The 142,995-nt window shown below is 45.5% G+C and overlaps 3 protein-coding genes across 4 annotated transcripts; 2 read left to right on the plus strand and 1 right to left on the minus strand.

Moving 5' to 3' along the window:
• The first annotated feature begins 35,157 nt into the window (after positions 1-35,157).
• CIDEB (cell death inducing DFFA like effector b) lies at positions 35,158-48,392 on the plus strand. Its single transcript, XM_070954287.1, has 5 exons — positions 35,158-35,298; positions 40,099-40,243; positions 41,051-41,200; positions 44,701-44,891; positions 45,738-48,392. The coding sequence occupies exons 1-5, from the start codon at positions 35,258-35,260 to the stop codon at positions 45,874-45,876; spliced, it is 666 nt and encodes a 221-aa protein (XP_070810388.1). The 5' UTR covers positions 35,158-35,257; the 3' UTR covers positions 45,877-48,392.
• Positions 48,393-48,614: 222 nt separating this feature from the next.
• On the minus strand, positions 48,615-65,936 carry NOP9 (NOP9 nucleolar protein). The gene is made up of 11 exons (XM_070954286.1): positions 65,789-65,936; positions 63,229-63,462; positions 61,086-61,493; positions 59,485-59,610; positions 58,449-58,590; positions 55,310-55,499; positions 53,614-53,754; positions 53,414-53,521; positions 52,482-52,715; positions 50,430-50,535; positions 48,615-48,772 (listed from the first exon to the last, which is right to left on the minus strand). Exons 2-11 carry the CDS (start codon positions 63,437-63,439, stop codon positions 48,615-48,617), a joined length of 1,824 nt encoding a protein of 607 aa, XP_070810387.1. The 5' UTR covers positions 63,440-63,462; positions 65,789-65,936.
• Positions 65,937-84,698: 18,762 nt separating this feature from the next.
• Positions 84,699-118,144, plus strand: RABGGTA (Rab geranylgeranyltransferase subunit alpha). 2 transcript variants are annotated; one of them, XM_070954004.1, is made up of 17 exons: positions 84,699-84,827; positions 87,010-87,054; positions 87,160-87,270; positions 90,740-90,864; positions 90,961-91,148; positions 92,822-93,019; positions 101,746-101,829; positions 102,901-102,983; positions 103,072-103,173; positions 105,217-105,322; positions 105,433-105,484; positions 110,787-110,875; positions 111,535-111,623; positions 113,615-113,731; positions 116,903-117,016; positions 117,774-117,861; positions 117,980-118,144. In XM_070954004.1, the coding sequence occupies exons 2-17, from the start codon at positions 87,052-87,054 to the stop codon at positions 118,126-118,128; spliced, it is 1,698 nt and encodes a 565-aa protein (XP_070810105.1). In that variant the 5' UTR covers positions 84,699-84,827; positions 87,010-87,051; the 3' UTR covers positions 118,129-118,144. The 2 variants fall into 2 exon arrangements, with proteins under 2 accessions (XP_070810105.1, XP_070810104.1); XM_070954003.1 differs by lacking the exon at positions 84,699-84,827 and adding an exon at positions 84,828-84,898.
• Positions 118,145-142,995: the final 24,851 nt, after the last annotated feature.

A 142,995-nucleotide genomic window follows, 5' to 3' on the forward strand; every position in this document is an offset into this window, starting at 1 on the left:
CTTGCAAGAAGTTTTATGGGATTATTTTCAAATTTCCTTTATTTTTCAGATTTTCAGAGGAATTTGGCCCCAGCAGCTCCTACCCTGTCCTGGTCACCTTCTCACCAAATTCTTGTCAAAGGAGAATATATCGAATTAATATGTTCCCCACCAGAAGGACAGGAGGGAGAGAAATACTTCTTCGATCGCATGAATGAAAAGGGTGACTGGAAGAGATATCAAGAACAGATCAGAAATACTCTGCTCATTCCTGCATTGCGAATGGGTCCAAAAGCAATATTTTCTTGTTCTTACATGGGGAAAACCAGAGAAGGCAGAAGAGCTCTGTCTCGAATGAGTAATTGGGGTAAATTCTCTGTCATTGGTAAGGAACTTTCTTCTAATTTATAAAGTGTTTACATCAGGGCTTCTCCATCGTGACAACTTTAAGCTGTGTGGACTTCAACTCTCAGAATTCCATATGCTGGCTGAGGAATTTTGGGAGTTAATTTTGTTCTCCAGGTTGAGAAATATTGTTCACATTGTTAGAAAGATGCCTAAGAGATTCCTACAACACGGAATGTTTCAAGGAGACTCAATCCTTGTGTTCATTAATTCATTAAATTAAATATATATATATATATATTTATTTAATTGTTCATGAAACAAAAAAAAACAGTACAAAATGTTCAAACAGACCAATTTGTTTTACACCAGAAAGCTGAAGGAAATGTGATACAGGTAGTCCTCGACTTACGAGCACAATTGAGCCCCAAATTTCTGAGAATTTGTTAAGCGGGTTTTGCCCCATTTTACGACATTTCTTGCCACAGTTGTTAACTGAATCGCTACAGTTGATAAGTTAGTAACCTGGCTGTTAAGTGAATCTGGCTTCCCCGTTGTCTTTACTTGTCAGAAAGTCGCAAAAGGGGATCACAGCCCAGTGGGACTCTGCAACCGTCATAAGTATAAGTCAGTTGACAAACATCTGAATTTTGATCATGTGACCACAGGGATGCTGCAACGGTCATAAGTGTGAAAAATGGTCATAAGTTACTTTTTTCAGTGCTTCATAACTTTGAATGATCAGTAAATGAACTGTTGTAAGTCGAGGACTACCTGTATTGCAGACTTCCATGTTGGAGCAGATTTTGGTGCTCCTTCATGGAGATTCTGTCTCCTTAGACTATCCCTGGAGAGTGAAAGTATATTGGTGAGATTTCAGGGATATTTCTGCCCCACTTTTCAGGCTGTGAAGATACCCAGCCTAGATTTCTTCAACCTCCCAATTCCAAGGAGTATATTATGAGGAAAGAGAAAATGTCATCAATTCCTTTCTATGTGGAGGAAAGTCCAATCGAGAACTCCAGTGAAGTTAGATGAGTTGATGGGTGTCAGTCAAGATAATCCTGGGACTGCCTGAAGGACGTTTGATATTCACTTCTTTTTCCCCTCTGGATCTATCTAGAGCCTCCACCAGCTCCCATCCTTTCTCCAGATCCTCCAGAACCCCTGTATCTGGCTGGGGAGAACATTACCCTCTGGTGCTCAACTCCCAACCTCCCTCTTCAAGGCTGGAGATGCTACCAGTTTTCCCACACAAGGCAAAATGAGGATCAGCCCTCTATAAAAGATCTGGATTGGCACGAAGGCAACATCTCCCTGGTCCTCACAGCCACAAGGGAAGATTCTGGATTATATAAATGCCGGTACCTAGAATGGAAATATGAGAGAGACATCCGTTCTGAGTGGAGTCGTCCGGTCTCAATTGTGGTGAGAGGTGTGGAATTTTTTCCCTTCATTTTGAAAATGTGGATTTCTGTAACTGGGGCTTTATTGATTTAGAGCCTGATTATGAAAGTCTTCCATGATGTAATCCCTGAAGCAAGATTTTACACTTAGGCAGGAAAAACCAAAGGTTTTTCTGTATTTATGTACAGAAGAGGTGAAACCTGGCTCAGAAACAGGAACTGTGAGGGGGACCTTGGAGTCCTAGTGGACGATCAATTAAACAGGAGCCAACCATGTGCAGCAGCAGTCAAAAAAGCGAATACAATCCTTGGTTGTATAAACAGAGGCAGAGAATCAAAAACACTTGAAGTATTAGTATTGCTTCATAAAGCCTTATTAAGGCCACACCCGGAATCCTACATCCAGTTTTGGTCACCACATTACAAAAAAGATGTTGAGACTTTGGAAAAAGTGCAGAGAAGAGCAACTAAGATGATTAAAGGACTGGAGACTAAAACATATGAAGAACGGTTGCGGGAATTGGGAATTTGAGTTTATAAAGACTAGAGGGGACATGATAGGAGTCTTCCCATATTTGAGGGGCTGCCCCAAAGAAGAGAGGGTCAAATTATTTAGCAAAGCACCAGAAGGCAGGGCAAGAAACAATGGGTGGAAACTAATCAAGGACAGAAGCAACCAGGAATTAAGGAGAAACTTCCTAATAGTGAGGACAATTAACCAGTGGAACAGCTTGCCACCAGACGTTGTAGGGGCTTCATCACTGGTGGTTTTTAAAGAAGAGACCGGACAGCCACCTATGGGGTCTCCTGCTTGAGTAGGGGGTTGGATTAGAAGATCTCCAAGGTTCCTTCCAGCTCTTTTCTGACTGATTGACAGTTGAGTCAAAGCATCTCCAAGCTAATTCCCATTTCTTCTCTTCTCCAGATCCTCTGCCTCCCCCAGTGTTGGAGCTGCACCCTTCCTCTGGATCCCTGGGAATCCTGTCCATCCTGTGTTTGTCCAGCGAGAGCAACAACACCAAAAGGTTCCACTTCTCCCAGGATGGTGTGGAGATGACCTCCAGCAATGAAGAGCCTGTGAAGAGCAGCAGAGACTCTGGGCTTCTTACTCTAAATATGTCGGTAGCTTTGCTATGTGCCAAAGATAACGAAAGCCTGCAATTTGCTTGCAGATATGAGGAAAACATAAATGGTCGCTGGATCATGTCTCCTTGGAGCCAGATGTTGAATGTCACAGGTGGGTCTTTTCAGGAGGTGGAGGCATCTGCTGCCTAAATTCCTGATTCGCCAGTTGCGTCCCTTTCTGGATCGGGACTCCTTACGCACAGTCACTCAGGCGCTCGTCACTTCCCGCCTGGACTACTGCAATGCTCTCTACATGGGGCTCCCCTTGAGGAGCACCCGGAGGCTCCAACTGGTGCAGAATGCAGCCGCGCGGGGGATTATGGGAGCAAGGGGGCGCTCCCATGTGACACCTCTCCTGCGTGAGCTGCATTGGCTTCCAGTGGTCTTCCGGGTGCGCTTCAAGGTGTTGGTTATCACCTTTAAAGCGCTCCATGGCATAGGACCTGGGTATTTGCGGGACCGCCTTCTGCCGCCGATAGCCTCCCACCAACCAGTACGCTCCCACAGAGAGGGACTCCTCAGGATGCCGTCAGCCAGGCAATGTCGGCTGGCGATCCCCAGGGGGAGGGCCTTCTCTGTGCCAGCTCCTGCCCTCTGGAACGATTTGCCCCCGGAGATACAAAGGATATCGGATCTCCAGGTTTTTCGCCGTGCCCTAAAAACTTTTCCATCAAGCAGGGCTGACATGAAACCCCGCCCCCCCTTTTTTTAGTCGTTTTTAGCTTTTTAAACTGTCAAATGGGTTTTAGTTTTCAATGTTTTAAATTTTGGGGCCACAGTTATATAATTCTTTTAATAATTTTAAATTTTGTATTGGTATGTGTTTTAGTTCTGGCTGTGCACCGCCCTGAGTCCACTAGGAGAAGGGCGGGATATAAATTGAATAAATAAATAAATGCAGAAGGAACACTTTGCAACACCTGATTTAACTATTTATTATACACTTTATGCAGTGGTGAAATCTAAAATTTGTTACTACCGGTTCTGTGGGCATGGCTTGGTTGGGCGGGGGGGTATGTAATGTGACTGGGTGGGCGTGGCCATTTTTTTTTTTTTTACTTTTGAAACATTTTTACATGTAAAACCATGTAAAAAAAATGCTTTCAAAAGGCTCTGACAATCCCAGCTGAGTTGCCTGATCGTCAGAGCTTGGATCGTCAGAGCCATTTAAAAGAAAAAAAGCCTCTGATGATCGCTCGGCTCAGCTGAGCATGGGGGGCGGGGGCAGGGATTTTACTGCCCGCCGCCATTGCTACCTATTCACTCACGCCGGTCCGAACTGGGAGCATTTCATCCCTGACTTTATGTAACTGGCCTTGTGCTGGAGCACAGAGGTTAGGAAGGACAAATAAAAACCTATAGAAATGGCTTCTATGAGGTACCACAGAAGTGAGCCTAAGGCAGCGGTCTACAACCTTAAACACTCAAAGAGCCATTTGGACCCGTTTCCCACAGAAAAGAAAACACCGGGAGCCACAAAACCCTATTTCTTGAGCAGCCACAAAACTAGCATATGTACTTGAATTAAACCTTCTGTTTTCTTCTGAAACTGCTCTTTTCTTTATCCATGGCTGGCCTACTGAGGCTTGAAAAGCTCAATAAATCGTGTGCCAGCGAGTGTCGCACATTGGCGGTTGCATATTTTGAGTGACAGGGAGCCACAGCAGAGGGGTGAAAGAGCCACATGTGGCTCCAGAGCTGCAGGTTGCTGACCCCTGGACTAACGCAAGAGGAATCCATTTCAATTGTACATGAAATAGCTTCTAAACTTTCAATTACGGGGCACGGTTAAAATGTTCTACCAAGAAATACTTTCTAAAATCCTTCTCTTTTTTTTGTAGGTGAACCAGTTTGGAACCTAGATTTCGATTTTATTTGGAGTTATGCCCGGATGTCGATTCCTCTTATAATTCTGCTGGTTCCACTTGCCTTTTATTGCCGGAAGGAGAAAAGCAGTAAGTGAAGGGTTTGGGTTCAAGGGTTCCCTTATCTGGAGTCCTGATCTGGTTGGAGATTCTCTGGGGAGGCAGGAAAAAAGAGTCAGGTCAGGATTTGAGAGGAATGGACAGACATTACATGAGGTGTAACGTTAGGAGTTTTCGGAACTCGAACCGTTCAAGTTAAGGATTTCCCTTCCACAAGTCCATTTGCTTTGATTACTGTGAATACCTAAATTTCTTGACTTGATGGTTTCAACCAAAGAATTTAAGCTTTGTAGTACCCCCAGATATTTCTTTAAAAAATGGAGAAGAATAATTATCTTTATGGCCTTCAGTTTCACAGATCATTCATCGGCCAAGAAATTAAACGGACTTTAAGCCCAAACAGATAGAGAGGAAGTAATATTTAAATAAACAAATAAAAAATGAAATATCTTAGAAGCCATTAAAGATTTCTCTAATCAAGTGTTGGAGGCAAAGTTTTAGGGGAAGGTCCCTGTAAGTTTCTCAGGAGCATCTCAAAATCATCGAGAATTTGAGAGAGGAAACTAGACTGGGTCAGATCTGATGCCGAAGGTCAATCTTTCTTTTCCTTGATTGGCTGGCCATCTTTCTAATCTAGGCTGTAGCAGATCAGTCAACCTTACTTATTCCTTAGAAGGCTGTAAAATGATGGAGAAACCCCTTGTTCTCGATGAGTTCCTGAGCTGCAGGTATGTTAAATACGGGAGTAACGTGTTCTTTCCTTACTTTGCCCAGATGTTGAGATCACATACAGTTGTACCAAGGACGTCTTCACTCCATCTTCTCCTGAACCAACAAGGAAGAACCATCTTACACAAGAGAAAACAGACATTGTACAATAACCTTGTGTTTCAACCCAGAAAGAAGCAGCAAAATCATCCCTGATAGCAGCAAATTGTGTCTCTCTTGGTCCAGTCTCTTATTAGGCCTAAACATGGACATCACCCTTGAAGAGACAATAAGATGCATCTCAGCTTCAATTTATGGCTGAAGAGAAACCCCATCAAAAAGTGGGGAGATCTTCAGCACCATCCTGTTCTACGAATCTTAGTTATGTCCAGACTTGACCCTGCTGGGAAGATTTCTGTTTCTGTATTATCTTTCATCTTTCATATATGCTTTTATATATTAGCTTTTATTTTGCCTGTTCTCTTAAAAATATGCTATTTCAATATGATAGTGATATAATATACATATATGCTTAATATTCTATTATTTAGTTGCCTTAGAGCAGGCGTGTCCAACCTTGGCAACTTTAAGCCTGGAAGGACTTCAACCAGTCGTGAAATGCAAAATTTGTTACTACCGGTTCTGTGGGCATGGCTTGAACAGAAGGAAGCTATGCAAACTACTACATATGTGAACAAACACATTCGGTGAGAGACCTGGGGTTATTTAGCATTTCTCAACCTTGGCCGCTTTAAAATGGATGGACTTCAACTCCCAGATTTCCCCAGGTGGCATATTCAGCTAGAATCAGAAGACGTTTCCCAGTGCAACGTTTCACCCCAGGCATTTCCAGATGTGGGTCCAGTTCAGTGGTGAAATCTAAATTTTTTTACTACCGGTTCTGTGGGCGTGGTTTGGTGGGAGTGGTATGGTTTGGTGGGGGTGGCAGGGGAAGGATACTGCAAAATCTCCATTCCCGCCCCACTCCTAGGGGAAGGATATTGCAAAATCTTCATTCCCTCCCCACTCTGGGGCCAGCCAGAGGTGGCATTTGCCGGTTCTCCGGATTACTCAAAAATTCCGCTACCGGTTCTCCAGAACCTGCTGGATTTCAGCCCTGGTCCAGTTCCGTTTTTTCATCGCTGAGCCTCCCACTCGTCCCACAGAAACAGCTCCAGATATTTCTCATCCCATAATATCTCATAACATAATATCCCCCCTCTCCTCTGTTGCATTTATAGCACTCACCCCAAAGGAGCCATGGCTGAATAACCAGCTCCTTCTGTCCCTCTCCTCCACTTGGTCCAAACAGCCTGATACCCCTCTGGGACATTTTTTTGAGGCTTTAATTCAGAAAATCTCCCAGAATGCCACAGTCATTTTTTTCCCTCAGAATAAAAGTCTCTGTCTTCAACTCCCAGAATTCCCCAGCCGCCTTGGATGGACTCCAACTCCCAGAATTCCCCAGCTGGCTTGGATGGACTCCAACTCCCAGAATCCCCCAGCTAACCTACTGGGCTAGAACCAGAAGACACTCATTTCCCAGTGCAACATTTCACTCCAGGCCGTTCCACATGTCGGCCCAGTTCCATTTTTCCATCACTGAGCCCCCCACCCGTCCGACAAAAACAGCTCCAGGAGTTCCACATCCCATACTATCTCATATCCCCCCATAATATCTCACAACATCTCATATCTCATAACATCCCATAATATCCCAGCTCTCTGTTGTGTTTGTAGCACTCACCCTCAAAGGAGCCTCTGGCCGATGACCGGCTCCTTCTGTCCTCCTCCTCCGATGACCGACCCGCCTGGCCCAACCCCCACCCCCACCCCGACACCCCTTGGGGCATTTGTGAGACTTTAATTCAGATTATCTCCCAGAAAGTCACAGCCATTTTTTCCCCTCAGAACAAGATTTTCCCTCTCTATCTTTTCCCCTCAGGCTTTGAGATTTTTCTCCCCTCAGTCAGTTTTTTCCCGCCTTTTTCCCTTGGAATGCTGGGCCCTGTAGTTCTGCTCCCCTGCACTCTAATGCCCTCCTCCTGGGTGGAGACTACATCTCCCAGAATGCCATGCTCAGCTCCTCCTCCTCCTCCTCCTCCTCCTCCTCCTCAGAGCTTGAGGTGATGGCCAAGGGTGGCTCTAAATTCCTGCCTCCATATGCTGGGCCCCAATTAACATACATGGATTATTGCAAATACGTTTGAAAGGAAGCGAGAAAGAAGGATAACTAAAATACAAGAAAACCCATGTTAGTTAACCAGTGCCATAGTACTACAAAGACCATGTTGCAAGTATTGCAAAGTCCATAAGGTGTGGCCCTCAAAAGGGGCAGATTTATTTATTTAGCGTATGGCTGGTCATACACAGTATTAAAACATTTCATTTTTACAGGTTAAAACAATTAAAACAATTTTTTAAAAAAGCAGTAAGAAAACCTAAAAGGAAAACAGAAATAACATTTCAGAGTTTAATGTCGAGTTTGGAGATCCAGTCAGTAGCTGTCGTTGTTATGCAGAGGAAGTCCCTAGAACCGTGATGGCGAACCTATGGCACGCGTGCCACAGGTGGCACATGGAGCCATATCTGTGGGCACGCAGGTGTTGCCCTAGCTCAGCTGATTTTTGGGCCTTCTGGGCCCACCGGAAGTCGGGAAACGGGCTATTTCCGGCCTCCGGAGGGACTCCGGAGGGCCTCCAGAGGGTTGGGGAAGGCCGTTTTTGCCCTCCCCAGACTCCAGAAAAGCCTCTGGAGCCTGGGGAGGGTGAAAAATGGGCCTACCAGGCCCACTGTGCCATTGTGTGCCAAAAGCAGAGGGAGCATGGTGGGGGGGGTGTCACGTGTGCATGCACAGGGGGGCACATTGAATTCAGGATGGGGGCACGTGTGCGCAACCCTCCGCGCTCCCCCCCTTGGCACGCAACTGCAAAAAGGTTAGCCATCACTGCCCTAGAATCTCCTGGATACCTTCTGTTAGAGCATTCCCTCACTATATGTTGGATAGTCTGTCGAGGGGCCCCACAATCACATAGTGCTGAAGCTGTCTTTCCCCATTTATACAAGGAGTCGGCACACACCCCATGACTCGTTCTAATTATGTTATATGTCACCCATATATGTCGGGGTAGGTTAAATCCTGGAGGTATGCTATTAGGATTAATATGCTCAGAGATATCTTGGGGGGAATATCTACTCCACGCTTCCATCCACTTTTGTGTGGGGTTCTGATGATCGGCTATCAACTTAAGCGCTGTCAAGAGTGGTGGATTTCTTGACTTTAATCGGCATCTTAAGAGATCAGGAATGTATCCATGAATGGGTAGAGAGGAATTTAACAGGATCTTACTCTACTCCCGAATGAGAGCTTCTTGTCGTCGTAAGTGCGGGGGAAGTATGTGACTAAGAACTGATAACCAGTAACTAGGTTTAGATTTTATGCACCCAGTAATTAGCCTCATCGTATGGTTAAGTTGAACATCAATAAGTCCTGTATGTGAGCTGTTTATCCATACAGGTGCACAGTATTCCGCTGCAGAGTAGCAAAGCCCGAGGGCTGCACATCGAAGAGTTGGGGCTGAAGCTCCCCAAGTTGTTCCGCATAGTTTTTGTAGGATGTTATTTCTGCTGTTAACCTTGGCAGCCATATTCTGGATATGTTTTTTAAAAGGCAGGGTCCTGTCTAAGGTAACCCCCAGGTATTTTGGTGTTACCTCGTATGGGAGCAGTTTGTTGTTTAGGTATACATTGAGTTCTCTTTTTGCCAATTTGTTGTTAAGGTGTAACTGTTTTACTTACACTTGGGATTAACCTCCATTGGTGGAAGTATGTGCTCAAAGTTGTAAGGTCGGCTGTCCTTGTGGCTATATGCTAATGCCAGGTCATCAGCATAAGAGAACTTTGTTGATAGCGTGGATGGTATATCGGAAATGTATAAATTAAATAGAGATGGGGCCAGCACGGAGCCCTGAGGGAGTCCGTTATTCAGGTGTCTTTGCTTACTGATTTTGTCACCCATGATGACTTGAAAGATCCTTGCTAAAAGCATGTTATTTATTAGGCAGCCCATAGTCCTACCTGCCTATTAAGCAAATTCCTCCACGCTGTCTCCTGTAGGATTATGGGCCGCCTAATAAAGGGGCAAAGTTCCAGCCACAGCAAATCAGGAACCCGGGAAGGGCCTCAGCAGCTCAGAGAGAAGAAAATCACCAGGAGAAGCCATAAATCTTTGCGTAATTTGCAAGCTGAAAATGCTGATAAACCAGGCCTACAAATTCCTTGTTTGGAGCAGTGAAAACATTGCACTTGTGAATGGGAGACCTGCATGACTGGAGGGGGGAAGCCTGCGGAGACCCATCTTCCAGCCCCAAGAGACCCAGTTGTGGGGCAGAACAGCAGCTAGGCAAGGAGAAGGAAAACCACAACACCAATTGCAGAATCAATTATATTTTTTAAAACTCTTATAATATTTATTTGAAGCTCAAATAGTTTGGCCACCTAATGAGAAGAAAAGATTCATTGGGAAAGACCCCGATTTGGGGGAAATGGAAGGCAAAAGGAGAAGGGGACGAGAGAGGATGGGGAGGTCGGATTGGGTCATTCATGGAATGAACATGAATTTGGGCAAAATTTGTGTCGGCCTGGCATGCTATGGTCCATGCAGTCCTGAAGAGTCGTGCACAATTTGACGACTGAACAACAACAATATTTTTTATTTGTTTGACAGGATTTATATCTCCTCCGCTGGTTTCTCCTTCGACAACAAAGACAGGAAGTTTCTTTTAGCACAAAAAGTGGAAGGCAGCACGGGTATTAATTCCTGGCCAGCAACTGGACCATAGGCCAATATTTCTACTAGTTAGGAAGGGCAAAAGGTCAAGGCTGTAAGTTCTGAGTAATTTTGGTGGCTTCCCAAAGGTATGGTCCAGAGCTTCTCAATCTTACCAGCTTGAAGATGGGTGGACTTCAACTCCCAAAAGTCCCCAGCCAGTCAGGAATTCTGGGAGTTGAAGTCCATCCACGTTCCAGTGGCCAAGGTTGAGAAACCCTGGGTTTCAACCATGTCTGTTCCGAAATACCTCAACAGAAGCAGAGCAAGCCCTCCATTCCTGGTGATCTAAAGGCTGGTCTTCTGAAAGTGGCCTTTAGAGAGAGGTGCTCACGGGGCTGTTCTGTTGGTTGCGTGAACCCGGACCTCACTGTACATGACTTGGTATTCTTCCCTTGTCTTCGGACGATTCTTGGTCCTGGGTTCCAACGGGATCGCTGTAGATGACGTCCTGACCAAGGCATAAGTGAGCTCTGAATCCTAGAAAGCCAGGAAAAGACAAGCTTGAAATTCAACCAGAATCCATCATAAAGGAGACTTACTCACTTTTGTTTTGGAAGGTGTTTACAATTGGAAAGTGGGTTGATTCTTCCAGCGTCCCATCCAGAATCCTGACCAACACTAAACAAGTGTAAATGGCAACCACAGCACAACAGGCCCAAACTCAGATCCTCCACCTTCTGTCATCCAAAGAGCTCTCCTGGAGAGACTTCTACTGGAATACTATCCACTTTGATTTTTTTAATGACCTGGGAGCAGTGGTGGGATTCAGCCGGTTCGCACCACTTCGGGAGAACCGGTTGTTAACTTTCTGAGCAGTTTGGTGAACTGGTTGTTGGAAGAAATCATTAGGGCAGAGAACCGGTTGTTAAATTACTTGAATCCCACCACTGCCTGGGAGGATGAATTCCTAATACCTAAGATGCCCTCAAAGCAACCCTTCATATTGTATTGTATTGATCTACAAGCTCCCAAACCTTCCTAGTTTGGAAGTCAACAATTTATGAAAAATAAAACACAATATTGGAAAACAAAGTCAAAGACTACTGGAGATAAAAGGGATGTTAGGCCTTGCCACTTAAGGGAGGAAGTAAATGAAGGTATCCCTCAAAAATTGCTCTTCAGCTTCAGGTGTTATAATCTAGCGAGCGGAAGTCCTTCTCTCCTTCCAGAAATGGTTCCTCTTTCAAACTCCTCGAGCTCTCAGAAAGTTGTTCTATCATTCCATCAGAATTTCACTACCAGGAAATTTGGGGTGATACACAACAGCTCAGGAACTGCCCAGGATTCCTCAAATCCTTCATAAAAGGTCCTGCCCAGAAATGGAGGAGTCCTTGAAGTGGTTAAAAAGCTAAAGGTTCCCCTCACACATATGTGCTAGTGGTTCCTGACTCTAGGGGTGGTGCTCATCTCCGTTTCAAAGCCGAAGAGCCAGTGCTGTCCGAAGACGTCTCTGTGTTCATGTGGCCGGCATGACTCAATGCCAAAGGCGCACGGAACGTTGTTCCCTTCCCACCAAAAGTGGTCCCTATTTTTCTACTTGCCTTTTTTATGTGCTTTCGAACTGCTAGGTTGGCAGAAGCTGGGACAAGTCACGGGAGCTCACCCCGTTACGCGGCACTAGGGATTCGAACCGCTGAATTGCCGACCTTTCGATCGACAAGCTCAGCGTCTTAGCCACTGAGCCACCGCATCCCTCTTGAAGTTCCCTCTTGAACTCTAGAAGTGGTTGCCTACCTGTAAATCCTCCATCTCCAGATTCTCAGATCCGAGATCATTCAATCTGGTTTCCTCCTTCCCCTTTTTAGGATCCGATCTTCGCTGGCATCCTGATGCTTCCAGATCCGTGCAAAACAAGGACGACGGGAATAAACAAACATGACTTGCTCATCCTATCATATTATTTATTTATTCCATCATATTACAAACAAAGTAAAGGCGGATGCACCTTGAAGTTCAGCTTCCTAACCGTGAGACGAATTTAACCAGTGGAACAGCTTGCCACCAGAAGTTGTGGGTGCTTCATCACTGGAGGTTTTTTTTAAGAAAAGACTGAACAGCCACCTATCTGAAATGGTATAGGACAGTGATGGCGAACATTTTCGGTACCGAGGGCCCAACCCAGAATGCGCATGCCTGTTTTTTGGCCATTTTTGGGGCCGTTTTCAGGCCGGCTTTCAGACCGTTTTTCAGGCCCAAAAAATGTCCTGAAAACAGCCCCCAAAAGGCCCGGAAACTCCCCAAAACACAGTCTAGTTTTTGGCCGTTTTCAGACCGTTTTCCAGTGCTCCAGCCCCCATGAAGACCAGCTGGCTGGTGGAAACCAGAAAAGCACCTGGCGACAGCATGCGTGTCCACAGAGTGGGTTTTGCGTGCCACCTTTGGCACGCGTGACATCAGTTCATCATCACGGGTATAGGAACTCCTGCTCGAGCAGGGGGTTGGACTAGAAGACCTCCAAGGCCCCTTCCAGCTCTATTCTGATTGATATTGATATTAAGAAAGGCCACCGTGCCTATCAGAGTAGCCTCCACTGCCTTGAAGAAGGACCTCTTGGAGGTTTACTCTTCCAAGTGGCTTCATCCACTTCTGCAATCAAGGCTCTTCTCTAGCCACACGTGTGGGGTGAAGGCAGTGGTGAAATGTAAAATTTGTTACTACCGGTTCTGTGGGTGTGGCTTGGTGGTGGTGGTGGTAATATGACTGAGTGGGCGTGGCCAACTTTTTTTAAAAAAACTTTTAAAACCATTTTTTCTACAACCAGGGTAGGGGTGGGGGGGTGGCGGTTATTGTAAAGGAAGGTCTTGATCCTAGGGAGGCCACTGTATCTCAGATAGCCGGTTGTGAGTCTCTCCTTGTGAAGTGGGGCCATGGGAGGCAGATGGGCCTGCTGGTTACGTACCTGGCTCCTTGCTGCGTGGCAGCGACCCTGCCCGAGCTCCTCAATGTTATAGCCGGGGTGGTGGTTGATACCCCCAGGCTTTTAGTCATGGGGGATTTCAACCTGCCGTCCATCGGTGAAGCATCTGAGGTGGCTCGGGAGTTCATGGCTTCCATGACGGCCATGGACCTGACCCAGTTAATTCAGGGCCCCACTCACATAGGAGGAAACACGCTGGACTTGGTTTTCGTCTCTGGTCAGTGGTTGAATGGCTTAGATACAGGGGATATAGTTATTGAACCCTTGTCATGGTCAGACCATTCTCTCCTTAGACTTGACTTCCTGACCGCTATGCCCCACCGCAGGGAGGCGGAACCGATCAGGTGGTTCCGCCCCAGGCGCCTGATGGATCCTGATAGGTTCCGAATGGAGCTTGGGCCATTTCCTGAGACTGGCACGCGACTCGACGGAAGACCTGGTGGCCGCCTGGGATAGGACGGCCGCTGGTGCTTTAGATCGGGTCGTGCCTTTGTGGCCTCTGACCCGGCACCGAATCTGCCCAGCTCCTTGGTTCTCCGAGGAGCTGAGGGGGATGAAACGCCGGAAAAGATGCCTAGAGAGTAGTTGGAGGGCCAGTCGCTCCGAATCTGACCATACACTAGTGAGGTCTTATATCAAGACCTACTTAGTGGCGATAAAGGCGGCGAAGTGTAATTACTTTTCCGCTCTTATCGCGTCGGCAGAAAATCGCCCAGCTGCCTTGTTTAGGGTGACTCATTCCCTTCTCCATCTGGGAGCGCGGGAAGACCCCTTGCAAGGTCGTGCTGAGGATTTTGCGCATTATCTGCACGATAAAGTCGCTCAAATTCGGGAAGGCTTGGACTCCGACTGGGTAGGTACAGGCGGGTTGTCCGAGGTCTGTCTTGAGACGGTTATCTGGGATGAGTTTGACCCTGTGACTCCCGAGGACGTGGACAGGATGCTGGGGAGGTTGAACGCAACCACATGTTTATTGGACCCGTGTCCCTCCTGGTTGGTGCTGGCTACCCGGGAGGTTACACGAGGCTGGCTCCAGAGGATTATAAATGCTTCCTTGAGTGAGGGGTTCTTGCCTCCCGCCTTGAAAGAGGCGGTGGTGAGGCCCCTCCTCAAGAAGCCCTCTCTGGACCCAGCTGTTTTAGCAAACTATCGTCCAGTTTCCAACCTTCGCTTCTTGGCGAAGGTTGTTGAGAGTGTGGTTGCGCGACAGCTCCCGCAGTACCTGGATGAAACCGTCTATCTAGATCCGTTCCAGTCCGGCTTCAGGCCCGGGTACAGCACGGAAACGGCATTGGTCGCGTTGGTTGATGATCTCTGGAGGGCTCGGGACAGAGGTTGCTCCTCTGTTCTGGTCCTATTAGACCTCTCAGCGGCTTTTGATACCATCGACCATGGTATCATGCTGCGCCGGTTGGAGGGGTTGGGAGTGGGAGGCACTGTTTTACGGTGGTTCTCCTCCTATCTCTCCGACCAGTCGCAGTCTGTGTTGGCTGGAGGGCAGAGGTCGACCTCAAGGCACTTGGTTTGTGGGGTGCCACAAGGGTCGGTCCTCTCGCCTCTCCTGTTCAACATTTATGTGAAGCCGCTGGGCGAGATCATCCGTGGTTTTGGGGTGCAGTGCCATCTGTATGCTGATGACACCCAGCTGTACATCTCCACCCCAGACCACCCCAACGATGCCCTTGAAGTGATGTCCCGGTGCCTGGAGGCGGTGCGGGTCTGGATGGGGAGGAACAGGCTCCGACTCAATCCCTCCAAGACTGAGTGGCTGTGGCTGCTGGCGTCCCGATATAGTCAGCTGGTGCCATCGCTGACTATTGGGGGTGAGACATTGGCCCCCACGGAGAGGGCGCGTAACTTGGGTGTCCTCCTGGATGCACGGCTGTCTTTAGAAGAGCATTTGATGGCCGTGGCCAGGGGGGCTTTCTATCAGGTTCGCCTGATATGCCAGTTGCGCCCCTTTCTGGATCGGGACTCCCTATGCACGGTCACTCATGCCCTCGTTACTTCCCGCCTCGACTACTGCAACGCTCTCTACATGGGGCTCCCCTTGAGGAGCACTCGGAGGCTCCAACTGGTGCAGAATGCGGCCGCGCGGGTACTTACGGGGGCGACATGGCGCTCCCACGTGACACCTCTCCTGCGCGAGCTGCATTGGCTTCCAGTGGTCTTCCGAGTGCGCTTCAAGGTGTTGGTTCTCATCTTCAAAGCGCTCCATGGCTTAGGACCCAGTTATTTACGAGACCACCTTCTGCCTCCGATAACCTCCCACCGGCCAACACGCTCCCACAGAGAGGGTCTCCTCAGGATGCCGTCTGTCAGGCAATGTCGGCTGGCGACCCCCCCGGGGAAGAGCCTTCTCTGTGGGGGCACCCGCCCTCTGGAATGAGCTACCCCCAGGGATACGACTAATCCCGGACCTCCGGACCTTCTGCCGGGCCCTGAAGACTTTTTTATTTCAGCAAGCCGGGCTGGGTTAAAAATTTTTAATTGGGTGAATTTTATGGGTAACGGGGTTTTAAATTGGAGAAGCCTAAGATAATTTAATTTTGTTTTAATGTATTTTAATATTTGTATTGTGTGTTTTTAATTCTGGCTGTTCACCGCCCCGAGTCCTTCGGGAGAGGGGGCGGTATAAAAATTAAATAAATAAATAAATAAATAAATAAATAAATAAATAAATAAATAAATAAACCTCTTCGGCTGAAGAGGTTGTTAAAAAAATGCTTTTAAAAGCCTCTGACGATACCAGCTGACTTGCCTGATCGTCAGAAACTTTTTTTTTTAAAGCCTCTGACGATCCCAGCTGACTTGCCTGATCGGCAGAGGCTTTGTCTTTACTTTTAAAAGCGTTTTTTCGGCCGAAGAGGTTGTAGAAAAAATGCTTTTAAAAATAAAATTAAAAGCCTCTGATGATTGCGCGGCTCAGCTGGGCATGGGGGTGGGGAGGGATTTTTGCTACCGGTTCTCCGAACCACCCGCCGCCATCGCTACCGGATCGGGCAATCCGGTCCGAACCAGGAGCATTTCACCCCTGGGTGAAGAGTAGTTCCTGCTGCCTTTGATTGGGGCCTTGGACACCTACCGTTCTTCCTCCTGCACCAGCAGAAGACCAGTGGGGCTCCCAGGAAGGGCACAAGGAGAACCAGCACTGCATAGACCACTGATGGGGCAAATAGAGCTGATGCAACTACAAAGGAAAAGGGGGAGAATTATCATTCTGCAAGATTTCTTTGGAGAGTTAAATCAAGTTTTGCAAAGTGTTCCTTCTACATTTGGGCAGCAGAGGACTCCACCTCCTGAAGAGACCCACCTGTGATATTCAACATCTGGCTCCAAGGAGACATGATCCAGCGCCCATTTATGTTTTCCTCGTATCTGCAAGCAAATTGCAGGCTTTCATTATCTTTGTCACATAGCAAAGCTGCCGACATATTTAGAGTAAGAAGCCCAGAGTCTCTGCTGCTCTTCACAGGCTCTTCATTGCTGGAGGTCATCTCCACACCATCCTGGGAGAAATGGAACCTTTTGGTGTTGTTGCTCTCGCTGGATAAACACAGGATGGACAGGATCCCCAGGGATCCAGAAGAAAGGTGCAGCTCCAACACTGGGGGAGGCAGAGGATCTGGAGAAGAGAAGAAATGGGAATTAGCTTGGAGATGCTTTGACTCAACTGTCAATCAGTCAGAAAAGAGCTGGAAGGAACCTTGGAGATCTTCTAATCCAACCCCCTACTCAAGCAGGAGACCCCATAGGTGGCTGTCCGGTCTCTTCTTTAAAAACCACCAGTGATGAAGCACCCACAACTTCTGAAGGCAAGCTATTCCATTGGTTAATTGTCCTACTATAAGGAACTTTCTCCTTAATTCCAGGTTGCTTCTGTCCTTGATTAGTTTCCACCCATTGTTTCTTGCCCTGCCTTCTGGTGCTTTGCTAAATAATTTGACCCTCTCTTCTTTGGGGCAGCCCCTCAAATACTGGAAGACTCCTATCATGTCCCCTCTAGTCTTTATAACCTCAATTCTCAATTCCCGCAACCGCTCTTCATATGTTTTAGTCTCCTTTAATCATCTTAGTTGCTCTTCTCTGCACTTTTTCTAAAGTCTCAACATCTTTTTGGTAATGTGACCAAACCTGGATGTAGGATTCCGGGTCTGGCCTTAATAAGGCTTTATGAAGCAATACTAATACTTCAAGTGTTTTTGATTCTCCGCCTCTGTTTATCCAACCCAGGATTGTATTCGCTTTTTTGGCTGGCTCCTGTTTAATTGATCGTCCACTAGGACTCCAAGGTCCCTCTAACGGTTCCTGTTTCTGAGCCAGGCTTCGCCTCATCTGTACTTGTGTCTTTGGTTTTTCCTGCCTAAGTGTAAAATCTTGCTTCAGGGATTACATCATGGAAGACTTTCATAATCAGGCTCTAAATCAATAAAGCCCCAGTTACAGAAATCCACATTTTCAAAATGAAGAAAAAAAATTGCACACCTCTCACCACAATTGAGACCGGACGACTCCACTCAGAAGGGATGTTTCTCTCATATTTCCATTCTAGGTACCGGCATTTATATAATCCAGAATCTTCCCTTGTGGCTGTGAGGACCAGGGAGATGTTGCCTTCGTGCCAATCCAGATCTTTTATAGAGGGCTCGTCCTCGTTTTGCCTTGTGTGGGAAAACTGGTAGCGTCTCCAGCCTTGAAGAGGGAGGTTGGGAGTTGAGCACCAGAGGGTAATGTTCTCCCCAACCAGATAAAGGGGTTCTGGAGGATCTGGAGAAAGGATGGGAGCTGGTGGAGGCTCTAGATAGATCCAGAGGGGAAAAAGAAGTGAATATCAAATGTCCTTCAGGCAGTCCCAGGATTATCTTGACTGACACCCATCAACTCATCTAACTTCACTGGAGTTCTTGGTTGGACTTTCCTCCACACAGAAAGGAATTGATGACATGTCCTCTTTCCATAGAAAATACCCCTTGGAATCGGGAGATTGAAAAAAATCTAGGCTGGGCAGCTTCACAGCCTGAATAGTGGGGCAGAAATATCCCTGAAATTTCAACAATATACCTTCACTCTCCAGGGATAGTCTAAGGAGACAGAATCTCCGTGGACCAAAATCTCCCTGCTCCAACATGAAAGTTTGCTATATAGGTAGTCCTCGACTTACAACGGTTCATTTACTGACCATTAAAAGTTACGACAGCACTGAAAAAATGACTTTTTCAGTTACAACCTTTGCAGCATTCCCATGATCATGTGATCAAAATTCAGGCGCTTGGCAACTGACTCGTATTTATGACGGTCGCAGTGTCCCGGGGTCACGTGATCCCTTTTTGCGACCTTCTGACATGCAAAGACAACGGGGAAGCCAGATTCACTTAACCACCAGTTTACTAATTTATCAGTTGCAGTGATTCACTTAACAACTGGGGCAAGAAATGTCATAAAATGGGACAAAACTAAAAAAATTCTCAACAACAAAAATTTGGGGCTCAATTGTGCTCGTAAGTCGAGGACTACCTGTATCACATAACCTTCAGCTTTCTGGCATAAAACAAATTGGTCTGCTTGAACATCTTGTACATCTTTTTTGTTTCATGAACAATTAAATAAATGGGTTTGATTTGATTTAATGAATGAATGAGCACCGATTGAGTCTGTTTGAAACATTCCATATTGTAGGAATCTCTTAGGCATCTTTCCAACAATGTGAACAATACTTCTCAACCTGGAGAACAAAATTAACTCCCAAAATTCTTCAGCCAGCATATGGAATTCTGGGAGTTGAAGTCCACACAGCTTAAAGTTGTCAAGATGGAGAAGCCCTGATGTAAACACTTTATAAATTAAAAGAAAGTTCCTTACCAAGGACAGAGAATTTACCCCAATTACTCTTTTGAGACAGATGTCTTCTGCCTTCCCTGTTTCTCCCCGTGTAAGAACAAGAAAATGTTGCTTTTGGAGCCATTCGCAATGCAGGAATCAGCAGAGTATTTCCGATCTGTTCTTTATATCTCTTCCAGTCACTCTTTTCATTCATGCGATCGAAGAAGTATTTCTCTCCCTCCTGTCCTTCTGGTGGGGAACATATTAATTTGATAGTTTCTCCTTTTACGAGAATTTGGTGAGAAGGTGACCAGGACAGGGTGGGAGCTGCTGGGGCCAGATTCCTCTGAAAATCTGAGGAACAAAGGAAATTTGAAAAGGTTATAAGCAGAATTGTGTTGCAAGAATCCAAGAGAAACCCACAGGCTACAAGTAGACAGAAACAACCAAATGATCTCTTCATCATCATCATCTTTTAAAGACCCCATAAATCCTTGCCGGGTAGAGTCTGGGCAACTGAATGGAGCTGAGTATTTTCTGGCCGGATGCCTTTCCTGTCACCAATGCGGAGTTTTGTTCAGCAGATATATTCTCATCATGTGCAGAGAGAGAAATATCCGCCTCTACCTAGGATCGAACTCACGGTCTCCTGATTGTGAGGCGAGAGCTCCACCTCTAGGCCACCGCACCACTTACTGAATGATCTCTTCTCAAATAAAAATCTTTACAGGTAGTCTTTGACTAACGGACGGTTGTTTAATAAAAGTTCAAAGTTACAACAGACCTCAAAAAAGCAACTTACAACCCAGATTCAAAGTCCCGATAGGCACGCTCCATTATGGTCATGTGAGATTCGTTGTCTAGTTTTGAAATAAATAATCACCAGTCAAAACTTCCAAGAGAAAACAATGGTAATTTTATTTACTACTTTGCAAAGAGGGTGCACCTTAAATCATCAATATGTTTGCCTTATATTCTCTATTGCAAATTTACCTCTCACCTTTTCTTCATTGGGTTACTTACTCATGTCGTAACTACCTATCCGAAGCATCTAAAGCAGTGGTGAAATCCAATTTTTTTTACTACCGGTTCTGTGGGTGTGGCTTGGTGGGTGTGGTGTGGCTTGATGGGCATGGCTTGGTGGGCATGGCAGGGGAAGGATACTGCAAAATCTCCATTCCCTCCCTACTCTGGGGCCAGACAGAGGTGGTATTTGCCGGTTCTCCAAACTACTCAAAATTTCCGCTACCGGTTCTCCGATCTCCTCAAAATTTCCGCTACCGGTTCTCCAGAACCTGTCAGAACCTCCTGGATTTCACCCCTGGTCTAAAATGAATACATTATCTCCCACCCCTGATTATACCTCCCACTACTCTAATTCTATCACCCCTTGCCCTTATTTACGAGTTACCTTTTATGGTCCTAGTTCCTAGGGGTTGTCTCTAGAGTAATTATCATATCAGTAAATTCTGACTCAGACCAGTTTCTAGCATAGCAGAGGCCTCTGATCCTAGCTCCTCTGTACAATTCTCAAACTTCAGCCTAGCTCATGAGATTAGAAATGTCAGGGTATGACATGCTGCCCTCATTCCGTTGCATCAGCTTCCGGTTGCCTCCGCTTACAACCTCTCATCAGCTTACAGCTCTTAAATCTTCATACCCTGACAAGAAATATAGTCAATGTATTTTCTCCACAGGCTAGCAAATCTTACAATTCTGCAAAAACAATAGGCCTGGTTTCCCATAGTCATTAAACCGACGTGTATGTGTACATCTGACGTCTAGAGAGTAGACCGTTACTTTCAACATCTCTACCAACCACAATGAACAATTCTTTAACGGAGATCCAGACAAGTCAACACAGACCAGTCCGCTCCCACAGAGAGGGTCTCCTCAGGGTGCCATCAGCCAAGTTATGTCGGCTGGCGACACCCAGGGGGAGGGCCTTCTCTGTGGGAGCCCCAGCCCTGTGGAATGAACTGCCCCCGGAAATACGCAAGATCTCCGACCTCCGGGTGTTTCGTTGCGCATTGAAGACCCTGTTGTTCCGCCAGGCCGGGCTATCAACTTAATAATTTTAAATTGGGGTATTTTAAATTTTTGGGGTTTTAAATTGGCCAAATCTATTTAATTATTTTAATTTTTAATTATTGTTGTGTCTTGTGTTTTTAAATTGGCTGTACACCGCCCTGAGTCCTTCGGGAGAAGGGCGGTATAGAAATAAAATTATTATTATTATTATTATTATTATAGACCTATTGAGAGCTAAGGATGGACCAAACGTGTCTTTCTACATGTATCCCTGGACTACAATTCCCATCACCCCTTAGCAGTGGCCATATTGGACAGGGCTTATGATAGCTGGGATTCTGTAACATCTGGAGGGTCTCATACTGCTGACAAACAGGAACCCTCTGCCTAAATTCAGCAGAAGAGAGATCAGAGCTGGTATTCACTTACTTTCCCTACCATTTTGGAAATGTGAGTGCGTGCATGCTCTTGGCCTTCCGCGCATGTACTTTGCTGGCACGCGCGCCTTCCGCGCATGCGCCCTGCCTCAAAAACGTGCCTAAATAGGATGGCATAGAGCCAGGGCAGGTGGGCGAGCCCAACCGCAATTTCCGCCGAACCGGCTGAATCCCACCTCTAAGAGAGATCCTTTCTTCTGCCTGCAGATTCACGTCTCTGGCCTGGCCTCTTAATTTATTTATTAAAGGTCTTTTGCAAGAGAGCCACGAATTAGCTTCAGCCAGAGGTGATTGGTCCATCTGTATCCTTGATGTGTTTGTTCGATGAAGCTATTTTTACTTCATGTGAAAAGTGTCTATGTTGACACTTTTCACATGAAGCTAAACAGCTCTCACCACAAACGTCGAAGACACAGGAAACGCTAGTGTAAGTTGGCGATTGTGGCTTTGTCACTGCAAATGAAGAATTTTGCAAAGTCGGCCCGTTACCAGAACACGGAAAGGAAACATCTTTCAATGTTCGGACTCTACAGTCAAGAATTTCCAGGCGAAGGTCCAGAAGCAAAACCTTCCTTTTTATAACACGTTGACTTAGAAAAAAAACCCCCCAAATATACAGGTACAGAATAGGTGGGGCCTGGTTCAAAAGCAGTAACTGTGAGACAGATCTAGGTGTCCTGATGGACAACCACGAGTATGAGCCAAGATGTTGTGGCCCGTCAGTGGCCTGTGCAGCTAGTAGCTGATTCCGACAGCAAGGAGGCTGGTGTGGTACTGCGCCAGCAGCCTGTGCAGCTGGCACTCGAGTCAGACAATGAGGAGGCTGGAGAAGATGTGGTGCCAGAGGCGGGGATTCAGCCAGGGCCTTCAGAACCTCCAGAAGCTTCCATGGGTGAAGAGGATGAAGAGGAGGAGCCTCTTCCCAATGCACGGGTGCGCAGAGCTGCCAAAGGCAGGAGTGGCTCCTCAGGAGGAGGTCTCCTCGGGAGTAAGGCTTGGGGCTAATTGGCCACTCCCTTAGCCTATTTAAGGACGGACGACGACTGAGGCAATTTGCAGGGAACAACTTCGTTCACTCTCCTTCGCGTCTGGATCTCAGTTCTTTTATCAGTGTCCTGCAAATTGCTTCTGGGCTTTCTGCCAATCCTAGTAAGATCACGATTATTTATTCTTTGGATTCTTGTAGGCTGTTCAGAAAGTTAATTAACAGCCTTTGTTTGAAAAAGACTGATTTAATTTAGTAAACTAAGGTTTGTGCAGACTTTGTGTGTGCTGCGTTCTTTGGGGGTCCGTAACTGGGACAGAACACAACTGCATGCTACAGCTGCCAAAATGTCCAATGCAGTTCTAGGCTGCACCAACAGAAAGATAGTTTCAAGATCACAAGAAGCTGATTGTACCATTTTACACCGCCCTGGTGAGGCCACACCTGAACGCTGCCCATCCTGATTCGAATAGAAGAGAGTAGCAGAGTTGGAAGGGACCTTGGAGGTCTTCTAGTCCAACCCCCTGCTTAGGCAGGAAACCCTACACCACTTCAGACAAATGGCTATCCAATCTCTTCTTAAAAACCAGTGTCGGAGCATTTACAACTTCTGGTGGCAGATCATTCCACTGATTAATTGTTCTAACAGTGTTCTATTTATGGGACCGCCTACTACCACAAGCCGGTACGCTCTCATAGTGAGGGGCTCCTCCGGGTGCCGTCAGCTAAACAATGTCGACTGGCGGCCCCCAGGGGGAGGGCTTTCTCTGTGGGGGCACCCACTATCTGGAACGAGCTCCCCCCAGAGATACGGAGGATCCCGGATCTACGCACTTTCCGCCATGCTCTTAAGATTCTCCTATTTCAGCAAGCCGGCCTCGCCTAATTTTTCTCCCCTGTTTTAAAATTCTTTTAAATCGAAATTTTAATCTGTTTTAAATTATTGGGATTTTTAATTGTCTCGGGCTAAATTATTTAATCTGGTTTTAATTATGTCTTTTAACTTTTGTATCTATGTATTTTATTTTGTGCCTGTTCACCGCCCTGAGTCCTTCGGGAGTAGGGTGGTATATAAATCTAATAAAACATAAACAAAACATAAACATAAACATAACTGTTAGGAAATTCCTCCTTAGTTCTAGGTTGCTTCTCTCCTTGATTAGTTTCCACCCATTGCTTCTTGTCCTGCTTTCAGGTGCTTTGGAGAAGAGCTTGACTCCCTCTTCTTTGGGGCAGCCCCTCAAATACTGGAAGACTGCTATCATGTCCCCCTTAGTCCTTCTTTTCATTAAACCAGACATACCCAATTCTAGCAACCGTTCCTTATATGTTTTAACCTCCAGTCCCCTCATCATCTCTGTTGCTCTTCTCTGCACTCTTTCTAGAGTCTCAATATCATGGCGACCAAAACTGGACGCCATATTCCAAGTGTGGCCTTACCAAGGCATTATGAAGTGATATATAACACTTCATCAGTGGTGGGATTCAAATAATTTAACAACCGGTTCTCTGCCCTAACGTTTTCTTCCAACAACCAGTTCACCAAACTGCTCAGAAAGTTAAACAACCGGTTCTCCCGAAGTGGTGCGAACCGGCTGAATCCCAACACTGCACTTCATGTGATCTGAATCCTATCTCTCTGTTAATGCAGCCTAGAACTACTGAGTCCGCTTTCGGTCATAATAATACAAGAAAGATATTGAGACTCTAAAAAGAGTGCAGAGAAGAGCAACAGAGAAGATGGTTAGGGGACTGGAGGCTAAATCGTACGATGAAAAAGTGAAGGAATTAAGTCTAACAAAGAGAAGGACTAGGGAGAGATACGATAGCCTCTTCCAATAGTTGAAGGGCTGTCGCAGGGAAGTACATTTAAAAGTTCTAAAATTTCAGAAAAGGAAGTGAGAAGAAGAAAAGAGTGCCTTTGAGAAAAACGGACATTTACAGATTAGCAGAGTTGGAAGGGATTTTGTAAATCATCTAATCCAAGCAGGAGACCCTACGCCATTTCTGACAAGATGGCAGAAATGTCTTCTTGAAAGCTTCCACTGATGAAGCTCCCACAACCTCCGAAGGCAACTTCTATTCCATGGGTAGATGGCTCTCCCTGTCAGAAAATTCCTCCTTATTTCTAGGTTGAATCTCTCCTTGTTCAGTTTCCATTCCATTATTCTAAGAATCTTAAGTCTCATTATTCATCCTTTTCATCAGGGGCATTTCTCTTTGAGTCTTTTCACGTCTTTGCCACTTAAAATGAGCAAATGTTTGAAAAACGATCTGATTCCTGGACACGGATTTAAAAAAAAAAAAAAAGACATAGGATCATTTTTCACAAATGAGAAAAACTGGAAGAGTCCCTTGGGAGTTGGGCGGCATAGAAATGCGATAAATTAAATTAAATTAAATTTCTGCTCGTGTCTCTTTGATGGCTCCTGTACCTGTTCTTCTATTAAGCACACATTCCCAAGCATAATGATGAGGATTTATTCCTCTCTACCTCTTGGGAGAGAAAACTACACTTCCAGATCCTTCCTCCCATTTGATCTCCGAAAACGGAAAATGGAGAAGCGAAGAAATTAAGTTTACCTTCGGCGGCGGATTCCCACGAGACGATCTGGAGAGAAATCGGAAGAATCCAGAAAAGAGCCACAAAATCGATGATGGGAACGAGAGAAGCCCAAGAGAAGAAGTTCACCTTCAACCCATCCTCCTGGGGATGGCTTCCATGCTCCACCCGATGGTCCATTTTGCAGAGCTGGGCTCTTCTCAGCGCTTACCACCGCTCTGCTCTCTATGCCGGGGGATGGAAAACTTGGGCCTGCAAACACCATCTCCTCTCAGCAATCGGCAGGAAAGGAAACACGTCACTGACACCTCTCCACCAGCCTCCTCTTCACGGAGCAGGCCCAGCAAGACCAAGCCAGCTCACAGCTCAGTTTGGAAGCCTTCTTGACCACAGAGCAAACTTTTTCTGCAATCTCACAAGGGCATCTCGCCGCCCCCGGTCCTAGACGTGCCATTGTCAAGTCCTCTGTGCAACCACGGAGATTAAGAAGAGGAAAAAAAAAACAGGAACCATTTGCACCACTCAGGAGACTCTGAGGACACTCCAAGGGCTTCGACGACCCTCTAAAAAGGATGCAAAGGACCAGCTGTCTGCAAGGAATATCAATCCTTCCATTCCCCACCATCCCGTCAGAGCTGAAGAAGCTTCCTGGAGGAGAAGCGAAACGTCTTCAAAAGAAAAAAAAAAAAAGGAAGTCCAGTTGCCTCTTGAAAAAACACCTTTGGGACAATCTTGACCTGGATCGGGGGTGCTATTCAGCAGTTTCTGACAGGTTCTGGAGAACCGGCAGCGGAAATTTTGAGTAGTTGGGAGAACCGGCAAATACCACCTCTGGCTGGCCCCAGAGTGGGGTGGGAATGGAGATTTTACAGTATCTATCCCCTGGAGTGGGGTGGGAATGGAGATTTTGTAGTATCCTTCCCCTGGAGTGGGGTGGGAATGGAGATTTTGCAGTATCTTTCCCCTGGAGTGGGCTGGGAATGGAGATTTTACAGTATCTATCCCCTGGAGTGGGGTGGGAATGGAGATTTTGCAGTATCCTTCCCCTGGAGTGGGGTGGGAATGGAGATTTTGCAGTATCTTTCCCCTGGAGTGGGCTGGGAATGGAGATTTTGTGGTATCCTTCCCCTGGAGTGGGCTGGGAATGGAGATTTTGTGGTATCCTTCCCCTGGAGTGGGCTGGGAATGGAGATTTTATAGTATCCTTCCCCTGGAGTGGGCTGGGAATGGAGATTTTGCAGTATCCTTCCCCTGGAGTGGGCTGGGAATGGAGATTTTGCAGTATCCTTCCCCTGGAGTGGGGTGGGAATGGAGATTTTGCAGTATCCTTCCCCTGCCATGCCCACCAAGCCACGCCCACAGAACCGGTAGTAAAAAAAAATTAAATTCCACCACTAATTTGCACGACTGAGAATCTCTACAGACTTTCTCCAGTGAATTCCCCCGTATGATATGGGGAAATCAGTGCAATGCGATTTTGCCTTCCGGTGACGTATCTGGATCGATGCGCTGCCGATCTTGCTTGTTTTAGTCGCCGTTGCTCTCCAAGGAATACGCAGGAGCCTTCTCCGGCAACCACAGGTCAAACGAGTCGATTCGTCTTCCTGCCTTGCTTTTTGAAGATCCAACTTTCACAACCTATTTTCCAAAGCGCCTGAAGGCAGGACCAGAAGGAATGGATGGAAAGTAATCAAGGAGAGAACCAACTTAGAACTAAGGAGAAATTTCCTGACAGTTAGAACAATTAACCAGTGGAACAGCTTGCTCCAACACTGGTTGGAATTGCTTAAAAGAGTTGCTGTTCTTTTAAGCCTTCTGGGAGGGGACAGTCATCTCCTGGCCTTACTCCAGAGTCGTCCTTTTTGCTTTACCTGCTCTTGCCTTCTGGAAGCTCTTCGCATGCGTGCATTAGGAACAGGCTCCTCCTGTTCCTCTGCCTCTCTGCTATCCGCCTCTGGAGGCTCCGGAGTCCGCGCATCGCTCCCAAATGGCCCTGGCCCCATCTCTGCCTCCGACGTAGAGCCCTCATCCGAGCCTTCCCCAGGCTCCAGGACTGGCCCATGGTCCTCCCCAGCCTCCTCACTGTCCGACTCCGCTGTCAGCTCCGCAGGCTGCTGGCGGACCACAACAATACCCTGCATTCTTACACTCTATTCAAAAATGCTTATTTATAAATAAATAAATATATTTATAAATAAATATATATAAGAGTGGGACGGGAATAGAGATTTTGCGGTATCCTTACCCTGCCAAGCCCACTAAGCCACACCATGCCCACCAAGCCACGCCCACAGAACCGGCAGTAAAAAAATTGGATTTCACCACTGAGATACATAGATAGATATAGATGTAGATGTAGATGTAGATATATATATATCTATATAGATATATAGGAGAAGGAGAAGGAGAAAGGAAGGAGAAGGAGAAGGAGGAAGGAGAAGGAGAAGGAGGAAGGAAGAAGGAGAAGGAAGAAGGAGAAGGAGGAAGGAAGAAGGAGAAGGAGGAAGGAAGGAGAAGGAGGAAGGAGGAAGGAGGAAGGAGAAGGAGGAAGGAAGAAGGAGAAGGAGAAGGAGAAAAGAAGGAGAAGGAGGAAGGAGGAAGGAGAAGGAGGAAGTAGAAGGAGGAAGAAGGAAGGAGAAGGAGAAGGAGAAAAGAAGGAGGAAGGAGGAAGGAGAAGGAGGAAGGAGAAGGAGGAAGGGAGAAGGAGGAAGGAGAAGGAGAAAGAGAAGGAGAAGGAGAAAAGAAGGAGAAGGAGGAAGGAGAAGGAGGAAGGAGAAGGAGAAAGAGAAGGAGAAGGGAGAAGGAGAAAGAGAAGGAGAAAGGAAGGAGAAGGAGAAGGAGAAAGGAAGGAGAAGGAGAAAGGAAGGAGAAGGAAGAAGGAGAAGGAGAAAAGAAGGAGAAGGAGGAAGGAGGAAGGAGAAGGAGGAAGGGAGAAGGAGAAGGAGGAAGAAGGAAGGAGAAGGAGAAAAGAAGGAGAAGGAGAAGGAGGAAGGAGAAGGAGAAGGGAGAAGGAGAAAGAGAAGGGAGAAGAAGGAGAAAGAGAAGTAAGGAGAAGGAGAAGGAGAAGGAGGAAGGAAGGAGAAGGGAGAAGGAGAAGGAGAAGGAGAAAGGAAGGAGAAGGAGAAGGAGAAAGACCTCGAAGAGGCTGGAGAGTCATGTCTCATGAATGCTTGGATTGATTTTCCTGCAGCTGGCAGAAGGCTGGACCAGATGATCTTTGGGACCCCCTTCTAAAGCCAGCATTGTAGGATTCAGTGAACTGAATTGTCTCTTTTCTCTATTAAATCACAGAATCGTAAGGGCTGGAAGCAGTGGTGGGATTCAGCCGGTTCGCACCACTTCGGCCGAACCGGTTGTTAACTTTCTGAGCAGTTGGGTGAACTGGTTGTTGGAAGAAATCATGAGGGCAGAGAAACCGGTTGTTAAATTATTTGAATCCCACCACTGGCTGGAAGGGACCCTCAGAGGACTTCTAGTCCAACCCTTGCTCAAGGTAGGAGTCCTTATACCACCCGAGTCAAATGGTTGTCCAGTCTATTTTGGAAAACCTCCGATGCGATGAAGCACCCACAACACAAGGACGCAGTCCGGAAGGCTTTGGGTGTCTCTGTTTGCGGCGGTTGTAATCTTGAAACTGATAGGTAGACAAATGAAAAGATCAACTCTCTTTCCGGTTAAGCTGGAGCCCTGGCGACTTCACAAAAATCTCTTTTTCCAGTTTAACAACAGCTTTACCCTTTCAAGATAATTAAAATTAACAGTACGTGCTGCCATCTAGCTACTTTCGAATGAAACGATCGCAAATACGGGGAATGATGTTAACTCACTTCAATTTATTCAACACGGTGGTGAAATCTAAAATTTGTGACTTCCGGTTCTGTGGGCGTGGCTTTGTGGGCGGAGTAATGTGACTGGGAGGGCGTGGCCAATTTTATTTTATTTTTTTTACTTTTAAAACCATTTTTTTTTACAACCTCTTCGGCGAAGAGGTTGTAAAAAGAAATGCTTTCAAAAGGCTCTGACGATCCAAGCTGAGTTGCCTGATCAGCAGAGGCTTTTTTTTTCTTTTAAAAGCCTTTGACGATCCCCGCTGAGCCACACGATCATCAGAGGCTTTTTTTTTTTTTTTTTTTTTTACTTTTAAAAGCATTTTTTCGGCCGAAGAGGTTGTAAAAAAAATGCTTTCAAAAGGCTCCGACGATCCAAGCTGAGTTGCCTGATCAGCAGAGGCTTTTTTTTTCTTTTAAAAGCCTTTGACGATCCCCGCTGAGCCACACGATCATCAGAGGCTTTTTTTTTTTTTTTTTTTTACTTTTAAAAGCATTTTTTCGGCCGAAGAGGTTGTAAAAAAAATGCTTTCAAAAGGCTCCGACGATCCAAGCTGAGTTGCCTGATCAGCAGAGCCTTTTTTTTTCTTTTAAAAGCCTTTGACGATCCCCGCTGAGCCACACGATCATCAGAGGCTTTTTTTTTTTTTTTTACTTTTAAAAGCATTTTTTCGGCCGAAGAGGTTGTAAAAAAAATGCTTTCAAAAGGCTCTGACGATCCAAGCTGAGTTGCCTGATCAGCAGAGGCTTTTTTTTCTTTTAAAAGCCTTTGACGATCCCAGCTGAGCCGCGCGATCATCAGAGGCTTTTTTTTTTACTTTTAAAAGCATTTTTTCGGCCGAAGAGGTTGTAGAAAAAATGCTTTTAAAAGTAAAAAAAAAAAAAGCCTCTGATGATCGTGCAGCTCAGCTGGGCATGGGGGGGGCAGGGATTTTTGCTACTGGTTCTCCGAACCACCCGCCGCTATCGCTACCGGATTGGGCGATCCGGTCCGAACCGGGAGCATTTCACCCCTGATTCAACAGCATTCTAATTGAATTAAATCTAATTTTCGTTCTCAACGTACGACCCCAACATTTATGTTGCTAAGTGAGTCAGTGGTTAAGGAGTTTGGCCCCATTTTGCAACTTTTTTCGCCAGATTTGTTAAGCGAATCACGGCAGTTGTTAAATGAGTAACACGGTTGTTAAGTGAACCTGACTTCCCCATTGGTCGGAAGGTTGCAAAAGGGGACACTGCGACCGTCAGAAGTGTGAGTCAGCTGTCAAGCCTCCGAACGCAAATCACGTGACCGTGAGGGATGCTTGCAACAGTCATAAGTGTGAAAAATGGTCATAAGACTTAGAATAACTTTGAATATACACTAATTGGCATACATTAAAATGAAATTTCGTTGCATACAGCTCTCAAAGGGTCACCCCCTCCGATATACACTAAAGTCACTTTCTACAGGGCCGTTGTAACCTCAAACGGTCACTAAACGAACTGTCGTAAATTGAGGACTACGTACCTGAATAGGTAATCCTCGATTGATGACTAAACTTGGGACCAGAATTTCCATTGCTAAGTGAAGTAGTTAATGGTGCAGAATGCGGCTGCGCGGGGGATTATGGGAGCAATGGGGCACTCCCATGTGACTCCTCTCCTGCGCGAGCTGCATTGGCTTCCGGTGGACTTCCAGGTGCGCTTCAAGGTGTTGGTGACCCCCTTTAAAGCGCTCCATGGCTTAGGGCCGGGGTACTTACGGGACCGCCTTCTGCCACCAATAGCCTCCCACTGGCCGGTTTGCTCCCATAGAGAGGGGCTCCTCAGGGTGCCGTCGGCCAGACAATGTCAGCTGGCGACCCCCAGGGGGAGAGCCTTCTCTGTGGGGGCACCTACCCTCTGGAACGATCTACCCCCAGAGATACGAGTGATCCCAGACCCCCGGACTTTTCGTCAGGCCCTTAAAACCTATTTTTTTCAGTTAGCCAGGCTGTCCTGATTTTATGGTTGGTTTTTAAAATTTGATATTGATTTTAATTGAAATGTTTTAAATTATGGGCCAAATTTTATTTAATTATTTTAAATCGATTTTAACTTCTGTGTATGAATGTTTTATATTTGGCTGTTCACCACCCTGAGTCCGGAAGGAGAAGGGCATTATAGAAATCTGAAAAATAAATAAATAAATAAATAAAAATAAAAAAAGACGTTGAGACTCTAGAAAAAGTGCAGAGAAGAGCAACCAAAATGATTAAGGGACTGGAGGCTGAAACATACGATGAACGGTTGCAGGAACTGGGCACGGCTAGTCTAGTGAAGAGAAGGACCAGGGGAGACAGGATAGCCATCTTTGAGGGGCCGCCCCAGAGAGGAGGGGGTCAAGCTATTTTCCAAAGCACTCGAAGGCCAGACAAGGAACAATGGATGGAAACTGAACAAGGAGAGATTCAACCTGGCAATAAGGAGTAATTTTCTGACAGTGAGAATAATCAATCAATTGCCTTCGGAAGTTGTGGGAGCTTCATCACCAGAAGCTTTCAAGAAGAGATTGGACTGCCATTGGTCAGAAATGGTTTAGGGTTTCCTGCTTGGACGGGGGGTTGGACTAGATGACCTACAAGGTCCCTTCCAACTCTGTTAATCTAAATAAATAGATGCCAGGTGAAAGCCCCCCAATTTTTATATTTGAGTGTCTAGGTCAGGGGTCAGCAACCTGCAGCTCTGGAGCCGCATGTGGCTCTTTCACCCCTCTGCTGTGGCTCCCTGTTACTCAAAATATGTGTCACAACCGCCAATGTGCGACACCCGCCGGCATACCGTTTATTGAGCTTTTCAATAACCATGGATATAATCCAAGAAAAGTTTCAGAAGAAAACAGAACCTTTAATTCAACTACATGGGCTAGTTTTGTGGCTGCTCAGGAAATAGTCAGGCACGGGAAGGTTTTTGTGGCTCCCGGTGTTTTCTTTTCTGTGGGAAACGGGTCCAAATGGCTCTTTGAGTGTTTAAGGTTGCAGATCCCTGATCTAGGTGTATGTTTATAGCATATCTATATGGGAGTTGTCCGGGGGAAAATGCAAAATTTGTTACTACCAGTTCTGTGGGCGTGGCTTGGTGGGGTGGGGGGGTAATGTGACTAAGTGGGCGTGACCAACTTTTTTTTTTTTTAACTTTTCAAAGCATTTTTTCTAATGCTTTGAAAAGCCTCTGCCGATCAGGCAACTCAGCTGGGATCGTCAGAGACTTTTCAAAGCATTTTTTTTTTACCACCTCTTCGGCCAAGAGGTTGCAGAAAAAAAAATGCTTTGAAAAGCCTCTGACGATCCCAGCTGAGCCGCGCGATCATCAGAGGCTTTTTTTTTTTTTACTTTTAAAAGCATTTTTTCGTCGGAAGAGGTTGTAGAAAAAATACTTTTAAAAGTAAAGTAAAAAAAAAAAAAAAGCCTCTGATGATTTATTTATTTGTTTATTCAATTTATATCCCGCCCTTCTCCAAGTGGACTCAGGGCAGTGCACAGCCAGAACTAAAACACATACCAATACAAAATTTAAAATTTTTTAAAAGAATTATATGACTTTGGCCCATACGGCTCAGCTGGGCATGGGGGGGGGGAACGCAGGGATTTTTGCTACTGGTTCTCCAAAGCACCTGCCGCCATCACTACCGGATCGAGCGATCCGGTCCAAACCGGGAGCATTTCACCCCTGGTGTTGTGTATGGGTACACTTTTGAGAGGAGCCAACAGAATTTCATTTTTAAGGGGCGCCACAGGAAAAAATGGCAATAAAGGTTATCTTATCTAAAAATTTTGGTCGGGTCACTGCGGGGAAGCTGCGATGGTCCTAAGTACAAGAAATAAATCACTTTTTTTTCCCAGTGCTGTTATAAAATTGTCCAGGTGCTAAACAAATGTTTCTAAACATCCTCACGGTCACTCATGCCCTTGTCACCTCATGGTTAGACTATTGCAATGCGCTCTGCATGGGGCTATCCTTGAAGAGTGTTCGGAGACTACAGTTGGTCCAGAACGCGGCCGCGCGAGCTGTCGTGGGTGCACCTAGGTACACCCACATTACACCAATTCTCCGTGAGCTGCACTGGCTCCCTATTGGTCTCTGGGCACAATTCAAGGTGTTGGTTATTACCTTTAAAGCTCTACGTGGCTCAGGGCCAGGCTATCTTCGAGACTGCCTTCTACCGCATAGCTCCTAGCGACTGGTAAGATCCCACAGAGTTGGTCTCCTCCGGGTCCCGTCAGCTAAACAATGCCGGCTGCTCAACCAGGAGACCCTGTAATCATTTCAGACAAGGGACCAATCTCTTCTTCAAAGCCTCCAGTGATGGAGCAACCACAACTTCTCTAGAGGCAAGTGGTTCCACTGATTAATAGAAGTAACAGAATAACAGACCTGGAAGGGACCTTGGAGATCTTCTAGTCCAACCCCTCAAGCAGGAGGACCCTCTACTATTTCAGACAAATTGCTCTCCAGTCTCTTCTTAAAAACCTCCAGTGATGAAGCCCCTACAACGTCTGGTGGCAAGCTGTTCCACTGGTTAATTGTTCCCGCTCTTAAGAAATTCTTCCTTAATTCCAGGTTGCTTCTCTCCTTGATGAGTTTCCATCCGTTGCTTCTTGTCCTGCCTTGGAAAACGTCTTTGTGGATTTGATAGCTTGATTCATCTACCCTTTTCTTATATTATTATTTTAAAATCCGGCACCGCTATCAGCCGTGCAGTGGTTCCGTGACGGTGTTATATAAACCCTGTGGATTAAAAAAATAAAATAAAAAATTAACCAGGTTTACAAACAAGAGAAATTTCTTTCTGTTCCTCTTGTGTCAATGTTGGGTCTGCCAAAGCAACGGGTCGCTTGTGTTGTGGCCCGCCAACGGCCAGCGGATCTGGCAGCAGATTCGGACGGTGAGGGGAGTTTGGGGAGGAACATGGACCAGTCCTGGAGTCTGGGGAAGGCTCGGACGACGGCTCTGCGTGGGAGGCAGAGAGAGGGCCAGGGCCGTATGCCAGTTATCAGCTGCCTTCGGAGTCGGACATCAGTGAGGCAGAGGAACAGCTGGAGCCTGTTCCCAGTGTGCGCATCCGCAGAGTTGCCAGACAAAGGGAACAGCTAAAGAACAAGGGTCGACTCAGGAGTAAAGCCACAGGTGGACGATGAAGGGCCCCTCCCAGAGGGAATAAAAGAGGAGCGAGAGGGGAGTGGAGTTTGCAGCAGGCAATTATTTTTATTTTATTTTTTATTTTATTTTATTAAAATTTATATGCCGCCCTTCTCCCGAAGGACTTGGGGCGGCTCACAAGTATAAAATGACAATAAAAACAATATCACTAAATAGCATTAAAAATCCAATTTAAAAATCCCACAGTTAACTAAAAAACCCAACCAGATCAGGTGATTTGAGTAAAAAGCCAGGTCTTAAGATCTTTGCGGAAGGAACCGAGATCAGGGGCTGTCTGGAGCTCGGTGGGTAATTCATTCCAGAGGGTTGGCGCGGCCACCGAGAACGCCCTCAATCTGAAGGCCACCAGCTGACATTGTCTGGCCGATGGCACCCAGAGGAGGGCAGCCCTATGTGACCGCACTGGGCGGTGGGAGGCCGGTAGGAGGTGGTCCAGCAAGTACCCCGGGCCCGTGCCATGTAGGGCTTTATAGGCGAGAGCCAGCACCTTGAAGCGGATCCGAAAGGCCACCGGCAGCCAGTGCAGCTCGCGCAGGAGAGGTGTTACACGGGAGTAACGAGAAGCTCCCATAACAACCCGCGCGGCTGCATTCTGGACCAGCTGGAGCCTCCGAATGCACCCCAAGGGCAGCCCCATGTAGAGGGCATTACAGTAATCCAAACGAGAGATAATGAGAGCTTGAGTGACTATACGGAGGGCATCCCTGTCTAGGAAAGTTCATTCCTCCAAGTATTGCGGCGTCTAAAAGATATCAGCCTGGCCACTCTCCAAGCCTGATAAAGGTCGGTTATTGTGAACGATCTTGAAAGACTGTGGGAGAGGAAAGACTTGGCTGGAGAAGAATTCACTGTCGATGAAATAAAAAGGGTTTATCAGGACGAGGACTCGGCTTCGTGCTGCTGGGAAAGCCTAGGTCAGATCAGTTTGGTGAAGAAAACAGACGCTGTTGTTCACTTTGGAATTTGCACCATGCTTTCCACATATACACACACACCTCCATCTCTCTCACACAAACACACACCCGCTCCTGCCCACAAATCACAGTTCAGAGTCCAGACAGAGAGAGAGACCAAACAGGTCAGCGTGTCTCTTTTGCAACTCGACACAAAACAGCGACGAAGCAGGAAGAAACGATCTCTTCGAGCCGGCAGCCCATCAGCCCCTGCCGTGGGCACCATGGATCTTATCAATGCCTTGGCCCCCTCGTCTTTGTTGAAGTAAGTTCGTGGAGATGGGGGGGGCGGGGGAAGAGGTGGACGCTGGAGAGGTTGGGGTTTGGAAGTCTCGTCTTCCGATGTCCTTGTCATCCCGGTTTCTCCAGCTAGCTCTCAACGTCGTCTAGCCTACTTTTGTGGTTTAGTTGGATCGGCCGTCGCAGAGACCGTCTTTTCACAGGTTACAGCAACCAACCCAAGGACGTTGGGGGACATGGAAAGGGAGGATTTCCCCCAGCCCTGTTTGCGGGAAATCAAGGAAGGCCCAGCAAACTAACTTTCTGACCTCCTGGTTATTTACAAAGATTTCACAGCTGGATTCAGCCGGTTCGCACCCCTTCGGGAGAACCGGTTGTTAACTTTCTGAGCAGTTTGGCAAACTGTTTGTTGGAAGAAATCATTAGGGCAGAGAACCAGTTGTTAAATTACTTGAATCCCACCACTGCCCATATGGTCGTCTGACTGAGGGGTTGCGGTTAGGGGAGAGGGTATATGTTACACAAACCTGGGTTCAAGAGACCCAGAAGGCGGCTTGTTTCAGTGATCAATTCAGCAGAATGTCGGTTCTGTTGGAGCTGAAAAGGGGGAGGAGAGAGAGAGAGAGAGAGAGAGAGAGAGAGAGAGAGAGAGAGAGAGAGAGAGAGAGAGAGAGAGAGAGATAACCAAGTTACACCTGAAATAACACGAGCGGCATCTGAAATCAAAATGTCTTCGCCTTAAGTTGGCCAACCCCTGAAGAAGATTCGAATTCGGAAGCAGGGTCAATGTTTAAAACGGATTGCCAATGGAAGAGGTTTTCCGTTCTGAATTACCTCTTTTTTTTAGAGCGGGGATCTCTCCACACTTGGCAACTTTTAAGACTTGTGAACTTCAACTCCCAGAATTCCCCCAGCCAGCAAAATTGAAGTCCACTGTCTTAAAAGTCACAAGATTGGGAAATATTGTTCTAAAACAGGGGTCTCCAAACTTGGCTGGCGGAGGAATTCTGGGAGTCGAAGTCCGGAAGTCTTAAAGTTTGCCAAGTTTGGAGACCCCCCTGTTTTAGAACAAGATTTCCCAACCTTGCCACTTTTAAGATGCGTGGACGTCAATTCCCAGAATTCCTCAGACTTGGGGAATTCTGGGAGTTGAAGTCCGTCCGTCTTAAAGAGGTCACGCTTGGAAAACTCGTTATTTATAACAATAATGAAGGGGAAGAGAACTAAATATTAATATTGTGCCAACTCCAAAAATATGGATAGTCCCCTTTTCAGATTAAATGGTTTATTTATTTTTTGTTTGTTTGCTTGCTTGTTTGTTTGTTTATAAATTTTATAAGCCGCCCATTTTACCTCAAGGTAACTCTTATTCTTAATAAGCCCAGCTCTACAGCAGCAACATTCATCCAATTTTGGCTTATTTTTACAAATGCAAGGTAGGATCTGGCTTGTTTCATACTTCAGAAACTAAAAGAATCCACACTGCTCCATAGATATGTCTGTGCAATTCAGATGGACTCCCTTGCTACTCCATCACTACTCCATCCCTCCCTCTTTCTGGAGAAAATTACTTGGAATTTGGACTCTGCCCTCCACAGCTAAGGAGCAATGCTTCCAGTAATAAACAGTTCCACGTATTCCTGATTAATTGTGGCTGTTTGGGGAGCCCATTAGGGCTAATCTCTTAAAAATCAGGGATGGGAAAGTCTTCCAGAAGGATATTTTTCGTGGCACTGTAGAAGAGGAAGGCGTGTTTTTCTCTGGGCACTCTGCACGTGCCCCGCTGCACCACACTGCAAGATCACGTGACATGTTAATACTGCTTTATAATGCCTTGGTAAGGCCACGCGTGGAATATTGCATCCAGTTTTGGTCGCCACGATGTAAAAAAAGATGTTGAGACTCTGGAAAGAGTGCCGAGAAGAGCAACCAAAATGATTAGGGGACTGGAGGATAAAATATACAAAGAACGGCTGCAGGAATTGCGGATGTCTAATCTAATGAAGAGGGACGCGGTGGGTCAGTGGCTAAGACGCTGAGCTTGTCGATCGAAAGGTCGGCAGTTCAGCAGTTCGAATCCCGAGCACCGCGTAACGGGGTGAGCTCCCGTGACTTGTCCCAGCTTCTGCCAACCTAGCAGTTCGAAAGCACATAAAAAATGCAAGGAGAAAAATAGGGACCACCTTTGGTGGGAAGGGAACAGCGTTCCGTGCGCCTTTGGTGTTGAGTCTTGCCGGCCACATGACCACGGAGACATCTTCGGACAGCACTGGCTCTTCGGCTTTGAAACAGAGATGAGCGCCGCCCCCTAGAGTCAGGAACGACTAGCACATACGTGCAAGAGGAACCTTTATCTTTACTGTATATATAATTTACCTTTAATTTAATGAAAAGAAGGACTAGGGGGTGACATGATAGAGGTCTTCCAATATTTGAGGGGCTGCCCCAAAGAAGAGGGGGTCCACCTATTCTCCAAACCACCTGAAGGCAGGACAAGAAGCAACGGGTGGAAACTAATGAAGGAGAAATCTAAACTAGAACTGAAGAGAAATTTCCTCATAGTGAGAACAATTAAACAGTGGGATTTCAGAAGTTGTGGGTGCTCCTACAATGGGGTGTTTTTAAGAAGAGCAATCTTCTTAAAACACTCCAATGTTATAGGGTCATAATGGTGAACCTATGGCACGCATTGCCCTAATTCAGCTCCGGTGTGCGCCAGCTGATTTTCGGGCCTTCCAAGCCCACCGGAAGTCGGGAAACAGGCTGTTTCCAGCCTCTGGAGGGCCCCCAGGAGAGGTGGGGAAGGCCGTTTTCGCCCTCCCCAGGTTCTTAGAAAGGCTAGGGCGCCTGGGGAGGGTAAAAAACAGGCCTACTGGGCCCATATTTATTTATTGATTGATTGATTCGATTTATATGCCACCCTTCTCCGGAGACTCAGGGCGGCTTACAATGCGTTAAGCAATAGCCGCCATACTTTTGTATATACCTGCTTAGTACGGCTTTCGGGCCCCCCCCCCGGCGTTTTTTTTTTTATATATATACAAAGTCAGCTTATTGCCCCCACAATCCGGGTCCTCATTTTACCTACCTCGGAAGGATGGAAGGCTGAGTCAACCTTGAGCCTGGTGAGATTTGAACTCACAGTAATTTATTTATTTATTTTTATTTTATTAGATTTTTATACCGCCCTTCTCCCACAGGACTCAGGGTGGTGAACAGCCAAGAATAAAAAACATCACATACAAAATTTAAATTTTAAAAAAGAATTAAACAAAATTTGGGCCCGATAAGTTTAAAACACCCCAAGTAAAATCCATTTACAATTAAAAATATCTAAAGGGGGGGGGGGGGGTTAAGACAGCCCGGCTTGATGAAATAAGAAAGTTTTAAGGGCACGGCGAAAAGCACGGAGATCTGGGATCCTACGTATCTCTGGGGGCAGGTCGTTCCAGAGGACAGGTGCTGCCACAGAGAAGGCCCTCCCCCTGGGGGTCGCCAGCCGACATTGTCTGGCTGACGGCACCCTGAGGAGTCCCTCTGTGGGAGCGTACTGGCGGTAGGAGGCTATCGGTGTCAGAAGGCGGTCCCGTAAATACCAATAATTTGGCTGAACAAATTTAAAACCCCAATAATTTAAAAACAAATTTAAAATTTCCATTTAAAAAGGGGAAAGACTTAGGTCAGGCCAGCTTGATGAATAAGAAAGTTTTGAGCGCGCGACGGAAGGTACACAGATCCGGGATCCTCCGTATCTCCGGGGGGAGCTCATTCCAGATCGTAGGTGCCCCCACAGAGAAGGCTCTCCCCCTGGGGGCCGCCAGTCTACATTGTTTGGCCGACGGCACCCGGAGGAGCCCCTCTCTATGGGAGCGTACTGGTCGGTGGGAGGCTATTGGTGGTAGCAGGCGGTCCCGTAGATAACCAGATCCTAAGCCATGGAACGCTCTAAAGGTGATAACCAAAACCTTGACGCGCACCTGTAAGACCACCGGGAGCCAATGCAGCTCGCACAGGAGAGGCGTCACATGGGAGCGCCCCGTTGCTCCCATAATCCCCCGCGCGGCCGCATTCTGCACCAGTTGGAGCCTCGGGGTGCTCCTCAAGGGGAGCCCCATGTAGAGAGCATTACAGTAGTCCAGGCGGGAGGTGACGAGTGCAGGCAGCTGGCAGCTAAGTGCTACTTAACATCACTTTAGTCCGCTGCGCCACCAAGGCTCCTTATCAGGCCATCACGTGCCAAAAGCAGGGGGAGCACGGAGGCGTCGTGCGCGCATGCACAGGGGGTGGGGCGCATTGTATTATGGGTATGGGCACGCACGCACACGGGCCCCTCGCACTCCCCACTTTTGGCACGCAACAGCAAAAAGGTTTGCCATCCCTGATATAGGATCTCCTGCTTGAACAGAGGGCTGGACTAAAAGACCTCTAAGGTCCCTTCCAATCCTGTTGTTCTGTTAGTCTAACAAAGAGAAGGACTACGGACGACATGATAGTATCTTCCAATATTTGAGGGGCTGCCCCAAAGAAGAGGGGGTCCACCTATTCTCCAAAGCACCTGAAGGCAGGAGAAGAAGCAACGGATGGAAACGAATCAAGGAGAGAAGCAACCTGGAACTAAGGAGAAATTTCCTGAGGGAAAAATTAACCAGTGGAACGACTTGCCACTAGAAATTGTGGGTACTCCATCGTTGGAGGTTTTTAAGAAGAGACTGGACAACCATTTGTCCGGAATAGTATAGAGTCTCCTGCTTGGACAGAGGGTTGGACTAGAAGACCTTCAAGGTCCCTTCCAACTCTGTGATTCTGTTATTCTCCCTCAACTCAGGTCGGTCTCCAATGCGGGTTCGGAAATCTCCCGCCGGGTCTGGACCCCGAGCCCTCCGCCCCAACGGCCGTTCCGGGTGTGCGATCACAAACGCAACATCCGCAAAGGACTGATGGCAAGCACTTTGGAAGACTTACTTAACAAGGTTCGTGTATTAGTTCTGTGTAGTTTTTATTGTTTTAAACTCTTTGACGATTGTTATTTTAGTTCGTCAGCCAGAGGTTCAAAAATGCTGGATTTGGCGTTTTGGTCCACCTAGCAGTTCCTTCTCAAGGACCCGAGATAGACAGATGTGTTTGTGTTAATTATTATCATCATTTTATCTCCCAGAAAATGTCCCCCCCACACATACACCCACATACACACACAGAGCTGCTTTGAAGGTCAGGTGTCAACTCGCAAAGCATTCCTGGTCTGCTCTCGAGTTGCCATGGGCAGGAAAGTGGGGAGGACTGACGGAGCAGTTCAGCAGCCATGTTCAAAAGAACATTCCAGGCATTTCTTCTTCAAGAGTTGGATCTCAGATTACCAAAGCCGGGTTGTGAGGCGTGTTTCCTACAGCCCGCGAAAGTGCCTCGTTGGAGAATGTGATTTATGACACAGACTGAGAGAAGGGGAAACAGGGTCAGAAATTGAGCCATAAATTACGTGCAGCAGAGTTGACTTCACTGGGTAGATGCTGACATGTTGCTCCTAATAAATAACTGGATTTCTTTTGAAACTTGGCTCGAGACTCATGAGTTAATTAGGGCATCTGTCGGAACCCCGACAGTCAGGTTCTGAATTAGCAGCAGGTCACTCCAAGTCCACCTCACTTTTCCCCATCTGTGAAATGGGCATAAAATCTTGATGCACATATTTAACGCATCAAAGAAGCAGTTTAAGGAAGATGGGGGGGGGAATGTGTCATCGCCCTTGCGTGCCTCAGCTTGGTCGGTTTCTTGTTTTGTAGGCCAGGGAGACCCTCTTGATCTCTGGCATGGTTTTCTTGGTGCTGGAAGAAGATGGGACCCTGGTTGAGACGGAGGAATTTTTCCAAATCCTGGAAGACAACACAGCCTTGATGGTGTTACAGAAAGGACAGAAGTGGACTCATGGCAAGGTGAGTGTTAGCCAATCAAATCAAGAAAAGATTGGACATCCATTTGGGCGATAGAAGGTCTCCTGCCTTAGACGCCTGGGGGCTAGACTTGAAGACCTTCAAGGTGCCTTCCACCCCTATGAGTCTAGTATCTATCTATCTATCTATCTACCATGTTTCCCTGAAAATAAGACCCAGTCTCATATTTTTTTGAACCCTGAAATAAGCGCTTGGCCTTATTGCCATGCGCTCAAAAGCCCAATTAGACTTATTATCAGGGGATGTCTTATTTTGGGGAAAACAGGGTACCTACCTATATCTATCTATATCTATCTATCTCTATATCTTTCTCTCTAGCTATCTATATCTATCTATTTATCTATCATCATCTATGTATCTTTCATCTATCTACCGTGTTTCCCCGAAAATAAGACCCTGTCTTATATTTTTTTTGAACCCCAAAATAAGCACTTGGCCTTATTGCCATGCGCTCAAAAGCCCAATTGGGCTTATTATCAGGGGATGTCTTATTTTGGGGGAAACAGGGTAACTACCTACATACCTATATCTATCTATCTATCTATCTATCTATCTATCTATCTATCTATCTATCTATATCTTTCTCTCTAGCTATCTATATCTATCATCTATATCTATATCTCTCTCTATCTATAGCTATCTATCTATTATCTATCATTTATCATCTATCTCTATATCTTTCTATCTCTCTACCTATCATCTATCTCTATATCTTTCTCTCTAGCTATCTATAGCTATATCTATCATCTATCTCTATATCTTTCTATCTATAGCTATATCTATCATCTATCATCTATCTCTATATCTTTCTATCTATAGCTATATCTATCATCTATATATCTTTCTATCTATAGCTATATCTATCATCTATCATCTATCTCTATATCTTTCTATCTATAGCTATATCTATCATCTATCTCTATATCTTTCTATCTATAGCTATATTTATCATCTATCATCTATCTCTATATCTTTCTATCTATAGCTATATCTATCATCTATCATCTATCTCTATATCTTTCTCTCTAGCTATCTCTATTTCTATCATCTATCTCTATATCTATCTATAGCTATATCTATCTATCATCTATCATCTAACTCTATATCTTTCTCTAGCTATCTATAGCTATATCTATCATCTATCATCTATCTCTCTCTTTCTATCTATATCTATCTACCTACCTATATCTATTATCTATCCATCTACCTATCTATCTACCTATACCTATCATCCATCTATCTATCTATCTATCTATCTATCTATCTATCTATCTATCTATGTATCTATCTATCTTTCTCTCTAGCTATCTCTAACTATCTTTCTCTCTAGCTATCTACCTACCTACCTATCTACCTATCTACCTACCTACCTACCTCTATCTATCTATCTGAGGTTGAAGAAAAGATTGGGCCTGTATTTGTCCAGGATGGTATAAGGCCTCCTGTCTTTGAACACCTGGAGGTTGGAGTAAAAGACCTCCAAGGTCTCTTCCAGCTCTGATGTTGTAATACAGCTTTTCACTGTTGGTTTTCCAATTTCACAAGCTTTTGGTCATTTCTATCATCACAAAATTATTCTAAACTCAAAAACGTTTATTTTTTCACCTCAGTCAAAGGGGTCAGATGTGAGAAATAAATTTTGGAGGCATTCCAGATCAATTTGGGTCATGACCAAGGCCAACCACGCCCATCTCTGGTTTCCCTGCCTTTATTTCTTCATAAAATTTGGGTTTTCTGCCAGCTCAGCACCCCTTTTGTCACTTGTGGTGAACAGAAAGCTGGCAGGAAATGCCTCGGGTGCATTTTTTTTTTTTTAAACAAACCCCAAACCACAGTAAAAGGAGCTGCTAAAATTGGATTTGTCGGTTTGGGGTTTTTGTGGTTTCACACAAACACACATCCATTTTTTGGGGGTTGCTTTGGTGTGGTGTTGCATTTTTCTTGTTGGGATCTCAATTTTGTTTGAATTATATATTCGATTTTGATCCTGCCTTTATTACTTTATCAGTAACACAAGCAAAAATACTTAATCTTTCTATTTTCCTCACAAAAATAACAACCCTGTGAGGTGGGCTGAGAGAGAGAGAGAGAGAGAGAGAGATAGATACTGGCCCAAAGTCACTCAATTGCCTTTCATGCCTAAGGCAGGACTAAAACTTACCGTCTCCTAGTGATTGGGCTAAAGTTATCCGGGCGCCATTCATATCTAAGGCGGGATTAGAACTCACCATCTCCTGGTGATTGGCCCAAAGTCAGCCAGCCGGCTTTCATACCTAAGGTGGAACTAGAACTCCCAGTCTCCTGGTGATTGGCCCCAAAATCAGTCAGTCAATTTTCATGCCTAGGGTGGTACTAGAACTCTCAATCTCTCAGTGATTGGACCCAAAAACAGCCAATTTTCATGCCTAGAGTAAGACTAGAACTCACCATCTCCTGGTGATTGGCCCCAAAATCAGTCGATTTTCATGCCTAGGGTGGGACTAGAACTTACCATCTCCTGGTGATTGGCCCCAAAATCAGTCAGTCGATTTTCATGCCTAGAGTGAGACTAGAACTCCCAGTCTCCCGGTGATTGGGCCCAAAAACAGCCAATTTTCATGCCTAGGGTGGGACTAGAACTCCCAATCTCCCAGTGATTGGGCCCAAAATCAGCCAGTCGCTTTTCATACCTAAGGTGGAACTAGAACTCCCAATCTCCCAGTGATTGGCCCCAAAATCAGCCAGTCGCTTTTCATACCTAAGGTGGAACTAGAACTCCCAATCTCCCAGACTGGCCCAAAAACAGCCAGTCGATTTTCATGCCTAGGTTGGGACTAGAACTCACCATATCCTAGTGATTGACCCAGTCAAACAGGTGGTTTTATGGCTAGGTCAGGACTAGAACTCACCATCTCCTAGTAATTGACCCAAACTCACCCAGCCAGCTTTCAGGCCTAAGGCAAGACTAGATCTCATAGTCTCCACGTCCAAAATTAAGACCACAATACTATTACTAGTAAAACTTAAAAAAAAAAAAAATCACCCAGCCCCTTAGTAATTCTAAAGGGATGTATTTAAGGTAGGACAACACAAGTTGCTAGCCCTCAAGAGGCTAACAGCAGGAATTTAAACCTACCGTAACTTCCTCAACCAGCGCTTTTGAGATATCCTGTGATATCGAGACCCAGAGATCCCAGCCAGCTTAGAATTGCACAAATGTCATCATCTTCTTTTAACGACCCCATAATCCCTTGCGGGGTAGAGTCTGGGCAACTGAATGGAGCTAGCAGTGTTTTAATGGCCGGATGCCCTTCCTGTTTCCGATGAGGAGTTTTGTTCAGCAGATAAATTTTCATCGTGCCGAGAGAAATATCTGCCTCTACCTAGGATCGAACTCACAGCCTCCCGATTATGAGGCGAGAAAGCTCCACCTCTAGGCCACCACACCACTCCTGCATTGCACCAAAGCGGCATGCAGTAATACCCCCTTTTTTCCCTCCCAGAGCCTCAGTCGTTCGTTCGGCCTGAGCGGAGACAAGCCACGAAACAGCAAGGATATCGCCCGCATCACATTCGACGTTTACAAGCTGAACCCGCGGGACCTTTTTGGCAGCCTGAACATCTCGGCCACCTTCTACGGCCTCTACTCGATGAGTTGCGACTTCAAATGCCTGGGACCCAAGAAGGTTTTGCGGTGAGCCTGGTTCCTTGGCCTCCCCCGGGGAGAAAATGCAGAGGGAGGTTTGGAGATGGCCCAAGAGCTTTCCGAGGAAGAGTTTCTGCCAATTCACGTAACAGGTTGAAAAGAACGCAGGAATCTTTTGTGTGGAAATGTGAGAAGAGAAAATTGGTGTTAAGAGACACTTCAGTTATTATAGGGATAAACCCATCTCCAGGTTGGTGTTTTTCGGTGATTTTCGGCCTTCCGGGCCCACTGGAAGTTGGGAAACAGGCTGTTTCCGGCCTCCGGAGGGCCTCCGAGGGGCCTCCAAGAGGGCGGGGAAGGCCATTTTCGCCCTCCCCAGGCTCCAAGAAAGTCTCTGGAGCCTGGGGAGGGCAATAAACGGGCCTACCGGGCCATTGCGTGCCAAAAGCAGGGTGAGGTCGGGGGGGGACTGCGTGCATGCACGGGGGGAGTCGGGGCACGGGGAGCATTGAATAATGGGGGTGAAACTGTCTGCGCCACTCATTCTTCGTAACTTGACCTTGATAGATAATGTCTCTCCGGCAACAGAAGGCTCTCGTGCATTCCTTAGCTTCCCACACACACTGCAAATGAAAGCGGAACTAGAACTCCCAGTCTCCTGGTGATTGACCCAGTCACCCAGCCGGCTTTCATGCCTAAGGCGGCACTAGAACTCACGGTCCCCTGGTGATTGGCCCAAAGTCACCTAACCAGCTTTCATACCTAAGGCTATCTCACTTAGCAACAGAAACCTGGGGCTCCCTTGTGGCCGTAACTCGAGGACTAACTGTCGACACCTATGTTTGTGAATTCTTTTGACGGAAATCCCCTTTTTTCTTTCTTTCTTTCCGCCAGGGAGATCCTGCGGGTGGCATCCACCGTCATGCAAGGCGTCGGGCACGTCCTTTTGGGGGCGTCCAACTACATCCGCCGGCTCCTGGACGCGGGGGACAATTGGCACCCCCAAGTCAAGATAACCAACTATCAATATTGAGGCCTCCTGCCCCGCAAACCGCCGGAGAACCTCCCGGCTTCGAACTGATCTCAAGGGAACCCACTTGATTCGGGAATCAGATTTAAAGGATATTTAAACCAGGGGTGAAATCTACTTATCTTCCCAACCGGTTCGGAAATGTGCGCGCGCAAACTTTTCTGCGCATGCGCAGAGGGTAAAAAACAGGTAACGACGACCGGGGTGGGCGGAGCCTCGCACTGCCATCGCTACCGGTTCTTCAAACCACTGGCTGCCATCGCTACCGGTTCTCCGAACCACCCACTACCATCGCTGCCGAACCGGGCCGAACCGGGAGCATTTCACCCGATTTAAACCACGGATAATCTTATCTGCAGATTTCTGTCCCCTTTTCAAAGGTGGAGAGGGATTGATCCAGGCTGGCAAGCGCTTCAGAATCTCCTCAGAAAAGAGCTTTTTGTAGGACTGCAAAACCCATCATCCCTGGCACTACGGTCACGATAAACCGCCTTTGCGGGTGAAATCAGGCTTGACAAAACCGGCCAACTGACCCGTATCCAACAGCGCGGGGCTCTAATCAGTACATTTAAGGCATAATCTTTTGCTTGCCAATATCGGGCCGTAGAGCCTCCAGCTCAGCTACCACTCTACCTGCATTTAACTGGGAAAGCGGAACTTACGACCATTCGCTTAGTCACTAATTAATACTTCTACAAGTAGTTCAGTAAACTAGTTGAAACTCACAACGGTTCATTTAGTGTCGAGTTACGACGGCACTGGGGGAAAAAAATCTGATTTATGACCAGGTCTCGTATTTATGACCGTTGCACCATTCATTCCCTACGGTCATAAAATCAAAATCCAGGCGCTTAGCAACCAGCATTTACAGGTCGTCCTCAACTTACGACCACAATTGAGCCCAAAACGTACGTTGCTAAGTGAGTTTGGCCTCATTTTATGACTTCTCTTGCCGCAGCTGTGAAATGAATTGCTGCAGGTGTTAAATTAGTAACACAGTTGTTAAGTGAATCGCATTTCCCCATTGAATTTGCTTGTCAGGTCGCAAAAGGGGATCAGGTGATCCCGGGACACTGCCACCGTCATAAATATGAGTCAGTTGCCAAGCAGCCGAATGTAAAATCATAGGATGCTGCAATGGCCACAAGTGTGAAAAAGTCACTTTTTTTAGTGCCGTTGTTAACGCCGAACGGTCACTAAGCGAACTGTCGTAACATGAGGACTATCTGTATTTATGACGGTTGCAGTGTCCATATGGGATCGTCATCTGCAACCTTCCCAACCGGCTTCTGGCAATGGGAAAGCTGGATTCGCTTAGGGACTGCATGCTTCATTCAACGGCAATTCCCTTAACAACCAGGGCCAAAAAAAATAAATAAAGTGTTAAAATCAGGCGTGACTCGTTTAACGACCGCCTTATCAACAGAAATTTCAGTCACAAATTACGGTCGTAAATCGAGGACTACTTGTATTGCAAGGACCTACACTGTGCCTCTTATTCCTGCTGGTCAATATTTAGTCCGCTGATAATGGCTCCTAGTCCAACTTCCTACTTAAGACTTGCGGACTTCGACTCCCAGAATTCCCCAGCCAGCCGTGAGAATTCTTGTCCGGCAGCCATGCTGGTTGAGGAATTCTGGGAGTTGAAGTCCACCCATTTTAAAGCCACTTAAGGTTGCTAACTCCCATGCTGGCTGAGGAATTCTGGGAGTTGAAGTCCACAGGTCTTAAAGTTGCCAACTTACGAGATTTAAACCCTGATTTAAACCATGGTTGTCAAACTCAATTTCATTGGGGGGGAGGGGGGGAGGCCTGGGTGGGCGTGGCTAGTTTGGCGCCACTCCCCAAACTGCTGGCATGTTTCCTCTTCACATTGGGTAGACCAGGATCGGATCAGACCATGTAGGCCGCATCCAGTTTGCAGGCCTTGATTTCGACAGGCCTGATTTAAACCAGCATTTCAAGGTTAGAGGAAGCTGTGGGCAAACGCAGATTGTCCAACCAATTTGTCTGCCTCAAAAGCAAGACATGACAGCTGCCTGCAAACAATTAATTGCCTTTAATGCAAAAATATAAATAAATACCCATTTGAGAATAGAGTCAAGTTAAGGCGGTGCCTGGAGCCATTTTAAAACCTCCTGTCTTTTTTCTTTCTTTCTTTCTCTTTCCTTCTTTCCTTCCTTCCTTCCTTCTCTTTTCTTTCCTTCCTTTCTTTCTTTCCTTCCTTCCTTTCTTTTTCTTTCTTTCTCCTTCCTTCTTTTTTTCTTTCTTTTTCTTTTCTTTCTTCCTTCTTTCTTTCCTTCCTTCCTTTTTTTTCTTTCTCCTTCCTTTTCTTCCCTTCCTTCCTTCCTTCCTTCTCTTTCTTTCCTTCCTTTCTTTTCTTCCCTTCCTTCCTTCCTTCCTTCCTTCCTTCTTTCTTTCCTTCCTTTCTTTTCTTTCCTTCCTTCCTTCCTTCCTTCCTTCCTTCCTTTCTTTCTTTCTTTCTTTCTTTCTTTCTTTCTTTCTGACTACAGTTCCCATCACGAGCTATCCAAGAGCGATAGGAACGATTCCTATCCCATCCACATCCCTGAGGGTGAAGGAGACTTTTTTCAAAGGCTCTTCTGGGCAGATTCGGGCAGGGCGTGAAACACAAAGCCCGCTTAAGGAGCTAGTCCTCTTGATCCCATCGGTCGACAAAAAAAAAAAAAAAATTAAAAAAAATTAAATAAAATCCCGTCTTTGGCCAACCAAACCCCAGTTCAATCCTCCAGGATCTCAGCGAAAAGATCCCTCCGTTTCTTCTCCGCCTGCTGGTGGCTGTCCCAGTCCCGACGGCGTTTGAGGAAATGGGTCAAGGCGAAGTTACGGACGAGGTGGTGGCCGAAGGGGTCGTGTCGCAGCTGGGGCTCGTGCTCCGCTGGGAAGAGAGGGAGAAGAGAAGGGGGGGGGGAAGCTAAATTTGAGGAATGACTGCAGGGCACAAATAAAGTCTCTGTGAAATCGAGAGGCTGCGTTCACACACGTCTTTTGTCCCGCTCGCAGCCACTGGAAGTGGGTGACTCCGAATTATGGCCTGCCAGATTAAGAGTTGAGAAGCTTTGTATGTTTTTTTTAACTCGGTGTTTCTCAACCTTCGGCCCTTTTAAGAAGTCTGGCCGGGGCCCTTTAAACTATGCTGGCCGGGGAATTCTGGGAGTTGAAGTCCAAACATCTTACAGGCAGTGCTGTGGAGTCGGAGTCAGAGTCGGAGTCGAGGAGTCAGAGTCGGAGGAAATTTTGGGTACCTGGAGTCGGAGTCGGAGTCGGCAAACAATGCACCGACTCTGACTCCTACTAAATTTAGATTGGAATTTTAAAAAAAGCAAGTTTAAATGTCCCAATTCACAGAAAGTTATAATTAATGACTTCTCTACTATAAGAATAAAGGTCGGAGTCGGGGAGTTGGAGTCGGAGTCTGAGTCGGAAGTACAAAAAACTGAGGAGTCGGAGTCGGAACATTTATCTCCCGACTCCACAGCCCTGCTTACAGGGCCCGAAGTTGAGAAACATGGGGTCAACCCTGAAGCTGATTTGACCGAAGCCATTTTTAAATGGTTGCCACACTGCAGCTGAAGGACAGGGAGGGGGGATTTGAGATGGAGGGGGGGTTTCTGTAGCCAAAACAATGTCTTTTCTCTTAAGAACCAAGGACATTTCTCACACCGAGGAAGGCGGAGTGATGCCATCCGGTTGCCGGACCACGCCGTGATGGGACCACGTGACCGATTGTTTTGAGAAAGTGAACAAACTTTTCATTAGGTGAAAACCGCAGGAACCTTCAGAGTCGGTTTTCGCCAGATATGTGCCCATATGATAATTCCTAATAAAAGTAATCTTTGCGGAATCTACATGCCTCGGGAGTCTTGCCTGCTATGGATTTATTTCCTGGAACCCTGACACGTGGCTTTAATTGAATGGACCCCTTTTCCAATATGCTTAATAACGCAAGTTTAGTAAAAAAAATACAGCCAGGGATATAGGAACCCTGTTTCCCCAAGGGTAGGGAAGAGGAAGAGGAAGGAAGTGGGAGGGGGAGAGGAAAGGAAGGTGAGGGAAGGGAAGGGAAGGGAAGGAAAGAAGGAGAGGAGAGGAGAGAATGAAAGGGTGGGGAAGGAAGGAGGGAGGGAGGGGAAGGAAGGAGGGAAGATGGAAGGAAGATAGAGGGAGGGAGGGAAGGAAGGGAGGAAGGAAGGGAAAAGGAGGGAGGAAGGAAGGGAAAAGGAGGGAAGGGAAAAGGAGGGAAGAGGGAGGGAGGGAGGAAGGAGAAAAATAGATAGGAAGGAGAAGAAAAATAGAAAGGAGAAGAAGGAAGGAAGGAACGAAAGAAGGAAGAAAAAATAGATAAGGGGAAGGGAAGGAGAAGAAAAATAGAAGGGAGAAGAAGGAAGGAAGGAAGGAAAAAGGACGGAGGGAGGAGGGAAGGAGGGAAGGAGAGAAGGAAGGGAAAAGGAGAGAGGGAGGGAGGAAGGGAAAGAGAAGGAGGCAGGGAGGAAGGAAGGAGGGAAGGGAAGGGAAGGGAAGGGAAGGGTTCTTACCCAGTTCCTGAGCCAGCTCCCGTCTGGCTGGCAGGCTGGCTCTGCTCCAGATGGCATCCAGAACCCGGCTCCCGTGCTTGGAGCAGGCGAGAGGCAGGAAGTGGCCCTGACAATCCAAAGCAGAAAAAAAAAGGGGGGGGAAGAGATGGAAGGGTTGTTAAATCCAGGACCTGCTGTAAATAACGGCCGCGACGACGCCCTGCATTGTGCCGACTGCAGAAACGAAACGGGGACTTTTGCATACAGAGGTTGACGCGTTATTGGCCAAGGACCCAAACGATTTCGAGAGGCGTTAAGAAAGATTTTTGCAATGCCGCCAGGTGTGCCGATCTGAAAAAAAAATAACACCTCGTAGGTCGTAGCTTTTTTCACGACGACGCAAAAGGGGTTGAAAAAAATGGCAAATTGCCAAGGACGCCTCAATTTACGACCGTTCGTTTCGCTTGACGTTAAGCGACTCGCCAAAAAAAAAAAAAAAAAAAAGTCCTCGGACTTACAAACCATCACCGTCGAATGATCCAAATTCGGACGCTTGACAACTGGTTCCTACTTATGACGGTCGTAGCATCCCCATTTGACGAACAAAGTCCATGGGGAAACCCAGATTCACTTAACAACCAGGCTCCTAACTGAACAACCGCACAGCGATTCGTTTAACCACTGTGGTAAGGAAGGTTGTAAAATGGGGCAAAGTTCCCTTAACAACCGTCTCGCTTAGCAACTGAAATTTGGGGCTCAGTTGTGGTCGTATGTCCGAGGACCGCCTGTGTTGTATACTGTATACTTTGTATACTGTGTTGTATACTGCAGCTTTGCGAAACTGTGTCAAAGTCCGTAATTCGCTTAACAAATATGTGGTTCACTTAACAAATGCAGTGGTTTGTTTAACCTTTGCTTGCTGTAAAATTGGAGGTGGCTCACTTTCCTTGCTTAGCAACAGAAATTCTTGCCCTAATTCTGGTCGTAAATTGAGGACTACCTGTAGACCTCTTGGATGAAAAATCGGAGCGAGTAAATGAATTTTTTACCTCTCTGTAGAATCTAAATTAAAGATAATAGAAAATAGAAACGACTGGAATAAATGGAGTCGGAATGAAAGTCGCTTGGATGTAGAAATAAGTAACTGGTGTAAAAAGAAAGATATTGAAATGCTTCGATTAGATATAATTAATAATAACCAAATGTCATTCTGGGTATGATTGGCAAGAAAGTACGATAAATAAGGTATCAAATTTTTCAGGAAAGTACGATAAATAAGTTATCAAATTTTTCAAGAAAGTACGATAAAAAAGTTATCAAATTTTTCTTGGTAGATAGAAAGAGTGAAGTTACTACTTTCTACTGAGCCCCAAAAAGCAGAAACAGAATCAATGGATTATTACCAATAATCATAAACCCCACTGCTAATACTATGGGGACACACTTGCCTTGAGGACTAGAAACCCTGTAAAACAAATGCCTCCAGAAGCTTAATCCGGCACTCGAATGACCCATGATGTGATGGTGACCAAGAATCTATTTCTGTGTTTCTCAACATTTGGCAATTTTAAGACACGGAGAATTCCATTCCCAGAATTCCCTTGCTGGCAGGGGAATTCTGGGAGTTGAAGTCCACATGTCTTAAAAGTCGTCAAGATGGAGAAATATTGGGTCTGTATGGTTTAGGGCCCCGTTTTGGGCCTAGTAGGCCTCCCTGCACTTACCTGGGAGCCAAATTGGGGCACGTGGGGATCCTGGAAGGGGCGGGGCCAGCCAGCAACTTACCTACCGGTTCGCTGGAACTGGCCCGAACCGGCTGAATCCCATCACTGCATCTGTCCCATCTCCCCCCCAGTTTGATACCCCTGAACATAAAAACAGATACAGCCTTCATTGTTATCATTACAGCCGCCATTTTGACTTTTTTTGTCTGCATGTGACACGACACCCCTGCACGGTTGATCCCACGCAACAAAACGCACGCGATTGGCCCTTATTAAACGAGTTTAACCGGCAGCCTCCAAAACCCAGCGCGGAATCTCCTCCCTCCCCCCGCCGCCCCCGGGGACTTACCTTGAGCTGGCGCAACACTTTCCGCCTGGACTTTTTGGAGACGGAGGGGCTGACCAAGAGGGCATCGAAGACGTGGCTCCCGGAGGGATCGCAAGCCAACGTTACCAGGTCCGCCGGCGGCATGGCGGCCAAACTGCCCAGCACGAGGGAAGGGTCTGCGAAGTGCAGGAGATGCTGGAGCATCAGGGAGCCGTGGTAGGAGACGGCGCTCAGGGCCGGGGGCGTCGCACCTTCCTGGAGTAAAAGAGAATCCGACAAGTGTGGTGGAATGAAGTCTGGATTCCCAGGAGGGAGGGGCCGCATTCCAGAGGACCGAGAGACAGCCAAGTTTGGTTGGGAGGAAAAGAGTTAAGACGGCTCCTCCTTAGCAGCTCACAGAGCAGCTCTTTTAACGACACAAGCACAGGAATAGAAAGTCCTCGACTTACAACCATTTGTTTAGTGACCGGAGTTACGCCGACACTGGAAAAAGTGAATTACGACAGAAAAATTCGATCAATCTGGGGAGCTAATCAGCATGAAGGCCGAGTAAAGGACACGCAACGCAACAATACATAGACCTTGACTTACAACAGCTGTTGCGATGGTTCAATGACACTGGGAAAAGTGACTTATGACCGTTTATCACACTTACAACCGTTGCAGCCTCCCCACGGTCACAGGCTCGCTTGGCCACTGACTCCTATTTATGATGGCTGCGGCGTCCTAGCGTCATACGATCCCCTTTTTACGACCTTCTGACAAGCGAAGTGAATGTGGGAGCCGGATTCGCTTAACGACCTAACGGCAGCGATTCGCTTAACCATTGTGGCAAGGAAGGTCGTAAAACGGGGCAAAGCTCGCTTCACAACTCTCTCTCTCACTCGCCAAGAGAAATTTGGGGCTGAATGGTGGTCGTAAGGGCGAGGACCACCTCTAGCTGTCACACCTACCTGCTCCTTCTCTTCCTCCTCCCCAAAGTAGACCTCGTACGCCAGGACGGAGGCGAGGAGGGGGGCGCAGGCCAGCTGACGGGTGGGGGGCTCCCAACAGTGGAAGGCCTGTGGGGGGAAAAAAACCCCACCCAGCTCAACAATTTGGCAGAGAAGACGGAGCCGAAAACTAACCAGAAAACCACGCAGGATTTGCTTACCTCCAAGAGGAGCTGCAACACCTCCGGCTGGTGGGCGCCGCGTTTCCGGCAGGCGCCTAGGAGCGCCGTGACGATGCCGAGATGCTCCAGGGCCAGGATTTCTTCCAAGCCGGGGCCCAGCTCCTGAAATAGATGCCCCAGCTGGGGGACGGGGTTATACATGAGGAGACCCTCGTAAATCAAGAGAAGGGCCCCTTCCCCCTCTTCTAGGCCGGCAGGGATCTGATTGATCGATCTGCAACAGTTCCTATCAGATCGCTAGCCGTTGAGGGAGCATTACTGTAGAATTTATTTATTTTTATCTTGACTTTTATTATTTTTATAAGGAACTCAAAAGTGGTTGAATAGACCATTATCTCATATTCCTCGCTCCTCCTATTTCCTCCACAATAACAACTCTTTGAGGTTGGGTTGGGCTGAGACAGACAGGCCCAAAGTCACCCAGCTGGATTTCCTGCTTAGGTGGGACTAGAACTCACAGTCTCCTAGTGATTGGCCCAGTCACCTACCTGGCTTTCGTGACTAGGATGGGACTAGAACTCACCATCTCCTGGTGACTGGCCCAAAGTTACCCAGCCAGCTTTCACGCCTAAGCCAAACTAGAACTCACCATCTCCTGGTGATTGGCCCAAAGTCACCCAGCTAGCTTTCATGACTAGGATGAGACTAGAACTCACAATCTCCTAGTGATTGGCCCAGTCACCCAGCCAGCTTTTATACCTAAGAACTAGAACTCACCATCTCCTGGTGATTGGCCCAAAGTCACCCAGCTAGCTTTCACGCCTAAGCCAAACTAGAACTCACCATCTCCTGGTGATTGGCCCAAAGTCACCCAGCTAGCTTTCATGACTAGGATGGGACTAGAACTCACAATCTCCTAGTGATTGGCCCAGTCACCCAGCCAGCTTTTATACCTAAGAACTAGAATTCACCATCTCCTGGTGATTGGCCCAAAGTCACCCAGCTAGCTTTCACGCCTAAGCCAAACTAGAGCTCACCATCTCCTGGTGATTGGCCCAAAGTCACCCAGCTAGCTTTCATGACTAGGATGAGACTAGAACTCACAATCTCCTAGTGATTGGCCCAGTCACCCAGCCAGCTTTTATACCTAAGAACTAGAACTCACCATCTCCTGGTGATTGGCCCAAAGTCACCCAGCTAGCTTTCACGCCTAAGCCAAACTAGAACTCACCATCTCCTGGTGATTGGCCCAAAGTCACCCAGCTAGCTTTCATGACTAGGATGGGACTAGAACTCACAATCTCCTAGTGATTGGCCCGGTCACCCAGCCAGCTTTTATACCTAAGAACTAGAACTCACCATCTCCTGGTGATTGGCCCAAAGTCACCCAGCTAGCTTTCACGCCTAAGCCAAACTAGAACTCACCATCTCCTGGTGATTGGCCCAAAGTCACCCAGCTAGCTTTCATGACTAGGATGGGACTAGAACTCACAATCTCCTAGTGATTGGCCCGGTCACCCAGCCAGCTTTTATACCTAAGTCAGAACTAGAACTCACCATCTCCTGGTTTTTTGCCTGCTGCCTGAACAGCCCCATCTGCCGTGAAGGAACCAAAATCTGGCCCTGCCCTTTCAAAACCTTACCCGGGTCTGTCCCTTCTTAGCTTTTCGAGATCAACCAAAATGGACGACACCTCGATCTAAGCTAGTTGAGAGGCCATTGCAACACCCCTTACCAGTTTACGTGAGGCGGCCTGGATGAGCCGTTGCAAAGTGAAGTTGGCCACTTTGTGAGCCGCCAGGACGCGCAGCTGCCCCTTGACGTGAGCCTTGTAGAACGAGCGCAACGCCTTCACATCCGACACCTCCAAGACTTTGTCCAGAACTCGGCTGCAGGTCACGTCCTTCAGAAACACCAGGAGGTTGCTGAGCAGGGAGGAACAAGCAAGACAAGGAGGAGGAAGGAATGCACCTCCTTGGTACTATTTTCTATAGTAAGGAAAATGCGTATTTGATGATTCATGGGATAACTGCAGCTAGAATTGCATTTGCGCAAAATTGGAAAATCGAAGAAATCCCTAAAGATGAAAAGGCGATGAAGAAAATATTGTTCTGCCCCAGCTACGGACCCCAAAGAACGCAGCACACACAAAGTCCGTACAAACCTTAGTTTACTAATTAAGGACTACTAATGAGCTTTCTTAGTAGTTGTTCGAACGCAAGTACAGTTTAAATCAGTCTTTTTTTTAACAATAATTTAACTTCATGAACAGCCGACAAGAATCCAAAGAATAACAACTCAATTCTGAGGTACAGTATTTCAGATAAGCGTAATCTTACTGTGGTTGGCAGAACGCCCAGAAGCAATTTGCAGGAAAACTGACAAGAGCCGAATCAAATGTTTCTGGAATCAAGACGCGAAGGAATAGGAACAAGGTTGTTTCCTGCAAATTGCCTCAGTCGTCGTCCTTCCTTAAATAGGCTGGGGGAGTGGCCAATTAGCCCCAAGCCTTACTCTCGAGGAGACCTCCTCCTGAGGAGCCTTTTAACAGCTCTGCGCGCTCGTGCATCGAGAAGAGGCTCCTCCTCTTCATCCTCTTCACTTATGGGAGCTTCTGAAGGCCCTGGCTGAATCCCCGCCTCTGGCACCACATCTTCTCCAGCCTCCTCACTGTCCAACTCGAGGGCCAGCTGCACAGGCTTGCTGGCGCAGCACCACACCAGCCTCCTCGCTGTCGGAATCAGCTACTAGTTGCACAGGCCGCTGACGGGCCACAACGAATATTAAGATTGTGCAGAAATGAGTAGATTAATGCTCGCAATTAAAAGAAAGGAAGAATCTGGTTATGATAATATATGGGGGTTATTTTATCATTGGTCAGAAAATGAATATGAATAAAAAGGATAAAATTAAATCATTTAGGAAGAGAAACGTTATATTTAGCAGTTCTGTTAAGTTGTAATGTCAAAACAAGAATAGATGTATATAAAGAATTCGATGGTAAGCTATTAACTATGATGACACAAAAAAAATTGTACTCGGATAACACACTGATTAATGAACGATGAAATGTTTGTTTTAAAGGGGAAAAAATTAAAAACTTTTACAAAAAAAAAAATCTCCAAAGCCCAACCCAGGAAAAAAAGCTAAAACCATAAGAATTTTCCTCAGCCTTTGGTGTTATATAAATGGTATGGTTTAATAGATAGAATTTGAGATAATTTGGGAGATTGCATTAAATAGCATTATTTGAACTAAGAACTATGTTTAAATGTTAAATTGCTATATTTTTAAGATTAAAGATAAGATTTAAATTTGATAAAATACTAATGGAATAAGGATTTAATGAGTATCATGAAATATAAATACGTTTGAACCAGTGGTGAAATGTAAAATTTATAAAATCAGCTGAAGAGGTTGTAAAAAAAATGCTTTTAAAGCCTCTGACGATCCCAGCTGACTTGCCTGATTGGCAGAGGCTTTTTTTCCTTTTAAAAATATTTTTTCTAGAACCTCTTTGGCCGAAGAGGTTGTAGAAAAAAAATGCTTTTAAAAGCCTCTGATGATCCCAGCTGAGCCACGCAATCATCAGAGGCTTTTTTTTTTTTTACTTTGAAAAGCATTTTTTCGGCCAAAGAGGTTGTAGAAAAAATGCTTTTAAAAATAAATAAAAAAAAAACTGATGATTGCGCGGCTCAGCTGGGCCATGGGGGTGGGGGGGGTGGGCAGAAATTTTTGCTACCGGTTCTCCGAACCACCCGTCTCCATCGCTACCGGATCGGGTGATCCGGTCCGAACCGGGAGCATTTCACCCCTGGTTTGAACTGTACTGAAATGTATTATGAGTTATTAATTGAAAATAGAATAGATAAAGTTTTGTTAAAAATGACCAAAAATTGAACAAATTGTTGACCGGATCAAAGCTCTGTTCTGTATGTTTGAAGAAAAAAAAAAAAAAAGAGTTTTCCTCAGCTTAAACTGACCGCAACTGGCAGCAGAATTTCCATTGGCTAAACAAGGCAGGATTTTACGAACTTTCCACCATGGTGGTTAAGCAAATCACTGCCATCGTTAAAGCGAATCGTGTGGCCGTTAAGCAAATCCGGCTTCCCTCACTGACTCTGCTCGTCAGAAGCCAGCTGGGAAGGTCTCAAATGGCGATCACGTGACCTTGGGATCCTGCAATCATCATAAATGCGTGCCCAGTATCTAAATTTAGATCATGCTACTGTGCGTTATGCTGGAATGGTCACAAGTGCGAGGACTGATTTTTTTCAGGACCCTCATGGCTTCGAACGATTGCTAATTGAATGGTCTTAAGCCGAAGGTTGTGTCGAGAATGTGGGTCTCTCTTTATACAATATTTCTTAGACGGGTAGTCCTCGAGTTATGACCGCAACTGAGCCCCAAATGTATGTCGCTAAGTGAAACATTTGTTAGGGGAGTTTTGCCCCGTTTTACAACCTTTCTTGCCAACTGTTGTTAAGCGAATCACTGCAGCTGTTTAGTAACACGGTTGTTAAGTGAATCTGACTTCCCCATTGGCTTGTCAGTAGATTACAAAAGGGGATTATATAACCCCTGGACACTGCAACCATCATAAATATGAGTCAATTTTGATCATGTGACCACAAGGATGCTACAACGGATGTTAAGTGTGAACAACAGTCGTAAGTCACTTTTTTCAGTGCCGTCGTAACTTTGAATGAACTCCTATAAGTCAAGGACCACCTGTGCTTCACTACTTTAAGACAGATGGACTTCAACTCCCAGAATTCCCCAGCCATCCTTGCAAACTTTGCAAACTTTTTGCAGTGACGCCTTCCACCAATCCCCACCCACCCCCAAACCATCCAACCAATCCAACTGCCTACCTTTGCTCAGCAGCCGGGTTACAGCTGCTCAGGTAGCCAATCAGGGCCTGGCAGAGCTCAGCACACTCTTCAGGCAGCTTTCGGTGTAGGATCTCCAGCGCCACCTGCAGGCAGAGGCTGAAACATTTGTTGGTGATGAAATCTAGAGGGAAAACAAGGTTTAGTTTAATAAGGATCTTGGTTAAAGTAAGGATCTTGGTTAAAGTCAGACCAGAAAGGAAGGATTTATAAATGATCATCGTGATCGTGATCATCTTTTAACGACTCCATAATCCCTTGCAAGGTGGAGTCTGGGCAACTGAATGGAGCTAGCAGAGTGTTTTTTAATGGCCGGATGCCTTTCCTGTCACCAATGCGGAGTTTTGTTCAGCAGATATATTTCTTAAGAGAAATATCTATCTCTGCCTAGGATCGAACTCACAGCCTCCTGGATTGTGAGGCAAGAGCTCCACCTCTATGTACGACCTTCCCTAAATGTATGTCAAGCTCACACTTTCCCATTCAGAGGTCGCCCTCACTTAATGACCATTCGCTTAATGACTTTTTGAAGTTACGACCGACCCCATCAAAAGGACTTAAGACCTCAAATTTATGACTGCCCCCCCCCCGTGGTTATGGATCACAATAACCGACCTCATAAAAGGTACTTACAACCCATCCTCAAAGTTACGACTGTCCCCCCCTCCCCATGGTCATGTGATCGCATTTCAGACAGTGCAACAGGCTCATATTTACGAGTTGCAAAGTCCCTGAGTCACGTGACCCCAATTTGCACCATTTTTTGTTAGCGTGCAGCAAAAAGGATCCATTCTTACAAGGGATTTGCTTAGCGACCTTTTGATTCACTTAATGACTGCCATAAAAATGGCCGTAAAATCAAGTCAGCTCATATGGAGACCCGCTTAACAACTTCCAACTACTTATCACGGAAATTCCACGCTCGCTTGCTGTCATTAAACGAGGACTACCTGTATTCGCTGGAAAGCTGTGCAAGACTGCTGTTTCCCCACCTGCCCAGCAGATGGCAGCATCTCACCTGAAATTTGTTCCTGAAAGCAGCCTTTGAATTCCCGTAAGAGGGAGAGAAAACTGGCAGGGACCTCAAACACCGCTGGTCCTTCACTCCCCACCTTCGAACTCTTGGCCCCGGGACGAAGAGCCCCTAAGATGGTGGAAAGGGGGCAGAAAAGGGGAAGGGGTAAATTAAACGCCCTGATTTTCCTGCAAGGAAAAGATTAATGCATTGCCGCTTGGCGTAAACACCTGGCAAAATATGGGATTAACCAGCATGTCCAAACAACCTTGGCAATTTTAAGACTTGTGGACTTCAAATCTGCATCATGGCTGACTGGGGAATTCTGGGAGTTGAAGTCCACAGGTTGAGGATATCATACGATGATGAGTCGAGGACTTCATATACGGGAGTTATTTGTAAATATAAGAAAGGTGGGGTACAAATAAATAAAATAAAAATAAAGTAAAATAACAGAAAAAATAAAAAATAAAAAATAAAAAAATAATAAAATAATAAAAAATAATAAAATGAATAAAATAAACATAATAAATAAATATTAATTATTTATTTATTTATTTATTTATTTATTTATTTATTTATTTAAAATTTTTATACCGCCCTTCTCCCTGAGGACTCAGGGCGGTGAACAGCCAAGTAAAAGCATAAAGTATAAACTACAAACATTAAATAAATAAATTTAAATAAATATATAAATAACATAATAAAATAAAATAATATTGGGACCTCCACTAATGTCATTGTACATGTTGGCGGTTGTTCTTGCTATTCTTATATAAATGAATAAAATAAAAATAATAAAAATATATCAACTAAAAAATAAAAAAATAAAAAAGTAAAATAAAATGAAGTAAATAAAATAAAAAATCAAAATCAAAAAATAAATCAAAATAATAAAAGAAGTAAAATAGAATGAAATAGAATAACAAAATAAAAAATAATAAAACAAAGAAAATATAAAATAAAGAAATAAAACAAAAAATAAATAACATTAAAAAATAAGTAAAATAAAATGAAGTAAAAAAATAAAAAATAAAGTAACAAAATAATACATAAAATAAATAAAATAATGAAATAAATAATAATTTAAAATAAAATAAAAAATTAAATTAAAATAAAATAAAATAAAATAAATTAAAATAAATTAAAATAAATTAATAAAATTAAAAAATAAAATAAAATAAAATAAATTAAAATAAAAAATAAAATAAAAATAAAATAAAATAAAATAAATAAAATAAAATAAAAATAAAAATAAAAATAAAATAAAATAAAATAAAAAATAAAATAATAAAATAAAATAAAATAAAATAAAATAAAATAAAATAAAATAAAATAAAATAAAATAAAATAAAATAAAATAATAAAACAACAAGGTGGGGTACAGTGGGCTGAGCAGAAGGAGCTGACCAGGATTCATCCAGGCCTTTTTTGGGGGGTGTGGGGGGGGTGAAGGGAATTAACCCAGGTCTCATCATTCTCACATTCTTCCCACATTGGATCTCAACATGCAGGAAACTCTGAGATGCCAGAAAGTGGGCAAGAGCTTCCACCCCCTACTATCCATCACAGGATGGGGGACGCATTCAGTGGCCACATCTCACCTGAGCCCGGGAGCCCCCGTCCTCCGTCCGACCCGACACGGGCTCCTCCCAGGACCTGCAGCAGGGTCCGCACCACAAAGCTGGCGTGCGCGTCCAATGCGAAAGTCGATAACTCCTCCCGAAGACTCTTCCCCAGATCCAGGACGAGCTCTTCCAGCGCCTGGGCCTCCTCGCCTCCTTCCGAGATCAGCACTGGGGCCCTCCACAGGGCCCCTTCCAAGATGTGGGCCCCGCAAGGGTGGCAGGCGGCCGGACGCAGGGAGGGGAGCAGGGCCCGGAGCAGAGGCTCCAAGCTGGCCCCGGAGGCAGACGGCAGCAGGGCCTGGAGGAACAGAGACCCCGAGGCATCCAGGGCCAGCGGCAACGCCACCCCCGTGGCCTCCGTCAGGACGTTGCTCACAAACAGACCTACGGGGCCAAAATAACGACCATTACTGGGAGTCCTCGAGTTACGACCACAATGTGGGGGGAGCAGTACTTCCCCTTGCTAAGCAAGGCAATTGTGAGTCGGGTGCCCTTTTGCAAAGCTTTTTTTGTCAGGGCTGCTAAGCGAATCACCGCCGTCGTTAAGTGAATCACATGGTCGTTGAGCGAATCCACCCTCCCCCCGTCGATTTTACTGATCAAAAAGCCAGTCGGGAAGGTCGCAAATGGCGATCACGGGACACTGTCAAGGCAGGGCAGTCCTCAACTTACAACAGTTCATTTAGTGACCGTTCAAAGTTACAACGGCGCTGAAAAATGGACTTACCGCCATTTTTCACACTTACGACAACGGCAGCATCCCCATGACCGTGTGATCAAAATTCAGAGGCTTCGCAACTGACTCGTATTTATGATGGTCGCAGTGTCCTAGGACAGTGACGGCTAACCTTTTTGCCATCGCGTGCCAAAAGCGGGGGAGTGTGAGGGGGTGCGCGCACATGTCCACACCCATAATTCTATGTGCCCCACCCCCCTGCGCATGGTGCGCGACCCCCCTCCCGCTCCCCCCCATTTTTGGCACACGATGGCCCCAGTAGGCCCATTTTGTGCCCTCTCCAGGCTCCAGAGGCTTCCTAGGAGCCTGGGGAGGGCAAAAACAGCCTTTCCCACCCCCCTGGAGTCCCTCAGAAGGCCGGAAACGGCCATTGGCCAACTTCCGGTGGGACTGGAAGGCCCGAAAATCAGTTGGCCACAGTGCACACATGCGCGCCGGAGCTTAGCTCGCGTGCCCACCGATATGGCTCCGTATGCCACCTGTGGCATGCATGCCATAGGTTCACCATCAGTCCTAGGTCACATGATCCCCTTTTGCGACCTTCTGACAAGCAAAGTCAGCGGGGGAAACCCGATTCACTTAACAACCGGGTTACTATCTTATCAACTGTAGAGATTCACCTAAAAATAGCGTCGAGCGAGGCCGTAAAATGGGACCAAGCTCACTGAACAAATGTCTCCCTTAACAATAAAAATCTGGACCTCAATTGGGGTTGTAAATCAAGGACTACCTGTCCATTGCCAAACTCCCTAATTCGGAGCACGTGATGGCGGGAACGCCACACAACAGTCGTTAAGTGTGAGGAACAGCTGTAAATCATCTTTTCAGCACTTCGAATGGTCGCTAAACGAACTGTACCATCCGGTTCAGCTGAAGACGGGTGGACTTCAACTCCCAGAATTCCTTGCAACACCTCCCATCTTCCCAAATTTCTGAATTCCCAATGGATCAGGCTATGGCCTGGTACTCCTCAATTTACGACCGATCGCTTACCAACCGTTTGAAGTTACTTCCCTGGGAAGATTTATAACCCAGATGTTGAAGGACCAATGGCTGTCCCCCGTGGTCACGTGACAATTACTGCCATTTGCATATAAACAGTCACGCGACCACATTTTACGGCCATTTCGCCCCAAAAAATGGCATATACATCCAGCTTACGGCAAACCAGCTCATAGTGAAACACGGATTCACTTAACAACCGCTCCCAAAAAAAAAAGGTCATAAAACTGAGTCGGTCCCATGGACGACCCAAGTTACAAACATCACGAGTCGCGACGCTGATGGGCAGCGTCCATTACGGTCGTAACTCGAGGATTTCTCCTACAAGCTTTCCAAGTGCTTTGTGTCTCCCTAAATCCCCCCTCCAGGAACAATTCTTACTTTTCTCCTCATCGGAGGCAAAGCCAGATTTGAAGGTTTCGTGCGCCTGGCGGAAATAGTCCGCTACCGCAGGCTCCAATTTGACAGCGCCGCCTCCTTTGATCTCCTCGGGGTCTCCTTTCCCGGGCTTAGAAGCAGGCGAGCCACGTCGTTTCTTCTGCTGGTCTTTGCTGCTTTTCGCGGTTTTCTGGCGGTGGGCGGGGGGTCCCATCCTTCCGGATAGCTCCAGCGAGCCTTCGAAGGGGAAACCGAGGAAATTAACGGCAAGGAAAAATGACAACTTTGGACAGCGAGACGGGCAGCATATAAATTCAATACACAAATAAATAAATAATAAACCATGTATATTTAATAAAAATAAAAGATAAACGTAATAAATGAATAAAACAAAACATACATTTCATACATAAAAACAAAACATACATTTAATAAAAAAATAAAACGTAAATAAAAATAAAGCCAATTTAATCAACGAAAAATAAACCGCATACATTGAATAAAGCATCCATTTAATCAATAAAAAAGAAAACATAAACATTTAATTAAGAAATATAAAATTAAAACCAAGAGAAAGAGACAAGAGCAATGCGGAGGGATGATAAATAAGGAGCAGGTAAATATGCTCGCTATAACAAGCCCAGGAAAATATCCAGGTTAAAAAACTCTTGGCAGTTTCAGCCTCCTTGAGCCCACCTCACAGGGGTGTTGTGAGGAGGAGATGGACCAAAGAAAGAGCAGGCAAAACCCTGAGGGGGCCTTTGGACGCCTCAACACATCCCACTTGAAACAACCTTTTGGCCACCAATATTTCGGAAACATCCCATGATCACAGGGGGCTACATATAATATTGCTTTCTATGATAAATGTAAAATTATATAATATGCTATACTTATATTCACACACACACGTATGTATGTATGTATGTATGTAGCCAGTTTGAACAAGACTAGTGGTTGAGTGTTTGCCGCCTAAATTAATAACGCTGTAAAATATGAAATGAACAATAGAAATAAAATATTAACATACATATATATATAATATACATATTATATGTATACACACGTGTATACACGTATATACAGTATGCATGTGTATATATGTGTGTATATGTGCATGTGTGTATATTTGTATGTGTGCATGTGTGCATGTGTTTATATAGTATGTGTGTATATGTGCGTGTGTGCATATGTGTGGGTGTGTATACCTATGTGTATGTGTGTGAATATGTGTGTATGTGTATATATATTGTGTGTATATATATATATATATATATATATATATATATATACATTGTGTGTATATGTTGTGTGTATATAGTGTGTATATAAATGTGTGCATGTGTGCATGTGTGTGCATGTATGTGTATATATGTGTATGTGTATATGTGTGTATGTGTACCTGTGTGTATATAGTGTGTGTGTGTATATGTGTGTGCATATATGTGTGGGTGTGTATATATGTATGTGTATGTGTGTATACGTGTGTGTGCATGTATTATATGTATGTGTATATATATTGTGTGTATATATATTGTGTGTATGTGCATGTATGTGTGTATATACATGTGTATGTGTGTATATGTGTACATGTGTGTAGTTTGTATGTGTGTGTGTATGTGCATGTGTGGGTGTGTATGTATGTGCATGTGTGCATATGTGTGGGTGTGTATATGTATGTGTATGTGTGTGTATATGTGTGTGTGCATGTATGTGTGTGTATGTGTATGTGTGTGTATATAAGTGTGTGTGTGTGTGTATATATATGTACCTGTGTGTATATAGTGTGTGCGTGTGTATGTGTTTGTGTGCATATATATGTGTGGGTGTGTATATATGTATGTGTATGTATATGTGTGTGTGTGCATGTGTGTATATATGTGTGTGTGTATATATATTGTGTGTATATATATTGTGTATGTGCATGTGTGTATATGTGTGTACATGTGTACATGTGTATAGTGTGTATGTGTGTGTGCGTGTATATGTGCGTGTGTGCATATATGTGTGGGTGTGTATATATGTGTGTGTATATATGTGTATATATATTGTATGTATGTATGTGTGTGTATATATATATATATATATATTGTGTATATATACATATATTGTATGTGTATGTGTGTGTGTGTGCGTATCCCTGTGTGTACATCTGTGTATACAGGTGTGTGCATAACTGTGTGCATGTGTGTATATATACACCTATACACGTGTGTCTATAAATGTGTGTATTCCATTGATAATGCCCAATTTCACGAGAACAGAGTCCAATGAATTGGAGGGGGGGAAAAAAAATCACTTGAGGCTGAATTTGCCCTCCCAGAGGTCCACAAGGCCATAAAATACCCCCCCAAGCCCCCCCCCAGAGCTTTCCTCATCCACCACCAGCGGGAAACGAGAGAGAGAGAAAGAGAGAGGGATCGCCTGGCCGCTTCACCGGTTGCATTTCTGCCTGCAGCCAACCTATCCGGTCACCGGGAAGCCTGGAAGATTCCAATAAAAGCTGCGGGGGGGGGGCAAAAAAATCAGATTTTTTTTTAATTTTTTTTTTGGTAAGACTTACAGGAAACGGCCCGGCCCAAAGTTTGCACTGGCTGCTGCTGCTGTGATCTACTGGATTGCAACAGGATCCCGCATCTTCCACCCCGCTGCAACCTTTTCTTTTTTTTTTTCTTTTTTGCAAATCCACGCAGAGCACGCGGACACCCGGGCTTTTTCTGCGCGTGCGCGGGACTCCTCTCTCTCTCTCTCTCTCTCTCTTTCTCAGAGGCCACGCCCTCCCCGGAACCACGCTGCCTCCCGACCTGCCCCCCCTCCTTGCGCGCGAGGAAGCGATCAGCGCAGGCCGCTCCTCCCCAGAAGGCATTGCGCCCGTGACGTCGTCCTGCCGTTCGTTCATTGGCTCGTTCGGTCATTGCGTCACCCATTCATTCATTCCCATTCATTCATTCATTCCTGGGGGTGAGGTCTGCGTGGCTTCTAAAATGACCGAATGAAGACTCAAAGGGAGGGAGGGAAATGTCTTTAAATTCTCTGAAAGTGCCAGTAACTACACTTTTTTTTTTAAATTTGATTTATATGCCGCCCTTCTCCGGAGACTCAGGGCGGCTTACAATGCGTTAAGCAACAGCCTTCATCCGTTTTGTATATTTATACAAAGTCAGCTTATTGCCCCCACAAACTGGGTCCTCAATTTACCTACCTTAGAAAGGATGGAAGGCTGAGTCAACCTTGAGCCTGGTGAGATTCAAACTTACAGTAATTGCAGGCAGCTGGATGTTAATAACAGGGTGCTTTAGACCACTGTACTACCAAGGCTCCTGTGGTAACTTTGTGGGGGGGGGGTGGACTGCCCTTGCCATAGAATGGGACTATTGTACCCATCCTCCCCAGCCAAAAGACAAGAATAGAATAGAATAGAATAGAATAGAATAGAATAGAATAGAATAGAATAGAATAGAATAGAATAGAATAGAATAGAATGAAGAAAATATGGAATGGAATAGAATAAAGAAAATATGGAATAGAATAGAATAGAAAATATGGAATGGAATAGAATAGAATAAAGAAAATATGGAATGGAATGGAGAATAGAATAGAATAGAAAAGAAAATATGGAATGGAATGGAATAGAATAGAATTCAGAATTAGAATATAGAATATATAGATTTAAATACAAAAAAAGAAGAAGAAATACAATTGTATTGTTTGCATTACTTGTATTTCAAATAAATGTTTTTTTAAAAAAAATATAGAATATCTAGAATAGAATTCAAAATGTAACAGTAACAGAATGGCAGGGGACCTTCGAGGACATCTAGTCCAACCCCCTGCTCACGCAGGAGACCTCTACTAGGGATTCGAACCGCCAAAATTTCTGATCTACAAGCTCAGTGTCTTGGCCACTGAACCACCTAGTGAGGCATTAGAATAGAATATAGAATATATTTATAGAATTAGTTATATACTATATAGAATATAGAATTAGAATAGAATATAGAATAGAATACAATATATAGAATGGCATTCAGAATTAGAATAGAATATAAAGAGCAGCATTCAGTATTAGATTATAGAATAGAATTAGAATAGAATTCAGAATATAAAATTAGAATAGAATAGGAATAGATTTCAGAATTAGAATAGAATATATAAATAGCATTCAGAATTAGATTATAGAATAGAATTAGAATAGAATTCAGAACATAAAATTAGAATAGAACAGGAATAGATTTCAGAATTAGAATAGAATATATAGAATAGCATTCAGAATTAGATTATAGAATAGAATTAGAATAGAATTCAGAATATAAAATTAGAATACGAATAGATTTCAGAATTAGAATAGAATATATAGAACAGCAATCAGAATTAGATTATAGAATAGAATTCAGAATATAAAATTAGAATAGAATAGAATTTAGAATAGAATATAAAGAATAGCATTCAGAATTAGATTATAGAATAGAATTAGAATAGAATTCAGAACATAAAATTAGAATAGAACAGGAATAGATTTCAGAATTAGAATAGAATATATAGAACAGCAATCAGAATTAGATTGTAGAATAGAATTCAGAACATAAAATTAGAATAGAACAGGAATAGATTTCAGAATTAGAATAGAATATATAGAATAGCATTCAGAATTAGATTATAGAATAGAATTAGAATAGAATTCAGAATATAAAATTAGAATACGAATAGATTTCAGAATTAGAATAGAATATATAGAACAGCAATCAGAATTAGATTATAGAATAGAATTCAGAATATAAAATTAGAATAGAATAGAATTTAGAATAGAATATAAAGAATAGCATTCAGAATTAGATTATAGAATAGAATTAGAATAGAATTCAGAACATAAAATTAGAATAGAACAGGAATAGATTTCAGAATTAGAATAGAATATATAGAACAGCAATCAGAATTAGATTGTAGAATAGAATTCAGAATATAAAATTAGAATAGAATAGAATTTAGAATATAATAGAATATAAAGAATAGCATTCAGAATTAGATTATAGAATAGAATTAGAATAGAATTCACAATATAAAATTAGAATAGACTAGGAATGGAATTCGGAATTAGAATAGAATATATTAAATAGCATTCAGAATTAGGCAATGGAATAGAATTAGAATAGAATAGAATTTTTTATTGGCCAAGTGTGACTGGACACACAAGGAATTTGTCCCCCATGCATATAACCTCTCGGTATACATAGAAGCAACAAGTGATAAATCATGATCATAAGCATCATAAAAATACATCATAAATCGTAAGATCCAACGCTTAGCGATAGACATAGGACACTAAATAAACGTATAAATGCGTGTGGATCGTCTAGCCGACCTTTAACTGAGCCACTCAGGATTTAGGCTTTGGGGATGGGGGACCCCCACGATCAATAATAATAAGGGGGGCTTTCTATCAGGTTTGCCTGATACACCAGTTGCGCCCCTTTCTGGATTGGGACTCCCTACGCACGGTCACTCAAGCACTCGTCACTTCTCGTCTGGACTATTGTAACGCTCTCTACATGGGGCTCCCCTTGGGGTGCACCCGGAGGCTCCAACTGGTGCAGAATGCAGCTGCGCGGGGGATTATGGGAGCGATGGGGCGCTCCCATGTGACTCCTCTCCTGCGCGAGCTGCACTGGCTTCCGGTGGACTTCCGGGTGCGCTTCAAGGTGTTGGTGATCACCTTTAAAGCGCTCCATGGCTTAGGGCCGGGGTACTTACGGGACCGCCTTCTGCCACCAATTGCCTCCCACCGGCCGGTTCGCTCCCACAGAGAGGGCCTCCTCAGGGTGCCATCAGCCAGACAATGTCGGCTGGCGACCCCCAGGGGGAGAGCCTTCTCTGTGGTGGCACCTACCCTCTGGAACAATCTACCCCCAGAGATACGAGTGATCCCAGACCTCCGGACTTTTTGTCGGGCCCTTAAAACCTATTTTTTTCAGTTAGCCGGGCTGTCCTGATTTTATGGTTTGGTTTTAAAATTTGATATTGATCTTAATTGAAATGTTTTAAATTATGGGCCGAACTTTATTTGATTATTTTAAATCTATGTTAACTTTTGTGTACAAATGTTTTATCTTGGCTGTTCACCGCCCTGAGTCCGAAAGGAGAAGGGCGGTATAGAAATCTGAAAAAAATAAATAAATAAAATAAATAAATAATAATTCCCAAAACAACAAGAACATCACTTAGACACCACCATGGGCATTGACAAATTCGCTGTCGGTCAATTGCAAAAGGCAGCTTCACTTGGAACAGCTGACATCCTGCACATGTTACCTGTAACCCCATCAGTCTTACTTAACCTATCCCAGGTCTTGTTCGATGAACAAAATAAAATAAAATAAAATAAATAGAACAATAATACAATACAATACAGTGTAATACAGTCCGAATACAAATACAAAACCATACAAATACAATACAATACTAATACAGTACAATACAATACAAAACAATACAAATATAAATACAAATACAGTACAATACAATACAATACAATACTAATACAGTACAATACAATACAAATACAATACAAATACAAATACGATACGATACGATACGATACGATACGATACGATACGATACAATACAATACAATACAATACAATACAATACAATACAATACAATACAATACAATCCCAGGGTTGTTAAGTGAGACCAGGACGTTAAACCAACCTTTGTCCTGCAGGCAAATCCATTATATGCCCAGCTTTATGGAAAGACTGACATACCCACCATGAAAGAATGAATATAGAATATAGAATAATAAAATTGGAAGGGACCTTGCAGGTCCTCTAGTCTAGCCCCCTACTTCGGCTAGATGGGGAAGATGGATGGGGAAGATGGCATAACTTGCAGAAATGGACAAATTGATCTGTTTGATCAGGGATAAAACAACGAGGATGTTTATTAAATATTAGATTTATTTATTAAATGTATTTTATTTATTACATTCCTTTAGTTATTACCTGGATGGATCGCATTGATTTATTGCATTTATCTATTAAACGATGTCTTAAATGGATTGATCACCTTTATTTCTTGTATTTATTTCATTCATCACACATATTTATTTGCTTGTTAATTAAATTTATATGCCAACTGTCTCACTTTGCAAAGCCACACTGGAAACCTTTTATGGACTTTTTGCTGAAAATGGAGGGGGGGGAAATAAAATGGTGATTTCCGGATGTGCTAATTCAACGGGCTGAATGCAGGATAGAAGGAAACGATGTGATCCCATCTCAAGAAGTCGTGAAATATAAGTCAGTTTGCAAATACTGTGAAGAATAAACACCCGAAGTCGCTTCTTTCATAATCTTTTGTTTTTCTTTCTTTGCATAAAGCTAAAGGTAAAGGTTCCCCTCGCAAATATGTGCTAGTCATTCCCGACTCTAGGGGGCGGTGCTCATCTCTGTTTCAAAGCCGAAGAGCCACCGCTGTCCGAAGACGTCTCCGTGGTCATGTGGCCGGCAGAAGCTGGGACCAGGAACGGGAGCTCACCCCGTTAAGCGGCGCTAGGGACTCGAACCGCTGAACTGCCAACCTTTTCGATCGACAAGCTCAGCGTCTTAGCCACCGAGCCACCGCATCTCCTATTTCTTTGTATAGTTCCTTCCTATTTTTCTTTCACCCTTTCTCCTAATTCCCCTTTCAACATCATTTAGTCCAGGGGAAGAAATTAAATCTTCAATTAAAAAATTGCAAGCCGCCCGAAGTCGCTGGACAGGGAGAAGGGTGACGCCACACTGCATTTGATAAATAAAACTAAATAAGATCATTTATACGGTATCCAGAACAAGCAACCTGCAGGAAGAGAAAATGGCAGCCTGGGCAGGTCTGTGAACTCGGCGACTCCTTGGGTGAAGTTGGGCCAAGACGATGTTGACACCTGAGAAAACCCTGTTTCTTGAGAATTTGAAGGCAATAATGCCATAAATATTTGCTTTTCCCCACCTGTCTCCTGGATGATGGGAAAGGCCCTGCAAACACGTCTACAGGTGAGTGCAGCTTCCTCCTTCGAAACCTCGGGTTGATCCATATCAGCCACCCAGGGCAGGGCAGCCCCACAAGGGAAGAGCCTCTTTAATGGGAATCTTTCTCCCTTTGTCACGGTGGTGAGGAATACAGCTTGACTTACGACGACAATCGAGTTCAACATTCCCGTTGCTAAGTGAGACCGTTGTCAAGTGGGTTTGCCCTATTTTACAGCCTTTCTTGCCAGAGTTAAGTGAATCCCTGCCGTTGTTAAGTGAGTAACACGCAGGGGTGAAATGCTGCCGGTTCGGATCGGTTCGCCCGAACTGGTAGTAAAAAAATGCTACCAGTTCGGTCGGAACGGGTATTTCCGACGATCAGCTGTGATGCGTGATTTAGATTAGCTAGAATTGTCGGATTTCCTGCTTTCTATCTAATCTAAATTGCGTGGCACAGCGGACTCCCCTCCCCCTCGCTGTTCTACTTACCTTTGCAGATTCGGAAGGCTTCAAAATGTTCCTCTTTTAGCGCTGCGCAGGCACACCACATGAACGCACACAGCGTGCTCGGTAGCAGACTCACAGAATCCGTAGCAGGCTTCAGAGGATTTCACCGCTGGTAACATGGTTGTTAAGTGAATCCGGCTTCCCGCTTGACTTTGCTTGTCCAAAGGTCGCCAAAGGGGCACATGTGACCCACGAGGAAACTACAATCGTCGTAAGTCCATGCCAGTAGCCAAGCATCTCAATTTTGATCATGTAACCATGGGGGAGGTGTGAAATCCAGCAGGTTCGGGAGAACCAGTAGCGGAAATTTTGAGTAGTTCAGAGAACCGGTAGCGGATATTTTGAGTAATTCAGAGAACCAGTAGCGGAAATTTTGAGTAGTCCGGAGAACCGGCAAATACCACCTCTGACTGGCCCCACCCCCATCTATTCTCTGCCTCCCAAGTCCCAGCTGATCAGGAGGAAATGGGGATTTTGCAGTATCCTTCCCCTGGAGTGGGGAGGGAATGGAGATTTTGCAGTATCCTTCCCCTGTCATGCCCACCAAGCCACTCCCACCAAGCCACACCGTGCCCACCAAGCCACGCCGACAGAACCGGTAGTGGTTTTTCAGTGCCATTGTTAACACCAAACGGTCGCTAAACGATAAACTAAGCATCATATTTATGACCGTTGCAGCTTCCCCAGGGTCATGGGATCAAAATTCAGACCCGTGCCGACGGATTCAGATTTATGACGGTCACAGTATCCTGGAGTCGCATGATTTGCGACCTTCGGACAAGCAAAATCAAACGGGGAAGCCAGATTCACTTTAACGACTGCGTTACTCCCTTCACAACTGCAACGATTCACTTAACAACTGTGCCAAGGAAGGTCCAAAATTGGGCAAAATTCGCCCGTCTCGCTTAGCAACAGAAATGATAATATAAATTATACATGATTACCATCTAAACAAGCGCTTCTATTAGCGGGACGTTTGTGAAGTGAGTTTTGCCCCGTTCGGCTGCTTTTCTTGACACCGTTGTTAAGTGAATCCCTGCGGTTGATAAGTCAGTAAGCCGGTTGTTAAACGAATCTGGCTTCCCCGTTGAGTTTGCGTGTCCGAAGGTCGCCAAACGGGGATCACGGGACTCCGAGGACATTGCAATCCTCGTAAGCAGAGGTGGTATTCAGCCGGTTCAGACCGGTTCGGGCGAATCGGTCCTCCTCGTGTAAACATTTTGCGGAAAACTCCCCGACTAGGTGTGTTGCGTTCTTCTTCCAAAATTACCATTTAATTGCCGGCATAAATCAGGGCTGCACAAATGCGAATTTATAATATCAGGTTGCCAAAGTCTCCTTCGGTCCCTGCACTCGGGCAGACGAGACTTCGGCAGGCGTTTCCCAAACTACAGGAATATACTGTAAATCAATCCCATCACCTCCATTCCTTCCCCGTTCCTCCTGGCTTACATACGCACCCCGTTCTTCCCCGTGGGAAATCCGGCTTGGCTCGACTTGGCGATGACTTCATCCCCACACCCCTAATTTTCATCTCGGCCTCTGTCACCCAGGAGAGACAAGCATGTCATAAAAATCAGATTGAAATCCTACCCCTTCCTATCCGAACCTTCGTTTCAACTCTGTGACGGACGGCCACAAAATCGGGCCCCCAACCTTTCCGTTGCAAAGCCAGGCGGTGGTTCAGTGGGCTTTTGCCCCATTTTACGGCCTTCCTTGCCACAGTTATTAAGCGAATGGCTTTACTGTTAAATGGCGATCGCATAACCCCAGGATACTGCAACCGTCATAAATATGAATCAGTTGTCAAGCGTCCGAATTTTGGTCGGCATGCTGCAACGGTCATAAGTGTGAAAAACGGTTATAAGTCACTTTTTTCAGTGCTGTTGTAACTTTGAACGGTGACTAACTGTTGTAAGTTGAGGACTACCTGTATAGGAAGTCCTCAACTTACAACAGTTCATTTAGTGACCGAAGTTATAACGGTCCTGAAAAAAAGTGACTTACGCCCACCGAAACGGCACCCGTGGTCGCGGGATTTACATTCGGATGCTTCACAACTGACTCACACTTATGACGGTTGCAGCGATTCCAGAGTTACGTGATTCCCTTTTACGACTTTCTGACAAGCAAAGTCAATGGGGGAGCCGGATTCACTTAACAACCATGTTACTAATTTAATAATTTACAACAGCTCGTTTGGTGACCGTTCAAAGTTGCACTGAAAAATGAGACTTGCGACCGTTTTTCACAATGACCGCCTTGCAGCCTCCCCATGGTCATGTGATCAAAATCAGCCCCTTGGCAACCAGTTCATATTTATGACGGTCGCCGTGCCCCATCCGGGCAGGTGAGTGGGGGCCCACAGTCACCGATACCGATTCCCACACCCACAGTCACCGATACCGATTCCCACACCCACAGTCACCGATACCGATTCGCCCGAACCGGTCTGAACCGGCTGAATACCACCTCTGCTTACGACGATTGCAATGTCCTCGGAGTCCCGTGATCCCCGTTTGGCGACCTTCGGACACGCAAACTCAACGGGGAAGCCAGATTCGCTTAACAACCGGCTTACTGACTTATCAACCTCAGGGATTCACTTAACAACAGTGTCAAGAAAAGCGGCCAAACGGGGCAAAACTCACTTCATAAACGTCCCGCTTAACAACCGAAATTTGGGGCTTCGTTGCGGTCATGCGGTAACTGATTGTCATTGTAACAGTTCACTTCACAACAGGGTTACCGACTTATCAAGTGCAGCGACTCGCTTAACAAACGCGGCGAGAAAAGCCGTACAGTGAGGCCAAACTCCCTTCACCGATTTCTTTTTAAATGACAGAAACGTTGGGCTCACTTACAGTGGTTAAGTCGAGCGCCGCCTGCGTTTTAAGATTATCGCGGGATCTCTGCTGTCTAATAACGCTTTCCTAAAATCAAATCCCAGCCTTTCAAAACTGTCAACGATCCTTGGCGTGTCCCTGACGAAGAAGTTAATGAAAGAAAGGGAAGTGTTTCTTTCGTTAAAAAAAAAAAAAAAACCTGCCTAAATTCCTTTTTTTTTTTTTCCCGCTGACTCAATGGCTCTTTATCATATCGGCCCCCACCCACCGAAAGCAGCAATTAAGGATGGTTCATACATCAACGTCTCTCTCCCGTCATTCCGAGAAAGCAAGAACGGCACCGAGTTTGGGGTGAACAACAGGACAGTCGAAATGCGAATCCTTTTCGGAGAACTGGATTTCCAAGCGCACGCCCAAAAAAGTGTGTAAGCCCTTTTTTCCTCTCCCTTCTGGCTTAAATCATCCTTCTTCTGTGGTTTCTCACCGGGAACGTGACCTCAATTACAGAAATTTATCATATAACTTGATAATTTAACATATACCTGAAAATAAGACCCACCCGGAAAATAAATCCTAGCATGATTTTTTTCAGGATGCTCGTAATATAAGCCCTACTCTCAAAATAAGCCCCCGTTAAGATTGTCAGCCAGATGGAAGAATTTAGTACCGGTTCGCAAAGGGATCGTGCGTGGCGAACTGGTAGCTTCTGTGCATGCGCAGATCGCCAATGACAACATCCGGGGCAGTGGCCAGGGCCTCCCACCAGTTTTACTCCCGGTTCTTGCAAACCAGTCCGAACCGGGGGCAACCCACCACTGTTAGTAGCATATTTCCGCCCAAAATAAGACCTAACCAGAAAATAAGGCCTAATGCAGGGGTGAAATGCTCCCGGTTCAGTTTGGATTGCCCGATCCGGTAGCGATGGCGGCAGCTGGCTTTGGAGAACCGGTAGCAAAAATCCCTGTAGCCCCCCCCCCCATGCCCAGCTGAACCGCGCGATCTTCAGAGGCTGTTTTAAAAGCATTTTTTCTACAACCTCTTCGGTCGAAAAAATGCTTTTAAAAGTTTTTTTTAAAAAAAGCCTCTGATGATCGCGTGGCTCAGCTGGGATCATCAGAGGCTTTTAAAAGCACTTTTTTTTTTGCGGCGGAAGAGGTTGTAAGAAACAAAAAATGCTTTTAAAAGCCTCTGGCGATCCCAGCTGAGTTGCCTGATCATCAGAGGCTTTTTAGAGCATTTTTTAAAAGCCTCTGCTTTTAAAAATAAAGAGAAAAAACAAAAGTTGGCCACGCCCACCCAGTCACATTACCCACCACCACCACCAAGCCACGCCCACAGAACTGGTAGTAACAAATTTTACATTTCACCACTGGCCTAAGGCGTCTTTTGGAGCAAAAATTAATATAAGACCTGATCTTATTTTCGGGGAAACATGGTTTGTGTGTGTGTGTGTATCCTCGACTGTGACAGAGTCCCACATTTCTTGATTGATTGATTAGTATAATAGTTCCATCTTCCATTAAACAGTGTGTCGTCTGGATACATGTATCTTTGTGCAATAATAATCAAAATTTACAATAGTATTCCTTACATTAATACAGTGTTTCCCCAAAAATAAGACCCTGTCTTATATATTTTTTTTGAACCCTGAAATAAGCGCTTGGCCTTATTGCCCTGCGCTCAAAAGCCCGATTGGGCTTATTATCAGGGGATGTCTTATTTTGGGAGAAACAGGGTATTACTTCTCTAATTCTACAATATTGAACATTATAAACCTATTCACTTCTCCCCCTTGACATATCTTCTAATAGGAATATCATAATAATATTAAACATCATAATCCTAATAGTCATAAAAACAATCATCATCACAGTGTTTCCATCTCTCTCTTAACATATTTTCGATATTTCGCTGATCTTCCTCTTTGGTTTCCCTATTTTTAACTTCCATTTTTATCCTCTAACTATCGATTAAATAGATCCCGTGTCTTATAATATTCAGAGCTCTACATTTCTGTCCTTAAGCGAGACGGTGGTTAGGTGAGGTAGTTCTCGCCTTAGAGCAAGGGTTTGAGATGATATTCCAGGGGGTGCGAAAACGTGGGTTTAGAAGTTTCAGAATTGTGTATAAATTATAGACATATACTGTGTTTCCCCGAAAATAAGACACTGTCTTATATTTTTTTGAACCCTGAAATAAGCACTTGGCCTTATTGCCATGTGCTCAAAAGCCCGAGTGGGTTTATTATCAGAGGATGTCTTATTTTGGGGGAAACAGGGTAATTATTTGGATTTTTTTAAGGGGGCAAGAATATATTAGAAGCATTCTAGGGGCAGTGGTGGGATTGAAATAATTTAACAACCAATTCACCCGAACCGGCTGAATGCCACCACTAGACATAGGGTATAGAAAAGGTTGGGAACCCCTGCCCGACAGGAACAATTGAGCCCCAAATTTCTACTGCTAGCAAGGCGAGCCGTAAAAGTGAGTTTTGCCCCGTTTTACGACCTTTCTGAAGAATACAGCTAGTCCTCGACTTACGATGACAATCAAGGCCAAGATTTCTGTTGCTAAGAGAGACCGTTGTTGAGCAAGTTTTGCTTTATTTTACGGCCTTCTTGTAGCAGTTGTTAAGTTAGGAACACCGGCTGCTAAGTGAATCCGTCTTTCTTATCGACTTTGCTTGTCAGAAGGTCGCCAAAGAGGATCCCCTGACCCTGGGATACTGCAACCGTCATAAATACGAGTCGGTCACCAAGTATCTGAATGTTGAACCCGTGAACACGGGGGCGCCACAAGTGTGGAGAACCATCGTAACTCACATTTTTCAGGGGTGTTATAACTTCAAACGGTCACTAAACAAATCGTGGTAAGTCGAGGACTATCTCTAATCAGTTAGGGAATGCATATTATGCTGGGAAATGCAGAGTTTCTGAGAACGCACAGATTTTGCTTAGGGAAATGCTAAAAACAGAGCAGGAGTTGGACTAGAAGCAGAGGTGGAATTCAGCCGGTTTGAACCGGTTTGGTAGCGGCGATTGCAGGTGAGCCCGCCCCAGGCATAAAGGCCCCGGCTTAAAACCATCCTATGTAGCCACGTTTCTGAGGCCGGGCGCATACACGGAAGGCGCGCGCGCAAGCAAAGTGCATGCATGGAAGGCACGCGTAAGTAAGCGGGCGCGTGCACGGCGAACCAGTGGTTAGAACCCACCGCTGACTAAAAGACCTCCGAGGTCCCTTCCCTCTCTGTTATTCTAGGTGGCTCAGTGGCTAAGACGCTGAGCTTGTCAATCAGCAAGGTCGGTAGTTCGGCGGTTGGAATCCCTAGCACAGGTCTCCTGCGTGAGCAGGGGGTTGGAATGATCGGGGCCGCTCTCTCCCTGTCCATCCTGGGGTCTCTCTCTCCCCCCCCCCAAAGGAGATGGAGGACGATCTTCGGTGCCTGTAGACTTGTGGCGGAGGCACCTCCTGCCGCTGTAGAGCGTGGTACAATGTATCGCCGCAGCTTGCTCCGTCATGAGCAGGGGGTTGGAATGATCGGGGCCGCTCTCTCCCTGTCCATCCTGGGGTCTCTTCTCCCCCCCCCCAAAGGAGATGGAGGACGATCTTCGGTGCCTGTACACTTGTGGCGGAGGCACCTCCTGCCACTGTAGAGCGTGGTACAATGTATCGCCGCAGCTTGCTCCGTCATGAGCTGCTTACGGGTTTTCTGGGAATCACAAAACAAAGTTAGTGTTTCTTCCACACCCAGAAAAGTTTCTTTGTTCCCTGAATATCAGCTGCTTCTGTCCCGTCAAATAAAGTAAAGGTGATGATAGATACACCAAAGAATAATTTGGTATTTATACTTTCCCGTTAATCTGATATCTTTGTTTTGTGTCCCAGCAGGCCCAGAAACTCAGGCGGGTGAGGAGGGCTGTTTAACAAACCCTGGCTTAATAGGATCCTTAAATGCCAACAGCTCAGACCGACATTAGATCCTGAGACTCCACGGAGTCCTTGAGTTACGACCACAATTCAGCCCCAGATTTCCATCGCTAAGCCAGACAGTCGTTAAGCGAATCTTGCCCCGTTTCTCACCACAGTCGTTCTGAAGAAAGCGATGCGGTGGTTAAGCGTGTCTGGCTTTCCCCCGTTGACTTGGCTCGTCCGAAGGTCGCAAAAGGGGATCAGGTGACCCCTGGACGTTGCCACCGTCATAAATACGAGTCCGTTGCCGGGCGTCCGAAGTTTGAACACGTGACCACGGAGATGCTGCAACAGTCGTACGTGCGAAAAACGGTCGTAATTTGGCAGTTCGAATCTCATCAGGCTTGAGGAAGGGAGGGAGGGATGAAGGAGAGAGGGAAGGAAGGAGAGAGGGAAGGAAGGAAGGAAGGAAGGAAGGAAGGAAGGAAGGAAGGAAGGAAGGAAGATGAAAAGGAAGGAAGGAGGGAGTAAGGAAAGCGGGAGGGATGAAGGGAGGAGGGACGGAAGGAAGGAGGGAAGAAAGGAAGGAAGGAGGGAAGGAAGGAGGGAGGGAGGGATGAAGGGAAGAGGGAGGGAGGGAGGAAGGAGGGAGGGAGGGAGGAAGGGAGGAGGGAGGGAGAGAGGAAGGAGGGAGGGAGGGATGAAGGGAAGAGGGAGGGAGGGAGGGAGGAAGGAGGGAGGGAGGAGGGAGGGAGGAAGGAAGGAAAGAAGGGAGGAGGGAGGGAGGGAGGAAAGCGGGAGGGATGAAGGGAGGAGGGAGGGAAGGAAGGTGGGAAGGAAGGAAGGAGGGAGGGAGGGAGGGAGAAAGGAAGGAAGGAGGAGAGGGGAGGGGAGGGAGGGAGAGAGGAAGCCATCTTGGTGCAGTGATTAGAGTGCAGTATTGCAGGCTGACTCTGCCCAAAGCCAGCAGCTCGACTGTCACCTGGCTCAAAGTTAACTCAGCTTTCCATCCTTCTGAGGTCGGTAAATGAGGACCCAGATTGTTTGGGGGCCATAAGGCTGACTCTGTAAACCGCGTAGAGAGGGCTGTAAAAGCACCGTGAAGCGGTATATAAATCTAAGGGCAAATTTGTTATTGCTATAATTCACCTTGTTTGAATACCGTTGTAACTTCGGACGGTCACTCAATTGTAAGCCTGTCTTTGCTGAAATTGTGTGGAAAGTCCTCAGCTCACGGCAAACTCACGTTCTGACGTGATCAATGGCTAAAAGGGGTGAGTAAATTTAGAGTAATTAACGGGAGGCCTTGAAAGCTCAATAGCGGAAACTCCCCGAAATCCCCAGCCTCGCCCACGCTGGCTGGGGAATTCTGGGAGTTGACGTCCACCCTTCTTACAAGTTCCCAAGGTTGGGAAACACTAATCTATGGATTTCCTGACACAACTCTATGTCCGCATTTCTTAGCTCAGGTGTGTGTACAGGTAGTCCTCAGCTAACGACGACCCAAATTGATGTGGCTAAATGAGACATTTGTTCAGTGCGGGTTTTTTTTCTGCCCCGTTTTACGACTTTCCTTGCCACATTTGTTAAGTGAATCCCTGCTAATGTTAAGTGAGTCACATGATTGTTAAGTGAATCTGGCTTCCCCACCGACTTTGTCAAAAGGTCGCAAAAAGGAATCATGTGACACACACACCCCCAGGGTACTGCATCCGTCATAAACACGAGTCAGTAGCCAAGCGCCTGAATTTTAATCGCGCGACCACGGGGATGCCGCAACAGTGGCGCAGTGGTTAGAGTGCGAGGTGGCACAGTGGTTAGAGTGCTGTACTGCAGCTACTTCAGCTGACTGCTAGATCAGCAGATCAAATCTCACCGGCTCAAGGTTGACTCAGCCTTCCATCCTTCCAAGGTGGGTAAAATGAGGACCCAGATTGTTGGGAGGCAACATGCTATTTAGTATACTGTCGATTGTTGTAAGCCGCCCAGAGTCCTCGGAGAGTGGGCGGCATAGAAATATGATTAATAAAAATAAAATAAAATAAAATAAACAGTCATAAGTGGGAAAAAAAACGATCATAAATCACTTTATTTTCCGTGTCGTCGTAAAACGGTCACTAAACAAACCGTTGTAAAAGCGAGGTGTTTACCGTATTGCTGTGCATTGCGGGGCCTTTCCTCAGGCTTCACGCTAATCAGGTCCCCAAATCGATCGAAATTTCTCTGGTTTGTGGCGTTGTTATGGAATGATGGGACCAAACAACATTCCTGGGTCAGCCAGAGACAGTTTTATTGCGCAGTTTCAGAACCAGATTTGTATCTGCAATTCTGAACCAAGAAGAGCTCTGACACAACTGCTTTTATACATCTCCAAGACAAAGGATTTTGCGAGCACAGCAGTTTTCCATATATGGTTAACATACATTTGTTACATGATAATTGACACTTTCTAATTACTAAATTCCTTCATTATTGTCTAGTTCATAAGATTATCTTAGCTAAACCACCTTCCTCAATTCTGTGTTTGCTGATGCGTAGATTCATGACTGCTTTTGGATAATAATTAACTTTTTGTTTCAGATGGATGTCCTTGCATCCTTGACATAGGACCCTCAGAAGATATATATTACATATGGATGTCCTTGCATCCTTGACAGCTAGGCCCCTCAGAAGATATATTACCAAGAATGGAATTTAGCTGACTTAGTGTAATCTCTAAACAAGCACATTTCTTTCTTATAATAAGGTGAATAAAGAGGGCCCTTCAGTGTTCATATAGCTGACCCTGTACTATTCCTACATCATTCACAATAGCGCTAAATACATTTTTTCTTGCTTGCTTTCCGACCGATGTTTGGTTAACTGGGACAGCCAAATATTTAAACGGCTCTAGGGTGTTGCCATGCGTACCAGGAATGCGCTACTCCCCTGTCAGCCAAAGAAAACAACATATTTATTTATCTAGCCCCAGATTCTATGAAGCTGATGGGAGCCAGAAAAGGAATAACTGTTTTCAGGAACAAGGAGGGCCTTTGATTGCTGTTTCTAGTCCCTTTGAAGTAACAAGCAAAAATGTGAAATTCTGATCGAAAACGGTTGAATAACAGAATCACAGAGTCAGAAGGGACTTTGGAGGCCATGAAGTCCAACCCCCTGCTCAAGCCGGGGACCCTACACCGTTTCAGATTGCCCGATCTCTTCTTGAAAACCTCCAGTGATGGAGCACCCACAACTTCTGGTGGCAAGTTGTTCCACTGATTAATTAACAGAATCATTGGCATCCTTCAGTCTCAAAAGACGATGGTATCGTGCTCTGGAAAGAGGTCCTAAAACAGCATCTAGTGCAGTGGTGAAATGTAAAATTTGTTACTACCGGTTCTGTGGGCGTGGCTTGATGGAAAGGGGGGGTTTAATGTGCCTGGGTGGGCGTGGCCAACTTTTTTTTTTTTAACTTTTAAAAGCATTTTTTCTACAACCTCTTCGGCCGATCATCAGAGGCTTTTTTTTTAACTTTTAAAAGCATTTTTTGGGCTGAAGAGGTTGCAGAAAAAAAATGCTTTTAAAAGCCTCTGACGATCAGGCAACTCAGCTGGGATCGTCGGAGGCTTTTAAAAGGTTGTAAAGGTTGTTTTTACTTTTAAAAGCATTTTTTTGGCCGAAGAGGTTGTAGAAAAAAAAAATGCTTTTAAAAGCCTCCGACGATCCCAGCTGAGCCGCACGATCATCAGAGGCTTTTATTTTTTTACTTTTAAAGGCATTTTTTCAACCAAAGAGGTTGTAGAAAAAATGCTTTTAAAAGTAAAAAAAAAAAGCCTCTGATGATCGGGTGGCTCAGTTGGGCATGGAGGGAGGCAGGGATTTTTGCTACCGGTTCTCCGAACCACCCGCCTCCATCGCTATCGGTTCGGGCGATCAAGTCTGAACCGGGAGCATTTCATCCCTGGAATGGAGAGTTTACAGTATCCCTCCTGCCGTACCCACAGAACCAGTATTAAAAAATTTGAAACCCACCACTGCTTCTTTGAACTGTACATAAAGTTATTTCTCTCTTTTTTTCTAAGGGTCGTCTTCTCTCCTTGTCCCAAAGGGGCTTTTTTCAGGAGGCAACTGGATTTTCTTGGGGGTTTTTTCTTTTCTTTTGAAGACGTTTAGCTTCTCATCCGAGAAGCTTGTTCAGTTCTGACAGGACGATGGGGAATGGAAGGATTTATATCAGGGGTGAAATGCTCCTGGTTCGGACCGGATCGCCCGATCCAGTAGCGATGGAGGCGGGTGGTTCAGAGAACCGGTAGCAAAAATCCCTGCCCCCCCCCACCCAGCCACACAATCATCAGAGGCTTTTTTTTTTTTTTCACTTTTTACTACAACCTCTGGCCGAAAAAATGCTTTTAAAAGTAAGAAAATAAAAGCCTCTGAAAGCCTCCGACGATCCCAGCTGAGTTGCCTGATTGTCAGAGGTTTTTAAAAGCATTTTTTTCTACAACCTCTTTGGCCAAAAAAATGCTTTTAAAAGTAAAAAAAAAAAGCCTCTGATGATTGCGCGGCTCAGCTGGGATCCTCAAAGGCTTTTAAAAGCATTTTTTCTACAACCTCTTCAGAGGTTATAGAAAAAATGCTTTTAAAAGCCTCTGACGATCCAAGTTGAGTTGCCTGATTCGCAGGTTTTTTTTCTTTTAAAAGCCTCTGACGATCCAAGCTGAGTTGCCTGATCGTCGGAAGCATTTAAAAGAAAAAAAGCCTCTGCCGATCAGGCAACTCAGCTGGGATCGTCAGAGCCTTTTGAAAGCATTTTTGTTACCACCTCTTCGCCGAAGAGGTTGTAGAAAAAATGCTTTTAAAAGTGTAAAAAAAAATAAAAAATTGGCCACACCCACCCAGTCACATTACCCACCACCACCACCAAGCCACGCCCACAGAACCGGTAGTACCAAATTTTAGATTTCACCACTGATTTATATTCCTTGCAGACAGCTGGTCATTTGCTTCCTTTTTTAGAGGGTCGTTGACGCCACTTGGAGGTTTATCCGTGTCCTCAGGGTCACCTGAGTGGTGCAGATGGGTCCTGTAGTCCGCAATGTTTTCCTCTGGAAATCCATTCCTATCCCCACACCATTTCAAGGATGGGCAGATTATCGACTGTCTGCAAGGGGTATAAATCCTTCCATTCTCCACTATTCAGTCAGAACTGAAGAAACTTCTTGGATGAGAAGGGAAATGTCTTCAAAAGAAAAAAAATCCAGAAAGTCCTGAAAAAACAGCATCTTTGGGACAACAATTTCAAATTGACATTTGAAATTAGAGAACAGGAAGATAAACAATATTTATATGGTATAGGATTTATTTTATCAATGGCTGGATAATCAAGCATGGAAATGAGGTATGAAATATGAAATAAATGTAATAAAATATATGAAGCGGGCTTTTTTTTAACGGGAGACAAGCCATTGTTAAATAACTGTTCAATGAGAATAATAGCATAAAGGGATATAATAAATTCTTAAATGAGAGAAATTAAATAACGGATTAAATTTAACTTGTAAATTTTGGAAATGGGGTTAAGCACAAAGAATTGTCACCGGATCGACACACTTTCTGTAATTGTAATGGATGACGGTTGTTTTATGTTTTGTTTTCTTTTAAAAATTAAAAATTAAAAAAAGAAAAGAAAAAGAATTCCAGACAGCTTGGCAACTGGTTCACACTTATGACCGTTGCTGTGCGTGTCACATGATATCATTGGATTGGGCAGCCTTTTGACAAGCCAAGTCAATGGGGGAAGCTGGATTCCCTTAACAACCGTGTTACGTCCTGAACGACTGCAGGGGTTCGCTTAACGACTGGGGCGAGAAAGGTTGTAAAATGGGGCGAAAGTCACTTAGCACTTAGTTTGGGCTCAACTGTGGTCGTAAGTCGAGGACTGCCTGTACAAGTCAATTCAAAACTAAAACTGTTCCTTTAAAGGATGAGGACGCTCCGTCCCGCCGGGAGGATTCAACTCGATAGCCTTCGGACCTCAATGGTAGTTCCCATCCGTATCCCCAATTCTCTCTCTCCCCCCTCTTAATTGGATTCGCCCGAAGGGACCGAGTCTACGCGGGCGAGACCACTCGCCACCGACCGATCTCATATCCTCCCCCTGTCCTCACCGTCCGGTTGGTATCTCCCCCTGGAGGCTGCTAAGTAGGATTAGCCCGGCGCCTCTTTTCCGCTTCTACGACACCCCTACGGGCGTGTTCAGAATGGTCTCGCCCCGTAGAAAGTCGAGGTAGACATTTCCGGGAAAGACCACTTCGCGGCTTCCCGGAGGGGGGGAAGAAACTAGGAAAGGAATTGGTGAGTGCTGTGGATTTGTAGCTGGTTGTGCATTAGTCCGAAGGCAAAGGAGAAAAAAATTGTGCATGAAGGTAAAATGAGTAGGGGGGGCCCTCAGGCTGCCTCCCCCAGGTTTTGCTCGAGAATGTTTGCTTTCTGGGCCAATCCAAAGGCTTACGTGCTAAAGGGAACGTGTGAATGTTGGTTTAAGCCTGTGCATGTTTTGCATTGCTTGAACAAGCCACCATTGGCTGAACTCATGCTTGGCCTTACAGCTGACACATGGTTGAACCCACAGCAGTGGCTTGATTTTGCATAAATGATCAAACCATGGTTTGCATCCTGGTTTAAGTGTCATGCACAAATCTAGCTACGATTCAGCAGATCTGGGGTTTAAGGGAGCCTGGGGTTTTAGCAGATTGGGGCAACGTCCCTGGGGGTAGGATTGTTGCCCTGGTTGTGGGTTTAGTCCAGTTTCTTTTTTTAAAAAAAACAACTGGATTTCCCACAATGCCCTGAGTGATGGGCAATGTATTATGGAAAACAAACCGGCTTCAGATTTTTGGATTTTTTTTAAAAAAAAAAAAGATGTTAAGGAGTCCAAATATTCCATATTTTTATTGCTCCTGAATTTCCCTTGCGAGCTTGCTGGCAGGAAAATGTTTGGTGTGCTTTCACCGTTTCTTTTTTTTAATTTATATATATGTAAAGAAAGAAGCAGACATTCTGCGAGCTCCGGAACTTAAAATTTTAAAATAATTTAAAAAAATTTATTCTGCTAAGCTTTCGTCAGCCATCTACTGACATCGTCAGAGTATTAAATTACCATTACAGAGATCTCTGCCTTTATGGCTGACGAAAGTTTAGTAGAATAATTTTTTTTAATTATTTTTAAATTTTAAGTTCCGGAACTCGCAGAATGTCTGCTTCTTTCCTTACTAATATACCTGGAACTCGTATTTTTAGAATAGTTTGCATAAGATGGATGGATGGATGGATGGATGGATGGATGGATAGAAAGATAGATATACCTGGAACTCGTATTTTTAGAATAGTTTTTATAATATGTATTTATGGATGGATGGATGGATGGATGGATGGATGGATAGATAGATAGATCTGGAACTCGTATTTTTAGAATAGTTTTTATAATATGTATGTATGTATGTATGTATGTATGTATGTATGTATAGATGATAGATAGATAGATAGATAGATAGATAGATAGATAGATAGATAGATAGATAGATAGATCTGGAACTCGTATTTTTAGAATAGTTTTTATAATATGTTTGTATGGATGGATGGATGGATGAGTGGATGGATGGATGGATAGATAGATAGAAAGATAGATATACCTGGAACTCGTATTTTTAGAATAGTTTTTATAATATGGATGGATGGATGGATGGATGGATGGATGGATGGATGGATAGATAGATGATATACCTGGAACTCGTATTTTTAGAATAGTTTGTATAATATGTATGTATGTATGGATGGATAGATAGATGATATACCTGGAACTCGTATTTTTAGAATAGTTTGTATAATATGTATGTATGTATGTATGTATAGATACATACATACATACATACATACATACATACACACACACACACACACACACATTTATCTTAACATTTTACACATACATCATTCCAGTAACAATAATATTCTTTACTTGTATAGAATAGTATTCTTCCAGTTTCCAATTTATACCTTTATTGTCTAACCATCGATAAAACATGTTGAAAAAAAATCTATTCTGTATCTTCTTTATCCTTTAACGTTAACCTATCCATTTCCGCATCCTCGCACCATTTCTCACCAGGTTGTAAAACCAGGTTCCACCTTCCCTTTTGGCCCCTAACTATGTTTTTTAGCTCCGTCAAATTCTCTAGGCTTGGCGGGAAGATAAGACGGAGAGGAACTTGAGTCTCTGGGAAATTGAAAACTGGAAAATTATTCTTTTTTTTTTAAATTGTGTGGTTCGTTTTTAAACCTGATATTCCATCCGAAGGTCAAGACTACATTAAACGTCAAGTGGGTGGGTTGGATGAGATAACCTACGAGGTGCTTTCCAATTTTGTTAATCTATGTAATCTTTAGGACTCTAGTTCCCATCATCCTCAACTTGTCATCTGGATAGTTGAACTGCAAACATCACTGAGATTTCTCTTTCTCGTTTCGCATTTCCTAGGACGCGCGATTCATTCTTCGCCTCTCTCTTTGGTCGGTCAAGATGGTGAGTTTTCTGTCTGGTCCTTTGATGGATCCTTCTGGATGTTTCTCATGGCTTCCCCAAAGTCTCCCATCCTCAGCTCCCTCTCTTTGGTTTCCTCCTCACCAGCACGGAAGGCTGAAGGTGAAGACGACGGAAGAGCAAGCCGAAGCCAAACGTCTGGAACGGGAGAAGAAGCTCCAACAGTATGTGACAGTCACCAAGGCCATCTTTGAGAAGGTAAAAGATGTGAGGCTGGGACTCCCTCTTCTGCTCCTGGGTGAAAAAGATACTGGAAGATCTTGTTTTTGGTCAGGACACCTTGCCGTGTGGGACTTCGAAATCCTGGCCCTCACTTGGTTGAAGAACCCTTGGTGTTGGGATGGATGTCTGTCTGTCATCTCTCCATCCATCCACCCATCCATAGATCCACACAATGGATGGCTCATCGATGGAGGGAGGGAGACGATAGATAGATAGATAGATAGATAGATAGATAGATAGATAGATAGATAGAGGATGGATGGATGGATGGATGGATGGATGGATGGGAGAGAGAGAGAGAGAGATCGTAGATAGATGATAGCTGGGTAGGGGGGTATGTAGATAGGTAGACAGACAGACACAAACAGATATTAGGTAGGTAGGTTATATAGATGGTGGATAGCTAGATGGATGATGGGTGGGTGGATGGATGGATGGACGGATGGACAGACAGACAGACAGACAGAGAAAGTCAGATTTAGAGATGGATGGATGGATAGATGAGAGAGAGAGGTATTGTAGATAGATGATAGCTGGGTAGGTGGGTATGTACAGTAGATGATGGGTAAGTGGGTATGTAGATGATAGGTAGATATATAGATGATGGATAGCTAGATGGATGATGGGTGGATGGACAGACAGACAGTCAGATTTAGAGATGGATGGATAGATAGACAGACTGGGTGGGTGGGTGGATAGACAGAATGGCTGGATGGAGAGAGAGATGATAGATAGATAGATAGATAGATAGATAGATAGATAGATAGATAGATAGATAGATAGAGATGATGGATGGATAGAAGATAGACAGACAGACAGACAGACAGATAAATATATGGATGGATGGTTGGACAGACAGAATGGATGGATGGATGGATGGATGGATGGATGGATAGACAGACAGATAGACAGACAGACTGACTGACTATGGATGGATGGATGGATGGATGGATGGATAGATAGATAGATAGATAGATAGATAGATAGAATAAAAGGACAAACAGATATGATGGACGGATATGACAAATAGATGGATGCGACAGATAGATAGATAGATAGATAGATAGATAGATAGATAGATAGATAGACAGATAGACAGACAGACTGACTGACTGACTGACTGACTATGGATGGATGGATGGATAGATAGAAAGAAAGAAAGAAAGATGGATGGATGGATAGATAGATAGAATAAAAGGACAAACAGATATGATGGACGGATATGATAAATAGATGGATGCGATGGATAGATAGCACTGCCCCAGATTTGTTAGCGAATTGTCATTTGGAGGCCACACAATTTTTTTGCCATTCTCGGGGGGGGGGGGGGGGAAAGCCCGAAGACCGTTGTGAAAGAGCCCTGGGAGAGCTTTTAAGGGGCCTAAAGTTGGCACGCCCAAACCTCCATCTTTCACCTCCGTCACCCCAAGAAAGTTCCAGAAAAAAAAAAAGGTCAGCGTGCCTTCCGAAGCCCTTGGAGGTATTCTTTTTTTTTTTTTTTTTTTAAAGATGAATTGTTTCAAAAGACCCAAAACAATGGCGTTGGCCCCGAATGGACTCAGATCGAGTAACCAGATCCGCATGACCTGCCAAAAAGTTTTGGCAACGATTCGTACAATGCAATCGGATTGTGGCTCCGGGTTTGTTTTTTTTTCCCACTGCTAGTGTTTTGGGTACAGGGAGAATGCATTGTGCGGTCCTGCGAAATTTACCTGTTCATTACCTCTTCAATTGAATTTGACCAGGAATATAAGATTGGGATTGTTTATAATTGCGGCCAATTCCTTCTTTCCTTGCTTCCTCCCCTCTCTCTCTCTCTCTCTCTCTCTCTCTGTTTCTGTCCATCTTTACTTCTTTCCTTCCTTCTCTCCTTTTTTCTTCCTCTTTCCCTCCCTGTCTCCTTCCTCCCTCCCTCTTCTTCACCTCCCTTCCTTCCTATACCTACCTACCTACTTACTTTCCTTCCTGCCTACCTCCCTTCTTTCTCCTCCCTCCCTCCCTGTATCCTTCCTTCCTTCCTTCCTTCTTCCCTCCCTCCTTTTCTACCTCCCACCTTGTCTCCTTTCCCTTCCTTCCTTTCTTCCTTCCTCCCATATTCCTCCCTCCCTCCCTCCTTCCTTCCTTCCTGTCTGATCCTTCCTTCCTCCCCCCTCCCTCCCTCCCTCCTTTTCTACCTTCCCCTCCCTCCTTTTCTACCTTCCTCCCTCCCACCCTGTCTCCTTCCCCTTCCTTCCTTTTTCCTCCTTTCCTTCCTTCTTTCCTTTTTCCTCTTTTCCTTCCTTCTTTCCTTTTTCCTCCTTTCCTTCCTTGCCATCCTTATTTAATTAATTAATTAATTAATTAATTAATTAATTAATTAATTTGTATACCGCCCTTCTCCCAGAAGGGACTCAGGGCGGTGAACAACCAAAATTAAAAAACATACAAATACTAAAGTTAAGATAATTAAAAAGAATTAAATCATTGGCTTCCCAATTTAAAACCCCCAAGTCCATAAAATTTAAAATCCCAATTAAGAGCCATGTAGGCTAGGACGGCTTGGTGGAATAAATAAGTCTTCAGGGCCTTACGGAAGGTCCGGAGGTCCGGGATCAGTCGTATTCCAGGAGGCAGCTCGTTCCACAGGGCGGGTCCCCTCCTTTCTTCCCTTCCTTCCTTTCTTTTTCCTCCTTTCCTTCCCTTCTTTCCTTCCTTCCTTCCTTTTTCCTCCTTTCCTTCCTTTCCATCTTCCCTCCTTCCCTCCTTCCTTTTTCCTTCTTTCCTTCCTTCCTTTTTCCTCCTTTCCTTCCTTCCTCCCTGATTCATTCCTCCCTCCCTCTTTCCTTCCTTCCTGTCTGATCCTACCTTCCTCCCTCCCACCTTGTCTCCTTCCCCTTCCTTTTTCCTCCTTTCCTTCCTTCCTTTTTCCTACTTTCCTTCCCTTCTTTCCTTCCTTCCTTCCTTTTTCCTCCTTTCCTTCCTTTCCATCTTCCCTTCCTCCATTCCTTCTTTCCTTCCTTTTTCCTCCTTCCCTTCCTTTTTTCCTCCTTCCCTTCTTTCCTTCCTTCCTCCCTGATTCCTTCCTCCCTCCCTCTTTCCTTCCTTCCTGTCTGATCCTACCTTCCTCCCTCCCATCTTGTCTCCTTCCCCTTCCTTTTTCCTCCTTTCCTTCCTTCCTTCCTTTTTCCTCCTTTCCTTCCTTCCCATCCTCCCTTCTTCCCTTCCTTCCTTCCTTTTTCCTCCTTTCCTTCCTTCCCATCTTCCCTTCCTCCATTCCTTCTTTCCTTCCTTTTTCCTCCTTCCCTTCCTTTTTTCCTCCTTTCCTTCCTTCCTGTTCAACTCCACTTATCTTAACACAGTTAAGGGGACCCCATTCCCCCCACAACTTCCTTACTGGGTGTGTGAGGGGGAGAGATGGGGAGCGAAGGGGAGTTTGGGACGCCGCCATCTTAACTCTCTCCTTCAGAGGAAACTGGGACAGCTGGACAAGGAAGGGCTGGAGCTGAGCAACAAAGTCCTTGGTGCCAATCCAGATTTCGCCACCCTCTGGAACTTCCGGCGAGAGACCTTCCTGCACCTGGAGAAGGAGGAGTGAGTAAGGGGTGGGTGGGTGTTTGTCTGTGAAGAGGAGACGGGGGGGGGTCTCCCCGTGGGGTCCACATGTCCACCCCTTCCATCTCCTGCCAGGAGCCCAGAAGAGATGCAAGCCTTGTGCAAGGCCGAGCTCGCCTTCCTGGAGTGCTGCTTGAGGGTGAACCCCAAATCCTACGGCACGTGGCATCATCGCTGCTGGGTAATGGAGCACATGCCCGAACCGGACTGGGCCCGGGAACTGGAGCTGTGCGGCAAGTTTTTGGAGATCGACGAGCGAAATTGTGCGTAGTTCCTTCCTTTCTCTTGCAATGCCACCTTGACTAACAAGATAACAGAACCAAGGTGGTCCTCGGCTTACGGCCACAAGGGAGACCCCCGCGTTTCCGTTGCTAAGCGAGACGCTCGTTCAGGGAACTTTGCCCCCATTTTACGACCTCTCCGGCCGATGTTGTGATGTGTATCGTCATACTTGTTCAGATTCTGGCCTCCCCTGTGGGCTTTGCTTGTCAGAAGGTCGCAAAAGGGGGGGTCATGTGACGCTGTGACCCCGGGACGCTGCGACCGTCGTAAATAGGAGTCGGTGGCCAAGCATCTGGAGTTTGATCATGTGACCGTGGGGATGTTGCAACGGTCGTAAGTGTGAAAAGTGGTCATAAGTCACTTTTTTCAGTCCCGTTGTAACTTCGAACGGTGCCCAAACAAACTTGTAAGTCGAGGACTACCTTTTGAGGACAACCTTTTGAGCTCGGACAGCCATTTGTCTGAAATGGTCTAGGGTTTCCTGCCTGAGCAGGGGTTGGACTAGAAGACCTCTAAGATCCCTTCCAACTCTGTTATTCTATTCTAACATGTTGACCTGGCCTGCTTTATCTAGCCACAGTTAGCTGAAAGCATCCGGTTACCGTTCAGACAAACATTATCCTCACACAAACGCATCAGGTGTTCAGTTACCCTCTTTCTTTCTTTCTTTCTTTCTTTCTTTCTTTCTTTCTTTCTTTCTTTCTTTTTTCTTTCGTCCTCCCTCCCTCCTTTCTTCCTTTCCTTCCTTCCTTCCTTCCATCCATCCCTCTATCTTATATATCTTTCTTTTTCCTTCCTTTCTTCCTTCTCCCTCCCTTTCTTCGTCTCCCTTTCCCTTCTTTCTTTCTTTCTTTCTTTTTCTTTCTTCCTCCCTCCTTTCTTCCTTTCCTTCCATCCATCCATCCATATATATATCTTTCTTTTTCCTTCCTTCCTTCCTTTTCCTTCCTTCCTTCTCCCTCCCTTTCTTCATCTCCCTTTCCCTTCCTTCCTTCCTTCTTTTTTCTTCCTCCCTCCTTCTTTCCTTCCTTTCCTTCCTTCCTTCCATCCATCTATCTATCTATCCATCTATCTTATCTATCTTCCTTTCTTCCTTCCTTCCTTCCTTCTTCCTTCCTTCCATCCATCCATCCATATATATCTTTCTTTTTCCTCCCTTCCTTCCTTCCTTCTTCCCTTCCTTTTCCTTCCTTCCTTCCTTCTCCCTCCCTTTCTTCATCTCCCTTTTCCTTCCTTCCTTCCTTCTTTCTTTCTTTCTTTCTTTCTTTCTTTCTTTCTTTCTTTCTTTCTTTCTTTCTTTCTTTCTTTCTCAAACTTAGATAGCTGTTCTTCTGTCTATGACTCTGGGCAGCTTATGAACAATTTTAGCCAATTAATGCTAAACGTTTTCCTGTCTTTCATGGAGACCTCAGGAACTGGAATTCAGCATGTCTAAGGAAGGCTAACCTACGAGATCAATAAAGGCCCTATTTCTCAAACATGGCGACTTTTAAGTCGTGCGGAATTCTCCCAGAATTCTTTGCTGGCTGGGGAATTCTGGGAGATGGAGTCCGCCCATCTTAAAGTCGCCATGTTTGAAGAGACAGACGATGGAGAGAAGGAGGGTCGGTGGGCCAATTTAAGATTCCACCCTTCTCTGTGGTGCCCCCTTCAGTTCATTGCTGGGACTACCGGCGTTTCGTGGTGCAGCGGTCCAAGGTGCTACCCGAGGACGAGTTGGCCTTCAGCGACAGCCTCATCACCCGGAATTTCTCCAATTATTCTTCCTGGCATTATCGCAGCCTCCTCCTCCCGCAGCTGTACCCCGATCCCCAGCAACAAGGCCGGATCACGGAGGAAATCCTTCTGAAAGGTGGGAATCGGGAATGGATGGGTTGGGGGGAGAGGCATTGAGAGGGGACCCCTAACCCTCCCTTATAAGAGATTCAGAGATTTCCACCGGTGGAAAGGGGGCTGTGCTCCCCAGGAGGAGAAATAATACAATACTGCATTACCATGGGCTGGGCAAAATGCTCTCCGGATGGTTGAAAGGTGGGAAAAAAATGGATTTCAGTTTTATTCGGCTGGGGAATTCTGGGAGTTCAAGTCTATAGGTGTTGGACAGACAAGATGGATGGATGGGGTATGTAAGTAGATAGATACAAACAATTAGATAATAGACGATAGAGATAAACTATTAGATTATAGATGATACTATAGAGAGAGAGAGAGGGAGGGAGAAACAATTAGTTTATAGATGGATGGACGGATGGATGGATTATAGACAGATGACAGATACTTAAAATTAGATGGATGGATAGGTAGGTAGATACAAACATTTATCAATTGTCAAAAAGAGGGCTGTGAAAATATCTACAGACCCCTCACATCCTGGACATAAACTGTTTCAACTCCTACCCTCAAAACGACGCTATAGAGCACTGCAGACCAGAACAACTAGCTAGACACGAGGACAGTTTTTTCCCAAACGCCATCACTCTGCTAAACAAATAATTCCCTCAACACTGTCAAACTATTCACTAAGTCTGCACTACTATTAATCTTCTCATCGTTCCCATCACCCGTCTCCTCCCACTTAAGACAGTATGACTGTAACCTTGTTGCTGGTATCCTTAAGATTTATATCGATATTGTTTCCTGATTGCTTATTTGTACCCTGTGACTATCATTAAGTGTGGCACCTTACGATTCTTGACGAATATATTTTATTTTTTCTTTTATGTACACTGAGAGCATTGGCACCAAGACAAATTCCTTGTGTGTCCAATCACACTTGGCCAATGAAGAAGAAAGAATTCTATGGGTGACAGAAAATTGATGAATAGAATAAGAATAACTTTATTTTCACTTTGAATGTACACTAATAGGCATACATTAAAATGAAGTTTCGTTGGATCCAGCTTTCAAAGGGTCATCACTTCCACTATATATAGATATGACAAGATAGGTAGGTAGGTAGGTAGGTAGGTAGGTAGGTAGGTAGGTAGATGATAGATAGATAAGTATGTACCTGTATGTATGTATGTATGTATGTATGTTTTCTGAGGTTTTCGCGGGTATTTGTATGTAGGTCTTTGGTTATTCGGGTTTTCTCCCGCGTAAAATTGGAAGTCTCTTGGCAACATTTCGACGAAGTCTCATTCGTCATCTTCAGGCTGGTGTTTTCGGCTTCGTGCTTCTAGGAGCAATGTGAGATCGCAGCTGTTTCTTCCTTTTAACTGCTAGTGGGGGTGTGAACTGATGTATGTATGTATGTATATACCCACATATATGACACAGATAATAGATGAGAGAGAGAGAGAGAGATAAGATTTTAGATAATAGAAAAGAATAGAATAGAATTCTTTATTGGCCAAGTGCGATTGGACACCCAAGGAATTTGTCTTGGTGCATAAGATCTCGGTGTACATAAAAGAAAAGATACGTTCATCAAGAATCATAAGGTACAACACTTAATGATAGTCATAGGATACAAATAAGCAATCAGGAAACAATATCAATATAAATCGTAAGGATACCAGCAACAAAGTTACAGTCATACAGTCGTAAGTGGAAGGAGACGGGTGGTGGGAACGATGAGAAGATTAAATAGTAATGCAGACTTAGTGAATAGTTTGACAGTGTTGAGGGAATTATTTGTTTAGCAGAGTGATGGCGTTCGGGGGAAAAACTGTCCTCGTGTCTAGCTAGTTGTTCTGGCGTGCAGTCCTCTATAGCGTCGTTTTGAGGGTGGGAGTTGAAACAGTTTATGTCCAGGGTGTAAGGGGTCTGTAGATATTTTCACAGAACCTCTTTTTGACTCGTGCAGTATACAGGTCCTCCATGGAAGGCAGGTTGGTAGCAATTGTTTTTTCTGCAGTTCTAAGCAGGGTGGATAAAAATCAATGATTTTTTTTAAAAAAATCAAAAAATTCAGATTTTTTTGATTTAAATCAGATTTTTTTTTATTTTTATCAAATTCATTTTAATAAAATGCTTTTGGAGTAAAAAATCTATTGTAAGATAGTTTTCTATTTAAGATACATTAATAATTTAGTTTATTCAGCATGAAATGGAGCTTAGTTATGTAGCATGAGGCTGTATATTCTGCAATATTGGGACTCTCGGTGAGTCAACAGCAGGTCACAGGAGGAGCCGCTGAGGGACAGAGATGGCAGTTGCTCTTTAAAAATTATGATTTAAATCGAGTTGATTTAAATCAAGCCTTTTTACTAGTGATTTAAATCGTGATTTAAATCAACTTGATTTAAATCAAATCCACCCTGGTTCTGATTATCCTCTGAAGTCTGTGTCTGTCTTGTTGGGTTGCAGAACCAAACCAGACAGTTATAGAGGTGCAGATGACAGACTCAATAATTCCTCTGTAGAACTGGATCAGCAGCTCCTTGGGCAATTTTTACAGAATTAAATTCTGTATTAAATACAGAATTAAATTCTGTATTAAATACAGAATTAGATCTAGAAAGAGGGAGAGAGAAACAATTAGATAGTCTATAGATAATACAGAATTACAGATGGGTGGGTGGATGATAGGTAGGCAGGCAGGCAGGCAGACACAGACAATTAGATAGATAAAGTTGAACTCCAAAGATTTTAAATGGCCCATCCATTTTCCCTCTGCTCGCTGCTTGCTGCTTCTCCTCAAAAAGGCGAACAAATCGTATTTCTTAACTGCTGTTCTCCTCTCTCTCGATCATCACCTCACCTCATTTTTGCTGCTTTTTTTTATTTATTTATTTATTTATTGTGATTTATATGCTGCCTTTCTCCCTAGGGACTCAAGGCGGCTTACAAAATGACAACTTCAATACAAATCACAATACAATACCAAATTAAAATCAGTAACCCAATTAAAAAACGATTTAAAATCGTTTTTGCCCTTTCTTTCTTTCTTTCTTTCTTTCTTTCTTTCTTTCTTTCTTTCTTTCCTTCCTTCCTTCCTTCCTTCCTTCCTTCCTTCCTTCCTTCCTTCTTTCTTTCTTTCCTTCCTTCCTTCCTTCGTTCCTTCTTTCTTTCCTTCCTTCCTTCTCTCTTTCTTTCCTTCCTTCTTTCTTTCCTTCCTTCCTTCTTTCTTTCTCTTTCTTTCCTTCCTTCCTTCATTCCTTCTTTCTTTCCTTCCTTCCTTCTCTCTTTCTTTCCTTCTTTCCTTCCTTCTTTCTCTTTCTTTCCTTCCTTCCTTCCTTTGTTCCTTCTTTCTTTCCTTTCTTCCTTCCTTCCTTCTTTCTCTTTCTTTCCTTCCTTCCTTCCTTTCTTTCTTTCCTTCCTTCTTTCTTTCCTTCTTTCCTTCCTTCCTTCCTTCCTTCTTTCTTTCTTTCCTTCCTTCTTTCTTTCTCTTTCTTTCCTTCCTTCCTTCCTTTGTTCCTTCTTTCTTTCCTTTCTTCCTTCCTTCTTTCTTTCTCTTTCTTTCTTTCCTTCCTTCCTTCTTTCTTTCTTTTCTTCCTTCCTTCCTTTGTTCCTTCTTTCTTTCCTTCCTTCTTTCTTTCCTTCTTTCTTTCTTTCTTTCTTTTTCAAATTTTGAGTTCTCTGGAAGCCATATGTGGTTGAAGGCTCCATGCCAGCCGTGATTGCCGAACCCTCCCAAAAAAGCAGCCAATCTTAATCACGATTCCCAGCTTTTGCATGGCTGCGCCGTTCCCTCCCTTCTTCCTCTTCATCCGAAGAAACCCAAACTTTTATTTATTTATTTTTTCTCTTCGTGACGGTGCACACACCCACCCCTCCTCCGTTTAATTGTGCCATAAATCATCTTCTCGGACAGATTCTTTTCTCCCGTTTAGTTTTGAGTGATTTAATCAGATGTTCCTTTTTGAATGAAGGGAGGAGTGGGAAAAAAATCAGTTTTTCTTTTAAATGTCTGGCAAACAACTCTGGGAAGGGAATTTTCCCCTCATTGTTGCCCTCACAAATCATTTCTGGGAAGTGAAACGCATAGCTGAAATTCAGGAGTTTTTTTTTTTCTCAAAAGTGTTTTTCAGGGAGGAGATAACTCCTGATTTTCTATGCCGGTGACCCCAGATTCAGCCTTCACAAAGGCTATTTTAACCTGCATGTTTTCCTCACAACATGCGATACAGGTTGTCCTCGATTTATGACCACAATCGAGACCGGAATTGCCACTCGTAAGCTAGGTGGTTAAGTGGGTTATACCTGATTTTGTGAGGGTTGATTTTTTTATTTTTTATTTTTTTTTGCTATGGGTGTGAAGGGAATCGCTGCGGTTGTTAAGTGAATAATGTGGTCGTTAAACGAATCTGCCTTCCCTGATGGGCTTGGCTTGTCGGAAGCCAGCCGGGAAGGTCGCAAAAGGGGGAAATCACGTAACCCCGGGACATTGCGACCGTCATAAATACATGCCGGTTATCAAGCCCCCAAATTTTGAGCATGTGACTGTTAGGTTGCTGTGACGGTCGTAAGTGGAAGGACTGGTCATAAATTGCTTTTTTCAGTGCTTTTGTAAATTTGAATGGTGACTGAATGAATGATCGTAAATCAACCTGTAGGGTTTTTTTTTTCCTTCCTTCCTTCTCTTCCTTCTTTTTCTTCTCTTAATTTCTCCTTTCTTTTTTTTTTCTTTTTTCTTCCTTCCTTCCTTCTCTTCTCATCTCATCTCTTCTCTCCTCTTCCTTTTCTTAACTTTTCCTGTCTTTTTTCTTTCCTTCCTCACTTTCCTTCTTTTTCTTCTCTTAACTTCCTTCTTTCCTCTCCTCCCCTTCTCTCCCTTCTTTTTCTTCTTTTTTCCTTCCTTCCTCTTCTTTCTTTTTTCCTTCCTTCCTCTTCTTTTCCTCTTCCTTTCTCTTTTCTTCCTTCTCTTTTCTCTTCTTCTCTTAACTTCTTCCTCTTTCTTTTTTCCTTCCTTACTTCCTCTCCTCTCTCCCTTTTCTTTTCTTTCCTTTTTTCCTTCTTTCCTTTCTCTTCTGTCCTTTTCTTAACCTTTTCCTTTTTTTTTCTTCCTTCTCTTCTCTATTCTCTTCTTCTCTTCTTCCTCTTTCTTTTTTCCTTCCTTCCTCTCCTCTTCTCTCTCCCTTTTCTTCTCTTTCCTTTCTTTTTTCCTTCCTTCCTCTCCTCTTCTCTCTCCCTTTTCTTCTCTTTCCTTTCTTTTTTCCTTCCTTCCTTCCTTCTTTCCTTTCTCTTCTCTCCTTTCCTTAACCCTTTCTTTTCTTTTTTCTTCCTTCTCTCTTCTTCTCTTAACTTCTTCCTCTTTTTTCCTTCCTTCCTCTCCTCTTCTCTCTCCCTTTCTTTTTCTTCTTTCTCTTCTCTCTTCTCTTCTTCTCTTAACTTCTTCCTTCCTTCCTTCCCCTCTTTTTCCTTTCTTCCATTCCTTTTCCTTTCCTTTCTTTTTTCTTCCCTTTCTCTTCTCTCCTTTTCTTAACCTTTTCCTTTCTTTTTTCTTCCTTCTCTTCTCTATTCTCTTCTTCTCTTAACTTCTTCCTCTTTTTTCCCTTCCTTCCTCTCCTCTTCTCTCTCCCTTTCTTTTTTCTTCCTTCTCTTCTCTCTTCTCTTCTTCTCTTAACTTCTTCCTCTTTTTTTCCTTCCTTCCTCTCCTCTTCTCTCTCCCTTTCTTTTTTTTTCTTCCTTCTCTCTTCTCTTCTTCTCTTAACTTTTTCCTTCCTTCCCCTCTTCTTCCTTTCTTCCATTCCTTTTCCTGTCCTACCAATTTGAAACCCTCTCCTGCCTCAAAGACGGATGGAGGGAGGCCCCTTGCCAGTAGGAGCCCAGTCCAATGGATGAAAGTGGAGCTCTGGTTCTCCTCTTAGCCAACCCACGCTCGAAAAAATAATAATAATAAAGTTTGCAGAAGATTAAATAAACAGAGGATAAGCTTTACTCCTCTTCCTCCTTTGGAGGAGAACACTAAAAGGCAATTAATCATAACCCTTTTCAGAGAAAGTGATGATTTCCATGACAAGGTTCCCTTTTAACCTTCTCCTCCTCCTCCTTTTTTTCATTCCCCTTTTCAGCCCCTTTCGAAATAAGCAAAGGAACACAAACCGGAGCGAGCCACACCTGCCTGATCTTGGCTTGGTCACGATCGAAAAATGTTGAGTGGTTTCTGTTTGGAAAAGCCACGATAGCAACCCGTCTTGGTGCCAACCTTGGCATCAATGGCATTGCACACAAGGCTGCCAATATTTTTATTCCCCCCCCCACCCCCCGGAACATTTTTATCTGTCCGTTGTTGTTGGTCTGGGGTGCTGCTTTCGTTACAGGCGAGGAAAAAGGGATGCTCAGCTCAGGACAATCCACGAGGAAAACGAGAAAAAAAAAAATCGGTGTCCGCCACCCATTCGCCGCAGCCCGTTTGCCGCCGATCACCGCGAACGGGCGGCGATAGGCCGCAGCAGCGATCCCTGCCACCTAGAACAGCTGATTGGCGCTGCACCAATCCCTCTCTCCCCTTCCCCTCACCGCAATATTCACTCTATAAGACGCACAGACATTTCCACCCACTTTAGGGAGAGGGAGTGCGTCTTATAGTCTGACAAGTACTGTAATCAAGGAGAGAAGCAATGTAGGACTAAGGAGACATTTCCTGATGGTGAGCACAATTACTCAGTGGAACGACTTGCCACCAGAAGTTGTAAGTGCTCTAACACTGGAGGCTTTTAAGAAGAAATTGGACAACTGTTTGTCTGAAATGGCATAGGATCTCCTGCTTGAGCAGGGGGCTGGACTAGAAGACCTCCAGGGTCCCTTCCAGCTGGGTTATTCTGTTAAATAAAATTAAGGTTCATCTCTCTCTCTCTCTCCTTTCCGGAGGGTGAATTCCTCCTGCAGTTCAGTCTGGACCAGGATGGCTTAAAAGTCAGCTGCCATACAGGCAGTCCTCAATTCATGACCAAAATTGGAGAAAACTGGAAAATTGGTTGTTAAGCGGAACAGTCATATTTGCGACCTTCCCTGCTTCCCCACTGGCTGAGAGGATCACAAATGACGATCATGTGACACCCAAGAGACACTGCAACCGCCATAAATACAGGCGCAGTTGCGAGCATCCAAATCATGATCCCAGGATTGCGATGGTCGTAAATGCGAAGACCCGGTCGTTAAGTCACTTTTTTCAGGGCCGGAAGTTGCTAGGACTACTTCCAATGGGGCATTTTGGATGTGTAACCTTAAATGGATGCCTCTTCTTGTATTTAAGCATAAATATCAGCTCTTTCTTGGCAGTTGCCGAGGGTTCCAATTCCTATTCTGATCCTGGTTTTTTATTATTATTATTACTATTACTATTATTATTATTATTATTATTATTAGTTAATCTTTAGTGAGATTCACAGCCTTTGAGGCTGGTTAATCGCTCAGCAGCTCGAGTCCTAACCAAGGACCTAGGAACTGTTAAGGTATCGTCGGAGGATGTAAGCTGTTCCGAGTAAGGTGGTTTTTTGTAGAGTCAAAATGTTCAAGTCCGGTAAATTTAGAATTTCTAAATAGCGGGGTAGCCCTTTGGGTATTGCTCCAAGGGCTCCAATTGCAATCGGGACAACACACGATTTCTTTTTCCACAGTCGCTCAACTTCAATTTGTAAGTCCCGGTACTTTGTGATTTTTTTCTTGCTGCTTATCTTCAATCCGTGCATCACCAGGTATTGCAATGTCAATGAGCCATACTTTTTTCTTTTCAACTATTGTTATGTCAGGTGTGTTGTGGACCAAGTGCCTGTCAGTCTGAATCCTGACGTCCCACAAGATCTTGAGTTTCTCATTCTCTAAAACTTTCTCAACCTGATGTTCCCAGTGGTTTTTGCTGTACTCAAATCCAAACTTCTGGCACAATTTCCAGTGAATGATCTTAGCAACACGGTCATGGCGTTGTAGGTAGGCAGTTTGTGAAATTTTGCTGCACCCACTGATCAGGTGGTCGACTGTCTCATCTTTCTCATTGCAGAGGCGGCATTTGCTGTTGGTGGTAACATGTTGAATTTTTGCCTTCATGCAGTTTGTGGCTAGGGCTTGTTCTTGAGCTGCCAAAATAAAGCTTTCAGTTTCTTTTTTCAGTACTCCTGATCTTAACCAGTTCCAAGTTAGTTTCTGGTCAGCTTTGCCTTCAATACTTTTCAAGTATTGGCAATGCAGAGTTTTGCTTTTCCAATTTTCAGCTCGCTGCTCAATTACTTCTAATTACTTCTAATTACTAATTATTATTATTATTATTTATTTATTTATTATTATTAGATTTATACGCTGCCCATCTCATTGTCAAGCAGCTCTGGGCAGCTTAAATCATCATAAAGGCGCAATATAACCGAGCCTGTAGTACAGTGGACTAAAGCACTGTTATTAACAACTGCTGCTTGCAATTACTGCAAGTTCAAATCTCACCAGGCTCAAGGTTGACTCAGCCTTCCATCCTTTCTAAGGTAGGTGAAATGAGGACCCAGTTTGTGGGGGCAATAAGCTGACTTTGTATAAATATACAAAAGTATGAAGGCTATTGCTTAACGCATTGTAAGCCGCCCTGAGTCTCCGGAGAAGGGCGGCATATAAATTAAAGCAAAAAAATAAAAATGAAAAATGAAACCGTGGAAAATATTTAGGAATAAGAATAAAGAACATTTTACCCAATCTTCTCTCTTCCAGAGCTGGAACTGGTGCAAAACGCTTTCTTCACGGACCCCAACGATCAGAGTGCTTGGTTCTACCACCGTTGGCTTCTGGGTAGAGGTAGGAGCCAAGCAGCCATCTTGTTTTCAGGGAAATTCGGTTTAAGGGAGATTCTGGGGAGGGGGTTGTTTTCCGGCTTCTCCAGAATAGGAAGGGGGCAAGATGGAGGATTTATCGCGAGATAAATGAAGATTGCCCCCTCAGAATCGTCTGTTGAGGGATATTAGAGGCTGGGAGACTGAGTTGGTGGGGTCCTTGGTGGTCTCTGAGCTTGGTGGTTTCCTTGGAGACATCTCATGACCCAACTAGGTAACATTATCAGTGTAGCGTTACCTATAAGCACTGATGATGTTACCTAGTTGGCTAATGAAATGCCTGCAAGAAAACCACCAAGCGCAGAGACTACCAAGGACCCTACAGATCTCCTCCTTCCTCATCATTCCCCCCCCCCAAAAAAAAACACTGCCTTCTAGTACTGATGATGTTTCCTAGCTGGGTCATGAAACGTCTGAAAGAAAACCACCAAGCTCAGAGAGCACCAAGGACCCCACAGCCCTTTTCCTCCTCCTCCTCCTCCTCCTCCCCCATCATACCAGAAACCCCATGGAGATTCTCAGTCATCCAGGTCATGGTTGTCCCAAAGGTGCTTTTTCAAAATAAACCCCCAAGTGGCTTCAAGAATTCTCAGAGGGAGTACTAACGACCAGATGACTGCAAAGGAATATAAATCCTTCCCTCCTCCGCCATTCAGCCAGAACTGAAGAAGCTTCTTGGATGAGAAGCGAAATGTCTTCAAGGGAAAAAAAAAAAAGTCCAGTTGCCTCTTGAAAAAGCGCCTTTCGGACCCATTCCCTTTTAGCGCTTTTGATGTTCCTCAGTTGGGTCACGAAACGCCTGCAATTAAATCACCCGCAGTTCAACCCTGACCTTCGAATATTCCGTTTTATTGACGTTCTCCGGAATTAAGAGACCTTTGCAGGCCTGGGGAATCTCAACTTTCGGAATTCCCCAACGGTTAAAAATCCTGGGAGATAAACTCCACCCATCTGGAGCACGCTTCCTGTACGGGAGGCGTTTAACAAAACCCATCTTCCACTCCCCTGTCTGGATGCCTTTGTTTCCCACTCTTAGGTGATCCGGAGCCAACCATTCGCTGCGTCTACGTCAACAGGGAAAACACCTCCCTGGCGGTGGCCTTCTCTCATCCTGTGGCGGTGAGTTCCAGAGGCTCTCGAGGAAAAAAAATAAAGATTTTCAGAAGCCCGCCGGCCGCGGTGACCGTTTCCTTCTCTCCGTCTTTAGGTGGCTCCGGCGTCGCATGACCTGATCGTGTTCGGAGACGAGTCCCCGCTGGTGGTCCGTTGGCGTACGCCGGATAGGAAAAATAAACCCGGATATATGTGGGTATCTTTTGAGACTCGGTTGGCCGAGGATGAGCCATTGATGGATTTATGGGGGAGCAGAGAAACAAATGGGGGTGCTCTTTAGTTAATGTTTGCATAAAATATCCAGCCTCCCTTTAAAAGTAAATCTATGCAAGTAGTCCTTGACTTAAAACCATTTGTTTAGCGACTGTTCGAAGTTACAGCGACACTGAGAAAAGTGACTTACGGCCGTTTTTCACACTTAACGACCACTTGCAGTAACCTCAGGGGTCAAATTATTCTCCAAAGCACCAGAAGGCAAGACAAGAAACAACGGTTGGAAACTAATCTGGGAGAGAAGCAGCCTAGAATTAAGGAGAAACTTCCTAAGAGTGAGGACAGTTAACCAGTGGAACAGCTTGCCACCAGAAATTGTGGATGCTCCAACACTGGAGGCTTTTAAGAAGAAACTAGAGAGCCACTTATCAGAAATAGTATAGCTTCTGATTGAGCAGGAGGGGTGGGCTAGAAGACCTCCAAGGTCCCTTCCAGGTCTGTTCTATTCACAGTTATGTGTTCAAATTGGGAGACTTAGCAACGGGTTCACATTTATGATGGTCGTACTGTCCCCGGGGGATCACGCGATCCCCCTTTTGCGACTTTCTGATGAGCCAAGTCAACGGGGAAAGCCACTGAACAGCCGTGTCCCTATCTTAACGGCAGTGACTTGCTTAACAACGGTAGCAAAGAAGGTCGTAAAATGAGACACTTTAACAACTGGTGTTGCTAAGCCGTAGGGATTTCGGGCTCGGTTGTGGTCGTAAGATGAGGACTTGCTGCCAACGCAATGCACACTGTCGGCCTGTGGGGTTTACACTCAAGGGTTGTTGTGTGTCTTGCGGAAATCCAGGAATTTTTAATTTGCCTGTTAACCCAAGGAGAACAGAGTGGATTTAATTACTCTCCGGAGACCAGATTAAGAGAGATCCATTTTAGGAAGAGAGACGGAAGGTCGAAAGAAGAAAAGAGTTGGGAAAAGATTAAATCAGATTCTTAGGCCGTGTTTGTAAACCTGAGGGATGGACTACAACTCCCAGAATTCCCCAGCCAGCCATGCTGGCTGGGGAATTCTGGGAGTTGGAGTCCATCCATCTTAAAATGGCGAAGGTTGAAAAAATATCACTTTAGGAGTTTCCTAAAATGGAAAAGAAAAATTCCCACAGAGTCTGTTTAGCAAGATTCCTGCCGAGGAATGTGTAGGATCCAAGGAATTCCAACAATGGCGATTTAATTACTATTTAGAACCCCTATATGGTGTAATTTAGCCTATTTCACGTTTCCAACGAACAAGAGGCAGCTGTTTTATTTGAATTTTCAAGCTGGCTTATTTACAGGCTAAGCATATCCCTAAAGTTGTTAAGTGAATCAGGCGGTCATTAAGCGAATCCGGCTTGACTTTGCTTTGTGGAAATGTCTCCCATGGCAATCAGGCAACTCTGGGCTCCTACAACGGTCACTAAACAGGACAGTTGTTAAGAGGGAGGCTTGCCCCCCCATTTTACGACCTTTCTTGCCACGGTTGTTAAGCGAAACGCTGCCGGTTGTTCAGTGAATCTGGTTTCTTCCTCGTTGGAAGGTCGCAAAAGGAGGAATCGCGTGACACACACACACACACACACACACACACATCCCAGGGAACACTGCAACCGTCGTAAATACAAGTCATTTGCCAAGCGTCTGAATTTTGGATCACGTGACCCCAAGGATGCCACAGCGGTCGTAAGTGTGGGGAAAAAACCCCATCCCAATAAGTCACTTGCTTTTATCTGCCATTGAGACTTCGACTGGTCACTAAATGAGCTGACGTAAGTCGAGGACTGCCTGAATAAGAAACGGGAACACAACGGTCGTAAGTGTGGGGAAAAAACCCCATCCCAATAAGTCACTTGCTTTTATCTGCCATTGGGACTTTGACTGGTCACTAAATGAGCTGACGTAAGTCGAGGACTTCCTGAATACAAAACGGGAATTCCAGAATTCTGGTTGGTTTGGTTTTTATCCTTAAATCCGGCCACTTTTCCAGCTGTGTGACCTGCCAACCTCTGCCCTCAACGACCACTGGCCTCAACACACTTTTCGCGTCCTCTGGGCTGAAGGACACGTGCAGAAGGAATGCGTCCTCTTCAAAGGTGATGCGACCGCACCCCCTGTCCCGTCCCGTCCCCCCCAATTTTCCTGCGTCCGCAGCCGGACCCCTGACCTTCCCCCCCCCCCCATTCTCTCTCTCTTCCCCTCCCAGGCCACAAGGACTGCTGGAACCAGGATTCGGTGACGGAGGAACAGGTGTTCAGGTAAGGGAGACGGCCAAAATCTCGGGATGGGGGGGGGGGGTGTCTTGGGCTAGGTTCACACAACACCTATAATGGAGAAGCGACTTGGGGGGGTTTCGGCCAAAGATGCAGTTCATCGGATGGAGCATCAAGGAAGGGAGGCGAATGATTGACAAAAGGAAAGCCGATTGGTGTCTCGGCAAATATGGCTAGGGAATTCTGGGAGTTGAAGTCTGCCCAATGCTGGCTAAGGAATTCTGGGAATTGAAGTCCACCCAATGCTGGTTGGAGAATTCTGGGAGTTGAAGTCCACTCAATGCTGGCTGGGGAATTCTGGGAGTTGAAGTCCAAATGCTGGCTAAGGAATTCTGGGAGTTGAAGTCCAAATGCTGGCTAAGGAATTCTGGGAGTTGAAGTCCAAATGCTCGCTAGGGAATTCTGGGAGTTGAAATCCACCCAATGCTGGCTAAGGAATTCTAGGAGTTGAAGTCCAAATGCTGGCTGGGGAATTCTGGGAGTTGAAGTCCAAATGCTGGCTGGGGAATTCCGGGAGTTAAAGTCCAAATGCTGGCTAAGGAATTCTGGGAATTGAAGTCCACCCAATGCTGGTTGGAGAATTCTGGGAGTTGAAGTCCACTCAATGCTGGCTGGGGAATTCTGGGAGTTGAAGTCCAAATGCTGGCTAAGGAATTCTGGGAGTTGAAGTCCAAATGCTGGCTAAGGAATTCTGGGAGTTGAAGTCCAAATGCTCGCTAGGGAATTCTGGGAGTTGAAATCCACCCAATGCTGGCTAAGGAATTCTAGGAGTTGAAGTCCAAATGCTGGCTGGGGAATTCTGGGAGTTGAAGTCCAAATGCTGGCTGGGGAATTCTGGGAGTTGAAGTCCAAATGCTGGCTGGGGAATTCTGGGAGTTGAAGTCCAAATGCTGGCTGGGGAATTCCGGGAGTTAAAGTCCAAATGCTGGCTAAGGAATTCTGGGAATTGAAGTCCACCCAATGCTCGCTAGGGAATTCTGGGAGTTGAAGTCCAAATGCTCACTAGGGAATTCTGGGAGTTGAAGTCCAAATGCTGGCTGGGGAATTCTGGGAGTTGAAGTCCAAATGCTGGCTGGGGAATTCTGGGAGTTAAAGTCCAAATGCTGGCTAAGGAATTCTGGGAGTTGAAGTCCACCCAATGCTCGCTAGGGAATTCTGGGAGTTGAAATCCACCAAATGCTGATTAAGGAATTCTGGGAGTTGAAGTCCAAATGCTGGTTGGAGAATTCTGGGAGTTGAAGTCCAAATGCTGGCTAGGGAATTCTGGGAATTGAAGTCCAAATGTTGGCTGGGGAATTCTGGGAGTTGAAGTCCAAATGCTGGCTGGGGAATTCTGGGAGTTGAAGTCCACCCAATGCTGTTTGGAGAACCATGGGAGTTGAAGTCCACCCAATGCTCGCTAGGGAACTCTGGGAGTTGTAGTCCACCCACCTCAAAGTTGCTGCGTTGTGAGAAACACCGCTTTAGGATACAAATCCTCTCAATGCCGATTTGACTCCCCGGTTTTACTTGATGGAGAAAAGAGGCAGGTTAATCTCTACTTAGCACCTCAGACGCTCCTGTGGGGAAGACAGGTAGCTAATCCCCGTGTAACAAGCCTCAGTCACCGCAGCAAATCTTGGCAACGCACAAGAGCAAAGAGAGAAAGCGCGAGAGGCCCGTCCTTCAAGAGCGCGACTCAAACACGTTGTGCAACAACCTACACATCCATCGGTTGACCTTACGGGTAGTCCTCGACTTACGACCACGACGGAGCCCCCAAATTTCTGTGGTTGAGGGAGACCGTTGTTAAACGGGTTTTTGACCCATTTTACGACTTTTCTTGCCACCGTTGTTAAGTGGACCGCTGCAGTCGTTAAGTGAGTCACACGGTTGTTAAGTGAATCCGGCTTCCCCTTGCTCGTCGGAAGGTCGCCAGAGGGGATCGCATGACACCCCCCGCCCCCGGGACGTTGCGACCGTCGTAAATATGAGTCCGTGACCAATTGCCTGAATTTTGAACCCGTGACACCCTGGGGAGCCTGCAACGCTTGTAAGTGTGAAAAACGGTCATAAGTCACGTTTTTCTGTGCCGTCGTAACTGGGGATGGTCGCTAAGCGAACTGTTGTAAGTCAAGGACTACCTGTATATCTCGTATTTCAAGTAAGAGCATAACGTGGCCGATGGAGCGCTGCTTTCTCCATTCTGCCCAAACTCACAGCTCCCTGCCAGGTTTTTAGCAATAGGAAAGGGAGGAAGGAGAGAAGGAAGGGAAGGAAAATGGAAAAGAGGAAAGGAAAGAGCATGGGGAGAGGGAAGGAAGGGAGAAAAGGAAGGAAGGAAGGAAAAAAGGAAACAGGAAGGAAGGCGCATGGGGAGGGAGGGAAGGAAAGGGGGGAAGGAAGGAAAGAGGGAAGGAAGGAAATAAAGGCAGGAAAGAGAAAAGAAGGAAAGCATGGAGAGGAAGGTAAGGGATAAAGGAAGAAAGGAAGGGGAAAAGGAAAGGAAGGAAGGGAGAAAGGAAGGAAAGGAAAAGGCAGGAAGGAAGGAGCATGGGGAGGAAGGGAAGAAAGAGGAAAAAGGAAAGAAAGGAAAGAGGAAGGAAGGGAGAAAGGAAGAAAAGAGCATGGGTAGGGAGGGAAGGAAGAAAGAAAGGAAAGGAAGGAAAGAAAGAAGGAAGGAGCATGGGGAGGGAGGGAAGGAAGGGGAAAAGGAAAGAAAGGGAAAAAAGGCAGGAAAGAGGAAGGAAGGGGGAAAGGAAGGAAAGAATGGAAAGGGAAGGAAGGAAGGGAGAAAGGAAAGGCGGCAGGAAGGAAGGAACATGGGAGGGAAGGAAGGGGAAAAGGAAAGAAAGGGAAAAAGGAAAGGAAGGGAGTGAGAAAGGAAGGAAAGAATGGAAAGGGAAGGAAGGGAGAAAGGAAAGGTGGCAGGAAGGAAAGAGAATGGGGGAGGGAAGGAAGGGGAAAAAGGAAGGAAGAAAGGAAGGACAGAGGAAGGCATGGGGAGGGTGGGAAGGGAGAAAGGAAGGAGGAAAGGGAAGGAAAGGAAGGAGCATGGGGAGGGAGGGATGGAAGGAAGGGGAAAAAGGAAGGAAAGAAAAAAAGCAGGAAAGCAAGGAAAAGAAAAGGAAGGAAATCATGGGGAGGGAGGGAAGGAAGAAAGGAAGGGGAAAAGGGAAAGCAAAGGAAGGAGCATGGGGAGGGCGGGAAGGAAGGGGAAAAAGGAAGGAAAACGGATAGAGCAAGGAAAGAAAGGAAGGAGCATGGGGAGGGAGGGAAGGAAGGAAGGGAGAAGAAGAAGAAAGGAAGGGGAAAATGGCAGGAAAGAGGAAAGAAGAAAAACGATCCGGTTTTCTCCCATCATCGCCCCCTTCTCCACCCATCCACCTCGCTTCCCTTTTCCGTTCTCGGGGCCTCCAGAGCCCGTTCTCAGGGCCCCAGGGCGGACCGAGATCTTGCCGTGAGCTGCCCAAAGGGGAAACCGAGTCAGCCGGAGGTGATTTATGGGCCAGCCCAGTTTTACGGGCACGCGTCAGCCGAGGAAACGCTGAGCCCTGTCTGACTCACCGGAGGAAAACCGATCCACCAGGGTTAACAGGTTGGGAGATGCGCTCACCGCGTCGCGGTGCCTGATGTCAGTGGGGGAAGGAGAGAGGGTCAACCAGTTCGGATTAGGGGTCCTTCCCCCCCCAGCAATGTTGCACTGAATAACGGGGGGGGGGCATAGGCAGGGGCATTGTTGCAGGCCAGCTCAGTGGTTCAAAATGGGAGGGGGGTCTGGCAGGGGGGGGGAGTGTTTCTCCCCCTCGGCAACCTTGAGATGGGTGGACTACGACTCCCAGAATTCCCCCCAGCCAGCCTGTTTCAAGGCCCAGAATCCCCCCTGAGGGGTGGGCTCCAATTGAAGCTTTTTTCTCTCTCTCTGTTGGTTTTCTGCGAATCGCAAGGATGCGTTGGGTGATTTTTGCAGGGTCTTTCAGAAGGGGATTTATTTGTTTTATTACCTGTTTAATTGCCTTCTGATCAGCCGTTGGGTGAACGAGGGGGAAGAGGGGGGGGTTCGTAATGGCTGCCCCTTCCTTCTTCTTTCCTTCTTCCTCCCTCTTCCTTCCTTTCTCTCATTCCCATCTCCTTCTTCTTTCTTTCCTTCTTCCTCCCTTTCTCTCATTCCTATCTGTTCCTTCCTTCCATCCTTCGTTCTTCCTTCCTCCCTCCCTCCCTTCCTTCCTCTCATTCCCATCTCCTTCTTCTTTCTTTCCTTCTTCCTCCCTTTCTCTCATTCCTATCTGTTCCTTCTTTCCATCCTTCGTTCTTCCTTCCTCCCTCCCTCCCTTCCTTCCTCTCATTCCCATCTCCTCCTTCTTTCTTTCCTTCTTCCTCCCTTTCTCTCATTCCTATCTGTTCCTTCCGTCCGTCCTTCGTTCTTCCTCCTCCCTTCGTTCCTCCTTCCATCCGTCTTTCCTTGTCATCGTTCCCATCTCCTTCCCTCCTTTATTCTTTCTCCTTCCTCCCTCCCTCTCTTCCTCCCTTTCTTTCATTCCCATCTGTTTCTTCCATCCTTTCTTCTTCCCCCTCCCTCCTCCTCTCTTCTTTCTTTCCTTCCTTCCTTCTCTCCTCCCTCTCAATCCATCTCCTTCCTCCTCTCTCCCGTTCTTTTTCCTCCTTTTCATCTTTCCATCCTTCCCTTTCTTCCTCTCATTCCCATCTCCTCCCTCCCTTCATTTTTCTTCCTCCCTCCCTTTCCTTTCTTCCATCTTCCCTTCCTTCTTTTCTCCCTCCCTCCCTCCCTTTCTCTTATTCCCATCTGTTCCTTCCATCCTTCCTCCTCCCTTCTTTCCTTCCTCTCATTCCCATCTCTTTCTTCTTTCCTTCTTCCTCCTCCCTCCCTTTCTCTCATTCCCATCTGTTCCATCCTTCCTTCTTCCTCCTCCCTACCTTCTTCCTTCCTTCTTTCCTTCCTCTCATTCCTATCTGTTCCTTCCTTTCTTCCATCCTTCCTTCTTCCTCCTCCCTCCCTCCTTTTCTCTCATTCCCATCTGTTCCTTTCTTCCATCCATCCATCCTTCCTCCTCCTTCCCTCCCTCCTCCCTCCCTTCTTTCCTCTCATTCCCATCTCCTCCCTCCCTCCCTTCATTTTTCCTCCTCCCTCCTTTCCTTCCTTCTATCTTCCCTTCCTTCCTTTCTCCCTCCCTTCTTCCTTTCTCCCTCCCTCCTTCTTTCCTTCTCTCCCTCTCCTTCCTCCCTTCCCTGTGGCCAAACACCTGCTTTCGCTCCCTTCCTGACCCGCTGCCTCCTCTTCCTGCCCCAGGTGCGATCTCTCCATCGAGAAGTCAACGGTGCTGCAGTCGGAGCTGGAATCTTGCAAGGAGCTGCAGGCCTTGGAGCCGGAGAACAAGTGTAGGTTCGGGATCTCCTTTGCTCCCACAAAACTCGGGTGGATCCCGAGAAGAGACCTCAGTAGCGGCCTCAAATGTTTTTTCCTAAGTTACTAGTCCTCAAGACTGTACTGGCAGTCTGTAGAACCTGTCTAGAAGGTCACAAGAGCTGGCCCCGGGGACCCCCCTCCCAGTCTTAATAAACATCCTTCAGGACTAGCAACTTGAAAGATACAGGTACTCCTCGACTTACAGCCATTCATATGACAACCATTCTTGTTAAAATGACTCACCACCAGTCCTCGCACTTACAACCGTCACAACATCCCGGCGGTCTCCCCGTTAAAATTTGAGTGCGTTATTTATGACAATCGCAGCTCCCCGGAGTCACGTGACTGCCATTCGAGACCTTCCCAGCCAGTTTCCGACAAAGCAAAGTCGGGGGGGTGGGTGGGGAAGCCGGATTCGTTTAACGACCGTGTGATTCACTTAACGACGTCGGGGACTCACGAGGCAAAAAAAGGTGGCAAAGCCAAGCGCGGCTCAAATAACCACTGCCTTCCTTTCCGTAACAATGGCAATCCTGTTCCCAGTGGCCGCCGTAAGTCGAGGACTACCGATAAAACAGATGATCAAGGCTTGATGAAACCTGAATCTGTCCTTTTTTTTTTTTTTCCTCAGGGTGTCTCCTAACCATCATCCTCCTCATGAGGGCTTTGGACCCCTTGGTTTACGAGCAAGAGACTCTCCGCTACTTTGCTGCCTTGAAGGTCAGCCCAGGAGAGACATATACCAAAATCTGGTGTGACTCACACTTTATTCGGAAGCGAATAAAGCGAATAATCTTGCGCATGTAGCATGCAACATTTTGCTTCAGCAGCTGGGGATTTTGGTCGCTGTCCTCCCAGCAGCGGTGGGTTTCACAGATTCTTACCACCGCTTCACTTCCATGCATACACCCGTTCTTGAAAATGTGGCTACATCGGACATCTTTACGGTGAGACAGATCGGCAGGGCAGGCAATCACCATTAGCGGTTCCCCCGAACCGGCTCGAACCGGCCCGAACCGGCTGAATGCCACCTCTCCTTCCCAGTGCACCTGAAGAGGGTCAGGCTGTAAAAAAGCCACAATAAGCCAACCTTATCTCTGCGGGATGCCTTCTCGGGACGACAGCACCCCTGAGCATGTGCAGAGCTGTCCTACTTCCTTTAGCCAATCTTTCTTCTTCTTCTTCTCACTCATACATCCCTATAGGGGAATTACAGAAGGTCCCCAGCTTACAAATGAATTTGAGAAAACATCTCAAGATTTCTATTTTGTAAGATTCCGTATTCTCAGTGTTTTATCCAACAACTTTAAGAAGGGTGGACTTCAACTCCCAGAACTCCCCAGCCGACAAGGATTTACCAGAATTCATCGTGGATAAAAGAACAAATCATCCGTATCGACATTTTTTGGATAGGGTAACTTTCTTAATAGAAAGTGGGAATGCGGTAAACATAATATATCTTGATTTCAGCAAAGTGAAGAAAAGAGCCGGCCGGGGAATTCCTTGGAGTTGATGTTCACCTATCTTAAATCAAGCTGGCTGGGGAATTCTGGGAGTTGAAGTCCTCCCCCATCTTAAAAGTATGCTGGCTGAGGAGTTCTGGGAACTGTAGTCCACCCATTTTAAAGCAGAGTGGCTAGGGAATTCTGGGAGTTGAAGTCCACCCATTTTAAAGCACAGTGGCTGGGGAATTCTGGGAATTAAAAGTCCCCCCATTTTAAAGCACAGTGGCCGGGGAATTCTGGGAATTAAAAGTCCACCCATTTTAAAGCACAGTGGCTAGGGAATTCTGGGAGTTGAAGTCCACCCATTTTAAAGCACAGTGGCTGGGGAATTCTGGGAATTAAAAGTCCCCCCATTTTAAAGCAGAGTGGCTAGGGAATTCTGGGAGTTGAAGTCCACCCATTTTAAAGCACAGTGGCTGGGGAATTCTGGGAGTTAAAAGTCTCCCCATTTTCAAGCAGAGTGGCTAGGGAATTCTGGGAGTTGAAGTCCACCCATTTTCAAGCAGAGTGGCTGGGGAATTCTGGGAGTTAAAGTCCACCCATTTTAAAGCACAGTGGCTGGGGAATTCTGGGAATTAAAAGCCCCCCCATTTTAAAGCACAGTGGCTAGGGAATTCTGGGAGTTGAAGTCCACCCATTTTAAAAGCGTGCTGGCTGAGGAATTCTGGGAGTTGAAGTCCACCCATTTTAAACCACTGGCTAGGGAATTCTGGGACTTGAAGTCCACCCATCTTAAAAGCATGAAGTCCACCCATTTTAAAGGACAGTGGCTGGGGAATTCTGGGAGTTGAATTCCCCCCCCCCATCTTAAAAGTATGCTGGCTGAGGAATTCTGGGAGTTGAAGTCCACCCATTTTAAAGCACAGTGGCTGGGGAATTCTGGGAATTAAAAGTCCCCCCATTTTAAAGCAGAGTGGCTGGGGAATTCTGGGAGTGGAAGTTCATCTATTTTAAACCACAGCGGCTAGGGAATTCTGGGACTTATGTCCACCCATCTTAAAAGCATGAAGTCCACCCATTTTAAAGCAGAGTGAGCTGGGGAATTCTGGGAGTTGAAGCCCACCCCTCTTAAAAGTTGCCAAGGATGACAAACCCTGCCGTATCTTTATAATAAAATGCTCCACCTGGATATATTCACATGTCAATCTTGTAGATAACCGAGCCAATGATGCTCTCGTATCCTCACTTCTGTCTTTCCTTCATCAGGCCGCAGACCCCATGCGTTCCTCGTACCTCGACGACCTCCGGAGCAAGTTTCTGATTGAGAACAGCGTCCTCAAAATGGAGTACGCCGATTCGCGCGTGGTGGACCTGTCCCAAAAGGTAGTCGGCCAGGGATGAGGGGGATGGAGGGTCCCTTCAGGTGGGCAGATCTAAGAACCAGGTGAGCAATCCAGAGAGCGTCCTCGGAAAACGGCAAGGAATGTGACCGCCTGATTAATTCTTGGGGTACCAAAAACAGAGGAGAGGTTACCTCTTCGAACTTTGTAAAGAGCCAGCCAGATGTCGAGATGGGATTCGGAATTTTTCTCCGCCTATCCAGTCGTTCCCAAGGACCTGAGATAAGACAGATGTGGTTGTTTGATGGCGTTAAAATGCCTCGTTGTAGGATGTCAGCCCTTTCCAAGTCAAGCTGCCTTCCGCAATTGACCGATGGGGATTTTGTCAATGCCGACAGTGCTCCAGATACAAGTATTCCTTGATTTTTACGGCCGCAGCTGTCCCGAAATTTTAACATTGCTAAGCCAGACGGTTGCTAAGTGAGTTTTGTCCCGTTTTACGACCACTGCGGTGGTCGCAAGATTGTTCAGCGAATCTGCCTTCTCCGTGTCAGAAGGGTGCAAAACTTGATCACGTGACTCTGGGACACAGCAGGCGCCATCAATACCCGCCAGTTCTCAGGCGTTTTGACTTTTGATCACGTGACTTAAGGAGTCACGGGATCAAATCTCCTCCATTCCATTCCAAACTTCCTAACGGGGAGGGCAATTAACCAGTGGAACAGCTTGCCACCAGAAGTTGCGGGTGCTTCCTCATTAGGAGGTTTTTCAGAAGAGACTGGACAGCCATTTTTTTTCTGAAATGGGATAGGATCTCCTGCTTAAGCAAGGGGCTGGACTAGAGGACCTCGAAGGCCCCTTCCAGCTCTATTCTAGTTCTGATTCTGACTTTGGGGATTGTTGTTTTCCACACGACGGCCGTCGGTGTGAAAAACGGCCGTAAGTCACTTCTTTTCAGTGCCGCTGCAATTTCAAAACCGTCACTAAACAAATGGTCGTAATTCAAGGACTACCTATATTCCTCACTTTTCGGCACACAATCCACACCCAGAGAGAGACGGAGAGACAGACAGGTGTCAAACCCAGGACCCCTGTTTACAAAACTTGAGCTACAGATGTCACCCATCATGGCAGCCACTTCCTCCTTTTGTGGCTGCCAAGGAAATTGGTCCATAAGCTAAAGGTGTGCCAACTTCACCGCTTGAGCGGTGTTGGGAAATACGGAGGGCCCTGCCTGGAAAAAAAAAAACGCCAATTTTTCTCCCTTGAGGGGAACCAGACTTAAGTTCTGCGGGGTAGAAAGTCAATTTTTGGACTGGTTTGACGGGGTTTTCATGAAAAAAAATCTCGTAATTGTGGAAGGAGAAACCGAAGGCTCTGGAGGCGTCATTGGCCTCATCCTTGCGAATTGCATATTGATTTCCCGATGTTTTTTGTACATTTAGATGAACAAGAGTTCTGTAAATTTAGAATAACAGAGTTGGAAGGGACCTTGTAGGTCCGTGAGGCACGTGGAGCCATATCTCTGGGCACGCGAGCATTGCCCTAGTTCAGCTCCAACACACATGCGCACGCCGGCCAGCTGATTTTCGGGCTTTCCGGGCCTACCAGAAATCGGGAAACGGGCTGTTCCTGGCCTCCGGGGAGGTGGGGAAGACTGTTTTCGTCCTCCCCAGGCTCCTAGAAAGGCTCTGGAGCCTGGGGAGGGTGAAAAACGAGCCTTCCGGTCCCACCGGAAGTTGGGAAACAGGCCGTTTCCAGCCTCCTGGGAGGTAGGGAAGGCTGTTTTCGCCCTCCCCAGGCTCCAAGAAAGACTCTGGAGCCTGGGGAGGGCGAAAGCCTGGGGAGGGCCCACCGTGCCATCACATGCCAAAAGCGGGGGGAGCGCGGGGTGGGTCACACACGCATTTAATTATGGGCGTCGGCACGCGTGCGCATGACCCCCCCCCCCGTGCTCCCGCCCAGTTTTTGGCACGCGATGACAAAATGGTTAGCCATCACTGTTGTAGGTCATCTAGTCCAACCTCTCCCCCTCCCCGCCCAGGCAAGAGACCCTACACCCAGTGGTGGGATTCAAATAATTTAACAACCGGTTCTCTGCCCTAATCACCGGCTGGGTGGGCGTGGCCATGGTGGGCGTGGCCAAGGGTGTGTGACAGGCAGTACCTCATTCCCGCCTCCTGCATTCCCCCCCCCGAGCAAAAACGGGCTGGGGGGGGAACCACCACTCCCTGCGCCCCATTTTGGGCCTAGTAGGCCTCCCTGCAGCCTCCTGGGAGCAAAAACGGGCCGCTGAGGGGTCGCGCCGCCCCCCCCGCGCCATTTTGAGCATAGTAGGCCTCCCTGTACTTACCTGGGAGCCAAAATGGAGCATGCGGGACTCCTGGAAGGGGCAGGGCGGGAAGGGGCAGAACCAGTCAGCAATTTACCAGTTCGCTCGAACCGGCCCAAACCAGCTGAATCCCACCACTGCCTACACCCTTTTCTGACATTTCTACACCATTTTTCTCCTAAGTTAAAACAGTCACTGGTCCTGGGTGCAAATCTCACGCCGGTTGCAATCCCGGGAAACCTCAGCCCTCGTGCCATACAGGTAGTCCTCGACGTACGACCGCGACGGAGCCCAATATTGCTAAGCGAGGCGGTTGTGAAGTGAATTCTGCCTCATTGCACGCCCTTTTCTTGCCACAGCTGTTAAGCCGATCACCGCAGTTGTAAAGCGAGCAACACGGTTGTTAAGCAAATCCAGCGATCCCCATTGACGTTGCTTGTCCGAAGGTCGCAAAAGGGAATCGTGTGATCCCGGGGACGCTGCGACCGTCATAAATATGAACCGAGTGTCTGAAATTTTGATCACGGGAACATGGGGGACGCTATAAGGCAGCAACTGTGGAAAAACGGTCGTACGTCACATTTTTCAGCGCCGCAGTGATTTTGAGCGGTCGCTAAACTGACTGTTGCAAGTCGAGGACTACCTGTATTCAAGAGAGCGAAGGAGGATTGGAAAAAGAGAGGTTTCGACTGCATCTGAGATTTTAAAAAGTGAAATATTAAAAATATGAAATATTGGTATTAAAAATATTTAAAAGCATTGCAAGAAACTGAAAGAAGCCACGATTGACAGGCGAGTAGATTTACCTGCCTATAAAGTCAGGTAAAGAGTTAAAAGAACAGTAAGAAATTCTGATTATTATTTATTTTTTGCTTTCCTTAGGGCCTGACCAACCTGTGCCACCTCGAACATCTGTTGCTGGTCACGCACCTGAATCTCTCCGACAACCTTCTCTCGGCCTTCCCCCCCACACTGGCCATGATGCTTTGCCTCGAGGTAAGGTCACTCCCCCCCCCACACTCCCCTCACCCTCTTTCGGAGCTCGGCTTCTCCAACCTGGTGCCCGCCCCCTCCTAAGAGAGCCCTGAAACCATCAGCCACAGCTTTGCTTTCTGGGCTGAGCACAGGTTCTCCTCGGGTGGCCGGATTTGGCCCGCGATGTGGCCGAATTTGGACCGCGGGGCCAAATTCACCTTCCGATGAGCAGAGTCAATAGGGAAGTTGGATTTGCATGATTCACTTAACAACGGGGGGAAAGCCATCAAGTTGGGCGTGACTCATTGTATGACCATCTTGTTCAGCGATGGAAATTCTGGTCCCTGTTGTAAGGGGAGGACTACCTGTAGTGAATGAGCTGTACAGGCAGTCCTCAACTTACGACCGCAATGGTGCCCACAAATTCTGTTGCTCAGCGAGACCGTCGTCAAGTGCATTTTGCCCTGTTTTACGACCTTCCTTGCCACCATTATTAAGTGAATCACTGCCATTGTTAAGCTACTAGCCCGGTTGTGAAGCGAATCTGGCTTCCCCCTTGACTTTGCTTGACCATGGGACCCCTTTTGCAACCGTCATAAATCCGTGCCAGTTGCCGAGCGTCTGAATTTTGATCACGTGACCGCAGGGATGCCACAACGGTCATAAACTGTCCCGGTCACTTTTTTCCCGGCCGCGGCAACCCCAAACGGTCACTAAACGGACGATCGTAAGTGAAGGACTCCCCGTATCTCCCATTCTCCGCTTTTTTCCTCCCCAGGTGATGGAAGTCGACGACAACCAGATCGAGAGCCTGGAAGGGCTGCCCCCTCTGCCTTCTCTGGAGGAACTGTCACTCCGTAACAACCGTATCCTTGCGTCGCGGGACGAGGCCGGTTCCTGAATGGAGCTGGGGAGATTGACAGGCGGTGGGGGGTGGGGTATCGCTGACCAAAGCCCTCCTTAACTCATTTTGCGTCCGTCAAGGCATCCAGCGAGCCTCCGCCCTCAGGAGCCTGGCCGCCTTCCCCGCCTTGGCTCAGCTCAACCTACAAGGAAATCCCCTGTGCCAAATCCCGGGCGTCCAATCAGAGCTGGCCACGCTGCTCCCAAACGTGACCACCATCTTGACTTGATTTCCTGGGGGGGGCGGAGGGGGGGAGAGTGACAGCACCGGAGACCCTTAATTTATTGCCAATTAAAATCATCCCAATAAGAGACTTTGTGGTGTGAGTTTATTTATTTATTTGCATCCCTTCTTTATTATTATTTTATTATTATTATTATTTTAAGGCAACCGATAATTCCAGAACCACTTTCTTCTTTTTGTGTTCCCCACAACAACAACCCTGTGAGGTAGGCTGGGATGAGAGAGACCGATCCGACCAAAGTCACCCAATTGGCTTTCATGCCTAAGGCGGGACTAGAACTCACCGTCTCCTGATGATTGGCCCAAAGTCACCCAGCTGGCTTTCATGCCTAAGGCGGGACTAGAACTCTCAGTCTCCTGGTGATTGGCCCAAAGTCACCCAGCTGGCTTTCATGCTTAAGGCGGGACTAGAACTCCAAGTCTCCTGGTGATTGGCCCAAAGTCACCCAGCTGGCTTTCATGCCTGAGGCGGGACTAGAACTCCCAGTCTCCTGGTGATTGGCCCAAAGTCACCCACCTGGCTTTCATGCCTGAGGCGGGACTAGAACTCTCTGTCTCCTGGTGATTGGCCCAAGTCACCCAGCTGGCTTTCATGCCTGAGGCGGGACTAGAACTCCCAATCTCCTGGTGATTGGTCCAAAGTCACCCACCTGGCTTTCATGCCTGAGGCGGGAGTAGAACTCTCTGTCTCCTGGTGATTGGCCCAAAGTCACCCAGCCAGTTTTTGTTCTTAAGGTGAGACTAGAACCCTCCGTCTCCTGGGGATTACGACTAGTCCCTTTAACGACTGTTCAAAGTTACGACACACCTTCCCAGGGGTACTTCAATCAATCAATCTGAATAGAGCGGGAAGGGACCTTGGAGGTCTTCTAGTCCAACCCCCTGCTCACCAGAAGACCCTAGACCATTTGAGACAAGTGACTGTCCAATCTCTTCTTGAAAACCTCCAGTGTTCGAGCACCCACAATTTCTGGTGGCAAGCTGTTCCACAGGTGAATTGTCCTCACTGTTAGGAAGTTTCTCCTTAATTCCAGGTTGTTTCTCTCCTCGGTTAGTTTCCATCCGTTGTTTCTTGTCCTGCCTTCAGGAGCTTTGGAGAATAGTTTGACCCCCCCTCTTCTTTGGGGCAGCCCCTCAAATGCTGGACTACTGCTATCATGTCACCCCTAATTTGTCTTTTCTTTAGACTGGCCAGACCCCAAAATCTGCAGCCGTTCTTCATATGTTTTAGTCTCCAGTCCTTTAATCCTCTTAGTTGCTCTTCTCTGCACTTTTTCCAAAGTCTCAACATCTTTTTTTTGTAACGTGGTGACCAAAATTAGTTGCAGGATTCCAGGTGTGGCCTTACTAAGGCTTTACAAAGCGGTACGGATACTTCACCTGATTTTGATTCTACGCCTCTGTTTATCCAACCCAGGATTGTATTCGCTTTTTTGGCTGCTGCCGCACACGGCCAGCTCATACTTAACAACCCACTTCTGAAGTTACGACGAGCGTCCCGTCTCCACCGCAGTCACCTGACTGCATTTTGACGCTCGGTAACCGCGGATCTCTTGACTGCATTTTCCAATATTTGGGCTGAAAACCAGCAACTTATCGGTCGTGGTGATTCTCTTTACGGCCGTCGTGACTTTAAATAACCATAATGTACAACTTGCAATGTTTGTATGTTTGTTTGTTTGTTTTATTAAATTTATATACCGCCCTACTCCCGAAGGACTCAGGGCGGTGTACAGGCACAAAATAAAATACATAAATACAAAAGTTAGAAACATAATTAAAACCAAATTAAATAATTTAGCCCAAGACAATTAAAAATCCCAATAATTTAAAAACCAATTAAAATTTCAATTTAAAAATTTAAAAGAAAGGGGAGAAAATTAGGCCAGGCCGGCTTGCTGGAATAGGAGGGTCTTAAGAGCACGGCGGAAAGTGCGCAGATCCGGGATCCTCCGTATCTCCGGGGGGAGCTCGTTCCAGATAATGGGTGCCCCCACAGAGAAAGCCCTCCCCCTGGGGGCCGCCAGTCGACATTGGCTGACAGCATCCGGAGGAGCCCCCCTCTATGAGAGCGTACCGGCTGGTGGGAGGCTGTTTGTGGTAGTAGGCGGTCCCGTAAATAACCAGGTCTTAAGCCATGGAGCGCTCTAAAGGTGGTGACCAAAACCTTGAAGCGCACCCGGAAGACCACCGGGAGCCAATGCAGCTCGCGCAGGAGAGGTGTCACACGGGAGCGCCATGTTGCTCCCATAACCACCCGCGCGGCCGCACTCTGTGCCAGTTGGAGCCTCCGGGTGCTCCTCAAGGGGAGCCCCATGTAGAGAGCGTTACAATATTCCAGACGGGAGGTGACGAGGGCATGAGTGACTGTGTAGGGAGTTCCGATCCAGAAAGGGACGCAACTGGCGAATCAGGCGAACCTGATGAAAAATCCTCCCGGTCACAGCCGTCAAGTGCTCTTCTAAAGACAACCGTGAATCCAGGAGGACGCCCAAGTTGCGAGCCCTTTCCGTGGGGGCCAGCGATTCGCCCCCAATAGTCAGCGATGGCGTCAACTGACTATATCGGGACGTCGGAAACCACAGCCACTCGGTCTTGGATGGGTTGAGTTGTACTCCTTGGAACCCTGACACAGGCTCTATTCAATCAAGGGTTTCCCGTTTGTCGCGGCGCTAAATAGCCTTCGCCGTTTTCTCCCTTCCATCTCTAAAATGTGAATTATTATGGATTATTCCAGGCCCCTTGGTGTTGCGCACAAGTACACACTCGTACAGATACAAAGCAATCCGTTAATGTGGCAAAGCATGACGTTAATTCTCAGGGGAAGCGTGTGTGGGCCTGTGAGGGGAAAAAAAAGCGGGAACGCCTCTTCGTCCCCCTGAACTATTTATAGTCAGAAGTCACGAAAGGTTCGGCTTCTTCAGGCTGGTTTTTATTCGCCTTTTTTTTTTTTTCTAAATCCAGGGGGGTGGGGTGTCCAACCTTGGCAACTTTTAAAGACCTGTGGACTTCAACTCCCAGAATTCCCCCAACCGAAGCCACCCCCGCGAAGCGTTAATACCGCTTGGAATATTGCATCCAGTTTTGGTTGCCATGATATTAAAAAAAAGACGTTGAGACTCTGGAAAGAGTGCAGAGAAGAGCAACAAAGAGGATGAGGGGACTGGAGGATAAAATTATATGAGGAACGGTTGCAGGAATTGGGTACGTCTAATTCAAGGGTCGGCAACCTTAAATACTCAAAAAGAGCCATTTGGATCTGTTTCCCTCAGAAAAGAAAACACCGGGAGCCACAAAACCTGGGTGGGCGTGGCCAACTCGATGTCACTCACTTCCACCAGTCACATGACACACACACACCCCTAGCCATGCCTACCCAGCCGGTCATTAGGGCAGAGAACCAGCTGTTAAAAAACACCGGGAACCACAAAATCCTTTTGACATCTCTCTCTCTCTCCCTCCCTCCCTGTCTCTCTCGCTCTCTCTCTGTATCTCTCTATGTCTCTTTCTCTTCCCCTCTCTCTGTATCTCTCTATATATCTCTCTCTCTCCCTCTCTCTCTGTATCTATGTCTCTCTCTCTCCCCCTCTCTGTATCTCTGTCTCTCTCTCCCTCTCTCTGTATCTCTCTATGTCTCTTTCTCTCTCCCTCTCTCCCTCTCTCCCTCTCTCTGTATCTGTCTCTCTCTCTCCCCCTCTCTCTGTATCTCTCTATGTCTCTTTCTCTCTCCCTCTCTGTATCTGTCTTTCTCTCTCCCTCTCTCTGTATCTCTCTATGTCTCTCTCTCTCTCTCCCTCTCTCTGTATCTCTGTCTCTTTCTCTTCCCCTCTCTCTGTATCTCTCTCTATATATATATATCTCCCCCTCTCTCTGTATCTCTCTATGTCTCTCTCTCCCCCCCTCTGTATCTCTCTATGTCTCTTTCTCTCTCCCTCTCTGTATCTGTCTTTCTCTCTCCCTCTCTCTGTATCTGTCTCTTTCTCTCCCTCTCTCTCTCTGTATCTCTCTGTCTCTCTCTCTCTCTCTCTCCCTCTCTCTGTATCTGTCTCTTTCTCTCCCTCTCTCTGTATCTCTCTATGTCTCTCTCTCTCCCCCTCTGTATCTCTCTATGTCTCTCTCTCTCCCTCTCTCTGTATCTCTCTATGTCTCTCTCTCTCTCCCCCCTCTCTGTATCTATGTCTCTCTCTCTCTCCCTCTCTCTATCTCTCTATCTCTCCCTCTCTCTGTATCTCTCTCTCTATATATATATATCTCTCTCCCTCTCTCTCTGTATCTCTGTCTCTCTCTCTCTCTCCCTCTCTCTCTGTATCTCTCTATATATCTCTCTCTCCCTCTCTCTCTGTATCTCTCTATGTCTCTCTCTCTCTCCCTCTCTCTGTATCTCTATGTTTCTTTCTCTCTCCCTCTCTCTCTGCATCTCTCTATGTCTCTCTCTCTCTCCCGCTCTCTCTGTATCTCTCTATCTCTGCCCTGGCCGCTTCTCCATCCCCCACTGTCGCCCTTACCTTCTCAGGCCAGGTGAGGAGTGACTGAGAGGGGAGGGCGAGGGGCAGGGCCAGCCAGTGGTGGGATCACCTGACAGGGAGCCACAGCAGAGGGCCCAAAGAGCCGCATGCAGCTCCGGAGCCGCAGGTTGCTGACCCCGGTCTAATTTAATGAAAAGAAGGACCAGGGATGATATGATGACATCTTCCAATATTTGAGGGGCTGCCCCAAAGAAGAGGAGGTCTACCTATTCTCCAAAGCACCCGAAGGCAGGACAAGAAACAATGGGTGGAAACTAACCAAGGAGAGAAGCAACCTGGAACTAAAGAGGAAATTTTCTGACAGAACAATTAACCAGTGGAACTGCTTGCCACCAGACGTTGTGAATGCGACAGGTTTTTAAGAAGAGATTGGATTTGTCTGAAATGGTATCGGGGGTCTCCTATACCTGAGGGGGGTTGGACTAGAAGACCTCTTGAGGCCCCTTCCAACGCTGTTATTTTATTAGTCTAACAAAGAGAAGGACTAGGGGAGATATGATAGCAGTCTTCCAGTATTTGAGGGGCTGCCCCAAAGGAGAGGGAGTCAAGCTATTCTCCAAAGCCCCTGAAGGTAGGACAAGAAGCAACGGGTGGAAACTAACCAAGGAGAGAAGCAACCTAGAACTGAGGATAAATTTCCTGGCAGAAGAATAATTCACCCGTGGAACGACTTGCCACCAGAAGTTGTGAATGCTCGATCGCGGGAGGGTTTTTTAAAGAAGAGATTGGACAACCGTTTTATCTCCAATGGGGTAGGAACTCCTGCTCGAGCCAGGGGTTGGACTAGAAGACCTCCGAGGTCCCTTCCAACTCCGTGATTCTGTTCTCTTGCACTTTTGCACCCAACCGACCAACTTCCCCCCACTCTCCCCACCCCCCACTACTCCAAGGAGCGGAAATCCTGTTTTTTTTTTTTTTTTTTAAACATACATGCATTGCTTCATTTTTCGGTGGAAGTTATGATTCAGAGGGCTGCATGCGCCCTAGGTTCATGCACCCGGATTATGCCACCTCTGCTGTGCAAGGGTGTGTTGTGTGCTAGGAAGCGGTTGCACAGCGTGCTGGGATGTGTCAGGAGCTCCTCTCTGACGTGAGCTGTCGGTTTACCCTTCACTTCTCTTATCGAAAAACGCCTGGATTTCAAGGCCAAAATGCTGATGAACTCATGGACCGAATGCCTCGTTGAAAGATCTCTCGAAAGAAGGCCATCCCTGTTCTTTTAGAGGCAGTCCTCGACTTACGACCACAACGGAGCCCCCCCAGTATCTGCTGCTAAGCGAGACTTGTCGTTGCCACCACGGCGAAGCGATTCGCTGCAGTTGTTAAGTGAGCCACACGATTGTTAAGCGGATCCGGTTTAGCTGGTGAAGTGAGTTTTGCTCCATTTTGCGACTTTCCTCGCCACTGTTGTTAAGTGGATCGCTGCGGTGGTTAAATTACTAACACAGTCATTGAGCGAATCCGGCTTTCCCATTTCGCTTCAGCGTATGTGCAGGGGAGTCCTCCGCTAACGACAGTTGAGCCCGAACAAATTTACACGGCTCGGTGAGAAATTGGGTGAAGCGAGCTTTTACCCTGTTTTACGACTTTCCTTGCCACCGTTGTTAAGTGAATCGCTGCAGTGGTTAAATTACTAACACGGCCATTGAGCGAATCCGGCTTTCCCGTTTCACTTCAGCGTATGTACAGGGGAGTCCTCCGCTAACGACAGTTGAGCCCGAACAAATTTATGCGGCTCGGTGAAAAATTGGGTGAAGCGAGCTTTTACCCCGTTTTACGACTTTCCTTGCCACCGTTGTTAAGTGAATCACTGCAATGGTTAAATTGCTAACACGGTCATTGAGCGAATCCGGCTTTCCCGTTTGACTTTGACTGGTCAGAAAAGGTCGCAAAGAGGGGAATCGCGTGACACACACCCCTCCAGGACGCAGTGGCCGACATGGCTTGAGTTTAATTTTAAATTGATTTTAAATTGGGTTGTTTTAATTTACGGCCAAAATATGGTCGTACTGTTTTTAAATTTTGTATGCTCTGTTTTTACTTTGGCTGTGCACCGCCCTGAGTCCTTTTTGGAGAAGGGCGGTATAGAAATTTAAATAATAATAATAATAATAATAATAATAATAATAATAATAATAATAATAATAATAATAATAATAATAAATACGAGTCAGTGGCCCAGTATCTGAATTTTGATCACGTGACCACGGGGGTTTTGTCGCAATGGTCGTAAGTGTGAAAAACGGGTCTTAAGCAGCGGTGGGTTTCACATTTTGTTACAACCGATTCGCCCCGCGCATGTGATTTCCGCAAGCGGTTCAGGCGAACTGATCCAAACCGGCTGAAACCACTTCTGATCTTAAGTCCCTGAAGAAGCTTCTTGGATAAGAAGCGAAAAGTCTTCAAAGAACAACAGGAAGTCCAGTTGTCTCTTGAAAAAAAAAAGCATCTTTGGGACAAAGTCCATGTGGCGGGTACTACAAAGTCCATGCTGTGTGGACTTCAGCACCCAGCTCGGAACCGGGCTCGGGTTCGAATCCCAGAAGGGTACAGGACTACCTGCGGAGAGCTAAATAGCTTGAAATAGATCTTATACTACTCTCTCTTTATTTCTTTGGTCAGTAAAACATACAATTCAACACCAACCACTGACGGCTTCAATTTTACACATCGCAGGCCAGGCGAGGTCGTTTCCAAAACAAAGGTGTAAGTCTCGCCTCTGGCTAAGCCAACGACGCGTACGTCCCTCTTTCACACCCCGTGATGGTATGTGGGAAAGACGTTAGGAGGCTGGGCAAAGAGACGATGCCAAGGAGCGGTCCGGTAAGAGTCAGCCGAGCCCACAGCCGCATAATGGGTGGAAAAAAAAAAAAGAGAGACTCGGAAAAAAGAAACCCTCCCTAGTGTCTCTGGCTGTATACAGGGGAAATTGTACTGTTCAAAATTGTAAGGTTCAGAAGAACAAGAACCGGGAGGGACTTGGAGGTCTTCTACTCCAACCCCCTGTTCAAGCAGGCAGTCCACACAAATTCCCTCATCTGCTTGTGATCTCTTACTTCCCCCCCCCCCCTCCCATGAGACCGGCACATCCCAACATGCAGCCACATAGGTTATGTTGCACAATCGACACTGTGAGAAGCACTGACGACGTCACCTAGTTTAGGTCACGAAACTTCTCCAAGAAAAGAACCAAGCTCAGAGAGCACCAAAAACCCCACCATCCTCTTCCTCCTCTTCCTCCTCCCCTTCTTCTCTTCCACTCACCAAACCCCACCCAGCACTGATGACGTTCCCTAGTTGGGTCCTGAAACGTCTGCATGAAAACCACCAACCTCAGAGGGCACCAAGGACCCCTCATTTCAACCCTGAGCTACAAAACTCCTCTTTTATTGGCCCTACCGACACTCCCCAGCTGACTCCAGCTCTCTCCAACCCAAAGAAGTGGCAGCAGGAACTGGAAGAACAGGGAATAAATATAGATTGGTGGCCCTACTTGCAATTAAAATCACGGTATATAAAAGATAAAGATGAATATGGAATTGAAGTAATAAATAAATAAATAAATTGATAATAAATACGAGTTGTTTCTAGCAAGGAACTTACTAACGGCGTGTGACTTTAATAGGCTAAGGGAGTGGCCAATTATCCTCAAACCTTACTCTCGAGGAGACCTCCTCCTCCTGAGTAGCCACTCCTGCCTTTTGGCAGCCCTGCGTGCTCGAGCATTGAGGAGAGGCTCCTCCACTTCGCTCTCTCCACTTGAAGGAGCCTCTGGAGGTTCTGAAGGCCCTGGCTGAGTCTCTGCCTCTGGCACCACATCTTCTTCAGCCTCCTCGCTATCCGACGCGAGTGCCGGCTGCGCAGGCTGCTGGCGCGACACCACGCCAGCCTCTTCTTCATCGGGATCAGCCACGATCCGCGCAGGCCGCTGACGAGCCACAACAGAATTTGACAGAGCCAAAGATATAGTGAAGGGAGCTATGATAGCTTGGGCAAAAAATGTCAGGCATAATATTGAATTAGAGGATTGGGAAACAATTTGGAATAGAAATTACAAATTAATTAGATCGGCAAAATATAAAGAAAACCCAATACAAAATGTTTTACCGCTGGTATTTGGCACCCTCTAGATTAGCAAAGATACATCCAAATTTAAGCTCAAACTGTCGGAAATGTGGACAAAAGCAAGGTACCTTCCTTCATACATGGTGGTTACGCTCCAAAACGAAAAGTCACTGGAAGAAAATATACAGTTGGTTAGAGGAAGTTTGTTTCTTCTAGTGATAACAAAAGGGAAATATGATTTAAAAAAACCAAGATATATCGTTCTACATATAACAACGGTGGCAAGATTAGCCTTCGCGCAATGTTGGAGAAGTACAAATATACCCTCTGGAGATTTAATCATCAAAAAATGTATTTGACTACGCTGAAATGGACAAATGGACACTTGAATTGAAAGGATTGATGGACTCGAAATTTTACGTAATATGGGGGAAGTGGTACAATTGGATCGGAAACAGAAAACTGGGAAAGAAACAGACCAAGCAGAACGTAGATTTAGTAAAAATGTATAGAGTATAGGTGAATTGTAGTGTTATCAGAAGTGGGTTCCAGCAGGTTCCGACCAGTTCTGCAGAATCGGTAGCGGAAATTTTGAGTAGTTCAGAGAATCTATAGTAAAAATTCTGACTGGCCCTGCCCCCATCTATTCTCTGCCTCCCGAGTCCCAGCTGATCGGGAGGAAATGGTGATTTTGCAGTAGCCTTCCCCTGGAGTGGGGAGGGAATGAAGATTTTACAGTATCCTTCCTCTGGAGTGGGGAGGGAATGAAGATTTTACAGTATCCTTCCCCTGGAGTGGGGAGGGAATGGAGATTTTGCAGTAGCCTTCCCCTGGATTGGGGAGGGAATGGTGATTTTGCAGTAACCTTCCCCTGGAGTGGAGAGGGAATGGAGATTTTGCAGTATCCTTTCCCTGGAGTGGGAAGGGAATGGAGATTTTGCAGTATCCTTCCCCTGGAGTGGGGAGGAAATGGAGATTTTGCAGTAGCCTTCCCCTGGAGTGGGGAGGAAATGGTGATTTTGTAGTATCCTTCCTCTGGAGTGGGGAGGGAATGGAGATTTTACAGTATCCTTCCCCTGGAGTGGGGAGGGAATGGAGATTTTGCAGTATCCTTCCCCTGGAGTGGGGAGGGAATGGAGATTTTGCAGTATCCTTCCCCTGGAGTGGGGAGGGAATGGTGATTTTGCAGTAACATTCCCCTGGAGTGGGGAGGGAATGAAGATTTTACAGTATCCTTCTCCTGGAGTGGGGAGGGAATGAAGATTTTACAGTATCCTTCCCCTGGAGTGGGGAGGGAATGGAGATTTTACAGTATCCTTCCCCTGGGGTGGAGAGGGAATGGAGATTTTGCAGTATCCTTCCCCTGGAGTGGAGAGGGAATGAAGATTTTACAGTATCCTTCCCCTGGAGTGGGGAGGGAATGGAGACTTTGCAGTAGCCTTCCCCTGGAGTAGGGAGGGAATGGAGAGTTTGCAGTATCCTTCCCCTGGAGTGGGGAGGGAATGGAGATTTTGTAGTATCCTTCCCCTGGAGTGGGGAGGGAATGGTGATTTTGCAGTAACATTCCCCTGGAGTGGGGAGGGAATGGAGATTTTGCAGTATCCTTCCCCTGGAGTGGGGAGGGAATGGAGATTTTGCAGTAGCCTTCCCCTGGAGTGGGGAGGGAATGGTGATTTTGCAGTAACATTCCCCTGGAGTGGGGAGGGAATGAAGATTTTACAGTATCCTTCTCCTGGAGTGGGGAGGGAATGGAGATTTTGCAGTATCCTTCCCCTGGAGTGGGGAGGGAATGGAGATTTTGCAGTATCCTTCCCCTGCCACTCCCACCAAACCACGCCCACCAAGCCATGCCACGCCCACCAAGCCATGTTTAATTGTTGAAATTCAATAAAATAAATTAAAAAGAAGAAGAAGAAGAAGAAGAAGAAGAAGAAGAAGAAGAAGAAGAAGAAGTGGCAGCTATCTAGATTTTCCACAAATGCCAGAAAAACCCTCCTGACAGTGGGGCTTCGAAAAAAAAAAACGGACCGCCGTCACTCCCGGGGTTCTTTTCAAGCGGAGGCTTTCGCCGTGGGGGTTGGACTAGATGACCTTTGGGGTGTCCCTTCCCCGCTCGACAATTCGGCGAAGCCTGAACTCCACCGTGGCTCTGTCCTTACTCGCTTTTCCCATGCCCGGCCTGCTCCCTTTAGCAGCTCGTCGAACTGGATTCGTAATTTTCCTCAACTTGCAAGGGTGTGGCGCGGTGTCCCCTCGGGCGTATGTCGCAGCAGATCGCCCCAAAAGTAAAAAAAAAAAAAAGCTGGCTTCCTCGCCCGTCTCCACCCTGCCTTCTCATGGGCCAAGCGCAGCACCCAACACTGGCAAGAAAGTTGGCGAGGCCGACTCAGCCCTGCCCGACTGTGGAAATCCTCCACCGGCCCGGAATCATCCTCTCCGCAGCGTCCTCGCAAATTAATGGAACAGAGAAGTTGTGGAAGATTTCAAGAAGAGACCGGATGGCCCTCTTGTCAGAAATGGTGTAGGGTCTCCTGCTTAGACAGGGAGGGGTTGGACTAGATGACCTACAGGGTCCCTTCAATTCTGTTATTATTCTGTTATTCATCCATGGAAGCTTTCAAGAAGAGACCGGACTGCCCTGTTGTCAGAAATGATGTAGGGCAGTGACGGCGAACCTTTTTGCCGTCGAGTGCCAAAAGCCGGTGGGAGCACCGGGGTGGGGTGGGGGGTTCGTACGCACGTGTGGCCACACCCATAATTCCATGCACCCCGCCCCCCTGCGCATGTCTACTTGACCCCTCCCATGCGACCCCCGCTTTTGGCACGTGATGGCACGGTGGGCCCGGTAGGCCCATTTTTCGCCTTCCCCAGGCTCCAGAGGCTTCCTTGGAGCCTGGGGAGGGTGAAAACGGCCTTCCCCACCACCCCAGAAGCCGGAAACGGCCTGTTTCCCGATTTCCAGTGGGACCGGAAGGCCTGTTTTTTTTTGCCCTCCCCAGGCTCCAGAGGCTTTCTAGGAGCCTGGGGAGGGTGAAAACGGCCTTCCCCACCACCCCGGAAGCCGGAAACGGCCTGTTTCCCGATTTCCAGTGGGACCGGAAGGCCTGTTTTTTGCCCTCCCCAGGCTCCAGAGGCTTTCTAGGAGCCTGGGGAGGGCGAAAATGGCCTCCTCTCCCCCCCCACCCGGAGGCCGGAAACAGCCTGTTTCCCGACTTCCGGTGGGCCCAGAAGGCCCGAAAATTAGCTGGCAGGCACGTGCGCATGTGTGCTGGAGCTGAGCTGAGGGCAATATTCACGTGCCCACCAATATGGCTGGTGGCACGCGTGCCATAGGTTCGCCATCACGGATGTAGAGTCTCCTGCTTGGGCCGGAGGGTTGGACTAGATGACCTCCGAGGTCCCTTCCCACTCCGTTTATCTGTTTTATTATTTTTTTTTTTAAAAAAAAGAGAAAAATTTTGACAGATAAGCCCTGACGTGACTATAGGCAGTCGACATGCAATCATTCGTTTAGTGACCATTTAGCGTTACAACGGCACTGGGAAAAAAAGTGACGACCGCTTTTCACACTTACGACCGTCGCAGCATCCCCGTGCTCACGTGGTCAAAATCCAGACACTCGGCAGCTGACTCGTATTTATAACGGTTTGCAGTGTCCCCGGAGTGATATCATCCCCGCTTTTGCGACCTTCGGACAAGCAAAGTCAAAGGGGGAAAGCCGGATTCATTTAACGACCCATGTTCCTAACATAACAACGGCAGCGATTCGCTTCACCACAAAAAAGATCGTAAAATGGGGCGAAACTCGCTTGACGGCTGTCTCGCTTCGCGACAATGGGCTCAATGGCCGTTGTAAGCCGAGGACGAGCTGCTCCAACTCCCAAAAGCGCTGGCACCTGTTGGTTTTCCGCCTGCCGTGTTTCTCTACAAGCACAGGAGGAAAACAAAAACAAAAAAACAGTTTGGCCACATTGTGAGGAAAAATGGCTTGTGTGTGCCGTCTCTTCTGGGCTTGATTTTAACCAGGGTTTAATCGGAGATTTGTTTGCCTGCAGGGCTGAGGTTCAGCCGCAGGACAAAGACACGGTGCCCCTGAGCAACTGCAGAGTATTTTTCTTCGCAAGGCGATTGGCTGTTCCTGCTGACACAGACGCGGACGGGTGTGTTTGCCACACACCTGGGCAAAAATGCACCAGGCAGCTAGCACTCAAGCCCAACCACCCACGCGTAGGCCGCACAATTATTTTGTCCCTGGCATGCTTTGTAGAGCTCACCACTCGCGTTGTTGTAACCAGAGCTGCTTAAATACAAGCTGGGCTAAAGAAGAGTGCCTCTGAGCGAGTACGAAGTGCGCAGCCTGAGGATGAACAAGCAAGGCTGGCTGGGGAATCCTGGGAGTGGAAGTCCGCGCATCTTAAAGTTGTGGAGCTGAGAAAGGTTGACGTATGCCGGGCAAACACTTGAGACACAGGTCGTCCTCAACATACAACCACAATTGAGCCCAAAATTTCTGTTGCTGAGCAAGACATTACCCTACCCCTACCCCTACCCCTACCCCTCCCTCCCTCTCCCTTCCTTCCTTCCTTCCTTCCTTCTCCTCATTCCCATCTCCTTCCTTCCTTTCCTTTTCCTCATTATCATCTTCCTTCCTTTCTTTCCTACCTTCCTTCCTTCCCTCCCTCCTTCCTTCCTTCCCCTCCATCCTTTCCTTCTCCTCCTTCCCATCTCCTTCCCTCCTTCCTTCCTCCCTCCCTTCCTTTCATTCTCCTCATTCCCATCTCCTCCCTCCCTTCCTTCCTTCCTTTCCTTCTCCTCGTTCCCATCTCCTTTCCTCCTTTCTTCCCTCCCTCCCTCCTTTGCTCCTTCCTTCCCTTCTCCACATTCCCATCTCCTTCCTTCCTTCCCTCCTTCCTTCCTTCCTTTTCCTTCTCATTATCGTCTTCCTTCCTTTCCTTCCTTCCTTCCCTCCCTCCCTTCTTTCCTCCCTCCCTCCCTTCCTTTCCTTTTCCTCATTATCATCTTCCTTCCTTTCTTTCCTACCTTCCTTCCTTCCCTCCCTCCTTCCTTCCTTCCCCTCCTTCCTTTCCTTCTCCTCCTTCCCATCTCCTTTCCTCCTTCCTTCGCTCCTTCCTTCCCTTCTCCACATTCCCATCTCCTTCCTTCCTTCCCTCCCTCCCTCCTTCCTTCCTTTTCCTTCTCATTATCATCTTCCTTCCTTTCCTTCCTTCCTTTCCTCCCTCCTTCCTCCCTCCCTCCCTTCCTTCCCTTCCTTCTCCTCATTCCCATCTCCTTCCTTCCTTTTCCTTCTCCACATTCCCATCTCCTTCCTTCCTCCCTCCCTCCCTTCCTTCCCTTCCTTCTCCTCATTCCCATCTCCTTCCTTCCTTTTCCTTCTCCACATTCCCATCTCCTTCCTTCCTTCCTTCCTTCCTTCCTTCCTTCCTTCCTTCCTTCTGGAAGTAGGACGGCTTTCAGAATGCCCAGTGCCAATCGATTGGGGCATTTGAGGGGCATGATGGCATCTTCAAAATCTGGAAGGTGCCAGGCTGAGAAAAAAATCTCCCTGAAAAAGTTATACACACATACACCAGAATCAGGGGAGAGGGGTTGAATTACTTTAGGAGAGGAATGGGTTGGATTATAGCTCCCATCTGCTGCAGGCTGGGGGATGGGAATTGTAGTCCAGTGCCGTGAGGGAAGAAAGTTGATTTCTGTCCTAGCAGACAGAAAAAGGGCCTTTTCTTAGAAATAGAAATATCCAGACTGAAAAAATATACGTTTCTAACAGTAGGCAAGGTTTGTGCAAATATTGGCCACATGAAAAAAAAAACTAAATTAAATAATATAATAATAAAGTAAAACAAAATAATATAAAAAATAAAAAAATAAAATAAAATAAAATAAAATCATAAAATAATAAAATAATAAAATAAAATAAAATAAAATAAAATAAAATAAAATAAAATAAAATAAAATAAAATAAAATAAAATAAAATAAAATAAAATAAATATTTTCTTATCTTATTTGTGTCCTGACCTGGCTAGAATTCCCCTGCTGCTCACAATTCTTTCCCAACATAAAGTAAGAGCAGAAAGTCCCATTTAAGGTAAATTTTATTTTCTTTTTCCTTCCATTGTTGGGCTGACCAAGCAATTCCTGGAAGGCAGTTTATAACAAAAGTGAAAGTGGGGAATTTTGCTCCCTGGCCTTCAAAAGGGGTTTTTCCAGGAGAGGAAGAAAACCATTATCAGCCCCTCTGCCTGAATGGAGCCTCCCCATTCCAAGGCAGTCTACCTCATCTTCAACCTTGAACAGTCTCAGAGAGGGATCCTATCTTACAGGCCTTTATGGGGAGCCATGAAACTGCTCCAGTGGTTTAATTCAGGAGGGAAAAGTTTTAAAACTTTTTAAAAAGTTTTAAAAGCTTCAAAACTTTGAAAAGTTTTTAAAAGCTTCAAAACATTGAAAAGTTTTTAAAAGCTTCAAAACTTCGAAAAGCTTTGAAAAGCTTCCAAACTTTGAAAACTTTTCATATGTTTTTTTAAAAGTTTTGAAAGTTTTTAAAACCGTTTTTCAAGATTTTAGAAAGTTTTGAAAGTTTGAAAAGAAGCTGGAAAAGTTGGAAAGCTTTTAAAATGTTGAAAAGCTTTCAAAGGCTCAACACTTTTCATACTTTTTTTGAAAGTGTTTAAAGTTTGTAAAGGTTTTAGAAAGTTTTGAAAAGTTTTGACAAGTTTGAAAAGAAGCTCGAAAAGTTCGAAAAGAAGCTTGAAAAGTTTCAGGGCGGGGAGGGGGGGAAAAAGTTGGAAAGAAGTTGGAAAAGAAGTTTTGAAAAGTTTGCAAAGTTTCTCTTTCATTGGCGATCGCCTAAGGCAAAAATAAATAAATAAATAAACATCGCAATCACCGATTATGGGGATTGGGTGTCTGGGTGTGATTATTTTTATTCTTATTCTTATTCTTATTATTTATTTATTTAATTTAATTTATTTATTTGTCAAGCATATATAATATGCTTGATAGATCTGCTTTAATAGCATTTTAACTGGGTTTTTTTAATTGAATTTTTCTTAATGGCTTAATGGTTTAATTTTTCTTAATGGTTTCTCTGTTTTAATGGTTTGTTTGCTTTGTTTTATTTGTTGTGAGCCGCCCTGAGTCCGTTGGAGATAGGGCAGCATGCAAGGTCCATTAGTAAATAAAATAAATAAATACATAAATAAGATAACAGATAAGAGCATAAACTTAATTTGAATACCTGAAAAGGATACGAGTAATGAATAATAATAATAATAATAATAATAATAATAATAATAATAATAATTTAGAATTTCTAAATAGCGGGTGAGCCCTTGGAGCAATACCCAAAGGGCTACCCCGCTATTTAGAAATTCTAAATTTTCCGGACTTTAACATTTTGACTCTACAAAAAACCACCTTACTCGGAACAGTTTACATCCTCCGACGATACCTTAACGGTTCCTAGGTCCTTGGTTAGGACTCGAGCTGCTGAGCTATTAACCAGCCTCAAAGGTTGTGAATCTCACTAAAGATTAACTAATAATAATAATAATAATAATAATAATAATAATAATAATAATAATAATAATAATAAATAATTTAATTTAATTTAATTTTAATTTTTTTTAAAATTTATTTATTTTTATATGCCGCCCTTCTCCGGAGACTCAGGGCAGCTTACAAGGCGTTAAGCAATAGCCTTCATACTTTTGTATATTTATACAAAGTCAGCTTATTGCCCCCACAATCTGGGTCCTCATTTCACCTACCTTAGAAAGGATGGAAGGCTGAGTCAACCTTGAGCCTAGGAGAGATTTGAACCTGCAGTAATTGCAGGCAGCTGGATGTTAAATGCTGCCTTAGTAGGAGGCATTAGCCTCCTACACCACTCAGGCTTTATTATTATGATTAATAATAATAATACATAATAATAATAATAATAATAATAATAATAATAATAATAATAATAATAATTAATAACAATTAATAATAATAATTTTTAAAATAATCTAAATTTTAAATTGAAATTTTAATTTGTTTTAAATTTTTTGGGATTTTAATTGTCGTGGGCTAAATTATTTACTTTGGTTTTAAATTGTTTTTAACTTTTGTATTTCTGTATTTTATCCTGTGCCTGTTCACCGCCCTGAGTCCTTCGGGAGTAGGGCGGTATATAAATTTAATAAAACTGAACTAAAACTAAATAATTAATAATAATTAATAATAATAATAATAATTTATAATAATAATAATTGATAATAATTATTAATAATAATTATTAATAATTAATAATAATAATTTTTAAAATAATCTAAATTTTAAATTGAAATTTTAATTTGTTTTAAATTTATTGGGATTTTTAATTGTTTTGGGCTAAATTATTTAATTTGGTTTTACATTGTCTTTAACTTTTGTATTTCTGTATTTTATCCTGTGCCTGAGTCCTTCGGGAGTAGGACGGTATATAAATTTAATAAAACTAAACTAAAACTAAATAATTAATAATAATTAATAATAATTAATAATAATAATAATTGATAATAATAATTATTAATAATTATTAATAATTAATAATAATAATTAATCATAATAATTTTTAAAATAATCTAAATTTTAAATTGAAATTTTTAATTTGTTTTAAATTTATTGGGATTTTAATTGTTGTGGGCTAAATTATTTAATTTGGTTTTACATTGTCTTTAATTTTTGTATTTCTGTATTTTATCCTGTGCCCGTTCACCGCCCGGAGTCCTTCGGGAGTAGGGCGGTATACAAATTTAATAAAACTAAACTAAAACTAAATAATTAATAATAATAATTGATAATAATGATAATAATTAATAATAATTGATAATAATTGCTAATAATAATTAATAATTATTATTAATAATAATAATTATTAATAATAATAATTGATAATAATAATTGATAATAATTAATAATTGATAATAATAATTAGTAATGATAATTAATAATAATTGATAATAATTGATAATAATAATTAATAATAATTGATAATAATAATTAACAATAATTGTTAATTAATAATAATAATAATAATTGATAATAATAATTAATAACAATTAATAATAATTAATAATAATTGATAATAATACTTAATAATTAATAATAATAATTGATAATAATTGATAATAATTGATAATAATAATTAATAATAATTGATAATAATAATTAATAATAATAATTGATAATAATAATTGATAATAATTAATAATAATAATTGATAATAATAATTGATAATAATAATTAATAATAATTGATAATAATACTTAATAATAATAATTGATAATAATAATTGATAATAATTAATAATAATAATGGATAATAATAATTGATAATAATACTTAATAATAATAATTAATAATAATTAATAATAATTATAATTAATAATGAGTAATGAATGAAGGGTTCATTCAGACCCCTCCCCACTGTAGAAACATGGGTTGGTGGGGGGAGAAATCCATGGGGGTAAAAATGCCAGTGGGGGCCAGGACAGCCTGACCCCGTACCCCCTTTCTCCTGTCTGCGGGGCCAAGGAGTGCGCCCTCCCCCGCCGCTGACCCTCTGACTCAGGCCTCGCCCCCACGCCTGGGGAGTTCCCCGCGGGGAGGGACCAGCAGCCTCTCCCCTCCCCGGATGCTTCTCATACTTGTGACTCCAGCCGGGGCTCCACCCCAAGACTTTTGACAGGAGTTGCGCATCCTTCTGCTGCTGCTCCAGAGCGCTTCGGGAGGGCGAAGCGAGCCGGATTGCGAGCTGAGCCGCCGAGTGCCAGGTGAGTGCGGGCAGGTGAGGGGCGGAGGGCGCCCAGGGACGGACCTGGGCGCCTGGAGAGGGTCTCTCTGCAACTTTGGGGGAAGGGGAGGTCGGGGGAGGCGTCGTAAGTAGGGAGGTGGAAGGCAGACGGTCGTTGCTGAGAGATCGGAGAAGGGTAGGTAGGAAAGAAGGTAGGTAGGAGAAAGGTAGGAAGGAAGGTAGGTAAATGGTGGGAAAGGAAGGGAGGAAGGAAAGAGGATAGGTAGGTAGGTAAGTAAGTGGGAAAAGGGGGAAGGGAAGGAAAGAAGGAAGGAAAGAGGGTAGGTAGGTAGATAGGTACAAAAAGAGGGAGGGAAGGAAGGAAGGAAGGAGGGTAGTAAGTAGGGAGGAGAAGGGTATGTAGGTAGGGAGGTGGGAAAAGGGAGGGAAGGAAGGAAGGAAAGAGGCTAGGTAGATAGGTAGGTAGCTAAGTAGGTGGGAAAAGGGGGAGGGGAGGAAGGAAGGAAGGAGGGAAGGAAGGATTGAAGGAAGGAAAGAAAGAGGATAGGTAGGTAGGTAGCTAAGGAGGTGGAAAAAGGGGGAAGGAAGGAAGGAAGGAAGGAAGGAGGGTAGTAAGTATTAGGAGAAGGGTATGTAGGTAGGAAGGTGGGAAAAGGGAGGGAAGGAAGGAAGAAATGAAGGAACAAGGATAGGTAGGTAGGTAAGTAGGTGGGAAAAGGGGGAGGGAAGGAAGGAAAGAAGGAAGGAAAGAGGATAGATAGATAGGTGGGTAAGTAGTTTGGAAAAGGGGGAGGGAAGGAAGGAAGGAAGGAAGGAAGGAAGGAAGGAAGGAAGGAAAGGATAGGTAGGTAGGTAGCTAAGTAGATGGAAAAAGGGGGAAGGAAGGAAGGAAGGAGGGTAGTAAGTATGTAGGAGAAAGGTATGTAGGTAGGAAGGTGGGAAAAGGGAGGGAAGGAAGAAAGGAAGGAAGGAAAGAGGATAGGTAGATAGGTAGGTAGGTAAGTAGGTGGGAAAAGGGGGAGGGAAGGGAGGAAGGAAGGAAAGAGGATAGGCGGGTAGGTAGGTAGGTAAGTAGGTGGGAAAAGTGGGGGAGAAGGAAGGAAGGAAAGAAGGAAAGAGGATAGGTAGGTAGGTAGGTAGGTGGAAAAATGGGGAGGGAAGGAAGGAGGGAGGGTAGTAAGTAGGTAGGAGAAGGGGATGTAGGTAGGGAGGTGGAAAAAGGGAAGGAAGGAAGGAAGGAAGGAAGGAAGGAAGGAAGGAAGGAAGGAAGGAAAGAAGGAGTGAGGAAGGACAGAAGGAAAGAAGAAAAGGAAGTTGGTAGGTAGGTGGAAAAGAGGGAGAGAAAAAGGAAGGAAGGAAGGAAGGAAGGAAAGACTGGACTAGGGAGGAAACCTTTAAGCAGGTGGTAGCTCCAAGGTGTCTCCAGCTGTGCGCACAGGTAGCCAGGGCCGCCTAGAGCAGCCGATGGATACCGGGCAGGTGTGGGGAGTTTTACACACAGAGAGAGAGAGAGAGACAGACAGAGAGAGACAGAGAGAGAGACAGAGAGACAGAGAGAGGGAGAGAGAGAGAAACACTCGAGAAGGAGTTGCGAAGAAGTTTGGGGTGGAAAGAGATCCTGGAGAAAATCCACAGCCCGGGGATTCCCGTGGGAATGGGACGAACGCAGCAGAGAAGGGGAAATGGGGGGGGGAGGGGGGCAGATCCCCCAAAGTGGGGGGGGGAATCCCTTTAATCCCACCAAGTGATCCAGCAGTGGGGTCAGGGCAGAAAATTAGGAACCCAAAGCGGCTGTTTGTAAGAAACGCGTAAAAAAGAGGGAAGGAAGAAAGGAAGGAGGGTAGGTAGGTGGGAAAAGAGGGACGGAGAAGAGAGGGAGGGAGGGAGGGAAAGCAAGAGGGAAGAAGGAAGGAAGGAAGGAAGGAAAAAGGGAGAGGAGAGAGGAAGGGAAGAAGAAGGGAAGAAGAGAAAAGAAAGTAGGTGGGTAAGTAGAAAAGAGGGGAGGAAGGGAGGAAAGGGAAAGGAGAGAGGAAGAAAAGAAAGTAGGTAGGTAGGTAGGTGGAAAAGAGGGGAGGAAGGAAGGAAGGAAGGAAGGAAGGAAGGAAGGAAGGAAGGAAGGAGTGAGACTCCCGCGCGTGGGAATCCAGTGCTTTTGAAAACCCCAGGGGAGAGTGTGCAGGACTACAGCGCCCATCATCAGGAAGATGGGACTTGTAGTACGGAGTGGAACTGGGAAGGAGAATCCCAAGGCTTTAGCTTCCCCCTCTGGGGGTCGGGACGGGACTTTGGGAGGTCCTAAAGTCGTGCCCGCGCAGAGGATTGTGAGTTTCGACTCACAACAACAACAACAACCCTGCAAGGCAGGCCGGGCTCCCCAGAATCCGCTCCCGAGTGGAACAGAGACCCCGCTGGACCCGAACCCCAAACCCACTCGGGGACAAATCCGTGGGCTGCTGTTCCCGCAAGACCAAACGGGTTAAAGCTACCCACGAGTTAATACTTCACTTAAACTCAAGTTTAAGCAGATCCTTTAAGGACCCGGTTGAGCGAGTTTGTGGCGGAGTGCCTGTTGCGGATACAGCACAATAGTTATTGTGGGTCCAAAAACAAAAAAAACCAATAACAACAGTGGTTGGAAATTGGGGGGTGGGGGTGTCCTCTTGTGTGCCTTTTTTTTGGGGGGGGGTCCAGAGCCCCTTTTGATAAACCTAGATTGACAAGCCGAACGTGGCTTGCTGGCTTGGTCACCAAATTGTGTGAATATTGCAGGAGGAAAAGTAGTGTGTTTGGTCTATATAATGGTATATAATGCCATCACTCTGCTAAACAACTGTCAAACTATTTACTAACACTGTATTATTATTATTATTATTGTTGTTGTTGTTGTTGTTGTTGTTGTTGTTATTGTTATTATTATTCTCATCCTTTCTAGTACCTATCTCTTCCCACTTATGGCTATAACCATGTTGCTTGTAGCTTTACAATTTAGATTGTTTGATTTAGCTGCCTAGTATGATTTGATTGCTTATTAGCATCTTGTGACTATCGCTAAGTGTTGTGCCTTGTGATTCTTGATGAACATATTTTCTTTTATTTTTCTTTATGTACACTGAGAGTATAGGCACCAAGGACAAATTCCTTGTGTGTAAATAACTCCTATTCTATTCTATTCTATTCTATTCTATTCTATTCTATTCTATTCTATTCTATTCTACTCTACTCTACTCTACTCTACTCTACTCTACTCTACTCTACTCTATTCTATATTCTATTCTATTCTCGTTCCGTTCCGATAAATATATTCTATTCTATTCTATTCTATTCTATTCTATTCTATTCTATTCTATTCTATTCTACTCTACTCTACTCTACTCTACTCTACTCTACTCTACTCTACTCTATTCTATTCTATATTCTACTCTATTCTATATTCTATTCTATTCTCGATCCGTTCCATTCCGTTAAATATTTTCTATTCTATTCTACTCTACTCTACTCTACTCTACTCTATTCTATATTCTATTCTATTCTCATTCCGTTCCGTTCCGTTCCGTTAAATATTTTCTATTCTATTCTATTCTATTCTATTCTATTCTATTCTATTCTATTCTATTCTATTCTATTCTATTCTATTCTATTCCATTCCATTCCATTCCATTCTATTCGCAGTGTTTTCCCAACCTTGGAAACTTTTGAACATGGGGTGGACATCGACTCCCAGAACTCCCAACTTTTCAAGAGGGGTGGACTACAATTCCCACAATTGCCCAGCCAGCACATAGGTGTTGTAGTCCACCCTTCTTAAAAGTTGGGAGTTTCGGGGAGTTGAAATCCATCCGTCTTGAAAAGTTTCCAAGGTTGAGAAAGACCGATCTACGGTGACAAAAATGAAATAAAATAAAATAAAATAAAATAAAATAAAATAAAATAAAATAAAATAAAATAAAATAAAATCAGAATTCCCTTTTGCAGGAAAAGCGGCTCAAGGGGCTAAGACGCTTGAGCTTGTCGATCAGAAAGGTTGGCAGTTCGGCGGTTCGAATCCTTAGTACAGGGACTAGTACTGTTATGTATGTACATTTCTGACAACGAATAACAATGGTTTGTCCGAAAAGGGCTTTCCAGCTTCTTTATGTTGTGTGAATGAAGCTGCAAGTTTTTTTGCCTTCATTTCATTATCAGTCTTGCGCAAAAAGCAGAGTGAAGGAAATTCCCTGTTTTGGAGATTTAGAGGGTAAACAAAAAATATATTGTCCTTCACCTCACCCGATCCTTAGTACTTATTTTCAGAGTGCGGGACACAAATTCAGTTTTACATTTTTGGAAAAATTCATTCTGGTTCGAAGTTGGAGAAACGATGAGCCGTGTGATAGGAAGACCCATCCGTCCGTCCGTCCGTCCGTCTGTTGGGCATGCTTCAATCTCTCAATCAGAATAGAGGTGGAAGGGACCTTGGAGGTCTTCTAGTCCAGCCCTCTGCTCGAGCAAAAAAAAAAAAAACCCTCTACCATTCCATAAAAAGTGGCAGTCCGGTCTCTTGTTAAAAACCTCCAGGGATGGAGCACCCTACAACTTCTGGTGGCAAGCTGTTCCACTGGTTAATTCTGGTTAATTGGTTAAATAAATCCAGAGGGTTGGATTGGATGACCTCAATGCCTCCCCTCTCACTATGAAGTTTGTAGGAGTCTGGTGATTTTTTAGGGGGGGGATTCAGTGGCAGGAGCTCTGGTGGCTCAGCAGACTAAAGCACTGTTATTAACATCCACTTACATCTGCTGCTTGCAATTACTGCAAGTTCGAATCTCACCAGGCTCAAGGTTGACTCAGCCTTCCATCCTTTCTAAGGTAGGTAAAATGAGGACCCAGATTGTGGGGGCAATAAGATGACTTTGTATAAATATACAAAAGTATGAAGGCTATTGCTTAACACATTGTAGGCCACCCTGAGTCTCCGGAGAAGGGCGGCATATAAATCAAATTAAAAAATAAAATAAAATCTTCTTGTACAGACTACGATCAATGATGACTTCAGAGATTAAAAGCCCTACAAACAGATCTTCCGTGCTCTAATCCATCATAAAGAAATTTTCAGGTGTGACTCTGGTTTGAGACCATTTGGTACCGGTAAAAAGTCAAAATAACGTGCAAAATTCTTACCAAAAGACGGGATAATTTTCCTTCTCTCTTTCTCTTCAAATGTGTCTGCGCTCAAATATTTATTTCTTGATTGAGAATCTTTTACTAAATTGGATCTGCACATCAGACAGTTCAGGGCCGTTTGCCCTTTCGGAACCCTGCCGACGACCCTGGTCGGATCCTCCTACAGGCGATCCTCGTTTAGCGACCGTTTACAGTCGTGAGAGGGGATGATAAAGGAACATGGTGACCAATCCTCTCATTTGCGACCTATTCAGAGCCATAACTCTGAGAAAAGCCAAAGGAAGAGCATAAGCATGTCTTCACTTAGAGACCATTTTGTTTAATAACAGACTAGCGGTCACTAAATGAGGACTGCCTGTAAAATGGGCAGATTTTTTTAGTCACAGCTAAGAATGTCCAAACAGGTTATTCCTGGACTTAAATCTCTGTGTGTGTGTGTGTTGAAGAGTTTTTAAAATTGATTTTTCATTTTGCCACTCAGCTCACGATCACACCTGGATCTGTCAAGTTGTAAATTGGGGCTTTTATTTAGGGCCGGACCGATGGCCTTTTTATGACTTGTGGACTTCAATTCCCAGAATTCCTGAGCCAATTCCAGTCAGGAATTCTGGGAGTTGAAGTCCGCAAGTCATAAAGGGGCCATCATTCCCCATGCTGGCTCAGGAATTCTGGGAGTTGAAGTCCGCAAGTCATAAAGGGGCCATTGTTCCCCATGCTGGCTCAGGAATTCTGGGAATTGAAGTCTATGAGTCATAAAAGGGCCATTGTTCCCCATGTTGGCTCAGGCATTCTGGGAGTTGAAGTCCACAAGTCATAAAGGGGGCCATCGTTCCCTATGCTGGTTTAGGAATTCTGGGAATTAAAGTCTATGAATCATAAAAGGGCCATCGTTCCCAATGTTGGCTCAGGAATTCTGGGAATTGAAGTCTATGAGTCATAAAGGGGCCATCGTTCCCCATGCTGGCTCAGGCATTCTGGGAGTTGAAGTCCACAAGTCATAAAGGGGCCTGGTCTAGGACATCGCCTTCCAGAAATATCATTACAAAAAGAAATGTACTTTGCTCATGCTCAGAGGAACTCTTCCCTTCTTTTTTCAACGGCCTGTTTTCCAAAACAGAGTCCTGCGCATGAAATCATTCTACGAACTGAGCAGATCGCTCGATATTGTTAGATTTTTCTACCTTTCTCAAATGTGCCCAGACTCTATCCTCCCACAGGGCTAAAAAAAAAAAAAAGGCCTCGCTTAACCATGGTTTGTCAAGTAAACCACAATTGGTAGTGTATTCCTCAGGCGGCGACACCC

This window comes from Pituophis catenifer, unplaced genomic scaffold (genome assembly GCF_029215685.1).
Source record: "Pituophis catenifer annectens isolate HBS135680 unplaced genomic scaffold, rPitCat1.0.hap2 SCAF_15, whole genome shotgun sequence".
Lineage (NCBI taxonomy): Eukaryota > Metazoa > Chordata > Lepidosauria > Squamata > Colubridae > Pituophis > Pituophis catenifer.

Excerpts from the sequence above, each read along its gene's own strand:
- NOP9 (XM_070954286.1), bottom strand. The coding sequence starts at position 63,439 with ATGGGACCCCCCGCCCACCGCCAGAAAACCGCGAAAAGCAGCAAAGAC. Across the intron at positions 61,494-63,228 it reads TGCCTCCGATGAGGAGAAAA|GTCTGTTTGTGAGCAACGTC; the intron begins GTAAGAATTGTT and ends TTGGCCCCGTAG. Across the intron at positions 53,522-53,613 it reads TGTTGCAGCTCCTCTTGGAG|GCCTTCCACTGTTGGGAGCC; the intron begins GTAAGCAAATCC and ends TTCCCCCCACAG.
- RABGGTA (XM_070954003.1), top strand. Across the intron at positions 105,485-110,786 it reads ACGGAGGAACAGGTGTTCAG|GTGCGATCTCTCCATCGAGA; the intron begins GTAAGGGAGACG and ends TTCCTGCCCCAG. Across the intron at positions 117,017-117,773 it reads CCATGATGCTTTGCCTCGAG|GTGATGGAAGTCGACGACAA; the intron begins GTAAGGTCACTC and ends TTTCCTCCCCAG.
- CIDEB (XM_070954287.1), top strand. The coding sequence starts at position 35,258 with ATGGATCTTATCAATGCCTTGGCCCCCTCGTCTTTGTTGAA. Across the intron at positions 35,299-40,098 it reads GCCCCCTCGTCTTTGTTGAA|GTCGGTCTCCAATGCGGGTT; the intron begins GTAAGTTCGTGG and ends CCCTCAACTCAG. Across the intron at positions 40,244-41,050 it reads TGGAAGACTTACTTAACAAG|GCCAGGGAGACCCTCTTGAT; the intron begins GTTCGTGTATTA and ends CTTGTTTTGTAG.